Below are 143,837 nucleotides of genomic sequence, written 5' to 3'. Positions count from 1 at the left end.
TTTGAAAGAGCAAAGGACTGGTTGCAATAACATCGCTTTGGCAGAGTCTCAGCCTCGATGAAACTTTGCCAATTAACAGGGGGCTTTAATCACGGAGGGGAGTTCCCGCACTGTGAGCAGAACTAAAAGAAAGTTATTAGGGCTCTGGGTGAGAAGGTGCTCAGTGCTTGCTGATAAGCAAAGCTTCTCTGGTGAGCTGGGAGAATCCCAGGTTTTTCAAAGGCTGGGCAAATTCTGAACTTGAATGCGTCACTCTTGCGCTCGGGACAGAACCATTTTCTCACGGTAACTGCATCTGCCAGATCCCCATAAAGAATCTGAGACAGCTCGAGATTGAAGCTTCGTAGTATTTTGTAGTTTTCTGATAAAGGAGTCTGTGAATCAACAAAACACTCCTAAGATATTTCTGTGGAAGTACAATTCTTATGGCTTACAGAATTCAGATGGAATGTAGAAAATGTATCCATGCTATCATCATACTACATCAAAGAAACATGAAACACAAGATGTTATAAAAGGGTAAATTTGATTTAAATAACAGCCAAACTATAAAGAGTCTTTCAGTAATTATTTTCAATGAACAGAGATGGTTATCCGTTCAATAGTAATAAAAAAGAGCAACTGAACAGTTTTATAGGGCAGAAAGTTTTCCATGATCATTTGTGCTGTTATGTGTAAATGCAGAACATGTTACAGGACATTTTGTATGACACAGTTGACACAAACGTTATTTCACATATTTAGAAAAGAGATTTTTTTGGTGTCCTTGACATCCTGTACATCACATGTTCTCACAAGGTCATACTGTACAGTATGTAGCTACGTGTGAGTGTCCTGGGTGATGTGAAAGCTCTGTCTGAAAGGTCAGGCTCTGTATTTCAGTTTGAATTTCCTGATTTTCTGTTTGCATTGACAGGAAAATAAACTAATCATTTTTTTAACAAAACAAGGCAGATGAACAAAAGCATTTGGTGTGCATATGTATCTTTGGTTTTGAATTAAAATTAAAATAAAGAATTCACAATTATTAAATACAACAATTCAAAGAACATTAAAGTAGTTCCAACATTATGCAGTACTAACTCCAAAATAAAGTTTTACATCTGCGTGGACATAAACGTTTTTTAAGCAGCACACAACTCTTGAGAAAACTTTATACGATTTAGAAATGTCTGGCTATGTGTGTGTTAGCTTTATTTAATCTGTAAACAGATGAAAAGAAAAAAAGGCTGCTTAATTTTTCTCCAATGCCGGCACTAAGCTCATTCAAGGTCATTTACGAGGAAGGGCTGAGATAAAAGGGCTCTCTTTTCCCATTGTCTTGAGAGAGCAATTCGTTCCCCCAGAGCTGTCCAGCCCCCACTCCTCTCCACAGCGTCTCTGAGAGCTGACACTTCTCTCCTGGAGCTGGTTAAAGGCTTTCCACATTAGGGAGATGGGTTATCCATTCACTGTGTTCATAGGAACTTTCTTTCATCTGTTTGTTTGCCCACATTAAACTGATTACTGTCATACATAGGCATGGTTTAGTCCAGGACTGCAGGATTTTCTATTTTCCAGAACATTAATTTTTTGCTGCATTTGACCTCTTGTGTGGTTTAGCAAACATCTCATGAGTTAAGGCTGAAACCTCTATTATGTGTGTGTGAGCCATTATTGCTAAACTCAGATCAGGGGACTGGAAGAGGTAATATGCTACTCCTATCAACCTCTCTGCTTTTAGGATATTTGTCCTTCTTATTATTAATTCTGAAGCACACAGCAGCCACAATAAAGACAAAGCATAATTGTAGGGAAGAGTATATTGCTATTGAGGAATTAAGTGAAACTATTCAGAGTGGCCACTAGCAGGATGATCTCTCTTGGAACCAGGTGTTATGTTAAGTTCACATTTTATGAAACTGTTAAATGATATTGTTACCGTGGTGGGAGGGGGGGTGACATCTACATTCAGGGGACTATTTCACTTATTATCGTAAGTGTGAAGACTCCCCAGCTAGCACTTGTTTCATTTCTGCAGAGAGTTCAGGAATTGAACTGGGCCCTTTGAACAGAGCCTTGTGGAGCACAGTACCACTGTTACAGTGCTGGAGTAACTGAGACAAAACACTGAGCTGACAACGGAGGCCCCATAACCACATCTGTAACTGCCTGGTCGTACAGGCCTTACCACAGATGTCCATGCTGTTCAGATACAATGAGAGCATCACACACTTCCACTGTTTTGGCATGTAAGATCACAGATATCTTGTTTGTTTTTGTTTTTTACTTTTTAAAATATGATTTATAAATGTTCCCCATGTGGGGTGACCTCTGTCAAGCTGTCTACGTGGGGAGAGAAGGTGTCTCTCTTGGATCTCTTTTCCTTCCGTTGGCTGATAGTTAGAAATTGATGGACTGTGTTTGTTTGTTTGTTTTAAATATTAGTCAGGCGCGAATTAAAAATAGTGAAATAAGGATTCAATGAAATATTGCTAACATTTTCACAGACTTCAGAGTGTTATTGTCCAGTTATTTTGAATTAGTTTAATGAAGCATTGTAAATACTGAAGGTTTCTTAAAATGTGTATAAAGATACAAAAAATAAACTAATAAGACTTATAATAAATAAGGATGGCAGAATTATAGATTATTTTTCTGTAAAAGATACTTAATCAGAGATTAAGATGAAAATAGACCAGAAGGACACGGATATATTTTTGACTTAAGTTATGCAGATTGATAAGGCTGTCTGTATAAATAATAAAGGTCAGATATTTTAAACGGGCAAAATCTCCGAAACCAAGAGGTTGAAAGCAGTGTGGCACACGAGACAGAAAGCCGCGAAGGAAAAGAACAATTAATGAAATATAAATAATGAAACAGGTCATGTCAGCCTTATCAAGTGCAAGGGTCAGGCAAAAAGGTTTTAATCAGGCAAATGAAAACACTCTCAGGCACAAAAGCGCATAGTTTCGGCCCACTGAAAAAAAACCTTGAGAAATATTAAATCAAGCCACTTACACAACTGTATGTTTTTCTCTGGGTTCTCCCTATCTGTTCAATGTTTCCATGCAGCTGTGACAGATTGTAAAAAAATGCTGATACGTATGAAATGTCTATATTTTCACACATTGATAATCACAGCTCTCGTCTTTTAATTTTCCAGCCTCAGCAAAATCAGCACGTAAGTCTCTGGAAATAACAATTTTATAGATAAGGATGTTTTGGTGTCGATAGCAGTTAATTTACACTGTGTGGTTGCAGGCGAAGAGTATTGTGAAGTCAGTGTCATGGCAATTTTAATACTTCTTCCACAATTAAAAAGGGGCATGATTTTAAGCTGTGCTTTTGCCTGCAGCAAATGTTTTTGAGAGGCAGTGATTTTGGCACATATCATCTCAGCTTCTGCTATAGCCTGTGCCCTTTGGTGCGGATGGTATCGGCAGGCAGTCACTTGTTTAAGCAAAACACAGCTTGCACTCCAAGTGCATTGATTTAACAATGTTCAAAAGCAGTCGGGCACAGCATATTAAACTTTTCAAATGTTGTGCAAATTTCTTTTCTTCAAAAGTGCAAATGGTCTTTTGAAGACAATTGTGTAAATATCAGAAAACACACAGAAAAAAATAATTTTAATTTTTTGGTTTGTGCTTCAGACTAACTTTTTCATGTCTGTGTCAAGTTTAGTAAATTAATCCCATTATTGATTTTATTTTCAGTTAATTATTTCAAATAATGGCAATTGATCACATTTGTTTAGGCTTACTGCATTCATGCAAGGTTTACATGGGTTTTTTGTACAACTGAGAAAGATCATTCTGAAATAAGCTTACAGTTCCTTAAGAAAATCAGTGATAGTTTTATATTAATCTGAAATTATCGGGGATTCTTACACCTAATGGCCCAGGGGAGAAGCTTAATCTAACATCTAGTTCTTGGAAGCTTAGGGTCAATATTTATTGAACTAAATTGTTGTTGTGTGCTTAAAATGTTGAGGTCTTGACCTTTTTAACCTCTCTGCCAATGGTCCTTAATAAGTTTTACTTATGGAGCTTTAACAGAATGGTCAAACATATGTCAAGGATAATTTAAGGTCAAATGAACACGACCTGATATAATCTTCTTTGAAAGGGTGCAACCATTTACTGTGTTTAACAATGCATATATTTATAGGATCTGCAGCCAGGCAAAAACTGTTTTAGTACCTTTTATCAGTGGACAAATTGTGTCTAAAAGCTCTAGAAAATCTGTAAAGATACCAAAAACAATTACTTGGGGCCCGTTGAAACACGTCCACCGTGAACAGTTCTGCCCCAGACGTCCTGCAGCAGGATTGCCTGCTTGTTTAGTTCAGGTCTTTTGCCATGAACTTGAATTATAAATCACCCAGCAACAAGTAAACGTTTATTCCATGATGAAAGGAAAAGAAAAGAGACTCAACGTTTCGGCTGTTGAGCCTTCTGAAGACCGAAGACACCTGAAGAAGGCTCCACAGCCCAAACGTTGTGTCTCTTCTCTCTTCAGCAGGGAATAAACCTTCACTTGTTCCTTTGCAGCCTACACATACTGACACAGCTGCCGACTTGAACTTTATAAATCACACTCCTGCTTTCCTCTAGATCCTCAAAGTAATTAAGACAATTATTGTTAGGTGAAATATTTAATGCTGAGCTAAAAAAAACACAAACCACTAGACACAGTTAGTTTTAGATTCCCAAAGATTTAAAGTGAGAGTGGTCCATATTTTTTTGGGGCTCACTCATTACACCTTTTGGACGGCATGTTTTAATATCATAAGAATGGTCACAAAAAAGAGGAGCAGGCCATTTGGCCCATCTGACCTGTATGGTAGCTTATTGATCCTCATCCAGCCATTTCTAAACAAAAAACAGGGTATCGGCTTGAACAACATGGCTGGCTACTTTGTCCCACAGCCCTCTGTGGAAAGAGTTGTCTCCTGTTCTCAGTTATACAGTAAATGCACTTCCACATAGCTTTCACTCGCAGCCCTGGTGTGTGTTTCACTGCTCATTCTGGAGTGATTTTGTCGGTGCCTTGAAGGATCAGCTCCAGTAAGGTCCCCCCGAACCCCAGTTGTTCCTGAGCAGCAGTCTGGGGCTCCGGGCTCCGGACAGGAGGGCTGTGGGAAGCTGGTGCAGTTGTGCTCAGATTGCTCCAGTAAATGCCTGCTGTACAAATTGGTCTCCAGGTTAGCATCGTGAATGAGAATTTGTCCTCTGCTTAAATAAAGCTTTAAAAACATTTATATGTACTGTATATATGTGTGTGTGTGTGTGGCTGAGGTCAGATTGACCTCACTTGCAAAACATGCGCAGTATAAAAAACCATAAGCATGCATTACATGTTTATTCTAATGGATGTTTAAAATTTTAATTTTACGAGGAAGTAAAAATGTCCTACACCTTAAAACTTACTGCACTTCAAAAGACGTTAGCCTGCCAGAATTCTGCAAACTGGGTGCACTTGAAAAGCTCACATTACAGTAGTAGATGACCAACGGTTCCTTTTTTCTCTTTTCTGGTCTTCTTAATCAAATACATCTGCACTCTCAGCTAGTCTGAGCTGTTCAGGCTCCAGTTTGTTTGCTATTCAGACGGATTTGTTTTCAAACAACTTTAAACATGGAAATCTTACTTTGACTGCTTTTTTGATACACTGAATATGTATACACATAATGTGCCATACAATGAAAATCAAAGCATTACTGCCAGACAAAAAATGTCAAATCGCGATTTGTTTCTGAGTTAGGTATGTGAAGAGAAAAACAAAACCTTGCACAAATTTGCCAGACTTGACAGAAACATTCATTTTTTTTTACTCCTTAAGCTTCCTTTTTATCTTAAAATGAGTTTGTAAAAGGGCTCCTGTCATTTACATGCTCAGGTTCAGTGATCACAAATCCCAGCAGTAATCACGGAGACCTGTTCTGAATCTTTTGTCAGCTTTAACCAACAGCTCTATTTGAAGTATTAGACTGGAAAAATAGCATGTTCGTTAATGGCCCGAACAACTGAAAGGAAGAAATCTTTGAAATGCTTCCACCTTGCCACAGGCTGCTGATGGAAGGCCTGAGAGGCTATTGAGCACCCACAAAACGATGATTTTTTCATCAGAAATGTCCTGCAGAAGCTGAAGACATTCACTTAGTAAACATTGGTCTGTGGATGAAACGTTACCTGTTGTTTGTTTTTCATGTGTGCCTTTGGTGCCTTGTTGGTGTTGCAGACTGGATTGTGGGGGAGATTCAGCAGAGTGGCTGAACAGGGCTTATAACCTGTTCCCCCCTGAGCACTTGCTCAGTTCTGCTCTGGTGCTCAGAAAGTGAAGGTCATGGATCATTCTTAAGGCTGCATATACTGTAGCAAGGTTAGTCTATTATAGGAAAAGTTTTTTAATGGGTTATTTACCCTGTGCTCGTTGTTCCTGGCATGTGGGGTTGTATTTCCCAATAAATCCATTACTTTGTAATGCATTTTGGTTCATGGAGGAAGACTATCATTAATCTTACCTCCATGTATGCAAAAAATGTCTCACACCACTTGTTAACAGTTTGTAGCCTCCATTAATTCCTTCCAGCATTCTTGTGTAATCTGGCTCCTTTCTACCGCACGAACTCTGTAGGTACATTAACTGGACATGGAGATTTGCTTTTAAAAAACCTGTCCAATCTTAGATATACACATTAGGTACTGTATAATTCTTCCCATCTGTATATTTTGTCATTGAAGAGCTGTGTGATGTGGATTTTGCATAGTACAAAGGACAGCTTCAATCCGGTGCTGATTAATAATTAATTCCTGAAGGAGTTTGTTTAATATTTTATACTCGCATACTAGCATCCACTCCTGGTAAGGTGGTGACATCCGCCTCTGTCATTCCTAATATCATGTGCTGGAAGACTTGTACTGTATTAATTTCCCTTACACATTCTCTTCAGTTCAGCTCAGCAAGCATGCTTTGTGTTCTCTCATTGATAATGGCTGCATGTCTGCTGATAAAGAGAGCCTATATGGATGGTAACTTGCATAGCAACAGAAGTTTAACGAGCCAGGGAAATGCATATATTATGTAAATATATCGCCACCCGTTATCCCTGTGATCCCTGCAGTCTGAAGCAGAAAAGATCAAAATGAATTTTAAACCAGCTTCAAGCTGCCTAATTCCTTTCTAAACATAAAATTTGCAGTTTTAACAGGAAGGTTTAAGTGGAAAAATTGCATTTGTTTTGATTTCCTTTTCTGTTTTAGTATAAATCATCAGCATTTAAAACCTTCAAAAGCACAGAATTCTGTGACATTTTGTTTCTTGGAAATTTTGAAAGTTCCCTCACGAGTCTTCATAGAAAATTTAAGTTAACTTTTCTGAGTCTTTTGTCAAAGCGCATTATATTTTTTCTTGATTTCTGATTAATTTTCTTATTAAAGATTAATTTAAATCAAAATCACATGTGTATTTTCAAAGAGGTATAACATTAATCTCTTCTTTATTTTGTGGTGAAGAATGATTCTGAAGGGTCTAGACTGAAAAGTTTCAGGACCAAAGAAAAGACAGATGACTTTACAACTTAGGATGGAAACTCATTTCGTGACTGCCTACATTTTTTAAAGAGCTGCCTTGACATTCTTTGGATAGTAAGTTACAAGTAAATTTGAAGAAGTTCAAGGTCTGAGTGAGGGTGTTTTCTCATTCACAGATTTTCTTGTGAAGTTAGGCATTTAGTTCAGTAAACGAACTTCTATCACGAAAAACAAAACAGTTGGGATTTGATTGTGTGACACCAAACAGTGGACACAAACAGGCAGCAAGAGTCACTACTTTACAGACAGACTTGTAGTAATCAGGAGCAATGTACTATACCTTTGCCAATTTGTTGTTGAAACCAATACTGTACCTTGGCTTCCTTTCAGACGCAGGTGGTTGAGGTCCTCGTATCAGGTGTATTACTAGCAACCAAATAAACATGTTGGGACGAATGGTCCACATTTTTTATGTCTCTTATGCACTTACATTCTCAACTGAGACCAGCATTCTAGTGTCTTTCTTTCTGTGAATGTCACGCCCAATAAGACTTTTAACCGCTCTATATGTGGATTGGAAATAAGTACTGTAAAACAGCATTTTAACTTCAAGGGGGACTTGTTCCTGAGACACCTCTGAGGAAAGCCTGGTTGCTGGTGGTGTTGATAGACCAGTAGGTTGTGCTCTTCACTCTGGCCCTGAATTTCCAAATCAGATCAGGTACCATTCTCTAAACGAGCCATTAAACTGAGGTCCTGGCTACTTACTCATTCAAGTTTGTATGGCACCGATCATATGTGTCAGGGTGTTATCCCCAGCATTCTGCCTAGATTGGACTCTAATCTTGGGATTACGCAGTCTTGAAAAAAAGTGCAAGTTCAATTCTAGGTTAATTTAATATTAATAATAATAATAATAATAATTGCTTACACTTATATAGCGCTTTTCTGGACACTCCACTCAAAGCGCTTTACAGGTAATGGGGACTCCCCTCCACCACCACCAATGTGCAGCATCCACCTGGATGATGCGACGGCAGCCATAGTGCGCCAGAACGCTCCCCACACATCAGCTTTCAGTGGGGAGGAGAGCAGAGTAATTAAGCCAATTTATAGAGTTGGATTGTTAGGAGGCCATGATTGATAAAGGCTGATGGGAAATTTGGCCAGGACACCCCTACTCTTTTCGAGAAACACCCTTGGATTTTTAATGACCACAGAGAGTCAGGACCTCAGTTTTACATCTCATCCGAAGGACGGCGCCTGTTTACAGTATAGTGTCCCCGTCACTACACTGGGGCATTAGGACCCACATGAGCCGCAGGGTTAGCGCCCCCTGCTGGCCCCACCAACACCTCTTCCACTAATTGCATTTAGTGACCAGTCAAGTTAGATGGGCCAGATGGCCCCCTCTCATTTGCATGCTTTCTGACGTTCCTGTGAATTGATGGGGTGTTTTCTGAGTGCATGAAACTAATCACAGTTTAATGTCAACAGCAGTGAACTCTGATGTAATGCAATAGGTGCTGGCTGCACAATAAACACAAACTGCAAAACCTTTCTCCCATCAACGGACTTGGAGGGATTGCAGAAAAAATATGTTTATTTCTTGTTCTGTTTATTCAACTCCCCTCCTACACCACAGAGGCCATTTCTATGGGAAGTGAATTTTTAAGGAAATTAGTCCTGTACTTTAGTTAGTGTTAGTGAAGCAAGATGAAATAATTGCAAGCATGAAACCTGCTTTCAGATCTGGACAAAAAAAAAAGTGCTTCAATGGATTGTGATTTTAAATTAAATGAATGTCAAGAAAAAAAGTTGACGCCTGTTATTAGATCCTCTTGTGGTGTAAGATCTTCTTCTCTTCTCATATCTGAAACAAGGCTCTTGTTGTTTTGATATGCTCTCTACTTTTATTATTACGTGCACTGCAGGGGTTAAACTATTTTATGTCTATGTGTGTTTGAAGCTTTGAGCTTTATTATCATGGTGTAGACTGCCACTGCAAACCACTGCAAACCATTGCAAATCAACAGAATTCCAATGGTGAAATGCGAAAAGTGTTTGATGGTGCAGCTTTTGAAGGCAGGGACAGTTAAATTAAACAAGTCCCCACTTCACCGCTGGAGTCTAGGCTGTGGCATGGGTAAGCTGTGAATGGGGATTCCCCTTGAAATGGTGCAGTGCCCTGGCATGATTCGAGCTTGGATCTGAATGCCTGGGTTTGTCAGACAACTACAGGCCCAGTTGCTTCTCCACTACCAGAGGGCTTACACTGCTAGCAGCGAAGGATGCTTCAATCTGCCACCTCTTTCCTGGCCACATTTCCCATTGGCCCTTATGCCCATGGCCTCCTAATAATCCCTCTGTATGAACTGGCTACATTACTCTGCTCTCCTCCCCACTGATAGCTGATGCATGGTGAGCGTTTTGGCGCACTATGGCTGCCGTTGCATCATCCAGGTGGGGCTGCACACTGGTGGTGGTGGAGGGGATCCCCATTACCTGTAAAGCACTTTGAGTGGAGTGTCCAGAAAAGCGCTATATAAGTGTAAGCAATGATGATGATTATTATTATTTCCTGAGCTGTGTTGTCACCTTTGGATCTAGCACTGTGCTGTCTTTTTATCTTGTGTTCTGGTACAGGGTTGAGCTGAGTTCTTTAAAAATAAACAGGTTGCTTTAAATTGTGGATTGAGCAGGGGGATAATTGACCATTCTAAATGTATAGTCTAAAAGATATATATTTCTATCTTTCCGCATCCAAAGAACAAAGCAGTCCTGAAAAAGCAAAGTATCCAACCAAGCATATGATAAAGGTCTTAGAGATGTTCTAAAAACAGTGCATGCAGAGAAACAGAAAAGGGCTTTAATTATAGATCAATGTGTCCAGACTGTCAAATTACAAAGCTGAAAATGTTAGTGGTACTCAGATGTGATTTAGACATCAAAGGAGTATATCTAAAAATTGTATTGCATTTTTCTTTGTAAATTAATTTTGGCAAATATTTTAGTTTCTGATATTTAATCTGGCTTTCATGGTTGATGGGTTGTTTTCTTTAATCTTTTTCTCTCCTCGATCTGCTTTGCTCACATAAATGAACGACGATACAATAGCGGTTTTGTTTGACAAAATCAACACATATTTACAGTCAGTAAATAGTGATGAACAAAGCAGAAGTTCTCAGGTTCCTTTAAAAAAAAGCATTTTCAGACATAGTTTAATAAAAAATGTAAGCACACACTGTATAATCACTAGCCGTAAAAGGACTTATTTAAGATGACAGTTAGTTCCTTGGATTTCAAAAGGGGAATGCTCTCTGATTTAGGCATGCAAATTTTATCTTAATCATTGACAGAGAAGCGCTTTCATCTGCAAGGGTCCCTTTGAGGAGAAACAGATAATTGCATTGCTGTAAAAATTAGATCAGCAAATCCTGTAATACTTTGTTACTGTATTTATTACAGTATTTAAACATATTATGTTTCTTTTTTTCTGAATGAACTCTAAAGAATGTCTAAATACAAATCAAGACGTCACGAGTAGAATGTGTCTGGATTTCCCAGAGACCGCACACTTAGGACAGAACCACACCTAAAGCAGCAGTTTATATCACTGGCATTTTGTCGAACTGTCGAATCTGGGGTGATTTTGTTAATTCTATTTTTCGGTTCCTAAAGCAAAATATTTTCGAAAGATAAGATAAGATCACTTTATTAGGCATATACAATTTCTTGTATTAGGGATTTGTCTTTTCACAGACCCCAGCTTGCTCTCCATGAGACAGACAGACAGGGAGAGACAAGCTTGCGGTCAGAGAGCAGGGTCAGCCATTTATACGGCGCCCCTGGAGCAGCTGGGGTTAGGGGCCTCGCTCAGGGGCCCAACGGATTAGGATTCCTCTGCCGGCCACGGGATTCGAACTGGCAACCTTCCAGCCACAGGCGCAGATCCTTAGCGATGGTGTGGTTATTATCTGTTGCCCACATGAATTTAACACTGATTCCATGATTTTCCATGTTCCATGCAATTAAAAATAATAATTAGCTAGAGACTTACCTTACTATTCAATACTAAATAAAGTGAAATTCTGCTACCTCTCCAACATATTCACTAGAAGAAGACAGTAGTAATGAGCTTGTAATAGTAGTAAAGAGTAGCAATGAGACTGTGTTCTTTTGGGCTTTTAAATGTGAGTTTTAGCTAATCTGTAAATTTGCGTATATGTGTGTTTCCTCTGTAATCCAGTCTTCATTAAGTCCCTGTCTCTGACCTCCAGCTCCCTGACAGCTTTCATTCAAAGCTCACTCCTGCTTCAACAACACCAACATAAGCAATAGTAACAATAAAAATAATTCATTTTTCACTGCGCACCGCCACTGCTGTGATTGACTGCATGATTATTCTTGTGCCATCATGATGCTCTTTGGCAGAAGGGCGAAATCCTGTAAGAGAAAAATGACCTGCCTCTTGATCATTCAAGTCTGCTCCTCTCAATTTTCATTCTGTTGAGTTACAATCTTTGCAAGCTGGTCAAATCTCAGGGAGATTGTGAGGTTCAATACAAGCACATGAATGTTCTCAATAAAGAAATCAAGACAGATGAGAGCTTTTTCGTCACTCTGTAATAACATGTTTTGTTTTACTTAATTTAACTCTGCAGCTGAACAGAATCATGCTCCACAATTATATAGACAGCACACAGAGGTCTAGTGCTGAAAACAATAGTGAATTCCTCTTGGGCAGGAAGGACTTTTCTTGATCTCAACGTCTTGATCAGGACACATGAGCATGAACCTAATAGGGCAGCTGATATCAGGCAAAGCAGATGCAGTTTTTAAGATTTCTGCACAAGTAAGATCTTTCTACTGATGTCCAGGCAGATTTTGTTTTATGGTTTTAATATCTTGATGTCGGAGGCCTCAGGAAGTTTCTGACGAAAAAAAAGTCTGTTAGTCACAGATAATTTAGGGTTATCAATGTAAATTATGGTGCAAAAGGAACTATTCCAATTTAAAAAGTTTAATGCAAGGAAGAATGATCTCTGTGCTGTGTCTGCTTTGGATGTGCAAGGTTTCAAGTGTTTTAGTGCTTAGAATCCCACACAAGTTTAACCCTGTGTCAGGCTGCTTCACCCAGGTGAAGGTGTTGCTATCTGCAATGGGAGGCAGAGAGTTTCTTATTCCTTCAGCTGAAGAGTTGCCAGAAGGAATCCAAAGTCTGTTTCCCACCTCATTTCTGTTCCTATGTGTAATGGTTCTTGGGTTGATGTGTACTTCATGGACTGGTTGGCAAGAAATGAACTGAATAAACTGAACTGAAGACATAAGTAAACTTATGAAACTGGTTCTGTTTTGCATAAGATTGTACACATCGTATGCTGATATTTTTTGCAAAATACCTTCTATAAGCAAGACAGCCCTTCAATGTGTTTCCAGTGTTAGTCTGTCTCAGCCAGGTGGTTGTTGTGGCAGTTTGCGAAAGGAAAGCCAGGTCCTGAAGATTAATGCTTTACTCTATTTGAAATGAACATCACTTGGAGACCTTGCTAAAGTCTACTGTGTTTGTTCTGAACCCTCAGCTAAAAAGATCAAAGGACTTTTTCTGTCCATGTTATGCAGTGAGCCTTGTTTGGAATCACCTGTCCTGGAACAAAACAAGACATGAGGGCTTTGTGTGTGTGCTTTCCTCAGATCTGTGCCTGGCATTTGAAACCAAACGATCAAATATGCTCTTGTCAACACCTCCAGGGCTCATAAATGGGATCTGAACCAGAAAGGATAAAAAATGTTGGGGGGGTGGTGGTTAGGGAGTGTGACAAAAAGCTAGGAAGAACGATATACAGGGCATGATTGAAACTGTACTGAGAAATCAACCTGAGCTTTAAGTCACAGAACCAGAAATTAGTTTACTGTGTATACTTTTCTATAGATCAATAGTATCATCAACTCATATGGCACGACACAATCAGTATACTGTAGCTTTGCTGGAGAACGGTTATATGTTTGCTGACAAGTACAAAGTAGTTCCTTCAGAAGGGTATACAGTACATGTACAGTATTCCTGCTCTTTAGTGCTCCTTAAAGGGGCTCATTTTGGAGAGATCTGCTGTTTGCATGCAGACCTAACACATCCAGACGATCAGAAAAACTTCTCAACAGAAGAACTGTTTTGTGTCTAGAAATTAAGTATACAGATTGTGATTAATTTGTTAATGGCTGACAGAATACACATCAGTGTCATAGACGTTTGTCAAAGTACTCAACCACCTCATTAGTGAAAGAGCTGACTTGACACAGGTGATGAGCTGTTTAAATTGGCCAACTGTCAAGGCTGGTGCGATTCAAAACGAACACCACAGAGAGGGATCCACTTGCCCCACTCCTCAAGAAAACAATGTTTTTGTGCCATTAGTGGGCTGGAGGCTGGACTAAGTTAGTGTGCGGCTTCTCATTGTCCGGTGTTTTCACAGTCTGCAATTTCTAACCTGGCAAGATGTAATATTTCAACTGCCTGCCAACGTCAGGTCATTATCACTATCTGAGAGCAGAAGCTACTACACCTGTCCAAGTGTGATGTTCTGGGTAGGAGAGTATTATTACTACAGAACTCCACACTGCACAGCTCTACAATGATCATGTTTAGCAAACTTCCTGACATAGACCTCTTGTTCTTCTACCCCCTTGGTGACATATTAATCAGAACAATTATGTTACCTCTGTTTTATCTGTTCAACAAGATGTCAGTTACCTACAAAACCAATTTTGTAACCATACCTGTTATTCCCATTATGAAGTTATTGCGATTATGAGTGATCCATTTATTTGGATGCTCGTTATATATGAAGAAATGGACAGTGTCCTCTGTCTGTAGTTGGTATTGAATTTTGGAGGCTCTGGCATGGGGAATCCTGCAGAGGAGTTTGTGAGATAAAAACTCATTACTTCTTCTATGTCGGTGAGGAGGCAGTTCGGGTAACTTAACTATTAAGGCAAATTTGTTTTCTTCAAGGTTTTCTTCTTTACTTTTATGTCTTAATGGTCTGTTTACAAAATTATGGCAGCTATTAAATAATACAAAGCAGACAAGCAGATGTGTTATGAGCCTTAAATAAGGTAATCCTGTATAGCAGCCCTGTATAGTATACTGTGTATAGTATAGTGTATATTCCAGCAGGCCTTTAGCGACCCTGTGCAGTTCTGTAAATTGCTGTCTACATGTGAAGCTGTAAAAATAACAAAGCTATGCAAATTGATGTGACATCTGCAGAGCCTATAGCTCTGTGATGTGAGCTGCACTGACCCCTGGACCACGTGTTTAATTTCAGCGGTGGAGCACAGCCCTGGCGCTGTGGTGTGCTCTGGTAAAGATGGCTCCGGGGCCTGTCAAACTTCACCAGGGAGCAGAAAGAGCATTTCATTTACTGCCAGACAACACTGAGACTGCTCAAGGCCTTTATAGCCATTCATTCTTTGCGAAAGCCATCACTTATTAATAAAAAAACGAATTGAATCCCATCTACTGCAAGAAAAAATGACACAAAACACATACGGAAAGAACTCGAAGCATTTGTGCAGAATTTCTGCGAAGACTCTGTGATTCAAGGTGCGCCTTACAGGGATTGACAGGTCTATAAACACAATTCCCGATGCCTCCTAATCCGAAAGAATTTAGCACCTGTCTCTGATTCCCCCTTCTCTATAAAATGAAAATTGAGACACATCTGCGTTCCCAGACTCCGCTCGGAGGCTGATGGTTGCTGACTAACTGAGCTCCAGCTTTTCCTGCAGTGCTGAGTGCTTCAACAGGTTGAACAGGCACTTAAGAACAGAAACAGAGAGGGGAGAGTATACTTTGTGCACCCCTGTGGGAATAATAAGCAGATAAGATTCTCATATAAACCTGGACTGTATTTTTAATGGCACATATAATCCACACTTGGAGAGGCACCAATGTCCCACCACCTTAGTGGAATATTTCATTGTTGTGCTGGCAGGTGTATTTATTTTGCTTCTGAAGGCTTGTAGTGTAGTTCAGTGCAAATCAGTAAGAACTCAATTCAGTTGCATGCATTAGAAAACACCCACACTTAATTTAATATTTTAAATAGTATTTTAATATTTAAGTCTTAATTTATTTGACTAGTGCTTTTTATCCAACAGACTCACATTGGATAGTACAGGGACTTCATTCGTACACATTTATTTAGCTTCAGATCTAACTGGAGCGATCTGTGTGACCTACTGTAACTGGCTCAAGGTACAGCAACACTGGGATTTCTAATCACCAGCTTCCAGTTACAAATCTAGAGCCTGCTTCACACAGCTGCTCATAAAATATTATTTTGACATGTGTATAATAATTTATTTAAGGACTTTTTTCTTGCAACAGCGAACTCACTAATTAATGAGGCTTCCGCTTATGTCCCCGCCACTGTACAGGCAGCTCCATTGCTTTAAAAGCACGTCCACGCTAAGTACACCATCTCGGATCACTGTGAATTTATTGACATTCAGAAGAACTCCCTTCCCATTGTTGGAGGCCACACAGCAAACAGTGGCAGACCCACAGAGCAGGCAGTCTGAGTAATTTATTTTCTCCATCAACGCTGCATTTCCTTTCCAAGTGCCGTAAATTGCAATCTGTGTGTCTGGACAGCAACTCACATTGAGCTAAAAGTTTAAAAACTGTGGGTTTCAATTATTATTGGCACGTTTGGAAATCAACTCCTCACTTGCGTCTTGATGGGTTACCTAACACACATTTGCACACACATCTATAATAAAAAGGGTTACTTTTGATCATTGTTAACTGTAGTCAAAATCATGTTTATTTTTCTGTAGGGCTTGGCAGACAAAACCCCTGCACAGTAAGTCACAGAGTGACTTTAAGATGGTCCACTGGGACATGACGAGAGGAGGCTGTAACTCCGGTGCTGTACCACGTGGGCTCCCACATATTAGTTAATTGACAATATGTCTTTTAATTCCGCATTTCTATTGCCATTGGCAGCATCACTGCCAGCAAGCCACTTTCACCCTCTTCTGGCAGAGGGAGAAGAACTGAACGTTCGACTGCAGGAGGATCGCAAAAGCCAACCCCTGCCTCTCGTTGTTTAATGTTTAATAAGAGGGATACCCTTTTCTCAGCTTTCTGCGAACAAAGCCAGCAGGAAACGTAGCAAAGTACAGACTCGTTCAAAATCTTTCTCATTGTTTCAGTGGGTAAGTATGCATGGGAAATTGCCAATACTTTGTTGTTTTTTTTTTATATTAAGATAAAACTGCAAAGGAAAACAAGTTGTTTAAACTCCTAAAATGGCGTTTGTCTGAAGGGCGGTCACACTATTTAAGCGTATTATGAACCCTGAATGTACTACTGCAACAGAAGGCTGCTGCTCCTGCAGCCTCTCTGGCTCCCGTGCAAGAAGAGGAACGAAAAACCCCAGCAAACACTTAACCGAACAATAACTTCTAATTAATGGACGCTGAACTAAAAAGTCTTCTCTTATGTGGTTATGCCATTGTATGAAATGTGGTTAACCAAGACTGGACAAATGTGCCTTCCATCCACAGCAAATAATAAAATATTGGCATTACAATAGCTCTAGGCCCCTGTAAAAGCCTATTTATTACATTGTTATCCCCTAATAAAAGGTCCTGTAGACCATCTTATTTAAATCTATCATTGTTTTGTTTCCCAAGGTTGGAAAAAAAGGGCTTTTGAAATAAGTGGGTGTGCCATGGAAACCATTCAGATCCAATTAGCCATTCTTTCTTAAAATGTCCATCATTATAGACGTCCCCAACAAAGAATGCACAGTTTGTTGTAAATAGAGGACTCTTTAGAAATAAAGATGGTCACCAAGATTCAATACAATCTACATTAGATTTTACCCTTTTCAGTGCAGATTCTTATACAAATTGCAAATTGCATGTTAAAATTGCTGCAAAGGATATAGTGCTTCACATTTACATTTAAATTCCCTGAAACACATTCATTAAAATCCCGCAAATTGCACCAACAACCACTTTTGTCCATGAAGTATGTATATTCACCACTAAAAGAGATAAAAAGAATGCATTCTTGTACACATTCATTTTATTTTTAAGGGATGTTCCTTGACTAATTATTTATGATGTCCACATTAGTGCAGTAAAAGTGGATGTGACTATCAGGTTGTAGATTTTATGAAGTGTCTGGACATAATTAAAGAATAACAATTGAGTCCTCGTGTGCCTCTGGTGTACTTCAAGCATGGGCATAGCCAGAACACGAGATCCCAAACTGTTTGCATGTCTGGAGATAAAAATACCATCTTTCTGATGTTCTTCTGACTAATTGGTATGCAGTTAAGCAATTTTACCCTGGATTGTTATTTACAATCCACTAAGTAGTAGCTGTGTGCCAATTAGCTGTCTGTTGGATTATATATTTGTGAAGTTAAAAGATGCTCTGTTTTTCATACTGATTTGCAAAAGGAATAGGGTGATCCAGGCCATGTACAAGTCTAAATAGTTCATTTTTGTCAGTTGTTGAGGTCTCTATTTGTTATTTGCTCTGTTTTGGAGGAAATAGCATTGATCGTTGTCCAGATCCTTAATCAGAACACATTGACAAGTATTATAGTATTGGGAAAGAAACAGGATTGAATACACATTAAGAATTTAAACATGTAAATTCTTCCAATTCGTAAGCCTATCTTATATTCTAAAATACTAAAATATAATATATAGTAAAATACTAAAAAGAAAATATATGTGTAACCGTTAAATTATGTGCTAAGACAATATTGGATTGTCTCTTTATAGAAAAGGTATAAATACGAAGAGGGATGAAGTTATCTGATGGATGGCATGGACAGTGGGCCTTGAGAACTGGATTAATCCAGCTATGGGGTATACAGACACAGTACAGTGCCATCCACATTATTATCTGTTGTTGATGAAATGCTGTATGTCTTGCAACTCCTCGTAAATGGATTGGATTTGACTTATAAATATTGTATCTATCTAATCTGTCTCCTGATTTATTTCTGCTTATTTACAGGATTACACAGCCAAGCATTCAGTTCTTTGATTTAAAGCATTTGCTTTTCAATTTGTGGGTCGTGGGAGGCCATTTAACTTTTGATTTACATTCTACAGCACTGTGGCAGCATTGTAATCATGTGTAAATGGTAAATGTATTCTAAATCCAGATTATGCACAATGACATTTAAAAGGCATTAAATACCTAGATAGAGGTGCGTTTGAATGGTGTGGAGTGCTGAGGTTAAGATTCAAGATAAGCGTTGCTGCAGAATGAAGGCTCCTTTAGAACATTTAGCAATGCCAAAAGGTTTGAAACTGGGTGCTCAGACTCAGCACATGAATAATAATATTACTTTTCATTAAGCATATAAAAAGCACACATCAATAAAGCTGCAAAATGAGCAATTTTTATTTTTATGCTATTTGATATTTTAGTTTAAGCACAACAATTTCAAAAAAATCATTCAGGATGAAATGACATTCTTTGATAAATGATGGGTCTTCTGACACCTGATGGAGCCCTTTTGTGCTGATTTTCAAACTGCCTTTTGTTAGATCCGGTTATGTAGTTTTCCGTTTTGGAAAGAAAATACAGGAAAGAGTATTAACTTTAAAATTTAAACCTAAAAACCCCTTCAAAGGTGTAGTTATTACGATATCCTGTTGTGTCGACTAATAGTGTGAAATGATTGATAGTCAAAGTCAAAGCAGTTATAATAATACCACTGTTGAAAAACTCTTTCCCGGTAGACAAGTACAAGCACAAACTAGATAAACTGCAAGCTGGAGTCTCAAAGTGGCATACTGTAAGCCCATTGTCTGTAAAAGATTAAAACTGTTTTTATTACCTCAGCAGTCAGTGGCAGAAGGACACAGGTAGGCAAAGCTGACAACATGACACAGACTTGTGCGGAAACTGGAAAACGAACTCCCAGCACCTGAGTAGAGCAGCCAGACCAGTGATGCTTAGAAATGCAATACACCAAGAGGACTGACCACTCTGTACAATTGTGTACTGGAGGTCAGGTGACTACATCAAATTGCTATAGAGGAGAGAAAATATATTGAAAAAATGTTGAAGGGTAAATTACCATGTGTGGTAGTGGTTCTCATGCTGTCTCTCAATTACTGCACAAATAAACAGGGGATGAATGTGAACTGTATAAAGACGAGTACTGAGGTCCAGGCATCTGAAACACTCCGGTTAATTAATCATGAATATTAAGATTACTAATGAATCCATTTTGTTACAAGATGGAGCTCTTTGCTCTTTCTCAAGTCTTCCTCTTTTTCTGCCTTTGAATACAACTGAGAGAAAATTCCTAAAGTGCTGTTGGAAAAAAATAAGGTTTGTTCCATTCCTCTTGTCCACATCAATGGCAGCTTTGCTCATTTCTTGTTTTCCTGGTGCTTTTGGAAAAAGGAAAGCAAATTTAACTGTATAATATAAAGCTTTTGAAACTGTTTTTTAATTTTCTCCCACTGTGTGACTACAGTGTGTCCCTGTTAGGTCTCTTAGTCTCAGGCGGCATGTGCTTCTTGTGGTTTGCACACACTGATTAAAATCAGACAAGGATGGTTTTTATGTTTACTGTGAAGTAAAACACTTTGTCGAATTCCCATATTGGAAATGTACTGGAAGTGCTCATTATTTGCTTCATTGTATTAATTATGTCTGTGCTGATTTAATTGAAGAAAACAGCCAGCAGCAGAGATGTAAATTTTTCCCTCTAGGCATTTTAATGAATGATGTCGGGGATTGTGGGATGGCTAACATTTTACCTCTGACCTGTACAAACCCCTGACACACCAGAAGAAAATCCAAAATTTTGATGCCTAGCTAAATGCATTTTTGCTTCCACTACAGTATAGTTTTAAATTATTTCTCCATCAATTTTTGTCAGTATTGATTGATATCTTGATTAATTGCCAGAAGGCTCTGCACCAGGTGCTAACTGTGTGCAGATTGGATGCAGTGTGCTGTGAACTTCATGGTGTATTATTGGCACAGACAGGCCCAGTTGGAGCAATAAGCCTTTGTTTGATTTGGCAGAGCTTATAGCTCCCTGGGGTCTGTGCCATAAAGGGGTTTCTGTTAGTAGCTGGAGTGCTTATTGTAGAAAAATTGTCCCTAAAAAAAATTAGCATGGTAGAATGAAGAATGCATAATGTTGCACAAATGACAGCTGCTTAGCTGAAACAATAGGGACCAAAATGGCTTCTGCTGTGCTTCACTTATCATGGAAATTAACTCAGTCTGCCCTACAGGGGGAAAAAGCATGGCAGTCTTGAAAATTATTTATTTACAGCCAAGGACGAAAACAGCAGTACCAAAAAATGCATGTTAAGACTGACAAGTTACACTGCACAATTCTGTTTGGAAATGGCAGTTTTCATGTCCCTTATTCAAGCCTGAAAGTGTGATCTATGTAAGAACTCTGACTCTTTTGTTCTCAGACATAACTAACAACATACATTTTAATATGATTTTTTAAAAGCAATTTTAGATCTAAAAAAACAAATGTTCTACATATTTTAACGGCCGCTTCAGTTGTTCTTTGATAAATCTGTTTATTCAGATTAACTTGTGAAATGGTCATGGGGGTTTTTCCCCTCCTAGCGAAGCACTTTGTCTTTTTTCTTATTGTCGTCATAATGCCTATTCACATGGCTGTGCATCTTGAAGAACCCATAAATTGAGGCAATAAAAGTGATGGATGGTGTTATTACAAAAAGAGAAAGGATCTCCTGTTAATTTACAATCGTTGAACATGTCCATGAATTGCTTCTTTTGTCAAAGTCTGAAGGTGCGGGTTTTAAAAAATGTGCAGATCAAAGGACTGAACATATAATGCATTGGTTTTTGATTGCTAAAGAATGAATATGCTTTAATGCAGGGAAACAATTACAACAATTAAGAACATGACTTACATCGCTTAGATCTAGACAGGAGAGAGCCACAGTAAAGCAGCTCATAGGTGGGAAGAATGATTGTACTATCTGTAAATATGAACGCTGTCTTTGTACAGCAGCGGTTGGGGAAGAGAACTGAGGTCTTTCATCCTTAAAAAAGTTAGTGGGGAAAAAACACTGAGTAGTAATTTAAATGAAGAATGCATTCATACGTTTAGCTTGTGTGCTTTTCTTTTCAGAAAAAGTTTGCATATATAGTCAAAGACATTTTATTTATTTTGTATATGCTAATTAACACAGCTGAGGTTAAATGCATCTTTCTCTAGCTAATTAAAAAGAGTCCTTCTTTAAGAAGGCTATGAATGAGGTGTGAATGGATTGCCTTTTAGGTACTTCCTTAACCACACACATGAAGGTTTCACAACCTGCTGGCTGAGAATGTGACAGAACGTGGCTTCAACCACAGGTGTTAACGTTGACCAGACCTGATTTAGACGAGGATGAGTCTCTGTGATGTCATCAGTCTGAGGCACTTGACTCGGATCTGCCTGAGGGGAAAAATGCTGTTAAGTGCATCATATCCTGGCATCATTTACTTATGTATTGAAGCAAAAGTCTTATCAGGTAGAAGTCACCCCACTGAACATGGCAAGAGCCCTATGCTTTGGATATTCCTGTTCAAAACTGTGCCATGTTAATGTGCAAGTGTGCTCAGGAGCTCTATATGGGTGCCCACAACTGACAATGCAGAATGACCTGGGTTGGTTGGGGGACTGGGGTGGGGGCACGATTTGTCCGATGGTTGGCTCTGAATCCCAGCTGCTTGAATTTCAGAGCTGCAGTGCCAAAAACAAAATCCAGAGCTTGGCTGTGCTCGCACTATCTTCATCACTTTGTCCCTGCAGAATCAAAAAATAAAGGAAATCAGTATTGTCTCATCGCTTTGCAAATGAATAAAGATTCCAATGAAATTCTCAAGAAGAGCAATAGGATAGTAGGACATCATTTGTAGAAGATTTGTAAATAGAAGACATATAAGGCGTTTTTTCTGAGTCCTTTTTCTAAGTCATTCTAGATAGCTAAGAGCCTCAATGACAGAATTTGAAAACATTGACCCCCAAGCAATGACACTTTGACCCGTTCTGCTCTCTTCATCTCTCGTTTCTGTGGCCAGCGAAGCACGTTAAGCGTTAAAAACGACATATTATCCGAAAGGTAAAATGTGATAAACTTTTCTAAATGAAGTGTCTGTGTTGAAGAAAGAAAGGACTTCTCGCCTGTCTTCCTCTTGGATATTAATGAAAAACCTCAGAGGAAATTGTTTTTATATCCAGCTCTTCCTTTCTTCTTTGCCAAAGCCGGCCTCCTCCTCTCCTTCACCACTCCCAAGGGTCCAGAACCTCGGGTTGCCCTCACGGCCCCGGCACCCTCGCCTCGGTCAGGGATCACGGAGGCTTGCAGTCATGCTCTCCTCACACTGTCCCAATCATTCACTCTCATTGGAGCCCGAGTGCCCATCAGAACGTGACCAACGAGAGGGGGCCCGTCAGCTCCTCTAGCCCGTTGGGTTGCTCGCTCTGGAATGACCCACAGATCTTACCCAGCCCGACTGTTTCTGGACAGAAACCAGGGGATCGGCTTCAGCAACGTGGCTGGGTAGATTGTTCCACGCTCCCACCACCCTTGAAAGGAGGGTCCCTTACTGGCATGAATGCAACCTCTCGGGCGCCCAGGCAGCCCCTGAGCACCCTGGCGAGCTCGAGCCTGCGCCACCTTGGCAGTGCCTGGCCAGTCGGCCGTTCCTTGTTGCAGTGGGCTAATGGCATCACCTGGGCCTCCAGTCCGCAGTGCCTGCCGCAGGCGTCTCAGTCCGGGCTCTGAGCAAGTGCCTTTTGTGGTGCAGTCAGGGGACCTCTGAAGGGTGTCTTCAGCCCTGCAGGGCGTTTAGTGTCGTTGTCAAGCCGTGTCGACTGATATGCGAGTGTGTCGGGGGCAGGCGAGGTCACGTGAAACGCCTTCAAAACACCGGGTGGAAATGCTGTTATCCAAACTGCAAGGTTGAGAATATCAGAAATGATTTATCTGAAATATCATTGTCAGGAATACATAGTAAACAGATTCAGTAGTCAAAACAGCTGAGACTTTACAACCATAACAAATATCTATAAAAGGGGCCTATCTTACAAACTACAGATTAACACTTTTGTATGATGTCAATAGATGAAGTCCAGCTCACTGCAATCGCACTCATGGAAGCTGAGATTGTCTGTATTATGTCTAAGAATGTAGTTTTCTGCATTAAATAAATAATTTCATATTGTTTTTTTAAATGCAGATTTGAACCTAAATATTGTTGCATGGTGTCTAGTATGCAGTGTTTCATGTTCTCATTTTTGAATGAGCAGTTAACTTGGCACTTGGTAAACACACCAGTTTGGAAAAAAGCAGCTGAGGTGTAATGCCAAAAACTGCAGCTATGAGTCTTACCAGATTAATGAAGTCCATGTTGCTGCAAAGGGATCTTATTCCCTGCTGTCTGATAGTTACATGCCCAGTCTGAGTGTAGTTTCATATATACATGGAATTTTTTATTTTAGATTCTATTTTTTTATTACATGTGTTTGATCTTTTTCTTAAGGCTTTACACTGCATCCTTCTGTTGATAAATGTGCTGCTTTTCTATATAGTGCTTACAAAAACTTTTGAGGTGCCTAATTTAGTTATTTCGCTGACTTTTCTATTTACTGAAAGCAGACTCTCTCCATCTTAAGAGCCAACCTTTGAAAATGGGGCTCTGTGATATGCTGTCACCATTGTCCTTAGCTATAACAGTGCTTGCTTGTTATTCTCATCACAGAGAGTGGTATAAACGTATGCCTGCCGTATTAATTTAGTACTGTGGCCCACTGTGTTTAAATTTCTTTGACCAAGTCATTTTTCCAAGTTCATTCTTTTTAAGTTTAATAATTTTTCAAAACATATTTTCAAAAATACTGACATTGATACTAGTTTGTTTTTATGGTACTTTTAAGTTTAATTATCTTTGTACTGGGCAAGATCCAGCTGGTATGCGCTTCCCAACTCCATTTGCTGAATTATAATATGCATGTCAAATGTATTCATATGAATTTGTGTTTAAATGGGAACTCCCCTGGTAGGATAATCATTTTCTTTGATGAAAAACAACAGAACTGAACTGTAATGAGAAAAAAAGACACCATCATTCACAAAGGTGTCTTTTCATCTCTCTTTGATCACATTCTCATCTCTGTCATCTTCAGGATGAGACAACCAGATGAACTATAGGGATTAAAAAAACCTTATCAAAGTGTCTTTAAACTTCAGTGCACATCTGCCACCCTTAAGTCAAAACTGCACAGAATACCTTGAATACTGCAAGTGTCTAGAAGAAGCAGATAAAGTACATTTGCTGCTGCTAAAAGCCTTTTGTTGTTAATGCATTTGAGCCCGTATTAATGTAGGACTTAGTAGTGCAGAAGTAGGGTTTTCTATTTTAGGACATTCTACCTGTGTGTACCCAAAACTTATGCATCCCACAGCCTTTTGTTGTGTTACTAAAATCCATCATACATCTGTTCTTTCTGACAAGGAATATGTTTGAGTAATCGACGACTAAATTCTATCCTGTCAACGAAATTTCAAACCTCTCCACTGAGACTGTTAAGACTCTCATCGTCCCCTCTGCAAGGATGAGTTCAGCACAGCTGGTGGAACCAAGGAAATAATAATGTCTGAAATACATTTCCTCTTTAAGATGTGCAAGGGACATGTATTTTTCAGTTCGTGACTTCCCAGTAAAAAGTGTGAAACATGCTATACTGTGAATATGGTCATGCTTTCTTGACCAACTCAATGTATATAGGAAAATCTAAACGCTTAAAATGTAGCACTTCAAGCTATTTCATGCTATTTTATTTAATTCTGAATAATGGATGACTCTTTAAGTATTTGTAAGCTACTGCATCCATCCATTTCCTAACAGCTGTATCCAGCTCAGGATGGCAGAGGATCCGGAGCCTATTCTGCCAAGCAGCAGGCAAAAGGCAAGAGTCCCTCACAGGACACACAGACACATGACGCATGAGAAAAATAAGTCGTGGACCTACTTTATAATATCAGCTAGCATTGGACAGTATTTCTTTCAGCAGACAAAATAAACATTTGCCCTTGTATCTACATTTTTAACAAAACCCAGATATTTATTCCAGAAACCCCACTGGTGGTGTCTAAAATAAAGTTCGCAGAAGAAGATAGAGAGAATTTTACTCTGAAACGGCATCAGTTTGGTATCATTTTGCAAATCATAGTTGTCCATATTTTCCCACCTTCACAGGAAGTGTTTTTATCTATGAATATTAACTGAGGTAATGTTATGTGTAGCATTGCGTTTGAATATAGTCATGAAAACAGATTAGAAGCAAGTCCTTAAATAGCCATTTTTAAATTGCTGCCATTTATCTGAGAGAATTGCTCAAGCTTTTCTATGCCACACTTTAACACGTGTGGTTACTGGGGCAGTGAGTGATCAGCCATTTGGAAACAAGTGAGGTTAAATTAGGACATGGGTTGTTAGCTGAGCCATTTTTAGCATTCCATTGTTATCAATTAGTTATGCAAATACATATACAATAATTAACAGGGCTTTCGGGCAATCTTTCTTCTCAGCTTTACAGGAACCATATTTTTAATGGTCCTTGGTTGTAATCGTTATCATCAGTTTTTAACCAATTGATAACAAAACAATTTGGCTACGATTCTGAAAGGAATTAAAACGGAACATGAATTATTTACAGCTAGGTGTTTCATCTTTGATTTGTAGCATCTTCAGGACATTCCAAAACGAAAATGCGAGGAGCATGAAAATGTAACCCTTGATTACGCAGAGGGGGCTGCTCTGTGACATTTTCTACATTTTCTTGCGCTGCGAGATTAATCTGATCTTCTTCTTCTCACAGTTGATTTGTAAATTTGTTCTGACATTTTTTATTTTCGTCGCCCCAATATACATGTTGCAGCAGCAGGACTGTCGGTGTGTAGCTCTGGCAAGCCGATGGCTCCGATCACAGATATTGTTACGATTGCACATCCAGCGGTGTGAACTAAAAGGAACTCTTCAATAAATGATATTTTCCCTCTACCAAAATCCACAGCACCTAACAGGGAAACAGTGCAAATAAGTGAGTAATAGGTTTTCTGTACAGGTCTGGTTTCTTATATTGACTGACATTATTTAGCCCCTGCATTCAATTTTGGTCTGTCAGCTGCCACGGGATGACTATTAATGACTGGAAATATTTTCAAAGGCTGCAGACGACTTTGTTTAGCTACAAGCAGTTTCAATGCAATTTTTCTCCAGCCAGATGAAGGGCACAGTCAGTACTGAAATGTGGTCAGGAGACATCGCACCTGTGAAATCGGTTGTCATCACAGATGTTCATAACAAATAAGCCATGAATGGGAGGTTTAGTGGACCATTGTTTTGGAATTTTTTGATTACATAACTTTTAGCTTGTGGTTCCACACAAAGCCTGATTTTGTCCCATTAGTTTCAGCTCTTCATTCGCAAATTATTCAAATTACGCTTTGCTTCTGTGAAGGAGATGACAGTGATTCAGAACACAACCATGAAGTGATTTTTATTTTCCCTCCATATTCAAATGGGATTTTGGGAATTCTGTCTTTTTGGACATTTTCTACATGAGAACTAGAGAGCCTAGACATTGAGTTAATAAATCTGAGGTATAAAATCAAAATGCTAAACTACCGATAACTCATTACTGTGGTTTAAACTCAAAACGTTAGACAAATATGAATGTTGAAACATACCACGCTTTGTAAAAACATGTTGTATAGATTGTGTATTCTGATTTAATGATACACTTGTGCGATTTATTGGCAGAAGGTTTCCTGACTGATGAGGTCATTCATGCCACAGGATTAGTGAACCTTAAAGTCTGACCCATGAATAGCCTGGGTGTCTACTGCTGACCCACAATGAGCAAGTACTGGAAGATCTGGGTATAGCAGCAACATCTACTACTGACCGAGGCTGTTAGTGGATTAAAAAACAGCAACCTCAGTACATGCCCAAGACGTGAGAAGCATGTGTGGCAGTGATTACTAAGCTTTAGGAATGTAGAGATAATCTTTGAGTGTTCAAAAAATTCCATCACTCCTACAAATTGATATGACCACAGTTATGTGTTTGGTATACAATAACAATTTCATGTATGCTTCCAAGAGTCTTTATTGCTGTACACCAGACATCACCACCAGGTTGCGCTTGGATGGTGTGCACGGTGTGACACAGGGTTTGCCCTCAGCTTGAAAACTTCCAGCTGCAGAGACAGCGAGGGCATGCCATAGTGAACCGACACGTGTTGAATAGCACACTGCACAATAGTAAATTTGCTTTTCTTATGTCAGAGCAAACCCCTCAGGGTCCTAACATTTTGGGACAAAAAAGACTTTGAAATATGTGCCCTGGAGAACTACTCTAAAGTAACACAGATCACCCAGCAAAAAAAACAGGCAGCAAAAAGATGTACATAATATAAACAGCTAGGAACGTTTAACCCTTACAAAGCACATTTACTGAGATTTGCTAAATGAAAAACACTTTTAAATGCAAAAGATGTCTGGTGTGTCTAATACTCTTATAATACTTATTAAGCCATTAAGAGAATATTCACTGGACTTTTTACATCGTTAAATGTGCCTGTATAATTTGATACTATACTGTATTTAGGTGGTTTAGTTGTAAAGTCTATGATTGTTGTCCAGGACTTTGAACAGGATGCCAAAGGCTGTATTTTCGGCTAAACAAAACAAATTTATGTGGACGGTGGTTTTTTTTTCAATCCCTCTGATCGGTTATGTTGGTTATTTTTACATTCCCCCTGAAACAGATGCCTCGATCTTAATAAATTAAAACATTTTCTAATGAGATGGATATAGATCAAACGCTGATAGTTCTGCTTTGATTTCAAGGGCTCGCTCCTCCTCGTGTTTATCGTGTACTGTAGTGAGCTGGGTCCTGCACTCAGCCTGTGTCTGAGATATACGAGAAAATGTGCTCTGGCAGTTTGCTTGGGTCCATGGTGAGCTTAGTCTTTCTCCGTCCAAAGGCACACACCAGAAAGAGTATTTCTCTGAGCTAATGTCCACCCCCTTCCTCCCAAAGGTGGCACAACTCTAGCGTTTTTTTTTTATTTGTGAGTGCCTCGCTTGCAAAGCATGTGTACAAGCACAGAAAGATGTTGGGTGGATCAAAGAAACTGCTGTGAATGGAAGTTCTATACCACCCTCTTCTGAAAGATAGAGAATTCCAGATAAAAGCTGCCATTTGTACAACAGAAGCAACCATTGAAACACACCTTAAAATGGCATGTGTCTGTGAGTACGTTCAGTGATCCCTTTTGTACTGAGAGCCGAACCCCAGCTGCTAGTCCCCACAGCCTTTTCTGCAGTTTTCTCAGTTTCGCCGAACTTGTTTTGAGCAATAAAAAAGCTTGTCTGGCAGTGGAAACTTCAGCTCCCCCCTTCACGTTGTTTCTCAGGTTGTCCTCATTGAAAATACCTCTTGAATTTGTTTTTTCAGCAAGATGAGAGGAAGTCATTAGTCAGAAATAGTTTTCTTACCTCTGTGATACTGAGGGATGGAATAAAATTCTCAAGAGTGCTCGAGGCTGTACAGGTCATAGACCTGCACAAAGCATTTAAGGATGGTTTCACATATCCAGTTCGTGTACATTAATACATGAAGTTCGGGTGACTGATATCTATCTGAAACTTCTGAAAAAAGTATTTCACTGTGCTCCACTTGCTTGTATTTCTCCCAGTGTACTTAATTAACTTCTAACAGTTACATTTTTAAAAATATGATTTTAATTTTTAAAAGGGGTGCATAGCCATATGTTTCCCTCTGTCCTCTCTCTAGTGTGGCTCTGTCTGAAATTTATTGTCTGAAATTTGAGTTGTTGTCAGCTAATGTGGAAGTTAACCTAAATATCACTGCATGGTGTGGCTCTATCCTAGATCAGGGACATGCTGTCTGTTTGCACACCTGCCTGTAACTCGAGCTCTTAATGCACTGGGGTGCTCTCTGTGCCAAAATCCCAGGTGCCCACCCAAAGAGAGAGGGTCTTCCCTACTTCCAGGCCAGGCTCCGGAGCTCCCCACTGAACCCCAGCAGGAGCTGTTTGAAGAGGGCTGTGTAGTGGATTGAGATGCCTTCTCGTGATTGATGCCATCCTTTTATTGCAAGCTGGACCTTCTTTTCTCAACAGATAGAGATCGCTCGCTAGTCATTTTCAAGCCAATGTATCACGGACTTTAAATCTCGCCATCTACTAAGATTTCATACAGAAGAAGTAGACTTTGTTCCTCTTTTCCTCCAAAAGGAAAGATACTGTATATCTCCTACTAGACAGCTTTTGGGGCTTTTTGTATTGCCTTTATACTTACAAATAACTATTATAGGATTGATTAATTATACTGTTTCAGTACTTTTAATGGCTAGAAGAATGTATCTTTAAAGATGAATTGCTAATTGTGATCTGTACTATATATGTCCTCAGTTTCCGCATACTGTGGTAATATCCTGAGTGGGTTGTGTGTCACTTCCTCTGAATTTAAGGTCCATGATGCAGTTTCTGTAGTTGTGGGTTAATCAAATTATACCCATGAGGTGAATGACCTTCTTTTAATTACTGTTTTGAGTTGCAATCATGTTTTTCTACCATGTAATGGGCATTTTAATTCAAAAGCACTTAGTCACCCTGGAATTTTTTTTAGTTTCTTGTTTGGCTTCTTAAAGTTCCACCAGGTGATTGTGTTAATAATTACACTATGCAGCTTTGAATCAAAGTTACAGTAGACAACAGCACTTCTTTCTTGTGAAACAATAACTCCTTTCTGAGCAGCGTTAAGTTCACATATTTCTTACTTTAACCTTCCTGTGCGAAAACAAAATTCTTCCTGATACCTTGTCCTAACTGTTCCCTTTCTTTTCGTATTTATTAAAGGGTTACCTGTGTTGTTTGTCTGACTGCTTAGTAAAGAATGTGCAGAATGTTCCTCCAACTTTAACAATACACATATTTAGATGATATCAACAACACAAATCTCACAAAAGCTCATTCTCCTTACTAATTGTTTTGTGGTGCACTATGGCTTTGCAGTGAATCGTGGGTGCAGTTTACATCTTCTTTTCATGCAACAAGGTGTCTATTCAGGAGAAATATAAAGATTGGATTACTAATGCTGTGTCAACATGTCCATCAGAAAAGTCCCACACTCGATATGTTTCTCCATATCAATGTTGCCCTTCATAATGAAGACATCTGATAATTAGGTCAAGACGGAATATCTGCGTTACAGAAAATATTACCACAAAGCTATAAACTTGCTGGTTTCTTTAATTCTTTGATAATTATAAATATTAAAAATATTAAAAATCTGAGTACACTGTTCACTTCAACATAAATATAAATAGTAATATCCTTTAATGTCTCAGGGAGTAAGTTATGCATCTTATAGTCATTTAAAAAGTTCTCTCCATGTGTTTACTTTGTTATATTGGTTATCACAGTAAGCACAAGGTAATAAGATGCTCTTTAGAGTAGTTTTCTAGTTTCAGTGCTGATCTTGTCAGTAAGTGCTGATCTTGTTTTCTGGCACAGAAATCTGCTTATCTGTTCATATCACGAATGGTGAACAGTTTGGGATATTTGATGTCAGATGTAATACTGGAATTGCAAATTATTTTTTTTTTATATATATATACATGTTTTAAGGATCAGAGTTGTAATTCATGTACATTTGCTCAGTGTAGAGTTTTGTATCTATAATCAACCAGACTCCCATACTTATTCTTGTGGAACAAGCTAATCAGACATGTTGTTGAGGCTGATATCCTGAGATCAATTAACCAACAAGTATCAGACAGGCCTGTTGAGCCAAGTGACCTCCTCACATTTGTAGCAAATGTTCTTATGGTCTTATATTCTTGTGTTTTTAACACAGTCAGTGATGACCCTCTCCAACAGAGAAAATTAAATCTGTAATAATAAAAAGAACCATCTTTATATACTCCCCCTCTTGATGCACCATCTCAAAGCGCAATCGCACCTAATTCTAAAACAAAAGACAAAGCTACAGTATAACATCAAATGTTCTGAAACATTTACATTAGATCATATGGTAAAGTTCCCTAAAATGAATCACAGAAGCAGAAGATTCTTCTAGTTTAAACTATGCTGAAGGACATTCTGGTGAGTGAATGAATAATAGCCAAAGACTGTTTAAGTCCTGGGAACAACTATCCTAATAAGGCCTTTGGATGCAGGCTTTCTGAAGAAGCTCTTTTAATTTGCATAAGTAAGCATGAGTTGTTGTTTTTTTTTCAAATTAAAGATCAGAATATTAGCATGTAGCAGTGCTTCAGGCTCCTGGCTTGAGGGGATTAGATGCTCAGAAAGCTTTAAGGTTCTTGATGGTGAATTCTATTAGGATCTCCAGTAAAAAATCTTACAGTTGAGAAACTAAATACTTGGAATTTGTGCAGCGGGTCTCCAAATGCTCTGCTAACTTTACTATACTTAACATTTGTTTGAAATCGTAGAAGGTAAAATAAGCAAAACAATACCTGTCAGACTAGAAAAAATCGTGTCAAGCTATCAATGTGAGTAATGAAAATGTTTGGCTCCATATACAGAGTGGCATTAATGGTGTCTTTTCTCTTAATGCTTTCACTTTCACTTCGTTGATTTTTAGCAGCAGGTGCAAGTTTAAAAAAAACCCTCTTGGGATATTGTCAAAAGTGGACGGCGAGTCATGTCACATGGAGCTCAAAGAGGAAGATGTCATCAGCAGAGAGATAAGAGGTTCCTCCCACTCCAGCAATACCGGCTGTCGATTCAGCCCAAAGCGCTGTCTTAATGTCAAGCTTGCAGAGTCCCCTGGAACGCCCTGAAAATGCGAGATACTGTCAACATGTTTGCGGCACTGCTAGACATCATCTTCAAGAATACAAAACATAGGAACCATACAAGAGCATCTCTTATCCAATATCAAGCCTTTCAATTGCGTCAGATGCAGAAAGTCATTCCATGACGTGAGCTTGTTTGCCATGAGCGCCCGGACACCGGTTCACACAGCAGGGCCCAGGCAGCGGCGGTCTGAGTGAGGCGTCTTGCTCAAGTTGATAACAGCCTGGCCTCCACCCTGGAGTCCCGAACCACTCCTCCACAGCACTGCTTCGTGAGGTGAAATATCAAATGATCAACAGTATTAAAGAATTCAGAAAAAAATCCAAAAGAATGGCAGCTTAAATTGCTTTTATAATGTCCTGTCGCGGAGAGTGACAGTACATTACTACAGTAGGTGACACCTATTTACCACTGCCAAAAAGAGAGGCAAAATCTTTTTATTTATAATATTACACAGCAGAGCCAAATCTGCTGTATTTTATGAAAAAGAAAAGAAGAATCGACTGAGATGCAGTAATTAAATGGACATTATAGTACCAATTATACTGTCTTGTACTTAATTTAGATTTTTAAGTCTTTTTTTAGTAGTTAAGTCAAATAAGTCACTCTGTAGAAGCCTTGAAATTATAATTATCTTGAAAACGTAACAATAGCAGCACTTAAGCTGTTCTTTGCTTTGTTGCAGTCTCTGAATGCCTTTCACTTCTGAGGTGTACAGCTGAGAGTGACTTCTTAACCTCTGCTCTCTCTGTATGGCTAGTTATTTTCTTTAGATGATTTTCTTTAAAGGAAAGAATTTTCGTTTTGGAGGAGACAGCTGTATCTTAATTTAGTCACACCCTGCATTTTGGGTCCCAGTTGTCAAGACAAAAGGCTACACAAAGCTGGAACAATAACAAACTAGCAACGTAAATGAAATCTTAGACTGAAGACACATTTGAAAATCCTGTCCGATTCAGAAGAAAAGCACGTCAATCACAGGCTTAACAAAGCTTCTAAAAGGGATATTCCCCCTGCTTCATGTTCTACATGGGGCTTTCCCTGTTTAATACTGGTGTGTCTTTCAGGTGCTTCTGCTATTGTAACGTTTTTGTAAAAATAAAAATAAAACTTCTGTCACTTTCCATTGCGAAATGAAACGTCCCCAAGTTGCTTTATGTAGTACGAATTCATTCTGAAAAACTAATAGTTGTAGCGACTATGGTGTAAAACTTAACAAAGTCAAATCGAATAGACTTGAATAGGAGGGTTTTCTACTTGCAAGTACTGCTGTTAGGTTCTTGTGTGACCCAGTCTGTTGTTTTAAATGGAGTTATTTTTTTTTACCAAGCGTGTTGAGTGCTGTGATGAGTCCCACTGATCCTGCTCATGGTCATAATCAGACTATAAAGGCATGTTGTTGGAGTAACTTACGTGTGAAACAATGCCAAAGCTGTGTTCTAAAAACAACTGAGTTATGTAAAAGACGTCTAGCTGAAAACTTAACATGCAGCGTATTCATGGAGGGTCAGCAGGGACTCAAGAGGAGGCCGAGGTGGAGTAATGTTACACGGAGCTGGTAATCACAGTTAATCAGTTGTGGTATTCATGAAACATTTTAAACTATTGAGTCTTTTACAGCAGTGTTCCTGCAATAGCTCCCCAAGAGGTCGGCCTTATAAATCACTTTTCCTTTGGACTGTGGTGAAAAATAATGACACAAACGAGTGCTTTGTGACCGAATGTGTACTTTTGTACACTGGAAGTCAGAAGGTCAGGGAGTGCACAAAGGTCCGATTGTGTCGACGCTGCCGGAGAGCAGCCCACGTTTTCAGAATCCCAATTTTACATGTCAAGCCCTCCTTAACATTTTGATCACTTAATTGGGTTCTTGAGGTGGTAGTTATGATATCAAATGTTAGCGAACATAGAGGGCAGTTACAGGAGGAAAACCTGATGGAGAGAAAGGTGAGCGTGACGGAGCTCCACAGAAAGAGGCAGGACCAGCCACCCTTACCATCTGTAGATAGTCCAGAAGTGAGACAAAGTCCCCCCAGCCTATGCAATCTACCTCGAATCTGTGGCGTTTTTCATTCTAGGAAAATAATACCAGGATGGCACACTGGCAAATTGGTTTGCGTTGCAACCTCTCAGTCTGGGTGGAGTCTGCATGTTCTCCCCGTGTTCACATGGGTTTCCTCCCACAATTCAGTGGCATACTGGTAGGTTAGTTGGACTCTGGGAAATCTGGCCCTGGCATGTGTGTGTTTGTGTTTGTATGTCTGCCCTATAATCGGCTGGCATCCTGTCCTGGGTGTACCCACCTTGTGCATGGTGCGTGCTGGGATAGGCTCAGGATGGATGGAAAACGGTACCATCAATGAGATGTGTAGCATATATTTTAATTGACCACCATTGTTAAAAATGAGAGAACAGTAATTCTTATACAGAACCGTCAATTGTGATATAATTAATAGGAATCACAAAGTTTAGTGTTCTGTGTCAGGGTAGGCAGGGAGCCAGTTTACCTGAAACCAGTGTTAAATGTCACAGATATTAATCTAGGGAAAAGTACACTGCTAGACTTCAAAGGATCTGAATCTCCAGATCCCTGTAGTTTGTATTAGTTTCTGATGAAGGTTACATGGAAAGGAATCGTAACAGAACAGCAGAAGCATCGCCACCTTAAGGCCCAGTCAGTGCTGGAGTGGGAGAAACGTACAAAAAAACAGGTTGCTATTGTAAGCGGTGTAGATGGACCTGTAGTCAGTACTCTTTCCTGTGGTCCTCTAAGCAAGGTCCTGACTACTTGTATATAAGGGCTGTGTTCTGGTTTAACTCTGGTATAATCTCCCCCCCCCTGAAGCCCCCCCTTAATTCAATGGGTGAAATCATTCCTCACTTCCTGTTTGACCAGTGAAGTGGGATTAACAGTACATACTGTAGAAGCTGCTGGGACTAATGGCACTTCGGGATCCTTGAGAGGAGACGCAGAGACATAGACACAAGGAGTTATTCGTTGTTAATAAAACATTGCAAAAACAAGGACAATCTGGCATGAGTGTGCCAATGAACGCTTCGCCTGAAAGAATGATGTCCTAAGTATTTGTGGAGTTTTAAAAAACACAGTCCTAAACGTACAGTTTGTTTGATTCACGTAGATCTTCATGTTATGTTAAAACCACATTAACAAAATGTCATGCAGTCCATTCGAAAAGTCAATAGGCACCATACAGAGAAGCAGAGGAAAATGTTATGTTTTTTTTTGTTTCAGTTTGTAGTACCGTTTGTCCAGTGTGGCAGGAACTTGGAAAGACTTCCATAAGAGCGATATCACAGGATGCACGTGTGAGCAAGTCCTCACTGTTATCTCAGCAGAGATAATGCACAAAAATGCTCAGAACAGTGCATTACTCCCTTCGATGATGCTGAAGTACAGTAAAGTTGTAACAGGGATAAGAGCTAAGCAAAACAAAACTATCGTATTCAGGCAAGCATCACATGACAGGAGGGAGAGAAAAAATGAGTAAGAGATTTGATTTTTCAAGACAGCCTTCGTCACCCCTATTCACAGATGCGTGGGTCAAGGTGACGTCAGTCTTGAAAGTACAGAGAAGAAAGGGAAGATAAGAAAAAAGGCTTTGAAAACTCACCTCATTCCAGATTTAATAGAACGAGTTGAAAGGGGAGTCTTGTGAAGCAAATCTGTGCATGAAAGGCAAGTCTTCTGTCAGCACATTCATCAGATTGTATAAGCTGTGACAACACCCTGATAACCACTACACAAGTTCAATAATCTCCCTTTTCATGGCCATTTCTGGGTTTATTTATTTTACAGCTGATTTGATTTTAAAGAGCTGAAACTAATTCTTAACTTTACTACTTTTCCTTATATATAATTAGAACTATACTTCTCTCATTTTAAAATATAGCGCTTCATCAATGACATATACTATTCAAAATGGTTACGAATAATAAATTAGATAGGATAGATAATAATTAAGTAACATACAAATCCTTTCACTGAGTCAAAAATGGCTTAGCTATTTGGAACATCTACAGTATTTGAAAACTAGACTTGCAGTAATTCACCAAAACCATGCCTTCTCCCTGGCTTGACAACAAAATCCTTAATTTTGCTAAAAGCAAACAACACTGGTTTTTGCCTTAAGCTGTGCTGAATCATTAACATTCCTGTTTGAGAGGTGGGTCTCCTGATGGTCTGGCACGTGATGAAACGGAGTACAGCCTGCGTGCTCGGCTTGCTCTGGAGCTGTCTGTGAAAACGATCTCCGTTTGGAGGCAACGGAGAAATTGGGTCTCCGGGACATTGCATGTGCATCCTGTCTTGTTTCAGTATTACAAAACCTAATGTAAAAGGATTACGATCTTGTGCATTACAAAAAAATGCAATTTTACTGATCATATATACAAGGAATTCACCTTGACTTGAAGCACTAATATATACAATTAAAACTATTCCGCTTTATATGTCCCAAAATAACCCTCAGAAGCCCAAAGGCATTCAGCGGTTTCTTCTGTGTAACTGATTCTGTTCCTTAAAGAAGCATCCTACCATTGACAGTATGAAGGGACTGAACCTCTTGTACATTGCAAATTATTTGGGGACCCGTTTTCAAATGCCTCGAAGGAGGAACAACGTCAACCCAGCAGTGTTTTTCAAGGAAACACAAACAAATAAGATAGAAAGCGGAAAGTAAATGATGTGCATTTAAAACTGACAACAGATTGCAACTCATTGTCATTTCAAAATATAGGTAGTTCTTTATTTCCATTCTCTTAATTTGTATGTGTAACACACCTCACATATACCCTTTGCCTTGGTTAGCAACAGAGTGTGAGACAGTACTGTACGTGCTGCTCAGACCCAGGTGCGTGCTGGGATGGATTGTCGCCTGGGTGCCACACAGGCAGCGGGATGATCTCTCTCTCAGCATCATCCAGACACCAACCGTCTCCCATGGTCTCACACTGACCAGAGAATAACATCTAGAACACATCCATATTCTCTTAGTCTTTCTTTTCTATGTTAGAAAATCTAACATAAAATCAGGAAAAACCCTAAAAACAAGCTACTGTGTTACAAAGAATCTTAAAAACTAAATTCAATGCAAAGAATTTGCAAATAAAATGTTGATCATTTAAAGTCATTAAAAAAAATTGTCAACCTTGACATTCAATGAGTAAAATGACAAAACAAAACAGACTGCAATCAACTAAAAACATTGGTAAGGAAAAATGTTTGTAACGTTATTTATAATATATTAAAATAAAAGGCATTTAAAGGGCTCATAGGCAGTTAAAGGACTGAAGATAGCTGTGCAGTTCAGATGTGTCTTTGCGCAGGTGACTGCTGCATTTCCCACACCGATCAGCCCCAACCACTGACATAAACGTGATGAACATTAACAAGCCACAGAACTTTCTGTTGTGGATGCAGGTACGTCTGACGCTTGACTCCCGCAGCTTGGAACGTGCATTCTGTGTTGGCATTTAAAACTCCTCCGTTCTGTGTTTGAATACATGTTCTCTCCGTGTCCTTATCCTGACACGTGTGGTAACGCACGCGGTTGACCGGGCCTGTGCTTGTTTTTGCGAATGTAGATTTGGTGCAGAGTAGACATGGAGTTTATTCTGCTCTCCGGATGGGCATCTACGTGAACTTTAAAACTTTTGTTTAAAATGACTTATAGTAGAGCGATACAAACTTCTTTACGTGAATGCATACATGCAATCATTTTTATCTGGGCGAGGACCCAGAACCCAATCCCTCCCCCACTCCCCAATTGCCCTCATTTTTATGGGAAATTAGGTTTTGAGTTCCGGCAGCACCAGTCATGAGCATTTCTGTGTGTAACTGGGGAACTACCTGAATGCTCTGGATTATTTTAACATCACTACAAGATTGTGTTTATAGACACTGGTCTTTGATTTTGCAAGGGCCACGTAATATGCACTTACAGTATTAATTCACTTTGAACCTAAAAATCGCTTTTAACTTTTAACAAACTGCATTGTTGGCAGTACCGCGTGATCTGATCAGGAAGCAAACTACAGCCTCTTGGTTTGGTAATCTCGTTTTCCAATCACAGCCTCATTACTGAGAGTGTGGCCTAGGGGCAAGTCACTTGACCTCGCAGGACCTTTAAAGACTCCTTCATCTGTAAATAACCGTGTATAAGCAGGATGCTGTTAGAATTTGAATTTTACATTCAGCTAACGTTTTTTGTTTATTTGGTCATTTTTCAGACATCAGCAACTATGAATCCAAGCCCCCATTTTATTTTCAGATTAAGATAAAGCAGGAGTCAATGAACAAAATATAAAATTTAAAATAAAAACAAAAAAATATATATAAATGTTGTTATGTATAGAAGCCAGCCCAAGGCACAATATAGAAGGAAGACTAAAAAAAACAAATAAGTATCAGGGGAAATACTTTACTCATTTTCACATGAATCTCATTAAAAATAATATTTACAGTATGCAAAGGAAACAACATAATCTCCGCAGGTAGTCCCCCAGACCAAGCACAAAAAGAGACTTCAGATCAGATCAGAGACAGGAGAGAAGGAATTGATGCAGTATTAGTTACAGTGCAATAAAACGGATTATTCTGCAGATCATACTGGGTGATGAGAAGAGCCTGTACTGCAGTAGCTAACTGAGAAATAAAAAGGCATTTGCTATAGATACAAAAACATTTACACTGACCATTTTTAAAATGTCTCTCAGCTGCCTTCAATTCCTTTTCATTAGCCACCAACCTGAAGTTCAGCCTCCTGTCTGGAAGGCTCAGGGCAGGCTGAGAGTTGTCCAATCAGAAACACGTAAGGTAGCCACCACGCAAAAATGAAAAACGGTCTCTCTCTTTGAATACATACGTGGTGTTTGACCTTTTCAGATTTTAACGTGTCCTAAAGGAGTTCTCTTAACAGAGATTAGATTTAAGATGAAGATGTTCCAGTTTGTTGTAAACTGTTCCGGCCAGTCTGATTGGAATGGCCATGTTTGCTTTGCCCAGCAGAAAATACTGTTTCACTTTGTGGGTGGGAAGGGGTGTTCAAGTGCAAGATAATGGTTTTGCTGTCAGAATGCTGAACAGCCTCGGTTACTGGAAATAAAAAGATCTGACCTAGTTTCCTCAGTTTGTGGCAGAAGTGAGATCATGTCCACTCTTGTTGTCCAGATTCTGCAATTATTTACACACAGGTTTTCCTGATGATTGGTTGGATTGCTGTAACGGAAGGGTGTGCCAGATAAGAACAAAAAAACAGCTTATTTAAACGTGTATTTTTGCTGCCAGTGCAGATCAAAACCTATCACGCAGCATTTATCAGTGTTATCATTGTATTTTTATGGGAATATACCACATAACCTGTCCACATTGATGATCGCAACATCTTATCTCTGTTCCAGTGAAAAGCAAAAATCATCTTTTCTTTTTGCTGTGTACTAATGAAATTTGTATTTCAGATTATAAGATTAATATGAGGCAAACGTATAGAATTTCAGCTGTTGTTCCTGGGTATTCTATGGCGGGCATGTTCAGCCATGTGTGGCAGGGCGGCGTGGATGTCAGAATCCCTGCCTTGCAGCTCGGCAGCCCCGAGTCCAGGTCCGGACTAGGACTGCCATCTCTGTGCAGTGTTTCTCCCCATGGGTTTCCTCCCGGCGCTCCAGGTTCCTCCCACAGTCTAAAAACATGCTGGTGGGTGAATTGGCCTCTGGGAAAGCTGGCACTGGGTTTGAATGTGTGCGTGTCTGTGTGCATTCACCCTGCAAATATCTGGTGTCCAGTTCAGGGTGTGTCTAGGCTCCAGTTCTCATGCAACCCTGAATTGGAAGTAGCACTTAGAAAATGGGTGGATGGATCTTTAACTGTGTAAGAATACTGTCATTTGTTGTGTTCAATCTCCCCATGTCAGGTGAGCAGTACTGGGACAAGTGACAGTCAGTCACAATGACATGACAGGTGTTTCTAATCGCATGTGTTCCAGGCTACATTTATTGTGAAAAATGTTTGACCTTGGTTTCAACCTTTGGACTTTACTGTATGTTTTGGCTTCTCCTCTTGAGTTAGAAGGCATAAACCAAGATGAAGACTAGAGAGTTGTCTTTGATGGAAAAGAAGGTTACTTTTGAACATGAGAGCAAGATTAACAATATTAACAATATCTCAATTCAGGGTGTGCAGAAGATTTCATAAGGAGAATTACAAGCACTACACTCCAAAACGCAAAGTTCTCATCAGAAAAGCTAGATTAGAATTTGCAAAGAGTTTGCAAAGAGGTACTGAGACACAACACTTTTGGAGCCCAGTTTTATGGACAGACAAGACAAACATAAACCTTTATCAAAGTAACGGAAAGGCAAAAGCGTGGAGGAAGAGAGAGACCTCAATGATTCCCAGCACACCACCTTGTCTATGAAGCACGGTGGAGCTAGTGTCATGCCTTGCGCAGGTATGGCCGCCGCTGGAACTGGCTCACTGGCCTTAATTAATGATGTATATTAATTAAGCGTACATCTTATCGGCCCAGGTTCGAAAAGTCATTTTGCAGCAGTTCACCCTGCAGCAAATCCGTGACTCGGACCATGCTGCACACTGAATTCATCAGAAAGAAGAAGTGAAAACGTTTGAGCTGGCCATGTCAGTCTCCTGATTTGAATGCTATTGTGCTACATAATTAAAAATAAAAAAAAACACAAACCCACAAACAAGCAGCAGCTGAAAGTTGCTGCAGTTAAAGCTTGGGAAAACCTCTCGAAGGAACATAGAGTCTGGTCCATATGTTGATGCGTCACAGACTTCAAGCAGTCATTGTATGTAAAGGGTATGTGACCAAATGCTAACTTTACACTAGTTTAATGTTTTGTCCCAGTACTTATGCATACCATTCTTTTTGTTGTCCAAATATTAATACTGACCTGAAATTGTGGAGGAAATTGAACACAAAACCATTTTTGTTCCAACATGTGTGTGTACAAAGTATCCAGAAATAAAAGGTGATATTCTGTCCTATTTCCCTCATATTGGTTATTTCTATCCTAGTCACATAGGGTGTAGGCACCCTCCAGGGTGCAATCAGTGAGTGTGATACAACATGTTCTTAAAGGCATGCAGGCCCACATAAAAAGCTCCCAGCAGATACTGGCACCAGTGTGGAGCAATGGTGAGGGCAGAGACAGTCGTGGGTTCAAATCCCAGTGGATTTGCTGCTTTGCCTTTGAGCAAGGTACTCCACTCACACTGCTCCAGTAACTTGCCAAACTTTAAAAATGAGTACAAATGTAAGTTACTGGATAGAAGATTCAGCCAAATGAATGAACAGTCATAATAAGAATGCCTTGATTACTGAACTCTATGCACTCCGTACGGAGAGCTTGCAAACCATCTGCTTGAACTTCTCTTTTAATGGAAAAATTATGTTCTCAGGCCTAGTTTCAGCTTGTGATTCAGAGGCATCAATGGTGTAAGCTCAGGCGTAGCTGTCAGTGATGGGGATTCTAGCCTTAGACTAACATGATGGAGATTCCCCAGGTGACAGTGCACAGCTAGTCAAAGACTTAAGTCGGGTTATCCTCAGCTTCTTGCTCAGCTAAGATAAGATCACTTTATTGCCCCTATACAATTTCTTGTATTAGGAATTTGTCTTTTCGCATACCCCAGCTTGCTCTCCATGAGACACACAGACAGGGAGAGAAGCTTGGGATCAGAGCGCAGGGTCAGCCATTTAAGTGGCGTCCCTGGAGCAGCTGGGGTTAAGGGCCTTGCTCAGGGGCCCAACGGAGCAGGATTCCTTTGCCGGCCATGGACCGGCAACCTTCCAGCCACAGGCGCAGATCCTTCGTCGCAGAGCCACCGTCCCCCTGGCTCTGGGACCTGTCATGTGCAGTTTTGTTCACAAGAGAGATGCATCACTCCTGCATGTGGTGCCAACGCCATTGTAGGGCACTGCAGCGCTTGTGGCAAGTCAGATTTAATGACATCAGTTCAATTATGACTCTGATATGTGCACATGCAGGAGAAGTGTCTGAACAGGCCCTGTTTGATCCTGTGTGGTACAGGGGTTGCTGCCATTAAGTCATGTTAATTAACAATTAGCGAGTACAAACTGGCAGTTGTGAGTTGTTGAAAAGCTAATTGGGGATTTCAAATAAAAAAAGTAAAAAAAATACCTCACGTTTGCGCACTTTGTGCAGCACACACCTTCAGATATGCCGCTTTAAAAAACACAATGAATGCCCTCTCTCAGAAAGTAGTAGCAGGAGAAGTGAACATTAATGCAGAGTAAGAATTTTATTTTTTGAAGTTACAAAGAACAAAATATTTTAAAAGCATCTTTTTTAATTTACATGAACTGTACAGCAATGACATTTATTTTGATTCTAAATGATTCTGCAGCTGGAGCTAGAAGTGTAATTGGTTTAATTAAATAAAAAAGAAAGATTTAATTTGGATGACACTTTCTGAGATATTCCATTTGTCTGCTGAACAAAAATAGAAAAAATGTTGATCTGAAAAGAAATGGAATCCATAATATTGTACCCTGATACAGTGTTTAGGCCTCACAAATGATCACAAAGTATTTTACAAAACAACCTTGCCATCTAATAATAGCTAACTTCTTGGCCTCTTTGGTTCCAGTATTAGGTATAATACATTTTTTAACAGAATTCAATTTGCTTCTATAAAAATAACATTTTTCAATGGCAGTTTTAAACTAATCACGCAACTTTTCAGTGCAAACATTGTAAAAGTCACTCACTTTGAAGAAGAAGCGAATGATTACATTTCAAGTATTGAAAAAGTTAAAAACTCATACAAAAGTTCAGTTTGCCTGGTATGGGTCAATTCTTTACATTGCATAGCTCATGCGGCACTTATTGAGTAGGATTGTGAGAAAGGGTATGTGCTCCATCCCGTACCCTTTTAAAGGCATTTAAATCTGCAAGTGCTATCAAGTGTGCATTCAGTTTGAGTTTGCAAGTGCTATGCCACACCATTACCAACTCAGCAATATGGCAACTCTCTCCACTGATTCAGAAGAGATAAAGGTTCTCTGCTTCAGCAGTTTAAGTATATTTGATTTTTTAGGGTGCTAAACTTTCCCACCTCAAGGGGAAATTGCAACAATGCATTTTAAGGTCCAGCTCAAACCCCAGCATCAACTATCCATGCATCCACACAGTGGGGGTTTTGTGTCCATGAGGGAGGAACGCATGCTTTTTAAATAGCTTAAGTACTTTACTGTCCTGGAACAGTAGTCCCTTGGCACTGAGGCCTTTTGCCAAATACATTTTAAGTGTTTGAATGTCAAGCCATGTGCAATTCCATCACAACGGGCCACGTGGAATTCACGCTATAGAAAAAGGAAACAATATCTTATATTGTGTAGACCCTTAAGTGGAGCATGTGTCCCACCCTGTAGCTGCATTCCTTCTTGGAAGTGCTGTATGATTGAAGTTGCATAAATCTAGAAGTTGTCAGTGCTTTAAATGTCCCTCTCCAGCACAAGAAAGAGGCCAGGTCTGCATCTGGAGTTGGTTCCACAGATCCCTTGCATTGGCTTTCTTGCGGTCTTCCCTGTTGTGATCAGAACACAGAAGAATTCTCTGTGGATTGTTAAAAAAGGTAGACTATAAAAATAAAATCTGATGATCGATATTCTTCTTTCATCCCTTCGACGTCACGTCCTCAGGGTGCATTACAGAACGGACTTGTTCTGAGACTGGCGTGTTCAACAAAACCTTCTACCAGGAGGATGCAACAAACATAAATATATGTACGTGTGCATAGGTGTGTATCTATCTAAACACACACACAAATACATATTGATACATATCCTTATATACATATTACAAAAGTATCAAAATGCTCATAAATATTACTTGAATTGTGACCATTAATATCTGTATTATTATTATTATTATTATTATTATTTTTATTTTTATTTCCTGCTGTGCGTTGATTCTGTGGAGTGAAAAGTCCCATCGAATTCAAGCACAGCCACACTCCTCCACGATCATGTTGGGAACATCCCTTTTCACGATGTTGTATTCGTCGTCGAAGTACAGCATGGACATGGTGCTGAGCTTGGTGGGGATGCAGCAGGAGTTCATGGACCCCGGGCTCATGCCCCGCATCCTGTACTGGTTCACCACGGCGGTGTGGAAGGAGGAGGCGGAGCCGGGCACCCCGGCCATGTACGCCGGACAGTTGCCCTCGCAGTAGTTCCCGAAGTAGCCCGAGGGGGCAATGATCCAGTCGTTCCAGCCGATGAGCCGGAAGTCGATGTAGAACTGCTGGCGGCAGCAGAGGTTGGTGGTGCCGTCGCACTCCAGGCCCCGCTTGCGGATGCGGTGCTTGTTGTCCGCCACCCGCGCCTGGACCACCAGGAAGGGCCGGTGCGACTCGTCGTCGGGGTGGACCAGGACGGGCGCCACCGCCGCGTCCTCGCACCCCTCGCAGCGGACGTCCAGGTCCTGCCTCCTGCCCCCCTTCTCGAAGGCCGCCTGCACGGCCCCCGTCAGGGGGAAGGTGTGCCAGCCGCTCCTCTTGAGGTCCACTCTCTTCTCCACCACGTCCCAGTGGCCGCCCGCGCCCGCGCCCGGCTCCGGCGCGTACACCTTGACCGTCACTTTCCGGCGCGTGCCCTTCTCCGCGCCGGCCGGCAGCACCCTGAAGTACAGCCACAGGCTGGCTTGCGTCACGAACAGGTTCTGATTTCCCTCGTTTGAGATCAGGAAGTAGAGGCTGGACTTCGACGATGAGAGCTCGTCTGCGAGAGAGAAACACGAGGGAAAAATCAAACAAGTGTAAGTGTTGTTATGAAGCAACTGGAAAGAACGGAATTTTAAAAGCAACTGACTTGCGTTCAGGCTCCTGCTAGCTTTTGAAATTTCATTGCTCTAGTACCAATGTTGTAACTAGGCAATATCCGATTACAATATTTTTAAACTAACTTTTTAGACATTTACAACCATTAATTATTTGCTATACCTGTCCCATTTGGAATAACACATTGCGTATTTTACACATTTGGGCTTGCAGCTACAAACCATGTTATCGCACAAGGGAGAGAATGAGAATGTGTAGGCTAACTCCTCTGACCCGCCCAAACTGGGGCAACTCTCTCCCCCCCACAATGAAGCAGATTTCTTCAGGAGACAAAGGAGCAATGTTTTAGAATAATGAGAAATAATTTATGATATAACTTTTATGTGCTGCACAGGCCAGTACAGTGGTGCAGAGTTTAGTATTGGTTCAGGACCTGGGACGCTATTGGCGTGGAGTTTGTGTTCCCTTCCCGAATTTGCATGGGTTTCCTCCCCACCATCCAAAGACATACTGGCAGGTTAACTGGCTCCTGGGAAACCTGGCCTGGTGTGAGTGTGTGTGTTGTGTCTCTCTGCCCTGCGATGGACTGGTGTCCTGCCCAGGGTGTGCCCCACCACGTGCCTCTTGCTTGCTGGGATAGGCTCCAGCTCCCCTGCAACCCTGTGCTGAAGACAGCAGCTAGAAAATGGATGGGTATGCTGTAGATAATATAAATATAAATTATTACTATAAATTGTTTAGATATTTGTATATGCATATAAAAAACACAAAGTAACTAATGAAGTATGATGAGAAGATTTTTAAACTGTGGCACTGAAAGTGCATCTGCTGCCAGGGATAGAGGGGTCATTTAAGGTGACACTGCCTGGCTCTGTTAGTGCTGCAGCGGCATTAAAATGCAGCCTGGACCCTGGTGCTGTTTGCACAGATTTGGGTTGTTGTGGTGAGAAGAAGAAACAAAGTGTCTGGGTGATAATGGGCGGGAATACTGAAACCTCCACGGATAAAATGGTCTGAAAGTTTCAGACGGATGCTCAAAATGGCAAATAAAGAAAACAGAGCCCGTCTGTCTGCTGCAGGGGATTGTGAATAGCAGTGAAGAAGGATGCGGTGCTGTGTCAGTGGAAAGTGCCTAAATGAGAAAGTCGCCTTAAGAAAGAGCCCAAGCCTTCTTCCAGCAGAGGTGACCAAGAGGTCGAGCCAGTTGAAAACTGAAAGCGTGTTTCAGGAGATACACCCAGGGGCAATGCAAAGGGAGACAGCGATATGCACAAAGGTCTGTTCTCTCTTCCTGCACACAGTAACTTTTTCAGCACTCTGTCACACAGTCGCAGTGAGCTGGCTAGAACAGCAACTGCATTGGGGTCAGTCCCAGTTGGCCCTGAATCAGGAAGGAGATACAGGGAGAGCTGACAAGAGGCTGGACAAAGGTTCAAAAGGGGTTGTAAATACTCTGAAAACTCAGAGCTCACTGGGCTTCACACACTGCAGAACAAGGGTTCTGTAATAAAGTAAATGCAAGCCAAAGCACCATGTCTTAAATCACCACAGTATCACGGGAAAACATGATAAGACAAAGCTGGGGAAGAGCACGGTAAAAACATGGTATTGAGTTAATATGAAAGTAATTACAGAGTAACTGAGTGTACCTCACAGTATATGCTACAGCACATTTTTGTGACAACATCCCTTCTATTTCTCATTTCACCACTATGAAGTAAAGTTTCCTCTCGCATAAAACTTCAGAGACAGAAATGTGTAACGTTTTGACTTCTGCCTTCATCTGTTTAGTCTAGTACACAAAGATTCTCCATGAACTATGAATTTATTAATATGTTGGAACCTTTGTACAAAAGCTGCCCATGAACCAATTTGTCAGACACAATGCCAACAGCTGGCCTTGGTATGCTGTTGCTCAGATTTCTATGTGCAAAGGAGATATTTATTTTTGAAGAGCGATTTAGACATTTTGCAAATTAAATTGATAAGAAATCATTGGTGTGTCAAGAAACTCAGCTGTGGATTACTTAACCCAAGAAGTGCCTGCTTTCACTAGGATAAACTACAGCTCTCATCTTGGAATAGTTACTGCATTTGTACAACATTTCAAAATCAATCTCCCATGACAGCAGTTTTCATTAAATTAGGCAGGCTCAAAATAAAATGTAAACACTTGTTTACAATTCGTATTTCAAACGTGCATTTTCAGAACCCTACAGACAGAAGATGAAATCCACTTCAACAAATATTTTTTTCTAACAAATTCTGTTCCATCAGCATTTGTGTACTTAACTGTTGTGTTGTGTGCAGGCATTCTCCCTTTAAGCGTCCCCGAACAGCCAAAAAAGGAAAGGTCTGACACTTTCTTTCCATGTATCCTTTACGTTTCTGCATCCAAAACTGGTGCTGTCCCCTGCTGAAATTCTGACCAGCTTATCTGAGCTGCTCCAAAGAGCACAGTTAAGGAGAGGGGACCAGAGAAACTGGTGACGGGGAGGAGTTCTGCTCGTCTCATTGGGTTGTCCTCCAAGCAGCTCAGTCACTCAACTCCAGCTTGTCCGTCTCTCCCTGGCATCAGGAGAGATGGTACGACTCTGTCGCCGTCGCTGGCATGTCTGGGCGGGCGGGACTGTCTGCTAATGCCACAAACTGCCACCCAATTTCACACTGCGGTCTGCCACCCTTTGGCTGGGCACTGCCTGCTCCTAATTGTCAACGTGTGAGAGGATTATGAGCTCAGAATGTTCTCAGTCCGACGTAGCAAGGGACACGGACGTGATCAGAAAAAAAAAAGATTTGATGATGCACCAAGGAAACTTACTTTTAAATAAGGCTGGGCTTCAATCCATGAGGCAGATACCAAAATACACACCACAAACAGAAGGACTAAAATCCTGAAATGCTTTACGTTGTTACTCTGACAGGCTATCACGTGTGTGAGCATTCACAGCACAGTTAAACTAAAGCTTCTGAACTGCTTGGAGGGAACACAGTGCACTCTTCCACTGCTGGGGGCACAGAGCTGGAAATGAGACTACTTTCCTTAGAACTGCTCTGAGTGATGGACAACCACGTACAAAGAGTCCATGTAAGACAAAGAAGCTGAAATTAAACTATGTTATGACTGCAGTAGCTCTATATACTCCTGGCTCCCTCCAGCATGTCTCTTAATGGCCATTGGCCATCCTGTATATCAGACTGTAAGAAATCCTTAAGAAGAACAAAGGACAGGTCAGCATTTAAACCGCTGACTGCTGCTGTTGTGTGCAGGTGAGGCCAGTACATGTGTATAGCATTAGCAACCATGTTTAATGGGGTTCCTGCATGTGCTGACCTGCTCAGCCACAAAACACAGCTGAGGTGATTTCTGTGCCATTTCTCAACATCCTCTGTCAATAACAAGTTTTGTCGTTTGACAGAACTGACCAGCAGGCAAGGGAAAAAAAAGAATATTCAGAGCTGGGCAACTTGTAGCCAGCTAATCAGTACTGGCTATATAATGCTGGAAACACAATGTTTTAACTATGTTTTCCTTTGTTAAACCTTGAATATAAGAACTATTGTAGTCCTGACACTCTTGACAGGTTTTCTTAATCTTTGTGTCATGATGTTTTCTCTTAAGACAAATTTCAGAGCTTTCTGGGTTAGTGCTTGGAGAGCCTTGACAATCCATCCAATCATAACTCGAACAAGGAAGCACACAAAGGAAAACAGGTCGGGCCTCAGCCTTAACATGTTATGCTTTTGTGTTTTCAAGTGGCAGGCATCTTTTCACCAGGGGCAGTCAAGATAACTCCGTACAGAGTTAACAGCTATTGTAGTAATTCTAAAACAGAGGTGCTGTCTTTCCTTTGTGCCTCTGCTCTAACAAATCAATGCTTCTGTGGAGAGTAAAGGGGTGCCCACAGCTTCAGATCACTAAAGCTGGCACTGTGCTTCACCTGCAGCTTGGCAGTATGGAGCTTTTCATGGATAAGAAGAGAAAAAGGGGATTTGTGCAGCCTCCCTGCTGATAGCATTAAAAAACTGCCACAAGTACAGAAAATAATCATTAGCGGAAACAGAAAAGGTCCCCAAATATTCTAAATACATGGACACAGAAGAAAGGAGTCCTTAACCAACCCCTAGAAGGCTTTTCAATAGCTTGCACCTTGTGGAACTTCAATGGAAACTGATGACAAGTTAATATTCTGGATCACTCCCAGCACTCACAAGCCTTTTGTGAGCAGAGCTAATGTCCCCAGTGAGCTCTGTGTAGAACTTGCCACCTAAGGCTGAATCCAAGCATTCATCTTTCGAAATGCAAGGCCAGCCTCTCCTGCGGACACAGCCCGCGCTGATTAGGATATGACCTGTCCCGCTCAGAGTGCTGCCAGCGAGAACGAGGCAGCGAAAGGCACACTGGCTCTGTGCTTGTTCCAGGCCCCTCTCCCAGAAAACCTGAAAGCTCAGGAAGTGAGCTTCCTCACGAGTGGGAAGAGCTGAAATACACAGTTCCTGTATATTTGTCTTCCTGATGCAGAGATGTAACCGTAACATCTACCTTGACATCAGCACTACTACCTTTTCAGTAACACTACTGTCTTAGATGGCACTGCAGGTGTACCTGCTCATGTGCTTGCTAACATTAGTCTGATTGGTCAATAGTAGGACAGATACTGGCATTTCACTGATTCTGCCTTTTTTCTGGATTAATCCACAAAGGAAGACAATTTGTGAAAATAATACAGAATCCAGCGGTTGTAGTGCGACACCTGGTCACTCTTTTCCTTGCTTGGTCCATTTTTTCCAATGCCTGTTGTCATTTCCAATAGACTTTGACAGCTGTTTTACTCCGGAAAGCAAATGTTTAAATTAAGGAGGTAGTATTAAACTTTCATGACTTGCTCATTTTAAATCAGTGGCATAGATTGTGTTTCATTACTTAACATGTCCTTCATATCTTCAGATATTTAAGCACGACTGAAGAAAATAATTTGCATTAGCGAACAATGATACTGAAAGGTTTATTTTCATATCAGTTTCATTTTCACACTTTTTTTATTCTATGTATTAAAAACCTGACTAAACCCAAAGAAGGAACAAGCCTGACTCCCGTTTCTCAAATGGCACCCTGTAATAATCTCATACTGTAACATACTCATGAGGAATTTCTAACCGTTCTTCAAACTTGGCAACGACTTAAACCAGCCCTGAATGAAAGACGAGCCGCTCTATCCATACAGTAGCAGGCTTAACGGGGAAAAGGAGACAGCATGCGATGAGATCCCCTTCAGAAAGTGCTGAAAGAGCATCGCACAGTGTTGAGTGCCGAGGTGGAAAAACTGTCCATTTCAAGTTCGCCTGACGAAGCCTCCTAGCGAACTGTTACTTTCAGTTTGTCGCTCGGCCATGCCCGGCTGGCAGCGACCCCGCTTGGGCTTCTACCCATTTGGCCAGAACTCAGGAAACAGTCCGGGACACGAGGACTAGAGCCAGTACCGCAACACAATACTGTACTAAGGTCCAAAGCGCCAGTGGATACCTTTAAAAATATATTTAGCGATCGGTGAGCATCTTAAATCATCCGCTCCACGACAGCAACACAGACTTTTAAAAAGCTTATATTTTGGAAACAATGAACCAGATTTTAACTCCGCACCGAAAGGGGTTGTAGTTCAAGTTAAGTTAAGACGCGTATCTCTTTCGCTTTCTGCAAGAAATAAACTTGAGACCCGTTTAACGCGTTCCATTCAAACCCTTTGTTAGCCATCGGCGCTAAATAGCGATGGATACTATTTCTGGATGGGAAAGAAATCCTTAGAATATTTAGCATTAACTGCGTAAGCATTCTTGGGAGTGAAATAAACGACCAGTTGTTTTATTTTCTCTCTCTCTCTCGTGCTTTAAAGGGAGCTTTTCTAGCAACACGGTGAACTGAAGTTGCAGCACAGCTCCATTCCACAATTGCGATTCAGAGCATCTTCTCTCCCGTGCGAGGTCATTCGAGGTACTCTGAGTCGAGGTCGCACATTGGACACTCGCATATTCATTAATTTAGGCTACTCTAAATCCTATCACATATAGAAACGCGGTTCCTTTTACAATAACTACAGGTTTTTGCGTAGCATCACTCAATTATTCGTATTTATTCCGACTTAGACTTTATTGCTTTGCTCATGTACGTAGTGGTTTAGACTACATGGTCAGGTTAAGCCCCTGTTCCTCGTTTATCTGTCGTGTTGTGTGTTGCCTTCTCCTCTCAGAGCAGTTATCTACGTGACTTAAGCACTGGGGCACAGACGAAGATGACATTCATTAAAGGGACCTTATTGTACGGAAAGGTTTCACAGTCAAGCGGTGCTTCGGAATTTACATAATAGTTCTTTGTAGTTCTTGTTCAGATTGCTTTATCTGTCTGAAACCTGAGCTCAGGGTAGCCTATAGCAACGCGTTTTTATGACAAATTCTTTGTTTAGGCTGCTTTAAGATTGCAGAACCAATCATTTGGAAATGTTTAGAAAGAAAACACGTGCTTGAAAGTTAGTACCTATATATTTCTATATACGTTGAGGCTCTTCTGTTTTTAACTGTTTATTCTCGGTTGTCTTTCTAATTGCAGGGACAGTCAGGCGACAGGACAGTGAGCAGCCAGTCGCTGAACTCTTTCGATGGACTGCTGGGCCGATTTTAATTTAGTCTACTAGTGGAGAAATTACGCTGCACAGGCGGGACGAAACAGCGGTATCCGCAGTGTATTAGCAGCAGTAATAGCAATATAGTTTTTACACACCTGATTCGGCGAAACTGATGATCTCCGAAGTTTGCTCCTGCACCTCGTTGCTGGAGGTGGCGTGGCCGTCCAAGTTCGGTATTTCCACTCTTCCGTCTTCTCGCACTTTTCCTGCGTGAAGCTTCCGTAAGGCTGTGACCATCGCCGCCTTCGGGATGGGGTGGGTGATGTTGGGTCTCTCCCTCATCTGTAACCTGTTCAGTATATGCCTCTTAACAGCTTCCACGAAATCTATGTCCATCCGCCCCGCGTCCTCCGGCTGCCCGAGACCGCAAGACGCGCACGTATCCTGGGACGCAGTCTGAGTCTCAGTCCCCGGGGTCGGTGTGCATGTGATTGTAAAAACGCAAGCCACGAAACAGGCCACTTTGATGATGTATCTTCTCATTTTTTTTAAACAAAAAAGGTATTCCCGAGGACACTAGAATCTAATACGTGAACACAAAACGCAGCAACACGTTCGTCTTCTCAGGTTAGGTTCTGATACACTACGCTAAAACATATCCGAAATAACTTTTTCAGAATAGCTATGATGAAGTTATTCAGTTGAACATAGTAATCAGATCCACTTAGTCCACAGAGCGCTGACGAACGTGCCCAATGTGCTAATAGTTCCGAACATTCACTTAGTAAACTCCCTAAGGTTGCAACTCTTTGGTCATTTTGAATGCGAAATTCAGGTGGAAACTAATACAACGTGTTTGTCCTCTGTTCTCCGTTTTTGCCTGACTGAATGAACAATTTAACGTACCAGCCCCAAAGTGAAACTTCCACCGATACACATGTACACTATACATATATGTGTGTATATTTTGACCGAAGGTCTTCAAATCAGCACCCTTTATAGCAGAGAATGCCTGACGTGTCATGCCATGGTTTGAGCAACAGGAAAAAATAAATGACTAGAAGCTACACATTTTAAAAGGAAAAACAAAGATTTCTCAAGCAGCGTGACAAAGCACTCACTGCGCAGAAGACGCAAAAAAAAAACCACAACTACAGTTACACATAGGAAATTCCACTGTAGAAGAGGAAAGAAATGACCAATTCATTTAAATCATATCTCCCTTTTCGCTGCTGTCTGCCGAATCCAGTTTTTCCATCTCCATCCACTTCTACCTCTGATCTTTGCCGCCTTTGTTTGAAAAAAAAAAGAAGTGATTTTTAATTTCCGATCTGCAAATGGGTCCTGATGTGTATCTCAGCGCGTTGGCAAGAAGATACAATCTTCAGTTCGTGTTTTCCCCCCCTTGCAATCACGACATTGTGGCACTTTACACTGAAACTTTTTATACAGGAGACTAACCACGTGGGGCGTTCCACCAACTGGACTCTGCTGTTTAAAAGGATTATGTCCCTAGGCTAAGGTAAAGCGACTTCTGAAACAGTGGTCTCACGGTGCAAATATGAAGGAAATAATGGTCAAGTTCATTACATCTGCTCCATTACGGGGGGGAGTCGTGGAAGTATCATAACTAACCAATTTGTGAATAAAATGATTATTGATAAGCTTTTTTGGTTTTGAGAGTTTGCGCACACAAAGTCTAACCTATCAGCGCGGTATGCTATTTGATAATCTGGGGTATTTATTATGTCCGATCACAGAAAAGATTAATCGCAAGAGTTCCGTCACTTTACTTACACAAAATATTTTTAAAACACTTTTCATCTGTAGTTTCAACATCTGCACGTTCCTCGAAACATTTCGTTTCCGTTTCTACTCATTACAATATTTTAAAAGGAAATGATTTATAATAATAGGATGCCTGTATTTTATTCCAAACCGCGGTTAAACAGATCACGATTTTCAGCGGGAGCGATTTGGACTTGGGTTTCATCACTGATTATTATAGGTTCAAAGAATTACCTCGGAAAACTTCAGCAGCGCTTAACCGCTGCAAGTATGAGACTACAGTTTATAGAAAGAGAGACTCCGCGTCGAACGTGTTTTTTTTTATTGTTGTTAGTATTGAAAGAGAATGTTTTAATTAGGCACCAGAAAGGTCTTTTGTAAGTCCGAGACCCATATGGAAAGTCTTTTGACGGGCGAGCTCTGTGCCCTTTCATTTGTAGCGATGCATTTGTTTTTTCCTCCAACCGTCTCCTGTGACAGTAAACATCTCAGGTGTCATAAACACGGGGTTCGCAGCGATCAGCGGGATGTGCAACAATTCTTTGTTGCTTTCAGGTAGCCTATAAAAGTTTTGAGTGGGGGTCGCCAGTGACGTATCTCCACGATGCTGAGCGCCGCGTTCCAACAGCCCACTTCGCTAATTCAACCTGACACAGAAAACGTGACTACCTAACACACAGAGGTCTGTTTTATTTTCTCTTCAATTCGCAGTGATTTCTGCCTCTAACAAAGGCCCGTCTGTGTGGACTCCCCACAACCCCCCTTACAGTACGTTTTCTGTTTATTTTTTATTTTTTTTTTAGGTTTTTCCTTGTTCATATGTTTTCGCATGGGTCACAGCGGTGTTTTCCAGCCATTAGACGGAGATTGAGACTATCATCTGTATGAGCGCACCCCAAATACCACCGCTGGTTTTGAGTATGACATTATAGAAGTGTATATATATATATCAGCAGATAAATGTGGTATAATTGTTTATTAGCGTCTCCTCTGTGGCAGTTTAAAGAAAACATATTGCACTTTCAGAAATTATTAATAGAAGTGTAAATGAGTTAACCCAATTAGTAAGGAAGCATTTATTATTCATTTTACCAGAGCCCCATGTGTGAATTTGAAGCAGCTCTGTAAACGAGATGAAGCAGTTATCGGAACCCTGGCTAAACAGCGCCACCCGTCTTCAAACTGGTGTATTTCCTGCCTGCTATTTTCAACCGGCGAGGACCAAAGGGGTTATTTCATTAAAGTGCTCTTCGACGGCGATCGCAATGCAACGAAAGGAGACAAGATTAACAGCATCCTACATTTGCAAGCACTCACAAACATGTGATTTTTTTTTTTTGGTAACAGCCAGTGAAAGGGAAAGTGAATGTGATCATGTATTAAGGTATTGGATAGCTCTTAACGAGCACTTACCGAAAAAACAAACAAACCCGAAATCGACCATCTGTTTGAACGGCAATGGAGACACACTGGACATGTTAATGCGCCACGTGCACTTTCTAAATTTACCCTAATTACGCTCGTAATTAGCATAATTCTGTCTTTATTAGGGTTAGTGGGTCGAGCGAGGCGGTCAGTGTTACCATCCGGGATTACCCTGCGACACTGGTCCGGAAATATTAAATAAACCTGCCGCAGAAGAGATCATATGTATGTAGTATCTTATGAAACATATTGTGCTCACTTCGCATACACTTTAAAAAAAATAATCTAATTTTTTTTAGATTAAAGGAATAGCTGGATAAAACGCTGTGCATTTGCTGAAATATTAGAATAGTACTGCTGCTAATGAGACACAGCCAAGTCAAGTGGCTAATGAAGTGGAAACCCCTTCACCTGGAGGCAGATGAACCTCATGTGTGTCAAAAATGCAGTAAAACAGGAAAGCAATGTTTTCATGACTGAAGGTGAGTTTACAGTTCCCCCAGCTTTCAGTCACCAGCAGAATGCTGTGGGCTGTATCAGATTTCTTTGAATAACCTTAACTTTCATTCTGATATTTCACTCTTACCATTTAGACTAGGTAGATACTTTTGTCCATCCATTTTCTAGCTGCTTTATCCAATTCAGGGTTGCGGGGAAGCTGGAGCCTATCCCAGCATGCAACGGGCACAAGACAGGGTACACACTGGACAGGACACCAGTCCATCGCAGGACACACGCACGCACGCACCAGGGCCAGTACTCCCCAAAGTCAATTAACCCACCAGTATGTCTTTGCACTGTGGGAGGAAAACAGAGCACCCAGAGGAATCCCACAGGAACATGGGGAGAACATACAGACTCCACACAGATAGCACCCCAGGCCTGGAATGCGGTTTTCACTCTAGGGTGCTTCACTGAATTTAATTCTGTAAGTTTCCAAAGAGGAAAGGAATTCTCTATAATATCACCGACCTTTATCAGCTGTAAACAAACGAGAGCCTTGGGGGGGAAAAAAATGCTTTAACGTTTGCTGCAAGGTTGTGTGCCTCTGTCGTTATCATTCAGGTGGGCTCACAGCTTGATTCTGGGCTTTTTTGCAGCATCGGGGGAGGCTTTTAGTTTGATTCCAAGAATCCGGCGAAACCCAAATCCACATACTGTACACAACCTGTTTACAGATGTACAATAATGATGGTCTGCAGGACATGTTTTTTCTCTTTGATTCTGTCAGACTGGGGAGGCTTGGCTGCCTAATTATTATTTACTGCATGATTTTACTGTCTAGAAGATCACTCATCTATTTTTGTCCTCCTCTTTAAATTACAGAGGTTGCACAGAAGGATTTATTCTCCTCTGTACGAGCTACAGTAGAAGGTCCATTTGTTAAGGCTAGCAACCGAGAGGCAAGGATGATGCCTCAGAGAATCCTAACCATTGAACCAAATACATGATTTGAGGTGGTTCGCAGGTTACCATACAACTGTTTCTATTAGATTTCATTTTCAACACACAATTACAAGAATGTGTTCAGCTTTTAGGTTTCTGGAAAATGAGAAGGTGAAAAAGCACCATTAGGAAATAAAAACCACGAGATCTCAGCAATTATACGAATAGTGGGCCCACCTGGAATTTGTCATGAAACTTTATGCAGGTCCTTGAAATTTCAAGTACTGATGGGAGAAAAAAACACGGGTGTCTACATTGACGCCTTACTGACATCTTCTAGACAATGTGTGGAAGTAATTAAGAAGGCAAATGAAATTCTGCGATAGTTAAAAGTGTAGAATTTAAATCACAGGCTGTTTTTTTTTTTTACATTGAACAACACACTATTAAAGCCTCACGTGGAATATTGTGTCTAACTTTGGTCACCACATTATAGACAATATCTTCTCTGGTATCTGTCCAGAGAAGAGCAGCCCAGGCCTGCAGTGACAGCCTGGAGGAACTGAACCTCTTCAGTCTCGAACAGACACGGGGAGACGCAATACAAGCACTCAAAATCCCCCCCAATCAGTGACGTAGTCAACCCAGAGGGGTCCTTCAACATGAACAATGAAACATGAAGCAACCGGCACAGGCAGAAAGTATGTGGAGGGACATTTACAGCTGTGAACAAAACTGACTCCGGTGGCTGAGATCCTTGATCAATTACCTACAAATGTCCGGGCCCCCGGTTACATGTTTTGGGAGTGTCCGGTGATGGGGTACGTTTGGGTGTGGGGTAACTGTGGTGCTGAGCCCCTGGGTGTTCCTGCGAAATGACAGCCCCCAGGCCAGTGTCGGGCTCCAGGCACGGACTCTATCGCTTGCTGGGCTCTCAGCGCAGCTGGGGAATGGAGTTCCAGCGGGCGTGCAGGAGCACCAGCAGCGGCCAAGTTCAGGTTCCTCTCGGCTCGTAGTCGTTCCCGAGCTCATTTCTCAAATAGCTGGAAATAGCACATAAATATAAATAAATAATGTTTATTTATTAGCCCTATACAATTTCTTGCATTAGGTATTCGTCTTTTCGCATACCCCAGCTTTTCTCCATGGAGACACAGACACACAGACAGGGAGAGAAGCTGGGGGTCAGAGCGCAGGGTCAGCCATTGTACGGCACCCCTGGAGCAGTTGGGGTTAAGGGACTAGGATGGGACTAGGATTCCTCTGCCAGCCGCGGGATTTGAACTGGCAACTTTCCAGTCACAGGCGCAGATCCTGTGCCACAACGCTGCCTGCTCTCCCTCGTGAGGGTCCTCCGCTCCCCTCCTCCTGCGCAGCTGCCCCTTGGTCACTCCTCTCTCTGCAGGGGGTCCCGGCCAGTGTCCGGCCCTCAGCCAAAATCTCACCATGACTAAACTCTCAATAAACACCTCTCAATACACTTCACTTCTCTATTCCCTGTGAAGACTGGGGTGCAGACTGAGATTTAAGAAATACAGCTTTACTGTGTTTCTTTACTACAGCTGGAGCCGACAAATTTACTAAAAACCACCCTTTTCCTCCCATTTATTTTTGAGTGACCTTTTACCTTTGTGTGCTGTTCGGCACTTGGTCGATATTTATGTGCTAAAGGGTTTAATAAAAACTAAAAAAATCATAGTGAAATGATGGGTCAATGAGCCAGTCGTGCGGGGAGACAATTCGCGTTTGCACTTCGAGCAAATTGGCTTTTAAATTCTATCAGTCAGATGCCTATTATGGAATGATGTTACCTCTCCAAACATTAGTGTTTCATGTACTGTGTTATACCGCGGGAAACCAGGGACTGAGACGGAAATGTTTCGCAGACGTATACCGTACGTGTTGTGTTGTTTTACAGTTCTTTCGGTGTTTAAGGCAATCTGGACACGCAAACTTGTTTGCAATTGCTGCATTCCTTAAGACTGTCCACGAGGTGGCACCATACACTCAGGCTTGGTCTTGGAATTGCAGTAAACCCTCAGTTTAACGGGCTGACGGGTAGAATGTGTCTCTTCTTGCCGAATGTCCATTAAAGCACGCATGTTTTTTTCAGCCTTAATGCACGGTATTATATGAGAATATATATATATATCTCCTTCACGCTGCAATTTGCCAGCAGCTGTGTCACCCTTAAACCCACAGTTGGACACCAGCAGGTGTGAGCCTTGGCCAATAGCTGGCTGGGAGACCTTCTGGGAAACCGAGGTTGCTGCTGGAAGAGGTATTAGTGGGGCCAGTAGGGGGCGCTCACCCTGCAGGCTGCGTGGGTCCTAATGCCCCCGTATAGTGACAGGGAGACCTCACTGTGAAAAGGTGCTGTCTTTTGGATGAGACATGAAACAGAGATCCCAACTCTCTGTGGTCAGTAAAAATCCCGAGGCCGTTACCCTAGTCAGGGCCAAACTTTGGTGCTCGTAGGCCCTCGGCACTTTCACTCCGAAACGTGCAGAAAGTGGGGTCACCGCCAGCTGAATGACGCCGATTGACATGATGCACTTTAAACTATTCTAATGCTGAACCCAGTGATTGATGGAGCGAGTCCAGCGACCATCACTTCGATACTTCCAGTGTCTAGAACAGCCGCTACATACAGTAGCGTAGGATTATTGATCTGGAGCACCGAGAGTCGATCGCAGGCATGTTGTTTCAGCTCGTTTTTAGTGAGTCACTAGTGTTTCCCTCCTTTGTAGGCCCAAAAAAGTTCACAGGCCCTACAGGCCTAATGGGAAATCTGGTACTGACCCTGGCATCCTGTCCAAATTTCCCCCTGGCCTTTACCAATCAGGGCCTCCTAATAATCCCCCTCTCTGAACTGGCACTGAGAGCTGGTGTGTGGGGAGCAGACTGGCGCATCATCCAGGTGGGGCTGCACACTGGTGGTGGTGGAGGGGATCCCCATTACCTGAAAAAATCTTTGAGTGGAGTGTCCAGAAAAGCGCTACGTAAGTAAAATGAATTATATTATTATGACTCACTACTGGCAAACCACTGAAGCTAAGCAGGTGTGAACCTAGCCAGTACCTGGATGGGAGACCTCCTGCGCCTTCAGTGATAGTTTCCAGAAAAGCACTTTATAAGTGCAAGGAATTATTATTATATACGAATTACATAAGTAACACAGTCAATGAAAATTGTTCTTGTGTTTTTTTATCACAAGCTCTTTATTTCACGCATTGGAAATATACTGTAGAAAATTGCATGCTGCTCTATATGAACAATAAAGACAAATGTGTAAGTGCTTATAAACTTTTTAAACAACCTTTTTACTCAAATAAGATTAAATGATCAGTATCTAGTCATCCCACATCTGGACAAATTCATAGTAATGTCCCCAATCAATGCTACTCATTTATGCTAAAGAGACAATACTTTTTTTCCTCTTAAAACAGCACTTTTGAAGCTTAGATAAAATTATCTAAGAACCTCAGCATAAAGCAGAAAAGAGACAACTGTTTTTTATTCCCAATGGTATCTTTAATAGAGATAAAAACGGAAAATCCAATAATGCAAATAAACACAACAGTGTAAAATATATATATATAGTACACCCACTGTGAAGTGTCCCTAAATGCCGTCGACATAATGCAAAAATGAAAAGTTAAATTTGTTTGTTTATGCCCGTACAGAAATATTACAATTTTTTACATACACACAATTTACATTACTGAAAAAAAGTGTGAAAGAAATCAGTTCATTTTCATGCTTACAAAAATCCCTCGCTGTAAGTGGAAACACGAGGGTGAGGACGCGAGAGGAAATCGACAGTAGAGGAAATCACACCCATTCCCCTTGTATTCCTCAATTGCGTGATTCTAGAGGAGGATTATTTGAAAAAAAAAAACAATATGGCAGATAGTTACAGCCCTCAGAGGTGAAGCAGCAGCAACTAGGTTAATAGCAACATCTGTCATATAGGCGATCTTCCTACAACATTAATAAAAGAACTAACTCCATTAAAATCAAGAGAGCAGTGTGACAGCTGACCCCGCACCGGTTCTCACAGAATGAGAACGACACAGGGCTTCGTTCTGCACACGGGGACGGCGCTTGGATTGGTTAGTCCGCAGAAGTCCATCCTTCGCCTTTCCTCCTTTTAAAGGCGGGCGGTCAAGCGTTAGCGCAGCAGGGGAGAGGGACACACCAGCCGGTCAGGGGGGTGACCTGACTCGGGGTGCGGCAGCAAGGTCAGCAGGGAAAACGACGCCGCAGAACCGAGCCCTCGCTGCCGGTCCCGCCCGGCCCGCGTTCACACCGTCGCTTGAACGGGACCGCGGCTCGGAGGAGCCGCTGAAGGACACGGGAGAGACGAAGGAGCACCAAAAAAAAAAAGCGCAAAGTGAAGCGGCCACCCCCTCCCGTTGGATTTCAACCGGCCACCTGCGCCCCCCAGTGTGACACAACGGGAGTCTCGCTGCGCACACTGGGAGGCTCCAGCTGGCACCGGTGGGGAAACGCGAAAAATGCAGCAGCAGCAGAGAGACGCTTCAGCCCCAGCTCTCCTGTTCCGCACAATGTAGGCGTCCGGCCCCCTACTGCTCCACCAGCTCTAAGGTCGTGCTGGGCTCCCTGCACCCTAATTCAATCACATGCGCCATGCTGGACTCCAGCTTTCGTGGCAAGGACACGGAGCGTTTTATTGATTCTTCGCCCGTGGTTTAAATGACAGCGCGTCGAGACATGGAAACACACTGGATACAGGGACACACTTCTGGACATTTAGTTAGGTACTGCAGTATTCCCTTTTTCGAACTTCCGGTTTTAAAGGGAGTAGATACATTTTTTTTAGCAGCAGAACTGTCCACATGTCCACACGCCCAAAAGGGAAATCGTGTACGATCCGGAATCAAGACTGCGCAACTCCATTCCCTCTGAAGGCGTCGGGAGTGGGGAGACCTACAGTAGGAGAATAAGTAACCCTCACCACAGTCCACCATCACTGGCCCACGGAAGCGCATGGAGTGGGAAACCTACTGTGCAGCACGCAGAGAAACAGAGGGTAGTTTGCCTGTGACGTTCAATTCCATCTGAACAGCTTGTCAGCATCAAACACTGGTCCTCTTAATCCAACGAAGAGGAAGACTGAAAAACGTTTCCCGTTGAATGATACCATCAAAATGAAAAATGTAGTATCCATGTTTTTGTTCTTCATAAAAACGGTTTTGATTTAAAAAAAAAACATGTTTTGGCACAAAAGGCTAAATTGATGTGTAAAAAGCACTTAAAATACAATAAGTAAAAGTCGCTCACTGAAACCTAAATTGAAGTCAGTTTCCTTAGTGATCAGGTTATCGGGTTTTTTTTTAAAAAAACTGAAAGTGTACTATTACGGCAAGAGAGATGTTATTGGAAACCATTCTCATTTTAGTTCAAGCAGCTGTGTTTGAAGACTTAAAGCAGTGCGGGGCGCCAGCCGCGGCGCAGCAGAACCCGGACCCGAGCTCCCGAGCCCCGCTCCCGGCTGTCCGAACACCTCGCTCCGCCTCTGGGCTCGCCGAGTTACAAACCACCGCCCTGCCTCACCTTCTAAGTTTGTTTTTTAACAAGGCATGGAAGAAGGAGTTGGCGTCGCTGGAGTGATTTAAAGCACCTGGAAATCTCTGCCGGTAAATTGAAAGTTTAATTCGTTACTCCTTTCTTTTGGCACGAATTATACTCGAACCCTCTCTCGAGGAAGGGTGTAGAAGGGCACTGTTGTGTGGTGGGGTGTAGAATCTCACTTTTTACGCTCGGGTCTACACTTACTGTACTACATTTGGGCAAAGCTAGGGTACACAGGGGTACAAGACAACTGAGACGTGAACAAGTAAGCAGCGTGGTGCAAGACGGACCGTCAAACCGGAACCTGTCGCTGCAAGACCTCAACGGTTCTCACACCAGTTTCCAGGTGGGGTAGAAATCGAGATACAGTTTGGGCTGCTCCTTTCGGGAAAGGAAGCGGATCTGAAAACCCGTCCAGCAACGCCCTTTGTGCGAATGCAGGATTGCTACCTGAACAGGTGACCTCACACGCAGTCGCACAATGAAAAACTAACCAGCTGCTTTCACTGCAAATAGGAAAGCAGCCTTTCAGTGCTGTGCGACACCAAGTAACTTCTACTAGCAAACGTTCTGGGTCTGAACGTTTCCATCGTGAAACTAAAAACGAATGCATTTTTACCTATTTTATTGGAGGGGGGTTTGAGACGTCCCATAGATAAAATAATGTGTAAATTCCAAATTATGTGCAAACACCAAAAATCAAATTGAATTTATGGGATTTTGCAACAGGCACATTAATACTCTTTTGCAGTTCTGCACTTAATACAAATGACAGGCTTCTAAAATCGAAATCTGGGCTTTTTGTCCCCCAAAAACGTTCAGTGATTACGGTGCAGCTCTAGTTCAAGAACTAACCCAAAATCAGACAAAAGGAGTCCGGGAGCAGTCCGATGGGCTGCCTGTTATCGTATCGAGGCAGTGATTCTGCCAGACGGGCAGATGCATTGAGTCAGAGCAAAGACGTACAGCAAAGCGTCACCCTGTGATCCGGAGCAAGCGAATAATTAAATGACGTTTAGCAAGAAGAAAGAAAGAGGTTAGTGTTGGGAGGAGGAGCTTGGTAGCTGAATGTGATGTAGAAAAAAATACAATCCCGTGACACCACACTGTTTGATCTCGATTTACTCATTATCCAAGCTAGGAACGGCTTACTTATGGTAAGGAAGAGAATCTGGACATGATTGATTATATATATATAAAAAAAAGATTCAGCCAGTGACAGTCAGTAAGGAATCCAACTCAAAGAAATACTTTTAAAAATACTGATCTGTTTTACTTAAGATTTGAAAGGCGTTCCGATTTCGAACCCTCGCTGTCTAGGGGCGCCCCGTGCCGCAGGTCCGCGCTGCGATCAAAGTAAACAGCACCGCTCTCTGAAGCTCTTTTTGTTCTTGCTGCTCCTCTTGCCGTTTTTGTCCTTGTTCTCCGACATCTTTTTTGCTCTGACTTCCCGCATCAGGTCGAAAAACACCTGGAAACGAAAGAGCACCTCAGGGCCACACCGGCGACAGCCGGAGCTGATCTTGCGACAGAGCCAGCCCTCTCGCGGACGGGAAGCCGATCTTCCTTTACAGTCCCGCCAACGAGCGCCGGCAACATTGTATTTTCACCGAAATGCGCCCAAGTTTAATCCCAATAAAACATTCCAACACCGTTAAAAAAAATGTGTGCATCGATTTTTGGTTGATCAACGGCAATTGCAGTTGCACTATAAAAGCGCAAGAACGTAAACTGGCTCACGGATTCTGAACTGTAACTCTCATCTGAACACTCCTCTCCACCATCAAGCTCGCTTGAACTCTTATCCTGTCCTTAACCCCTAGTCTGTATCCTGACCCCCCTTCCTGCTCTTAACCTTAACCCCAATTTCTGTGTCACTTCTAGCCTTAACACATTCCAGTCTAGACTGAGAGCAAGCTGACAGTTCATCTCAAGAATAGGACTACTAGTTGGGGGAGATATATGCGTTGAACGTTAAATTAAACTATAACTTATAGCTATAACGGCATCCACCTGTCCAGCTCACTCTTCTACAGAATGGGCATCAAAGCCTGCAGACAAGCAGGGCATGTCGTCCTCGAACAGCTCTGCTCCACTCTTCACGCAGTCAGACTAGTGCGCGTCACCCCAGTCTTACCTTATCCACATTGGCCCTGGTCTTCGCCGAGGTCTCTACGTACTGGACACCCCACTCCTCTGCTTTGCTCCTGGCCTCGTCGACCATCACCTGCCTCCGTTCCTCCAAATCCGACTTGTTCCCAACCAAAAGCAGGGGGATTTTGTCTTCTTCCGCCTTTACTCGTAGGATCTGTTCCCTGGAAGTTCAACATATTTCAAAGACAGCGGGTGATCAGACAGTCTGGGATCATGCTTCGTTAACTGTACAGCATAATCCGAGCTTGACTGAATACATGCACTTTGCCTTATTTTGGAATGTCAAACATACGGTTATATTCACTGGAGAATGACCGTCTAATGACGATAACCTGATGGAAGGCCACGAGAAGACATCATATTCAGTCTAAAGAAACCCCAGCTCTCCTTCTGCAGTGCAGACAAGAATCAACTTCAACTGGGCATTGCAGTGTCAATTTCTCAATTCCCAGATTGCAATAAACAAAATACAGCTAGACTGTCAACTTTGAGAGTTGGGACACAGTCACCAAGAGGGTGAATTGTCTATGAGTGTATTCATCTTGTTTTTTAGGCCCTTGGAAAATCATTACCAGTTTCGTAAAAAATGCCCAATAGTCTTAGTGATTATCCCATGCACTTTGCTGTGGCTTGGATTGCCTAAAAGCATTTTTAAAAAAAAATCTTTCCATGATTATCTGGTTATCGGATTATGGTGGACTCGTCGGGGGCACCTGAACTCCGCAGTGGCGGTGAAGGACTCGTGCTCCGTTATGGAGAAGACCAGGAGGAACCCCTCTCCGCTGCGGAAGTAGTTATCCCGGATGGCAGCGTAGTCCTCCTGCCCCGCGGTGTCCAGGATGTCAATCTGGACCTCCTCCCCATCCAGGACCACCTTCTTCCGGTAGCTGTCAGCCTTCGTGGGCTCGTAATCTTCGACAAACTGCCAAAGGGAGTCAGAATCGCCTGAGGACCTGGCCTCACACAAGACTGTCTCCCTCTCAGAATAGAGGCTGAGAAATCAGCCGTTCCACTCCTACCTTAACACTGAAAAATAAAACGTCACACCTTCGCCGTTTCCATCAAGAACAGACTTTTAGGTTGGTTGTTTTTTTTTTTGGTCTCTCGCATCTCTTTACTTGAGCTAAGTCAGATCTAACCTACTCTTTTCTAGCAAGTTGTTTACACAATTTCCAACACTTTTGTGAAAATTCGTGATCCTCTGCGACATTGATATTCTAGATCGTGATTTAAGACTGGTCTAATGCTGTTCTAATACACAACACCCAAAGGGTACAAATGTCTCATTTCTGATGTGTAAAAAGAAAAACGTACCAATAATTCAGCCCCTAACATTATCACCAACTGCTACGACACAGTTAGGGGTGTCACATACTCTAGTGTCATAAAATCACAAATGAGAGGGGGCCTCTCGTCTCATCAGAACCGTTTCGTAGTTAATAGTCAATGGCTGTGAGGACTGTGAATACTTGTATCGGGTCCCTGAAACTCAATCCTGAGACAGGCAGCCCTTTGTAGCAGAGTGCTCTACAGGAGAGCCTTACCTCATCATACATGAACTGCAGCGTGAGGGCAGACTTGCCCACCCCTCCACTCCCCACCATGATGACCTTGTGCAGGGCCAGAGAGCTCTGGTTCTTGCCCTTGTTGGTTGCCATAGCTGGACACTTTCAATACCACGCAGTCGCTCACAGCCCTGGACCGGACACCACCTGGCTGGAAACAAGGGACAAAGGGGAGGCCGGTCACTCTCCGTTACATCCCACATTAACAGCAACCAAAATCGTATAGCAACACCTCCCAGCCTGCGGGCCGGGGACCCCTGGTGGTCAGTGATGGTAAGGCAGGGCATCCACGGAGAAGAAAAATGTGCTGATGCATCAGATCTAAGGCTAACACTGTCATTACATGGACCACTGCGCTGAGTGCATATATCTGTTGAAACGTTCAAATTTCAAGTTCAAATTCATCTAATCCAATTTTACACAATATAAGTTCAAACTATACAAATGGTCAATGATCGCATCCTTATTTATTCGATTCCATACAGACAGGACTGTTAAAAAGAAATCGGAAGCCAAACGTTTAAGAAAGGTTACAAACGGGAGGAGGCTAGGCACGTGGCTCAGCAGCCTGCTCCACACACCCACCACCCTTTAAAGACCACGTTTGTGTTCTCGGTCTTAAACGTACAAACGCAGTTTGTACTTCACTCCCTTCCACCCCAAAATGTATCTGGTTGCTCTTCTCTGGACTGATTCCAGGGCAGCAGTATCTGTCCTATAACGTCTGGGAATGAATAAGGGATCAGCACTCCCAAACAGTCTGGGATCCCCTGTTCCAGTCAAACACAAGCATCACCGTTCATGGGCTGTGTACAACACCCCGCCTCCTAGCCCCTTCACTCAGTACATCTTGGTGTTCACAGTTCAAAACATGGTTGCAAACCCATGTTTGCTGTGCAGAATTTTGAGTAAGGAAAAATAGTAGTTACATACTGTATTCTTGCTTTGTCCAGAGAAAAAACCCCATCTAAGGACAGAGTACTAATACACTTCTTGATTAAGAAACACATGCTGGTATTTCTGGTGGAATTTCTTTTTCTAAAACCACCAAATAAACAACCAAATTCCAAGAGAGAACAATTACATTTATTCTCTATTGTACCTTAAGAGGAAATGACAAAGACTGTACCCAACAATACAGGAGCTACTGGAACATTTTCAAAAAAGGATACTGTATCAAAGTGGCTAACCAGCACATCCGGATTGATTCCCTCATAAGCCTGATGTGATGGCACTCGCTGCTGTCGAGTTAAAGTTTTTGCAAAGGACAACAAAGTTTTTTAGAGTAGATCCAATTTATCCAAACTGGCATACCAGGCCATACAGTGAAACTCCATGTCGTACATGCATTTAAAATGGGATTTGAACGACACATTCAATGAAGAAATTAAAAGCAGTAGTAGATAAGGAGATGACTCCTGAGCTGCGCACTATTTATTTTGTGTGATGAAGCAAACACTTATCTATAGGATGAAAATCCAGAGGAGGCATAACTGAGATCTTGAAATCCGTGCACTAAACAGCGGGAAGGAGAGCTGAGAATTGGAATAAGTGAGCTATTTACCAACAGTGGATAGTCATGGAAATCGCCCACACACTCAGCCATCACGACAAAACAGCACTAAACTGCAGAGATTTGAATTGCAAAAGGACGCCCACATAAGCCACAGGTTCAAATGAATTCATCTACTGTATAAACACGGGTTCAAAGGAAAAGGTATCTGCAAAAATACGATTCTCAGAACTGGCCTGCTGCTAAACTGTTATTTAATTCCCTACTAACTATTAAGGAATGTACAGCAATTGAAGGCCTGTATATTCTAACAGCAGATGAATACACTCGATTCTCTGAAACACAGACAAACATTAAGAATGTTCACAATGCGTTAAAAAGCCTAATGTAGGTTCATATATACGGTAATGAAGCCTTCTTAGGAAAATAAAAATATAAATATGGAACAAGTAAATGTTTATTCCAAGCTGAAAACAGAAGAAAGGAAACGACGTTTGGGCTGTGGAGCCTTCTTCGGCTGTGTAGCTACCTACTTGAAGAACTTCAAAATATAAAAATGATGACAGATGTCTTTAAAATGTAGAACATCTGATGCACTACTACTTTATACAGTCTTAAATGTCAAAACTGTAAATATTTGTGGTCAGTTCCAGATGTGCCCCAAGTCATTCTGGATTACTCAGATGACACAACTACAGCACAGTCACTCCACATCGCAGAGGATCATCTCCAAAACCAGGCCAGGCTGCTTCATGGCAGCCTAAAATGTAAGTGAATGACTTCCTTCATGTTCTGTAACTCCACGTACCAGCTCAGAGGTGGCTGCCCAACAGGCTTGTACAAATGTCACAACTGTGAGTTCCCACGTGGCGAGCCTTTGACACTCATTAATAAAGAAGAGTGCAACAAGAACTGATCCCAAGCCTGATCAATGCCCACTGTAAGGAGACCAGGCAGCACGCACAGCCACAAGCTAGCTTGCACCATGAAGACCCGAACAGCCCTCAGGAGAAAAGGGCTTTGACAGCACTGCACCGGAGAGTGAAATACTCAGGGGCAACAGATGCTGTACAGAAGCAGTGGGACTGGGAATGAGATTTCTCACGCTCCTTTCTTGCTCCAGTTGTGCTCTTCCCTGGTAAGCTCACACTGATGACCTAAAGCACACATCAGCCTAACGCCTCAAAACTTCCTGCCAAGGGACACAAGATGCGCCATATTTAGTACATAAAAATCAATCTGGGACTTTGCTGTTTTTAAAGGTACATTAAAACTAGGCAGTAAAACAATTCCAGCCAGCACACATGACCGTGACATCCCACCTTCCCATCATCACAAGGTGTATGGAACAAGCTTTATTGTGTTTTGTGTCACTGAAGTCCACATCTGCACTCGCATGCGAGAATCGTAAAACAGTCGGGAGCAACCCAGCAAACCAGGGGCTTCCTGTCTGGAGTCCCAAACGTGTTACTTCCTCCTTCTACGAGACGGACATTCATGGAGATGAATCTGTGCTTCGTTTCCGATCTCTGACCCTGTAGGAACGTGCGCAGTTCTGTCGGTATTCAGCTGAACCTGCCCCGTCTGCTGTCCAGGCAATCCCAGCAGTTCAATCCCCGCTAATTCCGGAGTATGCACTCTCTCTCTTGTGAACCCCATTTCAGCAGGGTGCTCTCACTTAGGACCCCCCACTTTCACGATACAGTCAAATTAAATACCTGGACAGGATTAGTGCACTTAGTGACGCTACCACTAAGGTTGTCGGAACTGGACTGCAGGCAAACAGGCCCACTGGAATCTCAGAGCACATCCGCTGTGTGAGCACACACTGATCGGCCTGGTGAATAAAAGTTCCCCCCTTTGTTTTTGGGGTCCTAGTGGACATTGCTCAAGGACCCCAGGATTCTTCCCCTGGGGAGTCACTCATAATATAATGCTACATAATGCTACGCACATCTCTTGCTTTTCCCACCAAGACCATGCCGAGTCACATGCATCGTGTCGACACTAGATGGCGCCGATTGTCACAGCCAGTTTGGTTTCTCCTGCCTCTGCTGTGCCCGAGGTGAACCCTGGCAGAGATACGTACAGGAGACAATGCTGTACATTCTGTAAAAACCCTGTGAGAGTGACAATATTGTAATCATACACTGGGCACAGTTAGGCTTCTGGGTTTAAATAGCAGATCAAGGTACTGTACCCAGATTGTACCAGCAAGCCCAGCAGGACAGACGCCAAGATCGGTCTGCAAACAAACAAGTAACTGTAATGTCGGTAAATCACTGTCACTTTGGATAAAGTAGTCCAAATAAAATTCTAATAATAAAACAATATCAAATATTTCACAGCAGAGCACTGTTTTAAGATGAACCATGAAGAGCAATAAACGTTAAAAAAACTAAGTTTAACAGGGTTTTGTCAATGTCATATAGAGTGATAACTATACAGGGTTAAATCCCAGTAAGGTGGTCTAGTCTTTAAAATAAAGCAACGTGCTTAAAAATACTCTTACAATATACCTTACAATTGATTTTGAGGTAATCAGTATGCTGTGGTGTACACATAGCAGAATCACAATATGAACAACATTACCGATTTTAACATAAGATTATTGTCGTCTTACGGTTTGCAAGATGCAAGAATTCTCCTTGTAAACACGAACCAGATTCAAAACGAGCCTCAGACCTCGAAGGTCTGGACAAAGAGAAAGTCACCTGTTGTCTTTCTACCCTTTTCAAAACCCAAGAGACCTTAATTTTTTTTAATAAGAGACTCTTTCAGAAGAAGAGGAAAACAATTTAACATCCTGACGTCCGATGCAACAATGAAATCATGTGACCCGTAGGAAGACAATGAAAGCGCTGTCATCGGCCGCAGCTGGACGGCTCTTGCCTGAAACGGTCTTCCGTCACGACCCGAGCTCCCACTCATCTCTCAGGAAGTGATCCCTGTCCTGCTGCTTCCTGTCATTGTTTCTGGTAACCCTGGCAACAACGGCCTGGCAGTTCAGGATGCTGGCAACAGAGGTCAGGAACTCAAAGCGGCCTGCTTGCCGTGCTAAGCGATATTGAGCTAAAAAGTGTGATGTTACAAGTATTGCATACTGTGAGAGGCATCGCTGCACAGGAACAGGATGTCTCACATACAGCAGATGAACATGAACAAAAAAGTTCATCCACAGTGAAACACGAACCAGAGGGCACAGAGAGAAACTATGGGGAACTGCACATAAAATGGAGAACAGAAGGCATTTCTTTACACAAAGCGCTGTGCGAGTCTGGAACACAGTACCCAGTCATGTCTTTCATCAAGAAATGGCTGTACGAGGTCCCCAGGTCCTACTTAAAACCAAACAAAAGTGGGTGTGTCAAGAGCCCTCCTCTTACTTGCAAACTTTATGTACTCAAGAGCAAGTTCTGCTTTTTATAAAGTTTTGTTGTTCTTCCGACATCTAGTGATGTGTACAACGTCTGTTCACAAAGTTCTTGTTATAATGCTTTTGTACATAATCAAAAGGTTATGCCAAGGGTACTTCAGGAGAAATCTCAGGCTGTGTGACCCAGGTACTTCATCCACCCCAAGAAACTACAAGACACTACTAAAATATAAATGGTGAGACGGACAGATGGCTTTTTAAAATTCATCAGAATTGCCAGAGAGGAAAAAACTGAACAAGCAAGCATCCACTAACCTTAGTACCCTGCACTGCAAATAGCCAGAACCAAGAATACTTATTCCTAGATAAGACCTGCATAGAAACATTAAAACAGACCATTAATGAGCTAACCAGGCAAGGCAAGATTTTTATTTGCTTACACCCTTTGGATGAAGATAACTAGACCCTTGGATTTAAAATAAAATCGTCAAGATTTTGCATGACGCTCAAGGTGGAGAAATGAATGTCATAGATTTACAGCTACTTACTTACCGATTCAGCTATTATTTATCAGAGTTCATAACTCACCCATTATCTTTCTGCTTACACCAGTGAAGGCTGTGACAGCATCATGTACAGTTGGGAGGACAAGACATCATCTTTCTCCTCCACAACGCTTTCCAGATCCTCCAAGGAATTACCCCACCACCTGTCGCCAGAACATCCCGGTCACTCCAGTCCCAGCTGTGAGAGCTCCTGCTCTGGGCTCTGGTCACTCCAGTCCTAGCTGGGAGAGCTCCTGCTCTGGGCTGTGTCACTCCAGTCCCAGCTGGGAGAGCTCCTGCTCTGGGCTGTGTCACTCCAGCCCCAGCTGTGAGAGCTCCTGCTCTGGGCTGTGTCACTCCAGCCCCAGCTGTGAGAGCTCCTGCTCTGGGCTGTGTCACTCCAGCCCCAGCTGTGAGAGCTCCTGCTCTGGGCTGTGTCACTCCAGTCCCAGCTGTGAGAGCTCCTGCTCTGGGCTCTGGTCACTCCAGTCCCAGCTGGGAGAGCTCCTGCTCTGGGCTCTGGTCACTCCAGTCCCAGCTGGGAGAGCTCCTGCTCTGGGCTCTGGTCACTCCAGTCCCAGCTGGGAGAGCTCCTGCTCTGGGCTCTGGTCACTCCAGTCCCAGCTGGGAGAGCTCCTGCTCTGGGCTGTGTCACTCCAGTCCCAGCTGTGAGAGCTCCTGCTCTGGGCTGTGTCACTCCAGCCCCAGCTGTGAGAGCTCCTGCTCTGGGCTGTGTCACTCCAGTCCCAGATCCGAGAGCTCATGTTCTTGGCTGTGTCACTCCAGTCCCAGATCCGAGAGCTCCTGCTCTGGGCTGTATCACTCCAGTCCCAGCTGTGAGAGCTCCTGTTCTGGGCTGTATCACTCCAGTCCCAGCTGTGAGAGCTCCTGTTCTGGGCTGTGTCACTCCAGTCCCAGCTGTGAGAGCTCCTGTTCTGGGCTGTGTCACTCCAGTCCCAGCTGTGAGAGCTCCTGTTCTGGGCTGTGTCACTCCAGTCCCAGCTGTGAGAGCTCCTGTTCTGGGCTGTATCACTCCAGTCCCAGCTGTGAGAGCTCCTGTTCTGGGCTGTATCACTCCAGTCCCAGCTGTGAGAGCTCCTGCTCTGGGCTGTGTCACTCCAGTCCCAGATCCGAGAGCTCATGTTCTGGGCTGTGTCACTCCAGTCCCAGATCCGAGAGCTCATGTTCTGGGCTGTGTCACTCCAGTCGTCCCAGATCCGAGAGCTCATGTTCTGGGCTGTGTCACTCCAGTCCCAGATCCGAGAGCTCATGTTCTGGGCTGTGTCACTCCAGTCGTCCCAGATCCGAGAGCTCATGTTCTGGGCCCACAGCTTCAGGCCAGCACAGCTCTCCCTGTGTGTGTCAAAGAGACCAGCAGGGGCGTGCCTCTGCAGGCGGGGCTGAACGAGGGTGCAGCACAGCGTCTAAGTCAGCTTTCAAGGTTGTTGTGTCAGGAACAAACAGCGATACTATCTTAACGATTCATTTCATCACAGCCTTTCGATTTCAGAAACCGGAAGCCGTGAGGGAGCACGCTGCGCTCCACACACGCCCTGACAGCTTCCTCCCCAGCCACTGAGATCCCCCAGACGACAGAAAAAAACAAGCAGCTTCGAGCGGGACATGTGTTTCAAGCCATTCATGCACTAAATGAGCGCCGTTTTGAAAGCTGAAAGCCTCAGAGTCTGGTCATTACCACATACGTATATTTACAGCCAAGCAGAAGCGGCAAAGCGGTAGCCTTGGATAATTGGTAATATCCGCTTAGGTGTTTAGTTCGATAATTATCCTATAATGAGTGACCGTTAGAAGTAAACGATTCTTATAATCTGGCACAGCTGTCCCGTTAACATAGTAATTAGTTGGTAGCCTTAAAAGGCTGTTTGCTCACCTGGGGAATCTACAGAGAGTCATCAAGACGGTTCAGACTAGAAATGTCTTAGTGCACCAAAACAGAGACAATAAGGCATTGGGAGAAACTAATGATGGAACTTCCTTCAGGCTCTCTAGTAGCGTTCTTTTAGTATTTCTGCTTGTATCGTTCTCTGCTCACCAGATCAAATAAGGTGGCAAGAACCAAGCTTTTGAATTGGTGACGCTTTATACTTGACACTGCGAGGGGCTGGTGCCCTAAAGAAATGCTGAGGAAGCTTCAGTAGTGCAGTGCCCAGCGGGAGTTCAGGATCGGGAGCAAGTTTTGAGTTTTCGCTTGGTCAGTATCGCACATGGATCACAATGCTGCCTCTCTCAGGCCAGGCTGGCTTTCCTTTTGAGTGGTTTTTCATTTGGATTCTGTTGGGCAACTCGGCAATAGCGATTAAGCTGGGATGACCTTTTGATGGACTCCATCGGGACAAGTACTTGTGTGCACTGAGCGTGTTCAAGTGATGATGATCAACCGCATATAGATAGAGCCTTCGCCCCCAGCGGTTTACGTACAGGGAAGGACTCGTTTCATCCACTGCCTCCCTGGGCAGTCAGTTTGCACCAGCTAACACACCACACTGCAGATCGGGTGGAGAGCTGGAAAATGATGTCACTGTCCGGATTCAAGGGAGGCCAAGCTGCACAAGCCCAGAGTGCGATCGTGTAGTTGAGCCAAGACGCCCCCAAGACCATGGTTAACATCCCCACTACTCCAGCAGTAACAGGGGCTCTTTGCTTGGCTGCGAAGACAAGCCCACGAGGCAGTGACGCTGCTGTCTGGGAGGTTTCTGAATGGACTGCGGCAGTCTCTGAGAAGCTGTGCCAAGAGCGGAGCTATTCTGCGCAGTCCCACAGTGCCAGTGCGCAGACAGCTCCGCCCCTGACTGGTCCGTCAGGGGAGGTTTTTGTGAATCATTACACAAGAGGACAAACACATTAGACGTTACAGTTTAACATCTCAATCGCAGGGTCATCCCAACTCCTAGATAGATCAGCTCTGAATTACTACTTCTAAACCGCACGGTTCAGAACCAAAGAAAATGCTCTGAAAATGACTCACAATTTGCCACCACACCCACCGTGCTCTTTAGATAAGCTGGAGTGCGTAGGGCACAGTATTACCGCATAACACCGCTACCTTATGAGCAAGCTAAAATTTGTTGCTGTACAGCAGAATCGTCCCAAACCACCATGAGACTGTTAAACTACCGATCTCTCCACAGCATGGGCTCAGTCTGATGTGGTTCTGCCATTGTTCTGATAAGGCGCAAAACAATATGATCTTTATATTTAATTTTAAAAATGCAACTCTGCAAAGCACTTTAAATTTCAGCAAACTACAGGATGCAGCATGTAGCTATGCACTGAGACATACAGTAGGATATTGTTTTTTTTTTTAAACAAAGTAAGAAGACAGATTGCAGGGCATTTACCTCCCCAATCACTGACCATCTCGGTCGGTATAAACAGCAGCCCAGGTCACCTTCCCAGATCAGTTCCAAATGAGAAACTCCATCATCTGAGGCAAAACTGAATAAATGTGTCACTGTAGCAGCACGAAATAAGTAGCCAGACCAAAGATTCTGAAAATAGGTGGTGAGATGGACTAAAAACACAGACTGAACCACACTGAAGTACACAGGGACAAAACAAATATGCTGTGAAAAATGTTCAAGATAATCATTCATATTTAGCAGATGCCCCCAAGTGACGTACAATTTACATTCGCTTGACCAGCTTTTACTGAAGTAATCTGGGTTAAGTACCATGTACAAATGCAAAACGGCAGAGATCCACTTGGGAAACGATCCCAGGGATCTGAATCCAGGATCGACACCGCTGGTCCCCTGCAGAGGAAGCGAGGTATGCGCTCAGGCGTCTCTCCTCCTCGCTGCCCTTGGCAGACCCCTCGGCCCTTCAGCTGACAGGCCAGAGCCCCGGAGACGCAAGGTGAGCTACCTCCATACCTTAACCAGCAATATCTGAGCTTCCACAGTGACCACAGTCGAGGACCACATTCTCTTTTACAAAGGCACTAGCGCCCCCAGTGTCAACGAGACCTGGGCAAAACCGTGCCGACTCAAGACGTGCATTTTAATGTTCTTCAGAGTTGAGCTCTGCGCTGTCTTGTGTCTCTCATTAGTTTTTGTGCAGGGTTTCCTATGCGCTCGTCAACATTTTGATTGCACTTCTCCAGTTGAGCTTTGCCGGGCCCCGTTTTTCTTCCTGCATTTGGAAAAGCCCATTTTTAGCGGTCAAGGCTCACTGCTCGCACCCTCGCATCACACGGGGCGAGATCGCAGCAACGAGCGTGTGATCTCTGGAATGTGTGCGACTGGACCACCAGACCTGTGGAAAGCAGAGCTATGGCGCCGGACTTGGGATGAGCCAATGACCATGTAAGTACACGGAGAAGACAGGCCAGGGGTACCCAGCACAGCGACAACCCGCCGATGTCGGAGGCTCGGCCTGTGGCGAGACTAACTCAGCCCGGGTCTGGACCTGCGGCCACCGGCCTACAGGGCCTTCACAATGAACGGGTGCCCGGGTGCACTGAGCCACTCACGAGGGCGACTGTAGCTTGGTTTTACCGCACAGTACCCGCGTTCATCACGGATCTCTTTGTGTAAGGCGATTTGAATCTCAAAAGGGCCGTCCTGGAAAAGCGAAGCATCCAGGCTCGCCTGCGCACAGCGGGCACGTAGGAAAACGGGCTCTGCCTACACCGGTTTCCGCCATTCCTCTCCATCGCATACCAGTTAAATAAAGGAGCTCCAGCTTTTCTTCGGAGTTGATAAAGGTACACTTAAACACTAAGCACTGCGGAAGACCAGGAGCTGGAAACGGAAAGACGACGACAGTGGTGCTGTACTGGCCTCCCTCGGCTCTGACAGTAACCCCGCCTGTGTCCACACGGGGACCCGCAGGGGACCGGCAGCCCCGGGGGCCAGCTCTCGGCGGAGACTGATGGGAAAGGCGGCAGGAGCACAAGGGGAGACAGAGGAGTCTTTTGAGAGAGCTCAGCCGCACAGCGCTGAATGGGGGCTCTGTCTCTCACAACAGCCCGGCTCTGTGAGAAGGCTCCTGTTGAATGGAAATGGAAGATCGTAATAAGACCCCTCCGCTTTCACACGCGAGAGGAAATGAAATGACCTATCAACAGTGGGAAGATAGTCTGGGGTCGCCAATATCGTCGTTTTGCATGTCACTCAGTCACCTACATGCTGTATTACAATACAAAAAAAAAAGGAAATGTGAATGTTCTCCGAGAAACATTTGGAAATATACTGCACCATTATCTTCCAAATAACCTGCTCGGTACATTTTTAAAGTATGTAAGATTCCCATGCAATATTGAGTGAGCGCAGCAGCGTTCTGACAAGTCTCCATTTTGTTTCGTATTAGTGCAAATACAATATGTATGGTACACTTACTCGAAGGGGACCTGCCCCCCCCCAACACATGGCACAACCAAAGCCCCCTGCCCCCCCATCTCACACTTCCTAGCGAGCCCGGCCAATGCGCTGGGAACAGTCTCCCAGTCCTCGAGTGGAGCGCTGTCTGCCCCCACAATGCCTGAGCAAGCCCCAGCCCTGGCCCCTGGACCGAGGCACTGAGTCACCATGGCGATGGGCCTGCCCTTTCACCCCGGCAGGAAATGGTCCCTCGTGCTCGTGACAGAGCTTCCTCGCCGCACACAGCTGCCGAGGAAACGTTGCAGGCTCGGGATAACTCACAGGCGTGCAGACAGAGGAGATAAGAGGCTCCAAGACAAGCACAGTATCTGCCTAGACTTCATCAGTCTTTTCTTTTCTAACATTAAACAGGTCCCAGACCAAACCCTTCTACTTAAACAGAAAAGGCTTTTTCAACACCATCCCCCACCGCAGCTAAATCTTTGGTTTTTTTCCTATACAAAATGTGCAAATGCATCTAACAGGCTACATCACGTATCACAATACACTGTGCACGGCAAGGAATAGGAAAGTCACCTTGTCCTGGTGCTTTTCACAACAAAGGCATGGATTTTGTTCCTTGGAATTAAACATGAGAAAGTCTTTCAAGCACACAGAAAAAGGCTTGTTTTACTCAGACAGCAGTGCAAACTAAAAGAGGATATAAAGAAACAACAGCTGGGCCAGCAGAGCCCATTTTAAACAGGCTTTTTTCTCCTACATCTTCAAATGCTTCTTACATTTAAAGAACTACAGCTCCCGAAGGAGCGAACAGTATCTCGCACTTCCAAGACTTGCACAGTGGCCGTACTGTAGCCTGCTCCAGAGTCCTGAACAAGTGTTCCAGCGCAGGGCCCTCATCAGGGCCCGAGGTTCAAATTTCACCTCAGCCGCCAAATTCCGATTTCATGGAAACTAGGCCACATGTCTCAACAAGCCCGCTGAGAGGCGGTGGAAACCGGGGGCAGAAAAACCGACACCGCAGCGCCTGGCCTGTGGAGACACGCAGGGTGAGGAAGAGGAAGAAGAGTTCCCCAGCTCTGCTTGGGATCCACGCGCTAGAAGTGCCCCATGGCCTGACACCAAGTCCAAAGGGAAGCTGCCCTCCCTTCTCCGGGTCCTTTTCCCAGCACACTTACCAGCTTACCAGAAAAACGGCCGCGGGTATCCAGCTGCGCCACTGAACCGCGTTCCAGAGCGGCTCCCCGTGACGGAGGGCCCAGGACTGTTTATCCCCTGGAGGGCTGTGCGCCTACAGGACGCTTCCCTTACAATAACACTGGGGCTGAGGAATGGCATAAATCTCAGCGGGCCGCAAACAAAGCACGAGAGCTGCCACAGCGTTCACCGTGTGCGTCTCTGGACTCGGCGCCGCCATCACGCATGTGTGCGGTCAGGCGGGTGGATTCCGACTGCGGACAACACGCTTCACGCCTAACGAACGGGTGTAACCCCTCGTACAGAAAAAAAAAGGGCAATTCAAAATTATTTTTTCCGACTGCCCAGCTCAGGTCAGTTACAGTTGATACAGTTACAGTTTCTCTTCTGTCTCCAAATGTGTTATTTTCTTATGGTCCCCGAAATGTTACCAGCACGGAGAAGAAGACTACTCGCCCCCATTCTTCTTCTCAATGCGACGGCCGTGTCATCGCCCAGTTTCAACACCGTACCCCAGGCCAGTTTGCACATGAAGCTTTGCACTATATACCTTACAAGGCCTGGGTATGGATTTGCATCTCCCAGTAGATTCTGCAAGTCGCAATGAGCACCTCCAATCATTAAAATTTGAATAAAACATCCAAACTGATGTCTCTCTCCCTCGCCTCCCTCCATTCAGCAAACTAAATTTCCATTTAGAGTGCTCTGAAACTGCAATTTTGAACACGCAATTAATGTAAATGAGATATCTGATTAATTACACAGTTTTCATGAGAACCATTCATTGTCTGCACTTTGTAATTAAATAGAACCAATTAGCTTAATACCCAAAGGTGGTTTTCCACTTAATGCTCGGAATGTGGCTTACTTAGCGGACTCGATATACTCCCAGGACAGAGCTATCACAGTAAGAACACGACGGACACGCAAAAACAAACTGTAGGGAATTTCAGGGTGACATTCTAGTTTCCTCTCACCTACCGTTTCTGATCAGGGTGGAAGTCACTTTTGTAATTCAACCCTATAAAATGATCCCACGTAAAAGGTTGAAATATGCTCTGATGAGGAAGAACACAGCACAGAACATTAATTGTATTAATGTGGGTGTCAACAGTTTTCAGACTTTTCCAATGAATGCACAGCTGCACCTCACAAGTGAAAGGTAAAAGATAACTATATACACATTAGATTGAGCTTTACATTAAACAATACAAGCACTTTTGACTTAAGAACCATATGTTTTTCACCTGTTCTGAATCATGACCTACAGTGTGTAAATACTGTCCAGATTTGGGCTGAATTTCATCTATGGAGCTCATAAAAAAACCTCACATCTGTTAAGCAGAGAAAGGTGGAACACAACACAGGCTTGTACCTCCAAACGATCGATCAAACATCCCGTTACTCAACAAACATTCTTTCCTGAAGAAAATAATAGAGGGTTACAAACCAAGGGAAATTATTACACTAATTAGGCCTACCTACTTAGTTTAAGTTCCAGGAATAGTAAAGGAGCCAAAAGTACTTCTTGGTGTACTATTTACAAAACACAGGGCTACACGGAGAGGTATTTACTTACGCCGTCTGCTGTTTCTTTTTTGTATTAGATGGCTGAGCTATGTTGCATTTATACTTTAAACATCAAAACAGAACACTCTCTCTAAAACCCCAAACTCGTCAATAGAGCCAATTTCAGAATCCAGTTACAGACACGCATTGCAACGGCTACTACATGAACTGCGCCGGGTTATGAACGAAGACTTCCTGGCTAGCACAGTAGTGCTTTTTTAAAGGCTACACTAGTCCTCAGAGCTGAATCGGTGTCTCAGAATAAAAAAAACGAAATCAGAGAAGGCACACACACAGACTACAGGGCTATACATCACAGTACTGAGCCATCAGCTCTCAGTGCCACACTGCAGTTCCAGAGCAGGTCAATTCACAGAGCTCAGGCAGCAGAACTCAAAGGGCAGTTTAAAAAACAAAAACCCAATTGATTGTGAAGCCCACTATTCGATATTGGCCTGGTTAGACTTTCAGCAAAGTGCAGTGTTCAAGTATAGCATTATGTGCAAACCACATCCCTTGTGATGGTGCAGCAAACTCCTCTGCCCCAAAAAGACCCTGCAGAGGAAGAATTCAGCACTGTCTAGCGTGTGCAAGGGGGCGGCAGCACTTGTGGAGCAAGGCTCTCAGTACCACTGAGCCCCGATGCACGATCCGCTATCAATCCGTATTACGCATGAGCAAACACATCGTGCTCTGTCCCTCCTGCACCACCACCCGTGGACAGCAGGGGGCTGCACCAGGGTCCTGCGCCCAGGGGTGGTGTCCTTGAAGGATCTGTGAAACCACACCGCACGCCTGAAGGGAGGATCCCCAGTCCTTCCACCCGTCTCGCAAAACGGCTGTTACACAACATCACAATCCGTGAGAAGATAAGAATAGAAGTTACCGCAGCAGAGGAAACACCACTCAGGTTACAGTCTGGGGGCTGACTGAATAAATCTTCCAGCATGGGACTCACACATACAGTGTACTGTGCACAAGTGATCAGACGGGGAGTTGTGCTGAATCTTGTGAATAACGGCACCTAATTCATGGAAGAGAAATGTGTCCTGAGCATGACGACATACTGCAGTCTTCCTGGGACACAGTTACTCTCATCTGCTTGTGTGCCTGCGTAAATAACACGCCAAGAAACAAGACCTTAACATGCTTCACACCAACAAAGAACGACTGCTGCATGTCACACACCACTGCTACGATCTGCGGCCCATTCTAAATTCATCCCTGAATCAATTCTCAGACAGCAAACCTCTGCTTTGAGGGAATCTCTATTCCGCCTCACAATTCCCTAGAACAGGCAGAGATGGAGGTGACTGGGGAAAAAGGTTACAATTCGTGAATGTGGTAATTCCACCATGCACTAGAAACACAGTGTCGAGATAAACTCAGTATCCAATTCAGAGAGTCATTTTTTTTTTAAATCAACACACCCTTTAGTTATTGATCACTTACGATATAAAGAACAACTGGGTTAAATCATTTTCTGCAGCACAGTGAATTCACACTTAAAATCATTTAGATGCTGTGGCCAGTCTGACCTGTTAACTGCAGTGGTTTGAGGGCAATTCTATTCAACGTAAGGTTTGACCAACATAGGTTAAAAGTGCATTGTATTGATCTCATTGGCATAAAACTCCACTTCAAAACTGTGCTATGTGCGCTGTACACACCCGCCACCCTTTCCTGTTATCTCCATTTAACATCAATGGCACCTTAACACAGCAAGGTACTCTGTGCACCAGCAGCTGCAAAAGATAATAAAACGTCTTTGCTAAAAAGAGAAATGCCTAGAGATGGTTGCAGTAAATATTGCTCACACTTCAATAATCACTTTGAATGACAAAAAAAGAAGCTTGGTTTATAGCACCTGTGGTTTTCAGCTCATAGAACAAGCATATAACAGGTCTTTCTAACTAAACTGTAAGTTAGAGAGAACTTTGTACACCCATCAGCTGTTAAAGAATGAGGGTACACACACAGCCTCTGATCTTCCTCAATGAAGAAGTCATTTCAGTGGCTGGTTTGTTCTTTTTAATTTTTCAGTGCATTATTTCTTTGCCCAAAACCAAATTGACAACCTACATTTAAAAAAAAATAAAGTCTTACTGCAAATTACAGAGGAGCATTTCCTATATGACACCTATTTCACCCTGGATAAGGGTATCTGCTGAGAAAATAAATGATGATTAAAACTATAACTGAGTTCTGATCCCATTGGAATGACATTTTCACTACTGTACAGAGTCTGTTTGCAATCTCGCACCACATAGGCTACAGTACATACACAAAACACACCTGCTCATCTCAATTTCTGCACCGGTCTCTAAAAGAAGGACTTACAGTGGAGAAAGTATGTCAATATCGGCACAGATTACTACACACAAGGTAACAGATCTCCGGTATTTCCACTGGGATAAGACATCTGGTCTAACGCAGAGGGAGACATCCTCCTGCCCAGCTGTTTAAGGGACAGAAGCATCACCACCTTGTAGCCTGATCTGCTCAGATCTAGAAAACCTAAGCAAGGCTGGGCCTGGTCGGTACTGGGATGGGAGACCTCTTCCCTCTGGACGACAAATACTCCAATACAAGCAATACTCTAATACATTGAGAGGGGGTGGAATCCTTCGGAGGAGACATTACACTCAGGTCCTGACTAAGAGTACTTGGATTCCTGGCTAAACTCTACACTTCTACCCTCAACTCTACTCTGCCCTAGGATCCACATCCTCAAAGCACACTGCAATGCCTCTGGCTCAATGCTTGTCTGCACTACCTGCATGGTCTACCACGGTTGGTTGGTTTTTTTCACCGCTACGTACTTATTGTTCTACACAACATATTTACTGTTCCTGTTGTTATTATTTATGGCGTTTGTCATGTACCGTCTACAGCGTGTGGTGTTGTCTGCTGTGCACGTCCCGAGAGATCAGCGCGAATATGAAGTCCAATGTCCGTGTACATGTGGCAATAAACTCCTCTACTCCACTCTGCCCTTCAGGGTGACACGGGGCACCTCCTATACATAAAGAGCACTTTGGGGTGAATATAAAGAAATGTTAAACAATAACTCTCTCGTCCGCCCAGCTGAGACCCGGACCCCACTGAACGTGTGCATGAATCTCCTGGGACCATCCTCAGCGCACAGGGAAGCGACACGCCTGCCAGCTCGCACCTCTTGGGGTTCAGGCCGGCGCAGACTCCTTCAGTGACCGAGAAGTGTTCTTGTGCTTCCGCAGGGATACCCACGAAGCAAGCATCTCATGGATTCTCTCGGAGTTTATTCTTCAGTTGTTTAAAAACCGTATTCAAAGGCTCGAAGTGTATTCTTTAACCTAAGGTGAGCTTGATTTTTTTTGGGGGAGGGCTGCAGTCCGTGCATTTGCTTTTATAATATACAACAAGCTCATTTCAAAGAAAGGGGCACTCGACGTCAAAAACCGCAACGACATCACAGGGCAAATAGGTGTATTAAAGAAACCGCTGCCTGTGCCTGTCATTACTCTTAACAAATTCCACATTTTTGGAATTAGAGAACATGCTTGAGATTCGACCCCTACATATCAGGAACTAAAAAGCAGCGAAACGTGAAAACCGAACAATTCAAGGGGAACTCGGGGATGCAAAACAGACCACGAACAAAAACTTATTCTTCAATTGTTAGTGAACTAGGGGAAGTTGGTCACGTGAAGTATGGACTATATTCCGGGCGTTCGTCAATATTTTAAGGATGAAAACGTCAGCGGTCGTGTCCCCGGGCTATCCGTTTACAGAACCGGCAGATATCGTAGACAGCACCCCCATAAATCCGAAGAGAAACACCTTTGTAAATCGACGAGAAGCCTCCAAGCGAACCATCCCTTTCTGTACCACATCCCTGATGTGCCCCGCCCCTCCCCGGTTCAGTCCGCCGCTCTGATTGGGCCGTTCGAGCCCGACAGGAAAGGGGGGGCCGCGGGATCTCGCACCGCATTGGTCCACTCCCGTGTCCATCATGTGCCAGCCTAGCCCACAAGTCAGCTGTGTAACGTCTGCGCGAATGAATAAAGATAACAGTCGCCTTTCCCTCTCTGTCCGTGGTCAGCGCCCCGGCGGATGAGCAGTCCCTACCGCGGAGGAATTCACAAAGTGCAGGAGCGCCTTACCGAGTTTCTTTAACCTTGAAATCTCTGGTTTCTGGGTGCTATCTTGAGGGAAGCATCAAGGTACCGAAGCATAAGGCAGCCGACTGCGCCTGCTTCCAGCCCGGAGTCACTGCCGCGGCGGGAGAAACCCCACCCCAGCCGGATGTGACGCAGGAGCTCTCGGAGGGAGGCGGGGGAGAGGGGGGCCTGTGGTGTTTGTGAAACAGAAACTCGGATTGTTTTTGTTACTCGAAACAAAAGATGAATAAAGTGAGAAAGAAGAAGTTGTGACAAAGGGACGGTTTTTTTTTTGTTATTTGTTGGTTATTTTATTTTGACGTCTGAAATTCCCGTATGATTTTTTAAACTACTGCCCAATGCGGTGCCCCCTGCTGAGCTTACCTGCAAAACGCAAGAGATCGTTTTGCTGGGGTTTCCTCGTTTTAGCTACAGTAGCTGTACAGCACACTAACAAACCACAGTTTTATAAAGTTCAATTCAACCCTAATGATCACTTATTTATAAATTAATGTCTTTAGGAAAATGAAGTATACAGATTTGGGATATCGTTTAAATGTTACTACATGTTGATAAAAGGGTCGTTCAGGACTGGCCAATACAGTCCTGTATGATCAATCATTCACAGTGATGTCAAAAAAATGACCACATTTAGTACAAAATCACCTTGTTAGTGTGAGAGCAGACTGTTCGCAGGTGAGGGGATGATTTAGCGTGTTCAATGTCAAAGCCTAGTGACATTCAAGAAAAAAAAACACAAAAAGGAGCCAATGTCCTGCGCCTCTCAAGAGAACGATATTTCTGCGTTATTGTTGGAGCAACACCTCTGACGGACTAGCCTTCAGTGGAGACAAGTGGTCTTCAGTGATGAATACAGGTTTCGTGTTGACAGACTGCAGCATGATTTGTTCATTTTTGTGCACAACGGACACATCTAGTCACCTCATTAACTCCACTTCTAGAGACTGACGGCAGCCTGACTCCTTGGCTACAGCCGCCAATCAAGTCCTGAGTCCTGAGACCAACGTGCGGAGTCAAGGGTTCGGAGGTCAGCAAAGCCAGCCCCTAACCCCTAACTCTAACTGTTATGAGTGTCCATGCTCTGTAAAAGGAATGGGAAAGAAAATCCACAAGATAACATCTACAGCCGAGAGAAAAGACTGTCGATTTTTTATTGTTTCCAGCAGTGGACACGTGCCACTACTCTGTGACATTCACTGCACACTCCCTGTTCATCAATCTTATTGACGATGTTAACGACGGCATAATAATCCTGTTAAATATTCAATAAACAGTCAGTGCACCTGCTACAAAAGGTGTAATTTCCCAGTTAATAACTTTGTGAATTTGCTGCTATACCGAGTGACACATTATTGATGCTCCAGTTTCCTCCCACAGGGTAAAGACATTCTGGTAGGTTAATATGCTTCTGTCTCAGGGCTGCAGGCCGTGGTCTGTTCATGTTCTCCCCATGCTGAGGGGATCTTCTCTAGTATCCGTTGTTTTAGGGTTCTGTTGTCTGATATCCTTTAAAATAAAATTTCGATTTTTGATTGGGTGATGGGTGTTTCATGTACTGCAGAAAACTTAAAAGCAATTAAATCACACTTAATCCATGAGCATCACAAGTGTTGACGGCTTTATTCTGCTTAAATTAATTACACTGAACAGGTAGCTTCCTGTGACAACTCTTACACAATCCTAATACAGAATTTGAGATTTCAAGATGACGCTGACCAGGGCAACATCGTCTTTGCTCTTTTGTTCCTTTTATGTTGTATAATTGGATCATATTTTTATTGTAAGTCTTTAATTGTATGAGCTCACCAAACCAAATTCCATGTTCCTGGTTGTTATGGCAATTAAGTATTGAACTTCAGCGGGAGCTTACTGTTTTACAAATACTTTTACAGCACTTATTTTTATACTGTAATCTGAAAAGAAAAAGTTTAACCATTTACAAGGTCATCCTTGCAGTTCATTCAGTCTGAAGGAATCATAAAACATCACATGATTTTGAGCAAATTAGAAAATGTGCCTGAAGTCTGTTTCCCCGAACAGAGAGCAACTGGTTTCCATCCCAAAAGCGAGTCAGAAAGAAGTGGCTGAGCACAGAGAAAACAGGAGGAAAGAGACAAAACAATCCTCATGCGCCGAGAAACACAAAAAACAGATTCAATCCGATTTATAATTTTAGTGCTTTTCACACAGAAACTAAACTTATAAACGTAGTTGCGTATTAGGATAAAATAACTTCTTGTTAGCTGTGCTAACCCTTATTGATCAAGTCATCTCCCGACAGTCTGAGTTCCAATCTTCATGCCCCTGTTTCGAGTAAGCTGTAACCATCAGGCCAGATCAAGCTCGAGTTTATTGTCATTATACTCATATACAGGTATATGGCATAATGAAATGCTATTTAGCTAGCTCTCAGACGATAAGCAGTACAAAAACAACAATTGGTAACCCAATTAAGAAGTGACCTGGAATTAAGAGACGGACAAAATGTTGTAGCATTGAGAACCTGGACTACTGTAAACTGTGAAAAGGCGATCACACTCGCTTTCATGAAACATTTCTTTAACAGGAGAAATAAACAGTAGCATGATACAGCCAGAAAGAGACGCAAAGGAAATCCAGGATACACCAGGATTCAGGATACACCGACTTTTAAACACTTTCCCGCTTCCCCCTCTAGCCTGTATCCTTCCTTGGGGTTTCTTCCTGTGCAAATAATAGCTTTATATACTTCAGGGATAGCGAGCCTCAGGACTTCCACTCTATACCATTATCAAGACATCAGTATCCAGCTTGTTTACTGGAAGGCTCAACGAGCTGGAATGGCATGGAATGGGTGTATCAGGGTAGACTACCATATTCCCCCGCCTGTCTAAAAGCCCACATACAGTACCTCCGGGCTTTTGCTCCAGCCCTGTTCTCAGTTACACAAGTGAACCCTTAACTGCCTTAGTAATAGGATTAATTTGGACTCCTTGACTGTTTGTTTTAGCTCTTAAACGCGTTAGAGGCTGCATTTAAACTCTTGCATTTCATGAATAGAACCCCAAACTCTTGGGGAGAAAATATCTTGCAAAGATTCCAATCAAGCATCTTATTAGTTCAATTAAGACTTCAATTGGGCAATGAAGATGGACTGGACAACACCTGCTGTTTGGGGGCCGGGCCAGGGTGGGGGATACCTGGCCTGGGTTTTCCGGGCGGTAAAGTTGTAGCACTCTTTCCCAGTTTTGACGCGTGTTGCTGGAGCGTAGTCTATGGCCTCTTTTCCCATTTCAGGGTAGCCTGGGGTTTCGGCTGGGACTGCACGCACCCCACTGGAGTTGGCCATTTTCACTCAGAGATCTGAAAGGTCCCCAAGACAGCAGCCTGGCTGTTGTGATTCAGATACAAAAGCTTTGAATGTTCAGAAAAATGACATCTCAGCTGGCAATAGAATCTGTGTTTGATGTAAAATATCAATCGGTGTACGTTTTCTTCGACAAGGGACTTGTCACCTCAAGGGCTTTATGATTAAATGTCAGGTGGTCGACGTCCTTGAACACTCTTGTAACCGAGCTCTTCCAGCAACAAGCTCTCCTGAAGGACATATCAATGAACAAAAGACAAATACGGTCAATCTTGCATGTGTTCATTCTTCAGAGTTCTTATCTGGTCTTATCAGGTTAATTCTGTTTGCGTTTCCTTTTTTTTTCTCAAGCCCTTCCTATAAAATGGCTCATGGAGGATTCTAACATCAATATGAGAGTCCTGGTACGAATATGGTACGTGTTACATATTTTAAGATTACAGTTTAACATCATCATCAACAACAACAATAATTTAGCATCATAACCAACTTAGATCTATAGAAATGTGTTTCAGTATATCTTTCTATCCATAGAAAATAATCCCCTTTATTGCAGCTTTGGAACTATACAGTCCTTATGGCATGGGCATAGTGACCTTAACCCACACCTGAAGAAGGCTTCACAGCCGAAACGTTGTGTTTTCTTTCTTCTCTTTTCAGCATGGAATAAACCTATTACTTGTTCCTTTGCAGACTACACATGCTGACGCAGTTGCCCACCTGAACTACTGACCTTAACTACTCGCTTAATCATGCATTTTTGTATGTTAGCTTAGCATTGATGTTAAAGTGTAACGAGATACGATTTTAACGAATTAAGAAGACGAGGGCTTATAAAAAAAAGAACCTGTGTCGTGTCCTACTGCGATAAATCGTCCTGACGTAGTAACTGTGGGGTCTTTTTCGCTGCGAACGACCAGAGATCAGCGATTCTTCTTTGAAGCGAATCTGACCCTGGAGAGTGAAAGAGCACAATTCTGTGAATACCGTTAGACCATTTCAAATTATATTCAGCATGAGTTTTCAGTACCCGTTTAGACTGTGGGACTGGTCAGCGGCCTTCCTAAACCCCGACCTGACCACCTCCACTCCTGTCCTGCCCGGCACCCGTACCCCAGCCGGGCGCTCTTCGGCCGCAGCGCCGGGCGAGTGCGCTACACTATTGGTCGTAGGAAGCCAGAGGCAGCTACACACACGGGACGGTAAGACAGTGCAACGCAGGGTCAATTTTCTCAATTATTATAGATGCACTACATGCCTTTATCTTGTTGCGGTGAATAAGATGCTAAAGGAAAAGCAGAAAGCCACTCTCCCGCGTCAAACAACAACAGATTCCCATGTTCACTGAAATGATTTTAGTTGCAGTTTGCATGACTGTTTGCAATACGTACTCGCATAACAGATACGTCACGCACACATATGGCTATTTGGAGGCCTGCAGACTAAGTACGGGCTATTTCTGCTGACCTGGCAGTAGGTTTCGCTGTGTTTTTTGCGGAGCTGGAGAGCGCTTGAACTAGCCGGCCAGCAGGGGGCGCCCCGGGCGAGTGAAGACGCCCTGTTTTCTCGCAGCTCAGGAACCGGGGAAAAGAAACGTCGTTGCAGACTCGGAAAGGGAAACCACGGGCATGAGACGCGTGTTTTCTGAGGAGCTGCAGTCCCCATGTAAGTAAAAAAAACAATCCCAAACTAATCTTAATACCTCTAATATAATCTCTAATGTGAGCATTTTATAGATCCGTGAATCTCAGAGTTTGACCCGCTGTTATGTCTACTTCTGACTGCGCACATGACAACCTCGACAGTATCGGCGCTTCAGAAAGAGTTACTGGGTTGAGCCTATAATTGTCATGAACCGCTTTCCAGCTGTTTCTGGGACAGTTTCATGCCGTTTCTTCGAGGTCTAAAACAACCCGGGACGGGAAGAGATCGCAAATTACACTCGCTGCGCTCGCCCATCTCTAGGGAAAGTTTTTTTTTTGTGCGTGTGCGCGTTTTAAAACATGGCTTAGAAAAATCTCCACAACGTCTCAGAAGTTTTTTTTTTCCAATCCTGTCCATTGCTTGCGTTTTTTAAGACTGCATGCCATTTTAAAAAGCCTTAAACGCGAGACTATAGAAATAACGAAGTTCTTTCCTCTCCTAATGTGACATAAATGTATATATCCTGTTTACATGTTCTTAAACGTCGTTATTCGTCTCCGGAGCTGCATCGTTTCTCTCTTATTGTTAAGAAAGACAGACTCAGGGAGTACTGTACTGTACTCGTTTAAAGATGACGAGATAAAATTCAGTCTCAGGATAAAGACAGATTCTCAGTTGCGGTTCAAGCAGTGTCTTTAAAACCTAGACACTAGATGTAAATTGACCCTATATTTTAAAGATGTCTTCACTCTTTTTTGAAAACATTCAGCCCTGTGAGCTTCACGCTCCTATGCCCAAGTGCTACAAACGATGGGCTACAGTGGGGTCGCTCTACTCGTGTCGGGTATTCTGGACGATGGAGCTTTACTCGTTACTGTAACTTGTTTACCGGCTTGGATGTATCAGCTAGGAAGCTGTGAGATAAACTCTCATCTGAGGACGCCTCCAGGAGAACGATAGATCTGAGAAAGGCGAGAGAGGAATACTGCACAAAACAGCTCAGTTGTTAACAACAACACACAAAAAAAACCAAACACTACTGTTTGCGAAATGAAATAGGTTGTTGTGAGTTTCACGTTGCTAGAAGGCATACGGTATCAAGGGATTTGATGGTGTACCTATTAATAGCTGTCAGTGTTTACGGGGAAAAAAAAGACTGGAATCAAGAAGAACTGACTTTTTACAATTGCATCTGGCCGCTGCACGGATCCAGCACTAGGTCGTGCTTTAATATGTCGGCCTTTGGATCGTCCTCCGATTCCTCGGCGTCAAGAGCGCAGTCTTCCAGCAGGCGCCGGTGACGCGGCGGAGCCCATTGTCACGCCCTCTGCAGCCAGAGGGCACTCCTTCTCTGTCCTGTCCCTAGCTTCCAGTCTGCTGTCCTTCCTGTCCCTCTCTTTCCCTTGGGCTATATATTTCCGGGTCTTGCACTCTGTCCTCGCTCAGCATTGAGGTTCGGATGTCCTGAGGCCCGCCTAGCACCAGGGCGCCCCACGTCCGCTCCCTGAGGGCATAGGTTTCTATACGGCATTCCTGAACTCTTTGCACTAATGAGCCCGGGCCTTTTTCCCGTCTCGCCGCTACGCATATGGGTCTTTTTCCGCTCTCCTGCTCCCCACGGTTAGTCCCTTTGGACGTCCGTGACACCCATCTCCTGCCCGCCGAGCTCCTGCGGTGTGGAGGAGCCTCCTGGTCACACAGAGAGAGAAGGACAGGGGGCGCCACAGCTCCAGGCGCTGGATGCCTTCGGGAAAGAGCACAGCGCCCTGGCTTACGTGAGGCAGCAGGAGGAGGAGGAAGCCCAGGCATGCTGGCGGTGTGGTGGTCTGGCCCCTCAAAGGAAGTTTTGGCGCACAGTGCAGTTCAAGACCCATCGGCTGCAGTAACACAGTCTCGCTCCTTTCTGTCCACCCATTTCTCCTGTGTATCGTACTCTCAGAGAACTGTGGGTTTTACCCTTTTTTGATTTGCCTGGGCTGGGGGCTCACCTCGGAGCCTGCGGACCCCCCCGCCGCAGGGATGGGACCGGTCTGGAGGGACGGCAGACAGCTCTGGCCCTGCCCTGACGTGCCCTCGGTCCGGAGTCGTCGTTGTTACTGACATTCTCATCCTCTTAACTGTAATACTTATTCCCTCTGTGAACCAAAAGCTGCTTTTCCTGGTGGGGATCCCAGGAGAACGGGGAGCGGTTTCGGGGCTCTGGCCTGGCTGGGGCGCTGTTCCGTCCCAGGACGGGCACAGATGCACAGGGATGATTCAGAGACAGCTGTGAAAACGTGTCTTCTTCTGTTCTGAAACCTTCTTCGCCAGGTCTTGGAATAGTTGCTGTTTTATATTATCGAATCAGTTCCAGATTTTCTGTTAAAAGTCATCGTACAGCCACAGGTAACTGAGCTGAACAGTACTTCGGGAAAGCGTGTTCTTGGTTGTCTCCCTCTCATGCTCTTGTGTACTTTACCTCCACGGTTTCTATTAAAGATGGTACAATAACTGTTCCTGAACGAGTCCCATGTGACTGCTTGTTTTTGCGCACTCTTGCTTTGCTTGTTGAAGACTGTTAAGACCTAGAGCCCTCCTTTTATTTGATTTTTCTGGCAGCAACTCCAGGGCAGAAATATTGCAGCAATATGGTAGTCTCTGGTAAACCATTGCTCCGTTTGGATTAAAACATAGGGGAGAAGGGTCTTTTTTCATTTGTGTTTTTTTTCTGAGTGATTTTTTTTTGTCTTTCTGTTGCTGCCAGCAGGTTTGTCCCGGCTCTCCGGAAGATGTGGGCTCTGCAGGGACGGGTCGGATGAACGGCGACGGAGCTGCTGAAGTATGAGTCTGTGGACCCGTGTTCCTCAGAGCGGGCCGGCTCCCTGTGACCGATACAAACACGCCTGCTGTGCTCAGGGAGACGACATCTATCTGCTCGGCGGCCGGAGGCAGGGCAGACTGAATGACTTCTGGAGGTACAGCGCTGGTAAGTCGTGACAGTAATTGCTTTTCTGCCAGGGTGGTGTACTGTCCTGCAGTGCACTGTAATCAGAAACACTGGGCCAGTGGGGAAGAAAGCTGGTCTCCATGAGAAATATCCCCGAGCTGCTCTTTTATTTCTGTATAGACAGCTATGTCCCGAATTGCTGCACAGGGGAAGAGACCGCACGCGGGCGGGCCCTCAAAGCAGTTTGGCTGCTTTCAGGAAGGCTGTTGCAGTCGCACTCAAAACCCGAGGGAAGGTGGTTTTCATCAGCTCCTGGGCCTGCTTTCCAGCTCTGAGAACGGCGTGTGCGCGCGCGTGTGTGTGTGTGTGTGTGTGTGTGTGGTGCATGGGTCTGTGCTTTACAGTGCGGACCCTGCTGACCTAGCCTGTGCTCCTCTCTGTCAGCGAGCAGCGAGTGGACTGAGCTGGACTGCAGCTCTGAAGAGGCCCCGAAGGAGCTGGAGGAGCACACGATGGTGACACATCAGGTTCGGAGTCTCGCCGCCAGCCAGAGCCACATGCGGCTCCGTCAGGCCAGTGTCGATAACCATAGACTGCCTTCTTACTGAGTCAGAAGAATTGCTGAGATCTTCAGTTTCATTTTTTACTGGATAAATATCAGCCACACAGTGCATGTGACCTATTGTATCTCTGAAGAAGAACTGCCTTGACTGACTCAATAAAATTATTCAAACACCAGAGGTCACAGGGCCACTCTTTTATTTAAAGGGGAACTGCGAAGCTATTTTTAGATATTGGGGTTAGAAGGAATGAGCATTGAGAAGTACATTTTAAACCACAGAAAAAGTAGAAATGTACACAGTAACATGTAAAACCTCCAATTCAGATCACAAAATAGACTAAATTTCCTGGTCTGCACAGCGCCATCTTCTGCCATTAAGAACGCAGCAGCAAAACTTCATGTGACATGAGGCAGCCCTGTTACATTGTAAACCAGCAGGCTTGTGAATATATCTCTTTTAATACGATAGAAATATTGCTCTCGATTGCGAGACTTTGAATTTAGAATTGTTTCCAACACGTTAACAGACTGTTCACACTAACATCGTTCATCCTGTGTGTTTCTCAGGGATTTCTGTATGTCTTCGGGGGAATGATAGATTCTGCCTACACAGAGGGGAAGACCTCTCTCTGGCTGTATGATATAGGTAGATCAAAATAGGTTTTTTATCCTTAATTGAGAAGAAAGTCTTATTTGCAACAATGATCTGGTGAGTACCCATTTATATAACAGGGAATTGATTTACTGGATCACCCTGAGTGACATACTGAGCCTTGTTCAAGGGTGTAATATTAGAGTCCCAACTTGGACTCTGAACCCCCAACCCTCTGTACAGAAGGCCCAACCACTACCTCACACTGCTACACAAGAGTTCAGAATTGCTGTCCAAATTAAGTAACCACATGTATAATTGGGTAGAGAGACAGTAATTCAACATTGAGGGATAAACAAAATGTGCTAAAGTAACATTAGTAACTAGGCTGAGATGATTTCCATTGAAGCATTTTTAGTTGCTTAGGAATTTATAGTGCACTTCATTACACACTTTTCACAAATAGACATCTCATTTATCAAAAATAACATAACAGTGACCAAAGAAATGATGTGAATATATCTGTGGATAGAAATCCTAATGTGGATTAAGATCTTGGAGACAAGTCACCAGGTTGATGAAAGTTACTTCTAACTTCCAGCGCACTAGGAAGTGTCTTGAGTGATCTGTATTCTAGTGTGGAGCTGGATGTGTGTGGAAGAGACCAGCCAGTCCCCCTGAAAGCGCAGTGTAGCTCATAAAGTAATTGCTATGGACGTGTCTTTCCTACAGACAAGAAGCAGTGGGCACGCTGGCAGGGAGCACACAGCAAGGTACTGTACTGTACGGATTATTGGAGGGTTCTTCACAAAGGTTGCTGGGTATGACTGTGCACGGAGTGCGCTGGGGCTGTCCCATATTTTAACCTAATCTATCAATTGGCTTTTTTATTGAAGATGTCGAACTCCAGCAGGGGTTTTGGCTAACTTTGAACTAAGTTTAAATTCAGGGACAAGTCTACAAGTTTTAAAAATGCAGAGGAAAAGGAGATGTCTCTACTATTTCTGGTTTGCTCTGAAAAAAAGTTAGATGCAGTTAAGTGCTTTACTTATATACTTATATAGATGCGGTGGCAATAAATGTTATAGAAGAACAACCTTTTAATTGCTTTTGTACATGTAAACACAGAAGTTGCATTCTGTGTGTGAAGCTCAGTGTCGTGTTTGCAGATCTGTGAATTTCCTTTGTGGTTTTTGTTAAAGTACAGTAAGTAACCGTGGGAACTAAATGCTGTCATGCCCACAGCTCGCAGAGTGCATCTCTGAAGGTGCTCATTTAACCGGGTAATCGATACCGTGTTTTAAATATGCATGAGCTCTTGTCTCTGATGCGTGTCTCCTTTCCCATGATGAATTGGTGTTTCAGAGTGGGGTTCCAGTAAACCGATGGGGTCACAGTGCTGTGGTCTATGAGTCTGCGATGCACGTCTATGGGGGATACATCGATATGAAAGGTTCTACCCAGGAGTTCTGGATGTTTGATTTTGGTCAGTTTGTGTCTATTTACAATTATGCAAAGCTTCAAATGTCTTGGTATATATTTTTCTCTGCTTATATTTCGTATTCTTTCCATTGGAGAAGACATTTGGAATAGGCCTGCAGGATTTTTTGTTAATGACCCTAGATCCATTGTTCAGAATTTTAATTTTCAGTATTGTGGTTTTATTGACCCAGTATAAATGAGCCAGTTACAAACGAGGTGAATTATTTCTGCAAGCTGCTAAGTTTAGCCCCTACTGTGTGTACCAAGCATGAAAGGCTCTTTCCTGAGCCTTACTGTATCTCCTACTGCAGGTGAGCTACCACTCCTGTGATAAAACTCAGGTCTGTTCTCAGTTTCCCTCTGTGGATAGTAATGTCCCGTACGATTGTATAATAGTGCGGTATCGTTACAGAGTTATTCTACCTTTTCCTTTCTGATTTTTCTTTGGACCCTTCATGAGCGTTATGCTCCAGGAGGTGAACTGACTCGCCTTGACTAGGAGCAGAGAGTGGGCTACCGTGGGCGAGACTGACCTTCGTGCATGTGGTCTGTGCTGTGTGTTAGACTGCGGCCAGTGGTCCTCACTCCTCCCCCCGCTCGGCGACGCTGGCCCCGGGCCCAGGCACGGCCACTCAGCGGTGGTGCACCGGGACGGGATGTATCTCTACGGAGGTCTGATGGGCCTCAGGGAGCAGAGCGACTTCTGGAAGTGGAACTTCTGCAGCCAGTCCTGGTCCAGCGTCAAGGCTTTGTGAGTCTGGACCTTTGTTGCGAGAAATGCTCAGGCATGGTCATGTTCCTAGTGCTCACAGAAATATAGCAAGGCATGGATGTCAGATTGCATCCTGACCTCTTAGGCCAGGGCACCCACAAGACCGTTGAAGGCAGCTGTAGAGGGGTAGGAGGTGCAAAGCTACTGGGAAGGTGCTCTGGCGCTGAGATACCTGTGGCAGTACGGCCCTCAGCACAGCTTCACAGGATGAGAAAGCGAAACTTGGCAATTCCTATGGAATCCCAAATCTTCCACAGGTCCCAGACTTAGGATCTGAATCTCCGAACCTGCCTGTACCCAGGCCTGCAAGCACCTACCCCATGGCAGCTTTCACTGCCTGCTGCTGACTTCAACAGCCATCACTCTCCTTGTTCCTCACCACACCTCGGCCCATCTCGGAAACCGCTGAAACTGCCCGAGATCCTGGGTTTCAGCCTGTTAACCAGTGCAGCCGCCTGCAGCACACAGCTGTGCCGTAGCAGGATCATTCGATATCTACTTCTGCACCAGGCGATCAGGTGGTGATGGGGTGACCCACCGTTACATTAGAAATGCTAGGATAAGAGAAGGCGTATCTGATGCCAGGGGCGGGTTACTTTTGACATTTTCTATCATTTTGTGTTTTTTTAACATCAATCCCCCTGAAAAGCATCTTCGTGAAATAACGTTATTCTTTTTCCTCCTCCAGTTCAGGACCCTCTAAGCTAGTGGGGCACTCAGCTGTGCGGTACGAAGACAGCATGCTGCTGTTTGGAGGAGGGGAGACGCACAGCTTCCCAAAAAACAGCCTGTGGAGATTCAGCTTCACGTCCCAGACGTGGGAGAAGCTCTCCACAGCGGCGGACGCCTCCCCTCCCGCGCGGATCTACCACTGTAGCACTGGACTGGGGCCGGGCTTCCGGGCCAAGGGGAGCACGGCGCCCTCGCCTGGGCCGAGCCCCGGCAGCACGGAGAAGCAGGACGGCCTCAGGCTCAGGCCTTTTAAGAACAGGTGTTTTCCCTCCGCGGCTATGCAGGGCGCGATTGAACTGGACACGTTCTGCATAAAAAACGGCATGGATGGGTCAGGTCGCGAAACCTCGAGCAGTGGGGCGCCAGAGAGAGACGACCGGCTCTGCCCGCCTTCGTTAAGGACCAGCGGCCTTACTGTGGTGAACAGGGAGGCTTTCGGAAAAGACTCTCTCTCCGTGCCAGAGGACCGTGTGGTGGACCTGCTGCTGGTCATAGGAGGGAAGCCTTTAAGCCGACGTGCCAGCATTTCTGTTTGGCAGCTGACGCTGGCTGACCTCTGACCCCTGACCTCTAGTGAAGACTGGAAGCACTTGGCTCTGGGGAAAAAGGCACTGAATCACATTTATAATTGATAATACTGTCCCATGCAACAGATTTTAAAGTTTTAACTTTATTTTAACAGGTTTTTTGGTAACGCCCCTCCAACATGTTAACTATTTTCTATACAACTATACACTTCGGTAATACAGTACCAAATATTACTGTCTGCTCCTTTAAATAATAACATACATTTTAATCAGGGCCTGTGAAAAACATACTGTAGAGGTTAGGCTCTTAAGAGAAGGTATTCCTTTAGAATCTGAAGTTATTTTCTTAAATTCAAGTGTGGATTTTACTATTATTTTATATATTAAGAGTACAGTCTGCTCTGCTATAAACCAGCTGGAGCCTGATGAGAAGTATTATAGTTAAGCAACAGCTAATTAAATAGACCAAAAATAACTCTAGAACAGCCTGCTGAATTAAAAACCAGAAGACGCCATGCCACGGTTATATCCAAATGTGTTGCATTATTATACTGGCCATGATGTACAACAGGCTGGTTTAGGGCTGGTCCTGCGGGTTTTCATTCCAGCTTGGCTGTGAAAGACCAGGCCTGGCCTGTAGGCAGGTTGTCAGCATTTTCACAGCTTCTTCCAGCTCTCTGGGGGCTGCGGCTGGCGAGACCCCTCACAACCCTGCAGGCACCCTGGCCCTCCAGGACCAGAGCCGGACCCCCTGCTCCAACATACCCACACTTCAGGAACATTCAGCCATGAAGTTGTTTTCACACGCTGCCGGTCTCCCTTTCATGATGCCCACAGTGAGAAGAAAAAGCAGCTCCAGGAATAAAAGCCTGTTTACACCCTGTGAGTTAAGAGCAGAGTAACTGACTTGTGTTCAAAGCAGAACAAGGACTGTAGCATCAGGGGCTTGTTTGCAGAGGATGAGGTCTTCCGAGTCGGAAGAGTGTGTGAGGAAGATGGGGCAACCTGCACTTTGGGTCAATACATTGTCATTAATGTTCAGCATTTGTTTTACAATGACATGTAAAGGGCACCTATCCATTTCTCTGCACATATCTGCAAAACCTCTTCATTGCCTTCTGGGTAGTGTTCTTGTCGAACAATTACAAATGAGTCCATTTGGGCTATCTGCCTCCTTTGGTAGTCATTATGAGTTATAATTATTTTAAAATAGTTTTCACAGCAGAATGGAAATTAAGGGAAGACCGTTTTTGTGGAACATCTTGTTCATCATCTGGAAAAGAAATGCCCCAAATTGTACACGTGTATCGGGAGGACTGCAGGACTGAGACACTAAAGGGGCCGTGGGATGTGCCGTCAGCAGCACCTGTAAATTGCTTGACAGAACACTCGACTGCTGAAACATTGTAAAAAAACAGCTCTGGATGTTTCAGAATTGTAATCAACCAATAGTAACTTTAAAAGGGCATCACATGAAAAAAGATCAGTAATCAGTGATCAGTAATTCTTTATATTTAAAAATGTTTAGGTTTACTGTAATATTTTTTAAATTCTTAATATTACATAAACACTCCCATGCCTCCGAAACTCTGAATGCTGCATTGCTAAAATGAAGATTTTCGTAAGTTTTCTTCACTTGAGCTTTTTCTGGAGCTGTTCAAAAACTGGTAAGGGTGCTTGGTCACATGTTGGAAAACAAATAAAAAGGGCCTTTTTTTCCCCTCAATGAAATGTTTTTCTTGAAGTGAGGGAGTTTCATATTGCAATTGCAAGCTTTTCCAGCCTACATTTACACCTCTTGCCGTTACGGAGGGTCGCTGGCTGACCGTGAAAAGCTACAAGTTTCTGACGCGGCGATGAACAGGAACTCCAATCCTCACACGCCTGTCCAGTGGGCAGCATCCAGGGGTACTGGGTTACTAGGAATGCTGAACTGAATTTTTTTTGTTACCTGCCCCCTGTTTAAAGTCACTGTAAATAATTGAGATTACTTTAAACAGACGTTATGTGATTACGTGCAGTAAGATTATTCGTATACTGTGCATGTATACTGTAAATTGCTCAGCTGAGGAGTCGCTTGCACAGTACAGTTAATTTTACGAGTGCCCTGTGCGGGAGACAGCATAGAGGCTTTTTTTTCCAGTACCAAAATAAAAAAACAGCGCTCTTACCGAAAAAAAACTAGCACTGTGAACATCCTCTGAGCACAATTTACACAGCGGGTCAGGATAGTCAGCTTTGATTTCTTTTGGAGCTCAATAATTTACCAAGGATAAATGATGGACTTTAATCCATCCTTTTCCCTCTTTGCTCCTTGCTGCACTGTGATAACCGCCTGCTGTTCCAAAGCTACGCTCCCTCCAGAAGAACCTGCAGCACCAGTCCATCAAAAGATGGGCTCCCTTCCTTATCCAGCTGCTGCAACAGAATGATTATGGGCAGGCACCGTCAAATAAGGCATTGCCCATTTGGGTAATTTACAGAAGTAACCAAAATAAGCAGCGCACAAACAAAAAAACTGCAAGACAGTTCTAAAAGTATGCATTTTACTTAGAGAAATCCTACATCATATAAAATTGCAGCAGGCATACTAAAATCTCCCAGCTCTTTATCAATGTACATACAAAATACATGTCAGTGCAGTTTCCTAATCCAGTTTTTTACATCAAGATTACACCGACATATACAAAGTGAAACATGGTGCACTTTACAAAAATAAATTACAGTTAGGAATGCTACAGTGAATTGCACTTACATGGCAATATAAAGACCTACCAGAGTGGTGATAGAGCTACAGTATTGTTCACTACGACATGCAACTCGGGATACAAAATGAGTAAGAAACAGAAAAACTGTATCCTATACGGACAGTCCTTCCTGGGGCCAGATACGGATTTCCTTCTGTCCGAGAATAAAAGTGATGCCGAAATGATGCTTTTGGGGATCAAAACTGAACTGTGATCTAGTAGTACAAAATTGTGGTATGGTTTTCTGTTAGGAAAGTCCACTAAACGTTAGTACGGCACATATGCCAACTTGCCATACTCTGGCAGACCAGTCACAGTGTGAGAGCACGACTGGCAGCTCTGAACAACGCAGAAAGGACAGCCGGACGTCGACCAGTCCCGGCAGGAACAGGTAGCTCGTCAGATGCACAGCTGGCCAGCAGAGCAGAGGGAGAAGTCAGATGGAATCTCCCAGACCCGAGATATTCTGTCCCTGCCTATTAGCAGGGACTGTCCAAATGGAGAGAGGTAAAAAGACGACCCCTGACGAGCATTCCCACTGCCTGATGGACAAGGGCTGCCCCGTGCCGAAGCGCTGAAAACCGTTCTTCCGATGTCCAGCCCGGGTGGAAACGAGCAACCGGAAGGCCACTGCACCTTGCTGCTGGCTGGGAATGATTTTCTGCAAGGCCAGTCCCAGCGGCAGTGAGTCCAGACACCGAGGACGGACAGTTGCCGCCCAGTGGCCAGTGCGTGCGTGCATGAGGACAATCCCACTGCACACGGCCACAGGGCAGCGGAGCGAGGGCCTGGAACAGCACAGGCTGTTCCTGCTGCCAGGGCTCAGTATATATAACCAATGAAGACTAAGTGATTACGTTTTTTTTTAGAATCATACATAGTTGATGCTAAAGGTGCTACATGCTACAAAATCTTAGTAGCTAACATGTATAAGAAAGAAAAACAGTTACATAGTTCTAGAAACTAAATAAGGCAAAGTATAAAAACTAAGAAGTACAGTGTAGACCTAGTCCATTCTTCCAGTTTCCATGGCTCATTGTTGCACGCTAAGATTTCTCACATACAGTACCAGCAGTGGTTCCAGTCTGGGGGGTTTCTGAAGCCCGAGGCCTGAGATCAGCATCGGGACTCTTCACAAAGAACAAAAATAAAAGAAAGATGCACCTTGAACATTTCCAGGAAACATTTGTTTGCATTTCCCTAAAATCAAATTAAAACGGCAGAAAAATCCCAGTCATCAGATGGCATGGCCTCCCAGGCCTGCCGAGTTCAGGCACGAGGCCGGCAGGGCAGGAGGGCCTTGGACAGGAGCCCGCCAGCCTCCTCTGCCTCCGTGTTCGCCCCAGGGAATCTCTGCCACGCCCGTCTGAGCCAGGACAGAGTGAGCGGAGAGTCCGGAGGAATCGGAATGTTCAGCGAAGAGGGAATACAGAGTTATTTTCTTGGTTTGGAAACCTGTCCAGGTGCGCACCTTATAATCAGTGTTAAAAACGTTTCCTTCGCAATGTTCCTACAGTAAAAGAAAAGTATTACAATCCCTGTGGCCAGTGTCCTGCTCACTGCTCATGTTCCAGCTGGAGAGAGAGAGATCCCCTCTCCCTCCCCTGCTGGAACGCTCAAGGTGGAGAAACACGGAGTCCCGTGACGGAGTCGAGCTGTGACGCAGATACCAGTAGTACGGATCAAGAGCTTAAAAGAGGAATGCTCGCCTCTCTCAGAGCTCAGTGGTCAGCAGGCGCTTGGACTTCGCTGCTTCCTCCTTGGCTGGGCTGCCCGCTGTACTGGAGGACACAACAAGGGAACAGAGGTCAGTACAGAGGGACACTTCTGCCAGGAAACACAGGGCTCAATAGTGCATTTACCTGCATGTGGCAGCGAGTAGGTCCTGCATGGCTTGACACCACAGTACTTGTAGTCTGATTTATCTTCCTACTCCCCACCTCGCAGCCTTCCTTCCTCCTCCTGTCCCCCAAGATCATCTACAACTCTGGGGGTGCCACAGCCTTCTCCTGCGCCCCAGAGTTCTGGAATTCGTCCCTAAGAATATCAGGGAGTCCCCTTCCCTGAGCTCTTTCAAAGCCAGGCTCAAAACTTTCATTTAACTGAGTCTGCGCAAATACATCTTCTGCTGCATTATACAGACTTAACCTCCTATTTTTTCCTTCTTACTGTAGGCGCTTTGAGAAGCCACTTTTTAAAGGCACTATATAAAATAGCGTGTTATGATGGTAAATGCAGAACTAAGGAGGAATGAACAATGCCCTTGTGTAATCTGCATTAAATGACCCAGAGAGGAGAAAAACAAAACTCTTTTCCGCAGTAAGTTAGTTCCGCAGTAAAATCAACTCACCTGTACAAGGTAAGCATGACAAATAAAAGACAGATGCACAAGAGGAGAAAGGATGGTGCTGTGTATTTGCCAGATACTTTTCAGGATGTTATACTTTATATTCAAGGCAAACAGAAGGGCTTAGGATCTAGACGCCCTCTTCAGTATTCATTATGGAATAGTAGCTGTGGACCGTCTGTGACGCTGGACATGTGTTTTATTGCGATCAGAGCTGCTCCCTTGTTTTACTTTTTTGCACTGCAATGCTCTTTGCAAATAGAACCTTAGTTATATCAGCTACAGGACTGGCACTTGTTGTCCAATGTCACAGATGTAATAGTGGACTCTTTCTTTCTACACAGCACAAAAGAAAATAATGCTCTTGCATGGTGGGGAAAACGGGCACAAGAAAGAAGCAGCCACTTGAGCGCTGGCGCTGTGGCTCAGGATCTGCGCCTGTGACTGGAAGGTTGCCGGTTCAAATCCCACGGCCAGCAGAGGAATCCTATTCCATTGGGCCCCTGAGCAAGGCCCTTCACCCCAGCTGCTCCAGGGGCGCCGTATAAATGGCTGACCCTGTGCTCTGACCCCAAGCTTCCCTCCCTGTCTGTGTGTCTCATGGAGAGCAAGCTGGGATCTGTGAAAAGACAAATCCCTCATACAAGAAATTGTTTACGGCTGATAAAGTGATAAAACAATACCTGGCAGCCAACACAGCAGGAGTGTGGGGGAGAGGAGGCTGTGCAGCCTGAGGGGCAACCTCAGGGTTCAGCTGTGGGCTTTTTGTAGATAAGCTGCCATCGCTGTCGAAAAGGCCATTCGTGAACACGCCACCACCCTGAGCCGATGACAGAGAGCGGCAGATCGGTAACTGGGAAGGGGACAGACACAGGAATCCAAGGAGAGAAGGGAGGTTAAACAAAGCAGAGCGCGACGCAATGCAAAAACAACAGGAGCAAAAATGTCATTTTTACTGAAGTGCAGGCATGCAGATCAAATCAGAGCATTCATTTGGAGAAGGAACAGGACAGCTAATAGTCATGCAACTGTGGTCCATGCGTTTGAGAGCGACACAGAGACAGACCGCTCCACACTCTACTCACAGGAGCTGCTGGGACAATCCATCTAGGAGCAATTATCAGCTTAGACTGAACCTTTAAAAATGGAGGGACGACAAAACCAATCGAATTACGGAAATCTTGAAAGACAGCTTGTATTAATTAATAGAAGATGAAATAATTAATGGAACTCCGATATATTTGAAAACAGATATTGTAACGGAACTCTTACAAAGCTGTTTTGAAGAATTTGCTGCAAACGAGCCCTGAGATTCAGTGGCACTCAAGATGTTACAGAGCTATGCGCTATGTCTATGTAAAGCAGTGTGCCTGAGCACAAGGAACCCATTTGGATTGGTCTTTTTGGACAAGCTACAGCCTGTGGCTGGGGAGCACACAGAGATCAAACCCAGACTGGGGTTTCATCAGCTCTGTTGTTAAACCAACTGGAGAATAGTTCAGTGTGAGTTGTTTATAACATTCTTCAACACTGAGACAATGCACATCCATTAAAACTCACCAATGGGACGGCATCTGTAAAATCGATTAGATTATCCGTTAGAGATGAAATTAGGGTGTCCAGTTCTTCAGTTTTAGCCTGTGTACCAAACAGAATTTAATAAACCGGTGTAAGATAAAAACAAAATGTAAATAAGAACAAAAAAATGTCATGTCTAATCAACAAGATTTTACTAGGCATGAAAATAATCTTTACTTTTAACTTACAATAAAAATGCATCACTGATAAACAGTGCCTTGCAAAAGTACCAGACTCTTCCTAGGGTGTACTTTGTGGAAAACACAAAATTAATATCTGAATCAAAACCTGAATGCTCAAACTGAAAACGTATAAATTTAAGTAAATGTAAATGACCTATAAACTCAATATTTGGTGGAAGAACCTTTGGTAATGGTTACAGCCCCAGATATTTTGGGTCAGTCTGTCCCAGCTTGGTGCACTTTTTCCCTCTCCTCTTCATGCTTCGCTCATGTTATCTCAGATCTCTTGGGGACCCCTTACGGATAGCACATTCCAGGCATTCCCCCAGATTCCCAGGATTCAAGCCAGGACTCTGACTGGACCCCTCAAGGACGTGTCTGCTACTGAACTCTGTAGCTCTGCTGGTCTCACAGTGGCCTCCCTAACCAGCCTCCTCTCCCTGGCTGCTCAGGGTGGAGGGACAGCCTGATCTAGGCAGTGTCCAGGTGCGTACCACTTCTTAACCCTTTACTTTACCCGACTCAGAGATAGTAAGAGTCTCTGAAGTGTTTTTATACCCTTCTCCTGATCTGCGACTTTACACAACTTTATCCTTGTGCCATTCTGAAAGCTCCCTTGTCTTTATAGTTGAATCTTCGTTTGAGACACACAACCTGACTGAGGGACCTTACAAGATATTAATGCATATATTCTGAAACCATGTTAACCGCTATGATTGCACACAGAGAGAAGCTCCACTCAACTAACCATGTGGCTTATTAAGGTAATTATTTATCTATTTACTTATTTTTGTTGTCTTGCCTTGAATGTGTGAAGTAGATTGAGTATATAACAAGTAATTGCTACTTCAAAGTGTCATATCTACTTGACACTAAAGCAACAAGATGTGCAAATTGCTCAATCGTGAGAATAATTTTGCAAGTCACGTTATGGCAAATCTTTTTATGGCTTGGCTTCAGTATACTGTGGAGTTTAGAGAGGCTTTATGTTTCCTGATGACGTGAAATATTTTTTAATGAATACTGAGGCTTGCAAGTGAAGGTACAAGTATTAGGATACCTTTAGGGTCACAGCCTCGCTGCCAGGTTCAGGCGTTAACAAGGGAGCTGAGGAAGAGGCATGATCTTCAGTAACAGCGCTGCCCTTTACCTCATTGCTGAAGAAGGAAAAAAAACAGTTCCTGTTGTTAGTCAACGTGATGGGCAAGTCTCTGCCAGGTGATACCAGCAGCCTGAAAAAACTTCAACATTGAACAGAAAAGTCTGGCTTTCAAGACTAATAAGTGCCCAAGCTGGGTAGGAGGAGCCTTGGCAAATCTTTATTCCAGCTGGAAGCTACATGCAAGTGCATTTTAAACTGAGAACAGAAGGCGCTTCTGTATCAAGAGGGTGGGAGACAAGCTCTCATGCCATGCTGTGAAAACTGATAGCCTGACTTCCTTCCAGAAACAGCTAGCTGAGATCCTGGGATCACTGAGATACTAAGTACCAAGCGGGCCCGATAGACCGCATGGCCCCTCCAGTTTGTAACCGTTCTTCTGTTCTCACTTCCTACACTTCTCTTGCTCCTACACTTCCGTTCCCTCTCGCCATCAGGGATGGCAAAGATCTGCAGCAGCAGCACAGAATAAAAGGAATGGAGTTCTGCCGTGTTTTGTTCACTGTAGGAAACATGGGAAACTTGATCTGAGTCTCTTAATGTGGGAGTCCTAACACTATACACATCCAAACCGAGGCCCAAGTGCAGCAAGAAAGTCTAAATAAGCAAGCAAATCAGATACAGGCAGCAATTAGGCCTGGTGATAAAGATCAGCTGGAGCAAAAACTGTCTGACAAAGGGCTCCTCCAGGCACAGGACTGGTGTAGACTGAGGCCCTCAGCTTGGACCGGGAGCTCTTTCACACCAGACTGGTGTCGTTATCAGCACACCACAAGACACCAAATGGCCAGTCAACAAGAGTGTTCCCATTCCTTCCAGGTGTTGTTAAACTGAAGCCCATTTCCTGCCCTGCTATCTACTTTCACAACTAAACTACATCCGTTTAGGACAGCATAGGGCTTTAAAATGGATTGCAAAACGGGCTACGGGTAACGACTGCAATGGAACAACTGGTGACTAAAGGAAAATGAAGCAGGTTGGCTTTAAAAAGGCAGTGTCACATGAGAGTGAAAAAGGGGCTGTCCTGCACCTTAGAGACCATTTCCTGAGGTGCAGGTACCGCGTTTATCACAATCATCTTCATTAGTGAGCATTTTGCATATCTGTGGACTACGGCCATGATCAAAACATTTACTATTAAAATGATTTAATCAAAGAAGGTTTAGAGATTTAAGATTTTAGGCCTTGAGGAATCTTTAAGGATATTATTTCATTATAAAATCAGATAAGAATTTGGAGAAAAGAAAAGGTTTCTAGGTGCGTTTTTCCCCCACAAACAGTGTGCGTCAATTTACCCATTTCATCACACGTTTTGATCTGGAAGGGTAACAGCATTAGCCAAACATGTATTGGTGCTATAAAAAGTCCTGCACTGGCTCACCCTGACTTTGAAGTGTGTGTTGAGGGGAGGGGTTGTCAACGTGCCGTTTCAAATGCCTAACGAAGTCAAACCCCGCAGGCATGCGACAGATCCTGCTGTTTAATCTGCCTGACAGCTGTTCCTAGGACTCGCGGGGGAGAGCTCATAGAGATGGCAGTGGTGGTAAACGAGCTGTGAACTAGGGCTCCCGTGGGGGAGCAAGCCAGCGATTCTTATCCCCTAGAAGGACTAAGAAAGCATCTTGTTAACATGACAAAAACACAGGTGACAAAAGATGTCACATTTCTGAAAACACTTGCACTTAATGCAGATCAAGATTCGCCTCACTCTGCCTTTAGATCAGAGGAAAGACAGCGAAGCCTCAGGGCTGCCTGGCTCTTTTTGCTACCGACTCTGCTGCTTCCTGTTTGAAGCGAGACCCTTTTAACATCCCAGTTTTCAAACAACGACAGCCTTGGTATAATTCCTAGTGCAAAGGACTCATACAAGCCACAGGCCCAATTCTCTGATCGCACATAGACGTGTGCTTCCTTTCTTGTGAACAGATTTGCTCTTTTTGACGTTTTTCCCAGATTGGAACTAGAGAACGTCCCCCTCCTCCGTGTTTCCAGGAGAAGAGCCCGAAAAACGAGGCCGGACAGCTACACGAGAGGCACTGCGCCACAAGGCCGCAACGGGGCCAAACGCTGCCCCTCCCACCAGCACTAAGGAAGAAAACATGGTGAAGAACACAAAACAGTTTCTTTTCACAGTCGCTGTAAGTCTCAAGACTGTGAAAAGAAACCCCTGGAGCTCTTCGAGAGGCACACAACCAGGCAAGATTTTATATTTGCTGTGTCTCTACTTTAAGATTTTAATTCTTAAATATGAACTCATTTCAGAGGGAGTTTCAGAACCCCCACATTCAGGTGTGTAACCCGAAGCGGCCTCCCGTCTGTGTCCGTTTCTCACGAACGGATCAATTATTGCACATCCTGTAATCAGAAGTGCAGGTAAGAAACCCTACACAGTGGAACTTACCGGAAACACCAGTGTTTTTGAAATTCGGGGCTGAGAACGGAGACACGCTAACAAAAAGTCTGAACAAGCAAACAGATCAGTAAAAGTGATCAATTAGTACTGAAAAGTCCAGACGGTCAGGATTATGCTGGGAGCAGCTATTATAGGGAGCAGGCGCCCCCTGCTGGCAGCCATAAAAAGCGCACAGTGCACAAACTGAACAATGCTCGTACAACAGTCAAGACATTTTTGGCCCATTTCATCTCCCCCCCCCCCCTAATTAATGCATACCCCATTTCCATCCCTGAGGGGCTGTCTGCATACATTCTGTATTTTAATTCCACCGGTAAATTAGATATTATATTGAGATGATATAAATCTCCATCACTTTTTCCCCCCTTCTTTCAAACTTCAAACCCACGAAAGCCTGGATGCGGACGAGCAGGAAGCTCTCTCACTCATTTACCCACGCACACGAGGAAGGATCCACGGCGCGTTTTTTCATCTTTTCAGTGCGGAGTGAACCTTTTTATTTTATTGCCTGGCTCACCGACTCGGCTCCACACTGGATTACTGAACTGTCTGCGACTCTCGGCACTGACGATTACAAACGAAACAAAACAGCAGCCACACCACGTGTAGAGACAGCCCTCGCTAAAGAGCTCATTTACTTTGATCGTCCTCTCGCGATGTGGCATTACTCTACGTTGGGAGCACAGTTACATAAACCAGCCCTGGAGCCGAACACGCGTGGAGCTATTTCAGATGCAGAATCTTGCGTGGAGCTGCGTCAGAGGGCGCTGGTGGCGAAGGGACCAGACAAAAGGTCAATTCCACGAGGAAAAGTGGAAAGATAAACCTCCCCCAGCGGTGTACTCTGGTCTCGTACTGTGAGAGAGCCAACTTTCTCTCACAAGAATTAAAGTACCTCTAGCATCCTTCCACCGCCAGGTGGCCGTATAGAGCCACCCTGAAGAAAAACAGAAGCGCTGCATGAAGAAATACATTTGAACGGTTAACACCACCCCTGGGGTGTACATTTCACTGCACCGCTATTGTACAGAGACTTAGTGCCTGTCCTAACAATATCTCGAAGGAAATTTTAATCCCGCTCGCAGGGAATTAAAATTCTACAGAACATGACACACGCAGCGGAAAGACGAGAGGCACTCGGTAATCTCCCACTGTCCCACTTTCCGCCCGTGTCAGACGCACGGTCTCACGGATTAACGGCTCCAATGTCTCCTTGATGCGTATCCGTTTTCGGTCCACTTCGGCTCCAAGATAAAACGTCGAACACCGAGCTCCCTTCTTGCTCGGCTAACCCGGAGCAGACGCCGGCACCGCCCCCCGCCACACTACCCGCACGCCCGGGTCTTACCTGGGGGCCGCGGAGGCCAGCGGGCTCGGCTTGAGCGGGTCCCTGGAGTCCAGCCGCTCGGCGCGCCCACACGCCGGCAGCGAGGATGCGCTGCCCAGCCGCCCCAAGCTCCCCTTGTTCCTGGGGCACAAACACAGAGGACAAGGGCTGGAGGCGACCGCAGTCCGGCCGAAACCCGCTGGACGGCACGCCGACCACAGCTGCGACATGTTCTCGCTCGACCTCGACAAGCCGCCTTTTCACAGAACACCGTACAGGGGAACCGCGCTGTGCAAGACGGCCTTCACTACATGTATAACAGAACTAAAACTGGATCAAAAACTCCTTTGTGTCTTCATGAAAAATGGGCCTTTTTTTTTTGGACAACGTGGTGACAAACTCAGGGATTGTTTTAAACACTCTCAGGTCCCCAGATATGTCAACCGGAGCCAGACAAAGCTAGTCCCGTTACGGTCCCTCGCACTCATTTGGGGTTTCAAGCGGTTCTGCGCCTTTATGATGAGTGGAGTGCAGCCCCAGCCCAGAATATGCGGCTAGTGTGCCCGAGAGCGTAGCAGCCGATGTCGGAGATGAATTATTCAGGAAGGACAACTGAATATTCATGACCACTGTGCGTTTTAAACCCGGCTGAAATTTGAGCCCGTGCTGCCTGTGCGACCTGATTCTAACAAGCGCACACAATAGTCATCCAGAACGGAAGAAAGCCTTTTCAGGTCTTTTCCTCCGACTCTTCCTTGAATTCCGGCAGCCCAGTCCGCGGTTCACTCCTGTACCTGGCCGCAGCTTCCTGAAGGTTGCAGTTCTTGTCCCCCGCAGCTGCAACGTCCTCTCTTGTGACCTGTCGGGGGAAACGGGAGACGTAGGAAGGAAAATCGCACCTAGCTTTCCTAGCAATGACAACCTCAGGAATATTCTGCTCAAATGTAAAACCGCCGCTTTGTTATCGTTATCGACAGCCCCGCGGGGGTTTGGAATTGCCAGCTGAGCAACAAACCCCGTCACCGCACACGGGGGAAGGGATGAGGAAGTGGAGGCGGACTCCTTCAGCCCGCCCACCTCCACGCCCCTTGGCTTTCCACACATCGCAGTCCCGCGCAGATCGGAGGATAGGCGCCTCCATTATCGACGGTCCCGCATGCCTGTAAGCCACAGGGGGCGCTGTTGCCAAGAGCTGGGGAGCAGCAGTCTTATCCCACCCGACCCTGGGCACTGCTTGGGGGATCCTGGTCACAGCTGGCTGGTGATCTGACCCCAGGCTCGAACCCGCAGCCACGGAGCTCAGCCTGCACTTAGCCGAGCAGCTTTACCGGTTGAGCCACTTGGGAGGTCATATTACGACAGACTGCTGACGAAGCTTCTTGGCTCTGGATCAACGGCACAGTGGTAAAGATGTGCTGGGTCTTACCTTCAGAGCCGCCTCTGCCTGTGCTTTCAGAATGTTGCTCTTCAGATCCGGCGCGGGGCGCACTGGAGCTAGGACAGGGCTGTTGGTCACGTTGTTCAGCGACTTCTCAGTCAGCTTCACCACCTCCTCCTGCAAGAAGACAGTCCTGTCATCAGTACAGGAAATCGTCCAAGAGATTCTGAGGATACGTTTTAAACTATGGCAGACGTTTCAGCTCTCTCGTTGGGTAGCTAAATCATGATCGATTTAGAACGCAAACAGTCGGGTTTTCTATTTGTTGAATGAAACGTCTTGTAAAAAACAGGAAGGAGTCCAAGCTGTGCTGTGGACCGAGGGACATCCGGCTGAAAGGGTGTTGAGACGGGCTCAAAGCCTGCTGCTCTCGCCAGCAGAGTGCTCTGTTGCTTTAAATTGACTACCGCTCATCTCCCAGTTGTTTGTATTCTTTTGTGAGGCAATACTAGCCTGCTGTCTGCTGCTCCTAATCTCCTTAAACAGCTCCATAATCTGCCTTGCAGAAGGAGCAAACACATGGCCAGAGTGCTGGAAGGGAGCTGGCCAGGGGAAGCTTGCTCAGAAACAAGCTCTCCCACTTGACAAGTGCTGGTATGCACCAAGTGTTTTGCATAAATGGCTTGTAGAGCCACAACACACGAACGAACCTCATGCCAGCTTTCCCTAAAACTGCACCGGCGAAACTCTCATCCTAGCCCAAGCCCCAGGGAAAGTGGCACATAATACCGAAACGAAGGAGCTCGGTACATTTTCCTTTTTGGGATCCGTCACTTGGGATCTGAATGCAAATTTTAACTTCGTCATGCCCTTGCAATTAAGAAGAAACTGGGAAGGAGCGCGAGAGGGGCTGTCCCTCTGCTGCCAGTCAGAGCCTCTGTGCAGAGAGGCCACCCTGTGTGTCCTCGGCCCTGACCCTGCACTGGGGCAGAGCACAGCAGAGGTCTTCCGATATCGGGGCCTCTCTGTGAATAAAACGGATGTTGAAGAGACTTATCAGCACACAATAAGCACGCGATTCACAGATCGAGCTGTTCGAAGAAACGGACTCGCGAAGTCACTGACCTGACTGTTCACGTTCACATTGATGTTGGACCGGTGGGGAGCGACAGCTGTTACAGCCTCTATTTCCAGCTGCTTCAGCTTTGCTGCTGCCTCTTCAGGGCCCGTGGCAGGAGCGTGAGAAAACAGGGGACAGGAGACAGGAGACACGGTGAGAGAGCGACGCTGCACGATTTCATCGCAGTGCAACACGACCTCAAACCACCCGCTTTGCATCTTTGTAGAAGGGCAATGGAAAAAAAAAACACTCCAGAGCTTCAGAGGCAGAGCTAACACAAATTATACAAAAGCTATAATCTGCAACTAAAAATGCACTGAGGGACGCTTTCCAGATGGTCACCAGTAATGCAAAGTGATCTTTTGAAATAAAAACAAATTTGCAACAAAACAGTCTTTCATTAATAACAGCAAAAAGCACAGATTGCCATGTGTCAGTTTTGTGACACGAAAGTCTTTAATCTCTTTTCTCTCATGAAACTAGAGTAGCTGTGTCCGGGTTAGTCCTTACCACACAGAGAGATTTTCTCCTCTTCGTTTTCACTGGATCCAGAGGGAGCGGCACTGAGGCCTACTTCGTCAGGCATGCCTGGAGTTGTCATGGTTACTGGTGCCCCGATGACCTCGTCAACACATGTCTCCAACAGATCCTTGCAGTCTAGCAAATCAGCAACAAGTGGCAGACTGCAGGGGGAGAAGGGAGAGAAACTAAACATCACAACTAAACCCCGAACAAGAATTCCATCATAACTGCACACGTGATTACTGAAACATTCATGTGAAGTAGATGTCACAAAGATTTCCATTACTCACCAAAGGCCCAGTAAAACACTGGTACAAGCCCCCTTATAAAAGACATTTCTATAGCTAATTCTGACAAACCCATTACTACTGGTTGCTCGTATAGATACCTTGATCAAATTCATACTCTCAAAATCACAAAAGAATGAAGAGTCAAATAAAGGACACACAAAAGAAAGGTGTTTTTCAGCTTAACCCCAAGTCAGGGAAGAAATGTTCCCTTGCACAGCTCTTCCTGTCCACAGGAAATCAACCTGGTTTCTGGTACCTAACGCAATTTCCATACAGCACTATTAAAGGCCAGGTTGTACAAAAGCCCTCGTCAAGCCTTGCGCAAACTGCACCTCAACGCCCACGGCACCAAGGCTCACCTTGTAGCCACTCGCCGAAGACAACAGGAAGCTCAGTTAATTGTTGGAAAACCCCAGCAGTAGCTCTACCAGCAATGAAGAGCTAAAACACAGCCCCAAAACGGCCTTGCTTTTATCACCAACCCTTACACCTCTCTGAGGTAATTTCCTAGTATAAATGCATCAGGATACATTTCCTTCGTGCACTGCTGCTTCCCTCGGTACTCCTGACGCCCTGCTTAGGTCTGAATTCATAGTCACGACAAATTGTCAGGCTACGGCCACGTCTTCTCAGCTATTTAGTTTGGCATCGAATTCAGTGTCTTCAGTGTTCCGTGGCTGAGAAAAAGGCTGAGAGGTGCCCTCAAAAACACGTTTCATAAAGGAAATGCTGTCAGTGGCGGGGGAAAAAAATAATCAAAGCAATAAGACAATAAGCAATAAGACAAATCAGAAAAATAAAAAACTGGAAAACAGAAAGGCAAGCACTGTCGGCAACCATCTGAGCTCGTCACAGTTATATCCACATCCTGGACTTGTTCCAGGGCTGAATTACAGTACAAGGGCACAGAATAGCACCGTCACGCTCACAAGACGACAGAATGAGCTAATGTTGACACACAGTAAATTGACAACGGATCCACTGTACTTACCTATAAGTGTAGCTGGGTCCCACTCTGGATTAACATGGGTGGGTTAATAATGTCATAACCACCGGGGGACAGATGAGCAAACCCAAACAAGCCCCAGTCTACGCCCGTCGCAGTGAAAAGGCACTTCCACAGAACCCGCCTTCAGAACGTTCTTGTTCTGTCTAACTGCATGCTCTGACATTACTGGACTTCAGTGGGGCAGAAAGCAGGTCAATCAACACAGCTGTCATTGAGTTAAAAAACATCTTATTCCATCCTTGGCGGGGCTACGTGTTAATTTTGAAGAAACGATTTACCAGGCTCTTGAAGGAAAGATGATGCCCCTCTATTCAGACACTGGATAAAAGCCCCAAAGCTCTGCCTGCGAGATTTTTAGCACCGAGAGAAGAGGCGAGGCTCGCCATATACCTGGCGTTCAGATGCTCGCCACAGAGAAACTGAATTGACCAAGGAGATGGCTGCCTGTCGCCTGGGCTCACCATCACGCAAGCATGGGAGAGGCTGCTCACGAATGCTTCTTTCTGAGGCAAGCACCCTGCCGGTGTCGTCTGCTCACCCACACTGCCAGCCCCGGAGCGCCCGGGGCGAGGGCAGCACTGACTGGAGCAGAGGTACGTCTCCTGCGGACATCGCACAGGCCGAGAGGAGTGCAGGACGCGCTGGTGTGGGCTGGGGTGCGAGGGGCTGCTGTATTCCCGTCCTAGGGCAGCCCGGCCCGCAGAAACCCACACCACCCTCCCTCCTGGGAGACAGGGTTAGAGAGCAGCGGCGCTCCGAGCTCCAGCAGAGAGGGCGTCTCGGCCGCGCCGTGCTGCAAATACACGCGCCGACCCCCGCACTCCCGCCAGCTGGGGGATTCCCAGGACCACGGGGAGCTTCACCTCGATGGGAACTGTGGAAAAGGGCCACACCCTGAACCGACCAACGCCAAGCCAGATTAAACCTCACGGCCAGGCGCAGTGGCCGCGCGGCCCAACTCGGGGGTGCTGGGAGGATCGCAGTGGAAAATAAATCGATCTTAAAACAGTGATGATGAACTCCAGTTTTTTTGTTTTTTAAAGCACCGATGCCAAAGGACCGATATTGGCCAAACTGAGGGCCAGTTCGGGTGTCAAAAAGCTATTCTTCACCTGCAGGTGCAGAGGACGAAGCTAGGAGGAAGACCAGGTGCAGAAGACCCCTGCTGACAGTATGATAAAGCAGGCAGACGTATCCACTACTAGATGAGTATTTTCACACTAATGGCATGAAAACTGCTCAACTTTAACACCCGTTACAGTACTGACCACAGCAAACCAGGTTCCTATAATGTAGCCTGCAAATAACATACCTTAGTGATTGCATCAGTGAGGAAATTCCATTCTAACAACATAATTAAAAAATGCTCTTTGATTTTGATTCAAATGACACGGAGTATTCTCAGGTTGGTAATACCAGAACAAAGGCACTGTTATTTTATTGCATAATATTTTTCATTATAATATTTACTACAGAGTTTAACAGCACAATTAATGTTTACAGAAAACTTTTTGTTCCAGATAAGTGAAGTATTAAAGAGATTAGCACACCATTAACCATCTGTGTCAGTGCACAGATAAGATGGGACACCATTTCTGATTTAATACTGGACAGCCACTGACTTGACTGAACCGTTATCTTTGTTTTAAATTCTCTCCAAGTCATGCTTCACACAAGGTTGAACCCAGTCCATGCTGATTAGAGGCTTCAATAATGTGTTTCAATATTAATAAAACTTGAATCCTGCTACTGATATTGAGTGTATTCCACATGCAAAATAAACTAATTGACAAATCTTGAAGACGAGTACTATGCGTGGGTCTGTGTGATAATTGTTCATTACTGCAGGTTGTAGTGCTGAGAGATCTAAGGCCAGGTGTGGAGAATGTACTAAACAGTTGTTTATTAAACTTATTACTTATTGGTAAAATATTGAAATTGGTACAAGCAAGCCTTTTCTAAAAGAAAAAAAACAAACTAGTTGGGAGGGTTACCAAGGTAACTGGCTAAAATCACGATTTTTTTTTTTACATTAAAGACATTGATTTTGAAGGCCGTTATCATCTGTCATAGAGGAAAATAAATGTGCATATTACTGTAGATAAAATGCGATTCAGCTGACATCATCGCCGTTGGTTTGCAGACATGATACTAATACCATCATCTTGCAAAAGTTCTCTCCCCCAGCATCCGAAATGCTTGGGCTGAGGAGGGGCAGTGCTACAACGAAGAGACGTCGTCTGGCGTGGAGAGAATTTCCCAGCAGCCTGGTCCTGCAGGTCATTCAGCGCCCCCCTCCTCCTCCTCCTCCTCCTCCTCCTCCCATCAGCCTCCGCCGCAGCTGGTCGTGTCCCAGCGATGGCAAAGGCGCCGGCGGGAGTGTGGCGCTTGGCCGCGGGGGGCGGGGGGCCTGGCGGAGGGGAGGGCAGGCAGGGCAGGGCGTGTGTGAGTGGCGCAGGGAGGTGCGAGGCAGGGCCAGGGAACAAGCAGCAGAACACCATGAGGAAGCAGGGGCACGCGTTTCAACCAAGCTGGCAACAGACAGGAAACAAGGGAGGAATCTCTCACGGATGCTTCTCTCGCAGAAATTCCCCACCCGCGTGCTTCTCCGTGTGACGGAAGGCTAGCACAATGCATTTTGGGGCTTGTACTTTTAGAAATAAAGAGTTCCTCTGTTTGATTTACACAGAGGTCTCTTTAGGCTGTAAAACCTGCCTCTCAACACCAGCCCTTTCATTAGTCGCTCCTTCAGAAATCTGGGGGCCGAGGTTACTGACACTGCCTCACACTTTCAAGGGCTGCTTTGAAACTTCTCATCTACTTCGACCTCAGATTGTCCTTCCAACGTGGACCAGAAGAAAAGAGAGGATAAATGTCTTCAGCTCCCTTTTAAAATATCTGAATGCCTCTCTGGAGTTATTTATTTTTTTAATTCCAACTCCGACATGAAACATTTTGGACATCACATTAACTTTGAAGTATTGTGCTAAGGTTAAGCACTTTGTGGAACAAAGGTAAAATGTATCATTTTCTGTTTAATACACTGTGAAGGTTTCTTGACCTGTAGTAAGGGGCTTTATTAACTTGCCAATACTTTCTGCGCAGAAGCCACTTTAAGAGCACAGCTGTGGACAAGAAGGATCAGAGAGAGCGGACAGGACTGACGGTGCAGCGGAGAAGGAGCTTTTCAAACCCGTAAAGCAACGGTCTTAAAATGAAACTCGGTCTTTAAAGCACAAAGCAAATGCATAAATCATCGCCACTGATTTCTGAAGCCATGGATTTTGGCATGCAAGAAGAAGCAGAGGGCTGCCGAGGAGAAGGACCCGACGAGCGCAGGGGTGGGGCCTGGGCCGGGCCGGGCCGGCCTGTCCTGCAGGAGCCACAACCGGCCAGGCGGAGCAGCACGATCGCGAGCCAGCGGGCAGAGGGGGAGCTCGGGGTCTCACGGGAAACCACGCCGGGGAAGCGGCCAATAAAACTACTTCCTTAAAAACCAAATGACGTTCTTCGCCTGAACTGTAGAACTGTGGGCGAGATCACCTCCAGCTGCCAACACGGGCACTGAAAACCTCCCCCCTCCTCCCGATCCGAGGAGCACAGTCGCCCTGTAGCACTGCCCCTCGCAGAAGACTGCCGTTACAAGCTTAAATGCTAAAGAATATGTTCAAGCTTATTTTACGCACCTTCCTTCATAGTCAATCGGCGAGCTATTGAGAAGTTCAGCTAAAAAGTAGCCCTTCCCCCAGTGAAAACCCCTGTGTTGATAAAGCTTAACCATTACATAATCATGAAACAATATTCAATTGAATTTTCTATCAATCTTTTGCATTCAGTCAGCTTAAATTAAGATCAATTTTAATTAAAATTTAATTACAAGTCATGACAAATAACTTTTCCTGTTTAGCGTAATTAAATATCTATGATGATATATTTAAGTTTTCTTTAAGACCTGCCTCCTGCTCTTTGAACTTCATCAGAATGTTTTTGTCATATTTCATTCATTGAGTTCCTTGAGGTTTCATCTATTGAATTATATTTGTGTATTTGGTCTTAAACCGTTTATTTACAAAATGACAGTCTAAGTACATGTATCTACTGAAAATGGATCAGTAACTAGGAAGGAAGGTTAAAATGCACAGTTTTTGCATTTGAGCATTTCCTAAGCTTTGTACTGTCCGTGTGTATCCTGGACGGAGTCTCTGAGGCACAGGACACGACAAGCTGGTTGATTCTGTCAAGAGGTTAACCAGGGCAAGGCACCCACCGCTCACCCAGCACCCCAAGAGCACAGCTCTCTCCTCTCCCCGCGAGAGGGAGCCCAGCCTGCCACCACACTGCCACCCCCGATTAAAGCAGAGACAAGACAGAGGAGACCCCCGATCACCGGCTCGATTCACAGAGGGAAGAAATCAAGAGCAGCCCCCAATTCCCCTGCAGCAATCATCAAAGTTCCACTGATTTGCCAAAGCGGTTTTGCCATCGATACATACCTTGCCTTTAGAAAGGCCATTAAGTGCCAGTAAGTCACATGAAGCTACAACAAACAATACGCAAATTAAAAATCAAAACAAGTCAACCGAACACCATTTGTTTTTGGCGGCTCCCAACGACACACAAGACTGGGGAAATGTGCCGTTCAGCTCGAAAGGAGCTCTGCCTGACAGGCCCAGTCTCGCACGGCTTCCGAGATCCGATGAGGGCAAAGGTCAAAGGTCAAAGGCTGGCGCTGCTACTTCTCTCCCCACAATGATCGGCAAGCAGCACACTGAACCGTGACTCAGCAGCTCCACGTTGGACTTCACAAGCTCAGGGCTCGAATACGTTTCTGGCATTAAACCCACGAGGCGCTTACCTTCTCTTGTCCGAGTGGCCGGCTGCAGGACTCCTGGGGAGGGTTTGGACTTCCAGCGGGACAGGAGCGGCCGGCGCGGCGGTGACCACGGGCAGGGCCAGGCGGGGGGTCAGGGACTGGAGGGGGCAGGAAGGCCAGGGCAGGTTCAGACCACCGGGACGCTCAGTGGGGCACAGCCAACAGTAAGACAGCCACTTACATATTGGGGACACTGCCCCTGTACTCAAAACCAGGTAAGGTTGCTGTGCATATCTCCACACAACTATCAGTCTGGCATGCAAGTGTTAAGAGATCTAGGCCAGTGCCTCCTGGAATACACAGATTCACTACTACTTGAACTGTTGACTGGCTTTATTCGCTGCTGTCAGATGTCAAGGCAGAAACGGGGGAGTAAAAGCCCATTATTACCTTTGCATCACTGGTTTGATTGACGCCATTGTTGTGTGCACTGCGGGGGGAAGGAAACACACAGCCTGTTAGTGCACACAGCTCATGCAGCTAGGGGCAAATGAAACAGTACAACAGATATGATAGCCTGAGCAACACAGACAAGAGTGGTGAGCGGTATCTGAGCCTCCTTCCCACAGAGCGGCCAAGACAGCTCCTGCAGTCAACCAGCACAACGGAGACACTTCGGGCAGACCAGGCCCCACGGTTACCTTTGACCCTCAATAGGGTCGCTCAGGTGCCGGTTTTAAACCTGATCTTGAACTGCCAAGTAACGGCAATGGGACTAAATTTCGCAAAGTTTTTACTTTGTAAAATGATAAGGCATCACTTTGTTTCCCTCTACAGAATTACAAATGTATCAAGGGTGAAAAGGCCATCATCATAAACATCATCATGTTTCCTAGCACTCTCTTCATTCACAGTCCTAACCCTGCCAGCCCTCTCTCGACCAGACCTGAAGAGGCTCAGTTAGCTGCCACAATCTCTGTACACTGCCCAGCCCTTACAGCCAGTGCTCAGCTCATCCCTGGCAAGCTGATCACCAAGACCAGGCTGTTGAAACTATTGTCCACAGTGGACACTCAGCAACCTAAAACACAGAGTGGATAAAATGTTATATAACGTTCGGGTGAAGCAAGGATGGAGCTCGAGAGAATCGGAGACATGGCTGTAGAAGCAGGGAGGGTGTTTTCTGAACAACACAGAAGGAAATTCTACTGGCTTGGCACTGTGGACGAAAGCGTGCGTGCTGGTTGGTTCCCAGGCGATGGGGTCAGGAATGAGTCAAACTGCTCCTAAGGCTGTGTATTTAGCTTGTGGTAATCACCAAGAACAATAACTGTAAAAAGACAATGAGAACTGCAATGAAATGCATCTTTTCTACTTAACCAAATCACATATTTGTATTAGTTCCTTGCATTCCTAGAGGGCTTTGGATCACAGTGCTCTCACACATGGGCTGGGACCACGGAGGGGTAGCACCCACATGGGTGTCACACAGCAGGGGCACGGGGAATTAAGGGGCACTTACAGACTTACAGACTATGTGGATGGAGGAGTGTTTAGCCAGGACCCCAGGGTTAACACCCCTACTCTTACAAACGGTGCACTGCCATCTCAAGCCCTCAGGATTTCGGTTTAATTTCTGCCAGAAGGCCACCCCCACGGTAAAACAAGAGCCTTAATTTCAAAATGAGTCAATCCTTCCAAAAGGATGCACTTAACTGCAAACATCCCCTGCTCGACGTCCCAGTGACCGACTGCGAGACCAGGAGAACTACAAGGGCAGAGGAGTACACTCCTCTACAGGCAGAGCTAGCTGGGCTGAGGACGCTCCCAGTCCAGCATGAGACAAATCGGCTGTCCAAACCGCAAACCCAAACAACGGGGCCTGCTGGAGGCAGAGCTGCTGTTTGGGGTTTCTAGCTCTTCAACTAAAACTCTCACGGTGTAATGCGATACTTCTGACTAGTCAGATATGTGCTGTTTGAAAAGAGAAGGTGATCATGCATATTTCTGGTGAATAAATCTTTTTTTCCCCTTTCAAACAGGCATCGATGAAAAGAAGCTGGATTTTGACATGTTGTAATGAAAGGACTTACTTTGTCTCTTGGTTTTTGTTGGCAGCTGTGGGAACAGTAGAAAGCAGTTAGTTCCAAGCACCACATTTAAAATAAAAGTGAAAAAAATATACATCAAATTAGATAACTGTGATTTGAACAGGACAGAAACGCAATCACAGATCCCTGTAATGTGTAAACATTCCTTACAAACATCCATGAGTTTCATCAAAATGGCCTCTTATAATTGGTCAGCTCAGCTGTAGGCATTGTGGGATGAGGTGGCCAGGGCTCTCCCAGCTTTCAAGAGACCCACATGGCTTCTTAGGCGCTTGCAGGTTCTGGTATTGAGGGACGCGCCTCTCCTCCAATCAGCACCGAACCTCTGGTAAAGGGCGGTGCTTCCCGTGGCGCGTGAAAAGATGATTGGTTCCAAGGTGGGTGGGTCAGAGGTCGCTTCCCCATCCTCCCATGTGTGCGGCGCACGAGAGTCGAGGCGATTATCTCAATCGATCGGCTCGTCATCCCAAAGAGCGTGGGTTTAAAGAATAAAGGAAAATGACTGATTCTAAGTGTTGCAGGAAGAAAGAGAAAGAGAGGACCGGCTCACTTTTCATTTGCATGGTCCTCCTGGAGTACCGCCTGCTCGGTCTCCGCTCAAAGGAAGCCGACCTCCTGGCCTTGTTGGCTTTGGTGGTCTGGTACTCCGTTTTCCCACTGAAACGGAAGCAGGAAGCACAAGGCAGTTTGGTTTGCTTTGCTTTCCAAACCATAACATGATCAGAGTTCATCACGGTTTCTCTCTCTCTCTCTCATGGTATTTCCAAACTGAAGATAAAACGCCAACCAGCTAACAAGAATGTTAAAAGCATTCAGCAAGTAAAGTGCTCGACTGAATTACGCTTTGCAGTATCAATCAGACGACAGCAGCAATGTTGTGTGCAAGTGCTGTCAGCAAGCCGAGGCATAACCTCCATTAATCAATAAACACTTCAGAGCGATCGGTGCTTATTCACGAGCTTGAATTCAACATGCTGCCTTTACAGAACGTGGTTATTAGTTAAGGTAAAATAAAAGATTAGAAATGCCTGGCGAGTTTCCAAACTCTTTTTTACAAAACCTAATAATACATCCACTCACCGAATTCTATACCCTAAAAAAAACAAATACCATTTTAATTAAGCGTCACCATCACAAGGACACGGCAAACAATCTCCTACGCTTTCCTGTGAAAACAGTACTATACAAGTCCCCTTGCCAGCTTGCGAGTGGATTTTAATTCCATGGGAATATTCTGGAACTCATCGGAATGACTTGAAAGATGCTGTCCTACTTATCTGGAAGCATGCCTCAGCAAAAAAAGGAAAAGGTGTCCCTATTCTGAAATGTCTCCCAAGACACCCTACCTTCACATTTGCTGCACAAATATTTGTGGACATGGTGACCCCCGAGGTCCTTAGACTTAATAACACGAGTATAAATATAACCATAACAATGAAGAACATGCAGCCGACAAGCAGAGCAAAGGTCCGTGTTCTAGCACTGGGGATCCCACAGAGGAGAGAGGAGGAGAGTGGGGATCTTACAGAGGAAAGTGGGGATCTTACAGAGGAGAGTGGGGTTCCCACAGAGGAGGGAGGAGGAGGAGCAGAGTGGGGATCTTACAGAGGAGAGTGGGGTTCCCACAGAGGAGGGAGGAGGAGGAGCAGAGTGGGGATCTTACAGAGGAGAGTGGGGTTCCCACAGAGGAGGGAGGAGGAGGAGAGTGGGGATCTTACAGAGGAGAGTGGGGTTCCCACAGAGGAGGGAGGAGGAGGAGAGTGGGGATCTTACAGAGGAGAGTGGGGTTCCCACAGAGGAGGGAGGAGGAGGAGAGTGGGGATCTTACAGAGGAGAGTGGGGTTCCCACAGAGGAGAGAGGAGGAGAGCGGGGATCTTACAGAGGAGAGTGGGGTTCCCACAGAGGAGAGAGGAGGAGGAGAGTGGGGATCTTACAGAGGAGAGTGGGGTTCCCACAGAGGAGAGAGGAGGAGAGCGGGGATCCCACAGAGGAGAGTGGGGTTCCCACAGAGGAGGGAGGAGGAGGAGTGAGACAGAGTCCGAGGGAAGGGAGCGCACCTGTATCTGAAGCGGGAGCCCATGCGGATGAACCCGGAGCGCGCGGAGCCCTTCTGGACCGGGCCCCGCAGCCGGAAGAAGGCGTGGTGCTCCACCGCACACTTCCACAGGTGCTTGCAGGCCTTGGGATGGTCCATGCGGAAGACAAACGTGTGCTCCTGCTCCTTGCCCTGCAATCCGAGAACGCAAGAGACATTTCCAGCGTTCCAGCATGGTTCTCCCCAGAGACAAACGCCTTCTGCTTCTGCAAACGCCAGATACGCTCCAGATGAATTTACAACACAACTGGGTACACTGCACGATGAGCACTTTAAATCCCTTACAAGTTTAAGACAGAGAACCAACCAAGCTTGGAAAAACTCCATTAGTATCTATTTCACTTGCTGCACTTTAAGCGGAGGCTACAATTCTTGCTGTTCCTTCAGAGCTCCTATAAGAGACGGACGCACCTGACCTCACACCTTCACCATACCTTTAGGTCATACTTAACACTGTCGCCACAAAACGAAACTGTTGTAATTTTTAAAGCAAGCGCAGTCTTGTGCTGCTGTTGACAGCTAAACTGGCAAAACATGACTCAGTGTTCTCCTGCAGAAACCAGTTCACCCTGGGAATGGCTGGCAGCGAAACTACTGCTGCACGCGTCCAAACTCGCTGAGGTACAAAATAGGTAAATCAATTTAAAATTGGTTTGTCACACACACAAAAAAATGATTTTAAATAAATAAAACTCCCCAATTCACATTTTGAACTGCTTCAGAAAACAGTTCTAGCCAGGGCATCCGCAAGAACAAAAATGCCCATTAAACTGTACATTTCCACACACAAAAAGTAACAGTGACAGCATAAATATGATTTACAACTTTCAAGAATGTGAGCAAAGGATTAACAGGACGCCGAATAAAAACTTTTTAATCAAAAAATGCCTTTTATTGAGAAAAATCTAAACATGACGCAGATGCAGAGATGGTAGTTGGGCTGACAATTAGCTCCCCTCTCCACCGCTGTGCAGAGTCTTTAGAGTAATTTATACCTCTCTTTAGCAGTTAGCAGCTCTCGTTTTATAAACTGTTAAGTGCTGTGCTCGGGATACCAGGAATGCCTCAGGGATAGTGGGAGGTGTTTTATTAACTCAGGCTGGACAGCAGCCAGCCGGCTCTGCCATCACTCACACAGAGCACACGGTGCCTGCTGGGGAAGGCAGTGAAGAGGGTTGAAGTTTATAAGGTGCCCCTTTAATTTACTGGGTGCAGATCTGCACTTGGCTTGGTCATTTTCCAGTTTAAAAACCACGTGAAAAGATCTCCTTGTCTCGTGGAGGACTGCAGGGCGAATGATTTGCTAATCTGACCACTTACTGGCAGCGCGGATCACAGTTCGCGTCCCCATTGCCACTTATGTAATGTTTTGAACGGACATTCCTCGGCCATGAATTTCCACATCAGCGAGCGAGAATGTTAGACTGTCGTGAGCGAGGGGATCCGAGAGTCAGAGGGGTCTGGGTAAGGATCCCGGGAGGGGAGCACGACTCCGGAGGACGGGACATCAACGGCGCTGACCGCTGCCGAAGACCGGCGATGGCACAGCGGGTGAAATGCCCGCCCGCGGAGCGTGGCAAAGCGCGACCGATTGTTGCGCGAGCCCAGGAAGCCCTGGCTGAGCCGCTCACCGACCGCGGGGCAAGGCGGAACAGCAACGATGATCGTTAAGAGCGACCGGCTGACGAGCTGTGGTACCAGGGCCACGCCTGGCACTGGCGACCCTGCGGCGAGGAGGGAAGGGCAGAGTGCTTTACCTGTTCGTCGTCCTCCACGACGACGAGAGTGAGCTTGCTCTTCCTGAAGTCCAGCCTGGTTATCTTAGGCCTGCACAAAGCAAGCGGCAAGGGAACATGCTGAGAAACAGGACCGCTGCACTTTGCGACATTACTCTTAAAGAGCTATGATAACACAGCAATCTCCTCGCTGCGTGCTGGGCTTGCCAAGACTTGCTGATGAAACAATACAGGAACCAGTAAACAACAGCAAAGTAGCTAATTTTCTGAATGTACCAGTAGGAACTACTGGGGCTGTCAAGAAGCACTGGCAAGTCCAGCTGCAAATCTGTTTTTTTTAAAAGCAAACAAAGCATCTGCGATTGCTTTTAATTATTGGGAGCACTTTCACAGCATCAAAACATTAAAATAAAAGGACAGCTACACATGTCAATACATGTTTGTTTCCAGACATCACTAGCCGAGCACAGCTGTTCTCACCAGAAGAAGAGGCCGATCTTGGTGTCTCCCTCAAACACCAACACTCCTGTAGGTGTCAGCCCCAGGCTGTACTCATTCCCATCCCTGGCCTGCAGGGAGAAAGCAGAAGTCACTATAGTCTCAAGAGGTCCATGCCTGTAACTCACACGCCAATGTCTGACACATGGAAAAATAGCTCATCTATTACAATATGGTAGCAATGGGGTGAATACTTTACCACTACACATACAGTACCTTTGCATAGAGGTATCCGGTATAATGAAACAATCTATAACTAGAATATGCTTAAAATAAAACCCCATTCATCACATACACTCCATGGTTTCAAAGTCACAACATAAAAATGCACATTCTAAATACCTTCTTAATAGATTTCTATTTATTGTTAATCATAGCTGACCACTCACTTCAATCTCACCAGTGGAAGGGAAGTGCTGTTTTTTCTGTCTTTAACAAAGAGATTTGAGAAGGGAAAGGTATTCTTTGCTCACCTTCACCATATGCATGTCCACACCATACATCTCCAGCCACTTGGCTTTGTTCAGGTAGTTTATCTCCGCTTGTGCAGGCATCTGGCCTCTGAAAACAACACAGGCGAGCAGGATGATGCTACAAGCCTTCTGCATCCCTTTTAACATCCAGCCTCACGAATACGCAAAAAATGCATACTGGTCATTCACCCGCAAATGACTGCGGAAACAGAACATCACACATGTATTCTAACATGTAAGAAAGCTGCTCCAGAACTGTTTGGATAAATTGCTCCTCTTTACAAACTTTTACAGTCTCTCTTGCAGAAAATGAGTCTGCACATTCCAGTCTGGTCATTAGCAATCGCAGCTCGCCCGAGACACTTCCAGAAATGTTCTGTTTCTTCCGGGAAACCTACTCTCACAAAGTTCAATCTGAGAGGGTAAGATGTACCCTCCGTCATCGATTTGCACACTGCTCCTAGTGCCATGTCTGTGACATTTTCATTTATGTTACCATTTCTAATAAAAAGTTAATAATGGCAGCTTCCTAACTTGTCATACCATAGCAGCACACCTGACAGTTCAGCCTCCTAACCTACTGAGGATGTTGTTCATAACTCACAGAGGAATAAGAGCCTGTCTCTCACATCACATCTACAATTATAATAATTATAATATAGCGCTTTTCTTATATAGCTCTTTTCTGGACACTCCACTTAAAGCGCTTTATAGGTAATGGGGATCCCCTCCACCACCACCAGTGTGCAGCCCCACCTGGATGATGCACCAGTACGCTCCCCATACACCAGCTCTCAGTGTGGAGGCAAGCAGAGAGATTAAGCCAGTTCAGAGATAGGGATTATTAGGAGGCCATAATGGATAAAGGCCAGGGGGAAATTTGGCCTGGACACCGGGGTAACACCCCTACTCTTTTCAAGAAACACCCTGGGATTTTTAATGACCACAGAGAGTCAGGACCTCGCCCTTACGTCTCATCCGAACAGCCCTTTTTTTACAGTGTAGTGTCCCCATCCCTCTACCGGGGCACCAGGACCCACACAGGCCGAATTTCAGGGCCAAGACAAATGGGAGGTGCACAGGACAGGAGGGGCGTGTTGACGTGCTTCAGGCGGAGCGACTTCACCTGCACTCCTTCCACTTGTCGTAGATGGCCAGCTCCATGTCCTCCGTCTGCTCGGGCAGGAACCGGAACTCGGACACCAGCTCCTGCGGGTGCTCCGCAGGGTCGCAGTCGCCCAGCTCGGCTGAAAGGTGCAGCATCGGACAGGGCGTCAGTCAGTGAGTCCAGCTCAGAGGCAGGTTCAGATACACCAGCAGCGCAGGCTCTAACCCACACAGTGCAAACGCTGGCCCCTTAATAAGACCCGGCAAGGCGTGTGCGTCCACACTAGACAATCGCACACTATTTCACATTTCAGAAAGGACAGGTGTTTTGCTTTAACAGCCCCGAATCCTTTTAAAAGTCTCAGCTCTAAGCCCATTTTTGCAAAATAAATTATCTTTTTGTGAACAGGGCTGTTTGGCAAAATGCCGTCATGTTTTTTTTGCTGTAGTGATTTTTCCTCTTCAATTATAAATTCACTATACCTATTCTCTGTCCCATACCCTCAATCCCTCATGACTCAGGAGAGCTTCTCATCGCACAAGAGCCATTAGAAAACAAATTAAAGACCAAATACTGCATGCGATGAATTTCCTCCATGCCTCACAACACAGCACTAATGACTTCGTACCTGGTGGAATAAAACTAAATGAAGCCAACAAGAGGGAGGGAACACTCTCGATTCAAGTGCTCCCTTCTATCAGGTCTAAAAATACAATGTCTGTCACAAGCAGGGCTGCACACAGCCTACCTTCAAAGTACACAGCCATGTGATTAAACGAGCAATCAAAGTCCAGAACTGTGACTTAACTGGTCTCGGTAACGCGGCGGCAGCAGTCAGGACTGCCGAGCTGGAGCCCCTCTGTGGGCCTGCGTGTCAGACACAGGGCGCTGCTGGGAAGACCCTGCCCAGAGCTGCGCGCGCCCGGCTTCCCCACACTCGTGAAGGGAAACAGGGCAGGGCTACACACTGAGAGAATAAAGGCTCAAAAAACTGCCTGAAATGAGCGAGCTGTATTTCAGCTTCTTTACACAGAGCACTGAAATTCCATTCAGAGCTCCCCTCCCCACAACGCTACAACTCTATGAAGTTCACTTCCTCTGCGCACGTCTAAGTCAACCAGCTCTCAGAAAGCTGAAAGCTGCCTTCCACAGGATCTTGGGGTCAAACTATTAAGGGGGGAAGGTGGGAAGTTGGCGGGGGGGGGGATGAAAAACAAATGCTCTCAAGAGCACAAAGCTGCTCCCTCTCCTACAGCGCGAGACAGCTGCCCTGGTCTTCCTCAGGCGGCTCTTATCAACAGCCTTGGTATGAGAAGAAGGTGGGTTGCGACAGCAAGTCAAACACAGGTCAAGGCAAAATTTCCCAATTTATTAACTTCAGATAAAAGTGTCTCTCGTTTCTGCAGTGACCACAGGCAAACATTTACATGTTTATCTTGACAATGTCAGAAGTGCCCTTTTTTATCTTCTGTAAAGACTGCCCAACCAGATTTGGTTTCAGCTGTGCCACCAGAAGAATAAAAGCGATGTGATACGGTGAACTGGAGGGAGAGACAGTGGAGACATGTCCGGGGTTGCGGTGGCTAAGAAGATCAGGCTCGCCCCTGTTCAGCAGATCAAATCCTGCCTGGGGATTATCTGGACATGGCCAAGCTGCTAACATACCATTCTAATGAAGGCCAACTGTACTGGACCGATTTCTCCTGGGCACTAGAATTTGAGCATCATGGCTCAAACGCCGTTGTTTTTTTTAACAAAAGTAAAAGGTTTTGTTGTTCGATCAAAGATGACAGCATGTAGAAAACTGTACTGCACGCAGTTTGGAACAGACTATGAGAATTGAAAGATTGTGCCAGAGCTCTCTGGGTTACAGAGAGAAAACATCTATTTTAAGCACTAACAGGATTAAATATTCCCGCCTTGAAACTTCATAAATCAGAAGTGGTTTGCTGTACCAGAAAGGGAAACTGCCTGAAGGCAAGAAGCCAAATCCAGAAGGCTCCTAGAAGAACTCCCCGGGAGACCAGGAGGGATTAGAGGGCCGCCGGAGGCCCTGCAGTAACGAGCTCACACGTTACAGAGGAGTTCCAGGAGGAGGAGGCACAGGAGGTGTCTGCCGATCAGGAGCTGCTCTCACAAGTCCTGCGAGCGCCTGCGGCAGAAATCTTCCCTCCGCTGTCTGGCGGTACTGTCCCCGCACACTCCCAGGTATCCCAATCCACAACTGACCGGCCGTTCATCCCCAGGGTAACCGCGGACCGGTCAGCGGGCTTTCCTGCAGCCGAGGGGCTCCGAGCGGCTTGTGCAGGATCCGCCCCCTGTTCTCCGGCAGGGCCGGGCGGCGCGGCGCAGCAGGGGAGTTCCCAAGCACCCCCCCCGCCACGGCCTTTCCAGCGCCGAGAGGGATTACCGAGCCCGGCGCCGAGCGGGAGGCTTACCTTGCAAGGCGAAGGCGGCCAGCTGCACGACGGTGTCGAAGGGGCATTCCAACCTGCAGTCACACGGGACACAAGGCCCTGGTTAGCACCCAGATCCAGAACCACACCTGCTACTTGCTGCGCACCCAGAGCAGAACACAGGGCCCGAGCACAGACCCCGCGCCTCGCAGCACACCAGGCAGCCTCGTGGCCTTCTTCTATCATGTGCGTTTCTGTTCAGCAGAAACAAATCCTTGTTTCCAAAACCTAGGCCTGTGCCATGAACTGTCCCAGTTTTACCTGAGAAAAACCCAGGGCTGCCCCCCCGGGAGAGACAGCTGCAAAATTCTCACTGAACTCTTGGCATTTTTTTTCTGTTAATCAAGCTGTTAATCATTCAAGCCCAAAAAAATACAATTCCGGATCGCTATCAGCATGTGAGCCATATACCAAACCAACAAAAGTAAATATGAAGAAAAACAACAAAGACGCATGTCACGAGAAAATGTAAGTATCTCAATAACAGGAAGCACAAATCCTTTCAAAAAAGTGAAAACGGACTGGCTCATAAATCGAAGGAGCAGTGGTGAAGAGAATAAAGTGCTGAGAGAATGCTGAAGAAACCACTGCTTTTAAAGAAGATAAGAAACACTGCGCCTGCCTGGCTTAATACTTGAAAAGGCATGTATACTTAAGTAAGTATACATTATACTTACTTTCCACTGTAGATGTCTTGCTTCAGCTGCAAAACAAACAGGTACCTGCAAAGACAATGCACGAGTTGAAAAACTCACAGGTTTTTTCAAAACGGAGGCTGTGTTGTGGTACAACGTGGCACCTGTCCAACGCACTGACACTGCATTATCTGCTGGTTCGGGGCTACAGGCAGTCATGCAAATGGGAAGTGGGGAACTTTTAACTATGAACTGCCTGCAATACCTTATATGCCGCAGTCTTAACACGAAGAAACTTAACCGAACAGACACGATCATATTTTTAGTCAAGATGGCGCCATTTGTTGAACGTCAAAACTTCAGGAAAGAATGATTCTCTTAGCGCTCTGACTGACAAGCTTGTAAACAAAGGCTTTTGACATTCAATCCCTCTTAAAATACTCCTATTGTGTGAACTGTAGTTTGCCCAAAAGCTACACTCTGTTGCAGGCACTATTGGAATTACAGTGAAGACTGATGCACATACTCTTAAACAATCACACTCGAGCACAGAATGCCTTCTCAGGTTTCAGGCTTAGAGCATATTTGGAAGAAATGGAATTTCACTTCCCAGATAAAGGAGTGGAGAGCTAAAGCAAGATAAGAAGCAGGGGAGTAGACTGTCAGGGGGAAGGAAAGCTGGCTGCACACTGAAGACAAGATCTGCTGCTCTTCTCCAAAAAAGTCTCAAAACAGCAACACCGTCTCCAAGAACTGAAGCTCATAACAGCCTTACAAGAACTCACAAGATTCACCACCTTTCAGCAGTTAAGCAACGAAAGGAAAAGCAGAATCTAGTGAGAAGTAAAACTACACGAGGTGAAGACCACTTGGGTGCCCAGCTCCAAATCACTCATGACATCACGAGCGAGAGATTTACTGGAGTGCTCCTGGACTCTACACCTCCACAGAGCCCTGCCGAGATTTCAGATCATTTCTGAGAGCTAGGAGCTGAAGAGAAAGCGGACAGGGTGGTAAGGCAGGTGGACAGTTCTCCCAGTTGAAGATGGCCAATCAAAGACGCCTTCGAGCTCTCATGCGTGCCAAAGGCTAAATCTACCTCCCCATCGGCACATTACTCTCACACCTTACCGAAGCCAGATTTAAAAACAATTTTATTACAAAAATAGTAATAAAATCAGACACCGACAGCTGCACAGACTCACCTGGTCAGCTCCTCGTGCAGGTTGTTGGGCTCTGAAGAGTAGAACTTCACGCGCAGGTGGAGGCAGTAGGGAGGGCCGACTGCGAGACAGAGCACAGCTCAGTCATGCGGCACCACGAGAGAGGTACACACAGGGGCAGAGCTGATAAGGCCTGAACCACAGGAGCTACACTTAGCGTTCGCTCTTTTCCAAGTATCACTGAATGAGTTGGTCATCACGTAAAGGAACACTCTTGAGCGAGGCATGACATACTGTACTCCGTTTACACACACACCCCTTAGGCTGCTAACAAATGAGCCGAACTAGAACTGGGCCACGAGACCGCCACCCGAACCGGGCCATGAGACGGCCAAAACGTTGACATTGCTTCAGTTTTTGTCACAACAGTTGAACACTGTTTTCGGTTAAAAAAAAGGGAGAGAGACTGACTCTAGTGATACTGCAGAATGGAAAGAGCTATCCAGGGACATTGCTCAAGTTCCACAATACTTTAATCCACTGTCTGTCTGTCTCTGAACTGATGTACTGTCTTGATGTTCTGTTACAGGAGTCTCGGACCCGGTTCTTGGGCCTAGAGTCCTGTGGTTTATGTTATAACCCCAGTAGTCAGTCAACAATTAAACAACCTAACTGGACCTCAATAAGGTTTTGTTAAGGTATTTTGCAGTAGATTACTCAAAGCAATCGTTTCATTAAAGGCACAGTTATCTATAAACCACCTCAGAGCCTGGTTAGACGTAAGACTCCTTCACAGTTAATTACTTCACACAAATCACCAGGACCTTCAGATCTGAGGCCCTCAATCTTAATTCTTTCCCCTATAGAAAGCAATTGTTAAAACAGTCAAGTGCAAGATCAGGTGCTTCTATACTTTTTTTTTAATGGTCAAGTATCTTGCAAGTGAACATCACACCTTCCAAATAACTTTATTATGTGAAGAAAAAAAAACATACTTTTTACTTGCTTTTTGATGCTCTTTGTGTTGTCCAGCCAGTGCTGTAATTAATAACAAATAGGTTATTAACAGAACATACATCCTTAAAAGCTCACACCCTTCACTGGGTCTTCTTTGAAAGCCCTGGGCCAGTTTCTGCTTGTCGAAGATGAAAAAAAAATCACGAGAGGGGAAAATTGTGTTTTTCTGAAAACATCACTGATTCTAGCACTAACTTAAAAGTGTTCTGTAAAATGTATTACCCTGACTCTGCTGTTAAATGTCTTATATACTGTGTTGCATCTTGTACCTGTCTGCAAAACAAATTCCCCACCTGTGATAATAACGGCATTCAGTATGAAGAGAGAAAAACCTAATGAGAATTTTCCAGAATATCCTCAAAGCAAAAATAAAATCTCAGTCCCTTGTATAAAAATGTTTTGTTTTTCGTGCCAGGGCTGGGCTGGCTGATCTTTGGCTTCGTACCGCCGGGACTGAGGGAGGGAGGGAGGGCAGGCGGCTGGCGATTCGCTGAAGTAGCAGCCCGTTTCTGCCACGGCCTGTTTTCTTTCAGCTCCTCCGCATTCCAAACCACAACAGCTGAAAATCCCTCCCCGACACGGCCGACCATTTTTAAGGTACATACTGTAGCTGCCGCCAAGAAAATGCTACTTCTCATCCCACAATCCGAAGAAGGTTCAAAAGTCTAGACTTACCAGACAGGAAAAAGGGCAAGCAAAATCAAAAGACCTTTTTCAAAAAACAAAATCAGAAGCAGAGGACTCCGTCATGACTACTCACACACTGTACCATTCATAACTTTTAAAGAATCACATAGCACCATTTAAAATGGCAACTTTTTAACCATATTTAAGGCCTGTACGCTGTACGTAATAGTAAAAAGATTACAGGCTTAACTCATGGTCACATACAGGAGACAAATAAATCAGGTGCTTAATTCTTTATATCAGACATATAATGGGGTTTGTTATTCTAAATTGTTTTTGATTATGGATCGAACCCCCGTTAATTCTAATAATTTTAAACCCCAATTTGAAAATATTGTTCGAACTATTCATCCAGAACACCCGTTCTTCTGAATACAGATGATGTGTTCCAATCATCACACATTGCATCAGCCTGTCGAATCCTTTCACCTGCAAACGGTACGATATAATTAACACTCGAAGTCGGAAAAGGAAACACGCCGAGCTCATGAATCTCACCGGGACTTGCGCTGAATCCATAAACCGGAGACCAAAGTAATCCTTCTCGACTAAATCCAAGTGATACATGATCTGATCAAACAGCTCTTGTCCTTTCGCTTTTTTCTGTGAAAAAAGTTAGAGAGAAAAGAGTTATTTCATTGTGTAGAAGAAGTTCAAGTAGGGAGCTGCGTCAGCATGCGCAGGCTGCAAAGGGACAAGTAAAGGTTGAATCCGTGCTGAAACGAGAAGAAACACCTTCAGAAGGCTCCAAACTATGCGTTTCTTTCAATAAAATGAAACCTTTACTTGTTTCATTTTATTGGGTACATGTTTATTGGGTACAAAGTCATATGGGGATCACCAGTCTTTAAATTTTATATCCAGTGGATAGAACTGCCAATATCTTACCAGTCCTTACTGATGGCAATTATAGATTGGAGAGATGCTTAATTACCAAGAAATTTCTGCATCTTCTTATAAAACGTTTATTCTTTCATTTAAAAAAAAACCAGGCGTTATCCCAATAAATTGGGGGATGGCAGAAACTGGGCACGGAAGCGATGCCACCTGAAACGTGCCCTCAGAACGGGGACACAGAGGGCCGGCTGCGCAGTACAGGATGGGGGACTGACCGCCAGGAACGACTTCAGGAAAGGAAACGGGCCGCTTCACCTTTACTCTTCAACCGACACACTGGACGATCGTTCATTGGCGCCAACTCAAGCGGAGAACAGAACCCCCTGAAAACAGGGGTGAAGGGGGAGGTTGGACTTGCCAAACAGTGACCCGAAACCTCTCTCACTGAGAAAGAGAAGCTGCCTACAGCACTCCTCAGAACCGTCCCGGTCCACAACGCCACTGGCGTCTGCTATACAGTAGGCTGTGCGTTTGAACACGACTGGGGCTGGGGATTCTGTTCCCTGCTTCCCCGAGAAGGCCCGGTTGCTGACTGCCCTCAGCTACCTTTACGCCCGTACCAGTCCGCGCGAGTCTGAGTCACTCTGCTCAAGGCCCTGGGTGATCAGCATGAGAAATAGCTCCGGGGTAACCATGGCAACTGGAAACAGGCCCGGGCTGCTCTACCCTTGCACACACTCCAGAGACTTTTACTCCGATCGTCCGTCCACCGCCGTCCCGTGGACAACGCACAAGCTATTGGCACTCTTGAGCGAGCCAACCGGCTACAGCAAGAGAGAGCAGCTCATCTGATTGAAAGATATTTCATACAAGACGAAGGAGGCTCTGTTAAAGAGGCTAGGCTCCAAACACATTCACAGCCTTTTTAAATACAACCTTCTCCTTAATTCAAGCTAAAAACACAAAAATGTACATTTTGTTTTAAAATTATCTAAGTCTCCCTTTCACGAGTATTCAAATCCCCTGATGCGGCCCATTTAAGTTAATTCAGGTGCACAAAATACTTTAGCGTGGCATGCAATCAGTTGAGCAGCCTCAGTCGGCGTGCAATTATAGTGGTTCTCATTATTTTAGGTCCAATACATCTCTGTAAGGTCCTTCAGTCAGGGAGTGAATTTCAATTTCAACCTCTCCAGCAGCTTCAGGCTCTGCTCCCGTGTTACTTGTGCTCAGTGTCGTCAGCTCAGACCACAGAAGGCCTACTGGAGACATGATGACCAATCAAGAACGCAAACTTCAGAGCACCCGTGTCTGCTCAGTCACGGAGTCTGAAGCAGGCTGTGCTTTTCTATACTACTGTAAAGTCCATTTGCAACCAAGGCTTAGGTTCTTGACAGAAGGCACCAGTTTGTAGCTTAAATATTCCAGCAAATTTCACAAATTATCTGTCCTTCAATCTAACAAGGTCACCGAGCAGTCGAACAAGAACACAAAACAGATCCAAAAAGCGTTTAACAAATTCATGTGACCTTCAAAACATTTTAGACAAGAACAAACTAGATATTTTGCTTATTATTGTGGGGCATTGAGAAGTACAGTATTCGTGATCTAGTCTGCTAGTTCACTGTCCCTTCCTCACAGTGCATGTTAATCTCACAGGAGTTTCAGGTGAAGCCTACAATCCTTCCACAACAAAGCTTACTTCTTTAGAAACCAGAGTCTGAGTAAAGTGCTTAAGACTTTACAAATTCAAAATACCTTGCTTGTGTGAGCAAGAAGTGCAGAAATACATCTTCAAGCATTCCCGATATCCACCTCTTTCTTTTAGAAATATGCATGTGGGCTGTTTTCTTTTCAAAGAACAGCTGGATACAGTAAGGAGGTATGACATTTGTAGCACCGTGTTACTGACCTTTGAAATGCTCATGCCCTCTCTTATTGAGACATTAATAACCTTGTAAACGGCTGTGAAACTGCCCTGACAGTTGGTCACACTACGCTCCTGTGTATCTGCATCAGATGCGAACTGACCTCAGAGGAAGAGCATCTGCTCACAGACCAGACATTTTGCCGACGGCACACCTGAGCACTAATTACAGCAATTGAGACGAATGTGGTTGTGTAACGTAGACGGAAAAACAAAAACATTTATTTAGCCAATTTAAGTTATGGTTTGGGTTCAGAAACCCTTTGGCCCTACGGTCATTTTCCTCCTACAGAAAATAAACAGCAGCCCCTGCACAGCAAGAAACTTGCACAGTGTTTGGACAGCTAGTGTAGGCAGAGGCCTCTTGAGTTGGCACAGCATATAAAGTGCCCGATCAAGCTGGAAGAATGGACACAAAAGGGCTATTGTGCACTCCAGCAGGCTGCAGCCACAGACCTGCATTGTCTGCGGCGAAGTGAGACAGCCGGCCAGAGATCTGCCTTCACGTACTGCAGTTAAATTCCTTTCTGCCGCTCCATGCCTGCGGATCACGGGAGCAGAGAACAAAAACAAAACCAGCCGCCACGTCCCAAATTTTAACGTCCACCCAGCTCCTCACTGCTTTGCGCGGAGGACTATCAGAACGCCGTGCAACGTAACTTTGACAGACCGTAAAACTAAAGACATCAGATTCCATTCAAATCAACAGGTCGCAGGGGAATCAGAGACGGTCTTCGAAGACCAAGGAGAGATGTACGTGCTTTTCGTGATCTTTTTAGAATGAAACATACCGCTCAACATTTCAGTGGCTCTGAAGAACATCTACATGTTGTACTAAAAACCTGCACCTGTGCCGTGTTGCCACTCCTCCAGCGGAGTCCCCTCTGATGTTAATGGGGCAGCGCAGCAGGAATCGGTCACTTTCACCCGAGTCCGTTTACAGGATTGTGGTGACGAGGCCTGAAGTCTTCTGCCTGCTTTCGCTTTAACAAAGGTCGGCAAGGTTCTGCTGGGGCCGTTACAGCTTATAGAATCTCCAGCAACTGCTTTCCCTCCGGTAAGAGCAAGGCTGGGAGAATGACAACAGGTCTTGTTTTGCTAAAAAGGCAGAAGCAGCAGCACTGCAGATGGCAGCTTTGTGACTACTCTTTGGAGAAAGACCGTTCACGTCGGTCTTTAATGTCACAGGGGTCTCCTTAATATGCTGGGGTTAGCCATCACAGAAGTGCAACATGTAGCATAATCAAGTGTAAAGGGAAATGTTGAATATTAAATTGGAGGGATAGGGACCATAAGAACATGTATTTTCACTTCACTACACTCCTGCAACTTACTGCACAGAAATGTCTCTCATAAGAAATAATGGATGGGAGGGATTGGGACTGGAAGATAAGGAGATGCCTTTTACTCACAGAAACGCCAAAGTTTTGTGAAGCATACGGTACTGTACGTGATGTTAGAGGCACCTGCTGAACATCTGCTGAATTTAAGGTCCTTTTAGCAGCATTTTAACTTCCAACACCAATTGAAAACCATTTTCATTACATAGCAAATGGCCTTATTGTGACAATTTGTAAGCATTACTGCTAGCCTCCAAATCATTTTTAATTATTTTTTTATAACTTAGCATTACTTTATTCCACAAACTTATTTTTGTTTCCCACGACAGAATTTTAAACATTATATTTCCCTTAACCAGACTCTAAAAGGAGAGAGTCATGTTTCTGAATAAGACTGGGCATCGTGTTGCTAGTCTCATAATTGTCTATGAGCACCAGAACCGTGAACCACTACAGGCGGGAAACTTCACCGCTGTTTGTCGTTCAGTGTCTGTCTGTCCAACTCCACAAGCTCATCATTTGTTAAGGGCACAGATTCCAACACACTTCCAAACATTATGATTCTCCTCCAAGTTTTGCAAAACCGGTCTCCTTTGCTCATTTCACTATGTCGCTTTGCAAGAGCAGGACATTTTTACAGATTCCCCCCCAAAAAACAAACAGCTATGTAAGAGTGGGGGAATGTATAAAGGGGACCTCCTGTCCGATGGGCTTCTTCTCACCACCTGCACCTGCACCATCACTAGCACTGCGGAAGCCATGTTCTTCTGCGATGGAGAACACGCTCCCTGAATGGAGTCCAAAACGATGCAACCTTGCGCAGGCGTGATGCAAGACTGAAGCACTTGATCTTTCTGCTGCTTTTTTAACACCAATAGAACAGTGGAAGGAACCAATTTTCCAGCTGGGCCTGCAACTTGCGTATGACAAGTGCTGTGGTGAGCGAGCCCATCTGTGCTCCATTCAGGTCTGCCGAAGAGCCACTGGAGCTCAGTCGGTGTCCTAATGTGGGAAACTCGATCCTCTGTTCCAGTCACTCCTAACCCACAAGCTCTGCTCATCACTCCTCAGCGCTCCCGGGCCACAAAGCTGCCGAACCCCTCCCACGACTCACTAGCACTGCAAACACAACCACACACAACAGAGACAGCAGAAGCTACTGGACGCCCACAAAGGCCGGCGCACAAGATGGACCTGAGCACGTTCTCCCAACACATCGCTTGGAAACCGCTGTCGCAGGATCAAATAAAAAGGTCACATCATATCAGAGGCACAAAGCACACTAATGGAAACTTTCCAGCCCTAGAGAACAATAAATCCAGACCGAAACCTGCAAGGGTCGCGTTTGCTTTGATAAAATTGTTCTTAACACACCTTAAAATATCATACTTCTTACTGGCAGAAGCACAGCGGGGAACAGTTGCCTCTCTTTACTTCAGAGCGTAAAGATGTTTTCAGGGTCCAGGAGTCTCTCCCTGCAAGTTATCTGAAGGCAGCTCGTGCGCGTTTTCAGGGGGCTGAGCCTGCCGATGAGCGCGAACTGCCCCGGCTCTGGGGCTCGGCGGGAAGGGTGGCGTGGGATTGAGCCGAAGCGCGACGCCGGGGTCTCTTACCGGCAGGTCCACGCTCACGTCGGTGCCGTCCAGCAGGGACACCCGGCAGGTGATGACGGACTTGGCGTCGCCGGCGGCCGGGATGTGCGTGCTGGCTCTCTGGGCCTCCCTCAGGCGCTCCTTCTCCGCATGCGTGCGCATGGACCGCCGCCCCAGCGTCCGGCGCAGGAAGCGCAGCATCGTGGCGGCTGGCGGGGTCCTGCCGGGAGGAAAGACGACAGACCGCAGTCACTCTCGGGGACCCCCGAGCGGGCCGAGCCGAGCCGAGCCACGCCTCCCAAACACAGAACCAAAAAAAGGCAACAACCTGTCACTTTTATCCAACAATGCACCATCCACCCACCCTTCGAACATCTGTGACAAACATTTTTCCCAACTTAATTCTCATTTCTGGAAAAGACATGAAAAATGTCTTCCTGGGTAGGGTTCCAGATGGGGGAGTCTGCACGTTCCCCCCCCCATATTCGCATGGGTTCGCTCCAGTTCCCTCCTGCCTGCAGGAGGGGAACGCTGGGTCCTGGAAATCAGCCTTGAGTGCCGCCGTTCCTGCAACGGACCAGCCTCCTGCCCAGGGTCGGCCCCACCTGCTTCCAGGACGGCTTCTATGCCATAGTGGCCATAGCCAGGAAGACCCCACTCTTTCAGGTAAGACCGATGGACTGGCAAGTCACTCTAACGAAGCCAGCTTTCACTCCCAGAATGCTTAGCAATGCTTTTGCAGGTATGTGGAGCATTTCTTCCCAGAGAAGGAGAACCCCACCGCAACCACGACTGAAGGGCGCCCCCACTCAGGCGACAGGCAGCGGCTAACCTGCACCAGCCGCCCCACCACTCAGCAGAGCGGGTGGACAAGGGAGCAGCTGCTGCCCCACTTCACTCGAGCCCGGAGTGGAACTCAGACACGGGAAAACACTCATGCTCTCATGAGAGGTGCCATAGGATGTCTAACGACTTCCATTTTTTAAATCTCGTCCAAAAACCCATTGCAAGACACTCCCCCCTGTGACCATACGGGGCCATTTCTTGGGCAATCCTGCTCCAGAGAGAAGAGCACCACCTACTGGTCCACCAACTCCACTTACAGCAGCAGCCTGTAAGTTACAGTGAGACGTCTCCCAGTGCTGACCAGGCCCCACCTTGCTTGGCTGCAGACATCTGATCAGGCTGTGGGAAGCGGAACAACTGCGGTCACCTTTTCCTTGCTATAACATCTTTACAAAAAGCGAAGGATGATTTTTTTTTGCTAGTGTTGTTTTAGCAAGAGGGAGGAGCAGAGGGGCAGCTCTGCTGCCTCACAGCCCTGGGCTCTGTTCCTGGGGTGCTGTCTGTGTGGAATTTGCATGTTCTCCCTGTGTTCCCAGGGTTTCCTCCCACAGCCCATAGACAAACTGGCCGTATCTGGCGTCCTGGGAAAATCGTGCCTGGTGTGAGTGTGCGTCTGTGTTCCCTGCGACGGACTGGTGTCCCTTCCAGGTTGTACCCTGCTTTGCACCAGTTGCTTACTGGGACAGGCTCCTACTCCCCCAACGACCCTGAACCGGATAAAGTGGTTTGAAAATGGAAGGATGTTTTAACAAGACCGCACTACATTACCGCCAAAACACCAGCAAAACGGCAGAAAGATCAGGGAGCAGGCCAATGCGATCAGCCAGGTTCACTCTATGGCCTCAGCAGCAGCTCAACAAATGAGCTCAAATAACAGACCACAAACTGGGTTAACTGGCAAACTGTCTTGCTTTCTGTTCTGTGTGGCCGCTTACAGTGAAGTGGGCATTATTAAACAATTCCTCTTTGCACACTGAAAAAAGGAACTTTTCCACACACAAAAAAAAAGCCTGCAACAAAAAGAGAGCTACCTGGGTTCACAAGAATCGGCCAGTTTGTCGTATCAAGCACATAGTTAGAAGGAGGATACGTTTCAAGGTGAAAAGAGAAGACGAAGTCAGGAGCTGATAAAATTGCTTTCAGTCTTCTGTGTGCAAACTCATCAGAGAGCAGCATCATTAATCCAGGCCTGTGTAGATGGGGTCCAGGCACAACCCACTGGTGCTCATTTCCAACAGCTGGCCAGACCCCAGCACAGCTGTAGCGCCCAGACTCTCTTGGTTGCGGGCTGTGATCCGTGTGTGGGGAAATCCGACTGGGCCTGACCGAGCAAACCAGCCCCCCCACTCTCTAACCTCTGAGACGGCAAACTTGTGAGACCATCTCCCCGGATCCACGTCCTGCCTCAGGAGAGTCTCAAGAGAAATTCACTCGGGAAACCTGATAACACGGAAAACTGGGGAAGGTGTCTGGTGCTGCAGGCTTTTATTTTCCCATCTTTCGAGTCTAAACTATAAATACATCGGTAATTATGCTACCGTAAAAAATCAAAAGCGACGAATGGACTAAGGGTTGGTTTTAATACTGGTGTTGCGTTCCAAACTGCATTAATTAGAAACATAAACACTACACGACACACAGGGCCTGGCCACGAAATCACAGGTACTGTACTTCACATGAGGAGTGGTGATCAAAGACGCGAGAAAAGTATTTAAATCAACCGCATCTCCCTCAATCCCCCAAAACACGTCAAAATACTTACAAGTGTTAAACGAAGGACACGGCAATAAAACGGCCGGCTTCCCAGTACAGTCAGAATTACTGACTGGAATTTCAAGCGTTTCGACAATAAAAACTCATTCCGAACAAAAAACCAACCCTACTTCATTTCCAGAGTAATAATGAAAACCTCGAAGTTGCTCTCATGAGGGGCCTCGTTATCACAGCGAAGCGGGCACTCAATACATGTAGCTTTGAAAGTAACGCGGATGTTTAACATGAAAGATGCACAATCTCGATACTCTTCTCGAAAAGAGTAACCTTCCTCGCAGGCGTCCTGAAGCGAAGTTTTTCTGCGGGCTGTCGGCGCAACTGAAGCGGCAAACAGAGACAGGCGGGTTGATATCGACACAGAAAGACTCACAGCTTTCTTGTTACAATCAAATAAATATTTGTGTTTTAATACCTCCGGCTCACAGACCGGTGACAGTCTTTGAAATCAAATGCGGGGGCAACTGCACTTCGGTTACACGACTTAAAATCTACCCCGAACTTACATGACGACAGAGAGAGGTGTAACTCGCGTGTACATGCATAACGACCAAAAGAGGTCCGCCTGGGTTTACAAATATCACGCCAGAAAAATCCCCGAGTTTAAAAATATCACGACAGGGAGAGGTCTACCTGGGGTTACGTATATCACGATGGAGAGAGAGGTGTAACCCGGGTCTACACATCCCAGAGTTTACACATATCGCGACAGAAAGAGGTCTGAGGTTACAAATATCACGACAGAGAGAGGTATGACTTCGCATATATCACGACAGAGAGGTCTACCTGAGCTTACATATATCATATCACGACAGAGAAAGGTCTGAGTTCGCATAGATCACGACAGAGAGGTCTACCTGAGCTTACATATATATCACGACAGAGAAAGGTCTGAGTTCGCATAGATCACGACAGAGAGGTCTACCTGAGCTTACATATATCATATCACGACAGAGAAAGGTCTGAGTTCGCATAGATCACGCCAGAGAGGTCTACCTGAGCTTACATATATCATATCACGACAGAGAAAGGTCTGAGTTCGCATAGATCACGCCAGAGAGGTCTACCTGGGTTTGCTCGGTCTCCTGCGCGTCTCCCGGATCCGATGCCCGAGGTCGGGAAGTGTGTCAGACTCCCGGCAGCCCGCTTCCCACTTGTTGATCCCAGATCCTCAGACAAAAGCGGGATACAATCCCACCAGCGAACAGCAGACTCCCCGGCGACCCAGGTGCAACTGCGAAACCATGTATTTCCAGCATTAAACAACGAAAAACAACTCAGGGAGCACTTTTTTCCCACCATATAACATCGAGAATTACGCGAGTTTCTTTTTTTTTCCGGGGGGAGGGAGGGAGGAGGAGGAGGGGAAGAAAATCATAGCGGCTCAAAAACGGGAGCAGACTGAATTTCTCCCAGAGGAAATGGCGTCAACATAATTCCTCAAGAAACTGGATTTGCATTTAAAGGGACAACGTCGGCCGCCCTTAAAGTCGCAGTGTTGCCAAAGAAAAAATCCCTGTGGGATGATGTTATTACCGTCACCAGCGCCCTGTGCCAGGTGGATTATTTCAACGAAAGGATTGTGCCTTTAAAACACTCATTGTAACATTTGGAGAGTAGCGGTCTTGATCAGACTCCAGTTTGATTGGTCGGTCTGGAATTAATAAGGGCAGTTTTCAAATTTAAAAACAGAATAAACATATAGCGAAGCAATGGACGATAGAAAACCGAACATACGATACATACAGTCAGTAGGACAGGATTTATACATACCATGTGGGAAACTGAGAATTTAGATCTGTCTAAAAGTACCTTGAATATAATTCCCTCGCTTTCTTTTTTTAATATGAATTACACTGCAAAGGTACGTTAGATTTATTCTCCGTAATTTCCCCTGCATGTCAAACGCTACCCTATTAAATAAGAAGCACCCCAAAGATGTGAAGGTCACTGCCAGCAGGGAGGTGTAAATGCTTCTGAACCCGAAGCTACAGCCCAGCAAGCTACCCAGCCAGCGACTGAATCCGATACCCTGGCGTAAAACGTCTGCATGAGATTCTCGGCTCAGTTAAAAACTAAAGCAACCCAACGGCTTTGTAGACTTTCGTTGTTTGTAGACTTTTTCTTACGTCTTATCCCGTAGCGTATAGTGCCTGATCCTGAAGCCAATTAAACCAAGATGTCTTTGGACAGTGGGAGGAAACTCACACGAACATGGGGAGAACATAAAAACACACAGACAGCACCCCACATCCAGAATTAACCCCAGGGCCCCAGGGCTGTCAGGCAGTGGGTGCCAACCACTACGCCACTGGGCCAGTGGGTGGACTCTAACAGAATCTGATCAATGCAATCAGGCAACCTGAGGTGACCCAGAGACGTGGCTGACAGCCTTGCTGTCTCAGAGGCTGACTGGTGTGCAGTCCAAGACCAGACTAAGAGAGCAGCAATGACAATAAAGTTTTGCAGGGATCACACAACAGCCGCTGGGAGTTCTATTCAGTTCAAATGAGAAGGCTGCGCAAAAGTGCGGCCTCCGTCTCAGACTGCTGGCTATGTGTGTCAGTTCACAGCCAGAGCATTAAAGTAGAGGAACAGTGTGACATAACTAGGGCATGCAGGTCTGTAACGCAAGCTGGAAAATATGCAGTCACACAAAGTAACTGGCCACAGCTTTATTGGTGCCCTGCTCTCTTTACTTTAAAGCAGGGCCAGATTTGAGTGCTCGTAGGCCCTCGGCACTTTCACCCCGAAACGTGCAGAAAGTGGGGTCACCGCCAGCTGACTGAAGCCGATTGACATGATGCACTTTAAACTATTCTAATGCTGAACCCCGTGATTGATGGAGCGAGTCCCGCGACCATCACTTCGATACTTCCAGTGTCTAGAACAGCCGCTACATACAGTAGCGTAGGATTATTGATCTGGAGCACCGAGAGTCGATCGCAGGCAAGTCGTTTCAGCTCGTTTTTAGTGAGTCACTAAAGTGTTTCCCTCTGCCTTAGGCTCTAGGCTCTGTGCCTGCAGTGCCCAATGGGAAATCCAACACTGCTTTAAAGGTGTGGAGAGGCAACTGCATACTGACGAGCAGTGCCTGCGCCTCTGGGGAACACGGGGAGGATGGCCAGGCCTTCAGCATAACAGAGCTTCTCAGCTCCTGGGTGTTTAGCAAGGCTGAAGGACCAATTCAGCCTGTTATGTACTTAATGAGTGATCCCTGGTTGGCACATTCTGTTAACAAAATAGTTAAGAGTACCCATACACACCCTAACCTTATATGAATTTTAATTGTATTTTTTTGCTAAGGGAAGTTTCACAAGGGCACAAGTGGAAGTTAATTTCACACAAGAAAAGGAAAAAAACACCTTGTGACCACCCCTGACAGGCTGTGTTTTTAGTTTGGAATTACCCTCAGTTTGTCCCCCCACAGGCTTCACCTCAATCCTAAAAGTCTCCATGAGTGCAAGCAGTAACAACTAAAAACCCACGTTGAACAGGTGTTCTCAATTGTGTTTTTTCAGAGAATGTGACTCGTTTAAAAAGCAGTTACCACTTCTGAATGCTATACAATCGTTTTCAACTGTAGGAGATGTCCACCTTATGGTATGTTGGAGTATTACAAGGGAAATGTTAATTCTAGTACTTTGATAAGGTCTATGTATAAGGCTAGACAGGTGTTACGAGTGTTGCATAAGCTAAAAAAATGGTTTAAAATTTTCATGGTTAAAAATATTTGGAAGATGAAATCTTTACACCGGATATTGAACATGATTTGAATACTTTCGGTGAAAATTGGGAAAGAATCATTTCAGAAATGCATCTGCAGGCAGACAAATTGAAGAATGAATTTATACCTGCAGTCTTCACCTCAGTTACAATCAGCAAAAATACCAGACCCGTCACCCTAATTAACACAGGCCTTCGTGTTTTAGTCAGCGTCATTTGAAAGGCCAAACGTCAGCTGTATCATTCATTTTTTCATGCACATTTCGAATTGCCTGTTATTTTTTATGCATCCACCTTATTTTGATAAAGCCAATGGTCTGTTTTCCTGCCACCACACATCGAGGGCGGAGTATCACTCCTGTCTTGGACTCCCTGCCCTGGTTTCCCGTCAGGGTTGCCGTCGACAATCCATCATGTTCACAGCTCTGCGCATAAACCCATGTATCTGGCCGATATGGGATTATCCCTCTCTCTCCATGCAATTATAGCTCGGCTGATTCAGGTTTCCTGGGGGGGTCCCTCTGCTCCTCTGCACTCTGTGGGTGATGGGCAACATTTCGTTCCTCCGGGTCCTGGAACAGGTCCTTTCTCAGAAAGGCATTATATCCCAGTGCTTATATTCTTTATCTGCATTTTTCATGGTTGAGTCATTTTCCTCTGCGTATTGTGCATGTTATGCACTGCATTGTTAAACGTTTTGGGATGACTGGTTTTTAAAGGCTCTACATATAAAATTACTTAGATTTACTTAAAACGGCACTCACCCGACTATCTTCACCAATAGAAAAAT

At 44.6% G+C, this 143,837-nt stretch overlaps 4 protein-coding genes and 1 long non-coding RNA gene across 12 annotated transcripts; 1 reads left to right on the top strand and 4 right to left on the bottom strand.

Moving 5' to 3' along the window:
- Positions 1-42,763: 42,763 nt before the first annotated feature.
- On the bottom strand, positions 42,764-53,393 carry inhbb (inhibin subunit beta B). Its single transcript, XM_006636243.3, has 2 exons — positions 52,096-53,393; positions 42,764-45,264 (listed from the first exon to the last, which is right to left on the bottom strand). Exons 1-2 carry the CDS (start codon positions 52,481-52,483, stop codon positions 44,483-44,485), a joined length of 1,170 nt encoding a protein of 389 aa, XP_006636306.1. The 5' UTR covers positions 52,484-53,393; the 3' UTR covers positions 42,764-44,482.
- A 6,658-nt stretch (positions 53,394-60,051) lies between these two features.
- On the bottom strand, positions 60,052-83,689 carry ralba (v-ral simian leukemia viral oncogene homolog Ba (ras related)). 2 transcript variants are annotated; one of them, XM_006636242.3, is made up of 5 exons: positions 83,544-83,689; positions 65,836-66,007; positions 65,005-65,213; positions 64,275-64,452; positions 60,052-63,608 (listed from the first exon to the last, which is right to left on the bottom strand). In XM_006636242.3, exons 2-5 carry the CDS (start codon positions 65,947-65,949, stop codon positions 63,489-63,491), a joined length of 621 nt encoding a protein of 206 aa, XP_006636305.1. In that variant the 5' UTR covers positions 65,950-66,007; positions 83,544-83,689; the 3' UTR covers positions 60,052-63,488. The 2 variants fall into 2 exon arrangements, with proteins under 2 accessions (XP_006636305.1, XP_015214046.1); XM_015358560.2 differs by lacking the exon at positions 83,544-83,689 and adding an exon at positions 83,221-83,264.
- Positions 83,690-86,613: 2,924 nt separating this feature from the next.
- Positions 86,614-88,093, bottom strand: LOC107078748 (uncharacterized). The gene is made up of 3 exons (XR_001479714.2): positions 87,938-88,093; positions 87,755-87,861; positions 86,614-87,137 (listed from the first exon to the last, which is right to left on the bottom strand). It is a non-coding gene; the product is annotated as an uncharacterized lncRNA (long non-coding RNA).
- A 340-nt stretch (positions 88,094-88,433) lies between these two features.
- klhdc3l (kelch domain containing 3-like) lies at positions 88,434-97,875 on the top strand. Of its 2 annotated transcripts, none has more exons than XM_015358451.2 (8): positions 88,434-88,572; positions 91,298-91,516; positions 91,922-92,004; positions 92,607-92,685; positions 93,364-93,404; positions 93,997-94,117; positions 94,678-94,864; positions 95,574-97,875. In XM_015358451.2, exons 2-8 carry the CDS (start codon positions 91,372-91,374, stop codon positions 96,175-96,177), a joined length of 1,260 nt encoding a protein of 419 aa, XP_015213937.2. In that variant the 5' UTR covers positions 88,434-88,572; positions 91,298-91,371; the 3' UTR covers positions 96,178-97,875. The 2 variants fall into 2 exon arrangements, with proteins under 2 accessions (XP_015213937.2, XP_015213938.2); XM_015358452.2 differs by having other exon boundaries at positions 91,295-91,516.
- A 794-nt stretch (positions 97,876-98,669) lies between these two features.
- Positions 98,670-140,742, bottom strand: epb41l5 (erythrocyte membrane protein band 4.1 like 5). 6 transcript variants are annotated; one of them, XM_069196683.1, is made up of 27 exons: positions 140,389-140,742; positions 136,727-136,925; positions 131,508-131,612; positions 130,301-130,343; positions 129,348-129,426; positions 128,185-128,229; positions 127,490-127,542; positions 125,070-125,190; positions 123,944-124,031; positions 123,453-123,541; positions 122,994-123,063; positions 121,199-121,368; positions 119,691-119,797; positions 119,123-119,147; positions 117,480-117,519; positions 117,072-117,187; positions 110,906-111,078; positions 110,401-110,492; positions 109,324-109,452; positions 108,692-108,756; positions 107,919-108,038; positions 104,059-104,155; positions 102,799-102,876; positions 102,324-102,374; positions 101,922-102,091; positions 100,601-100,672; positions 98,670-100,021 (listed from the first exon to the last, which is right to left on the bottom strand). In XM_069196683.1, exons 2-26 carry the CDS (start codon positions 136,904-136,906, stop codon positions 100,606-100,608), a joined length of 2,373 nt encoding a protein of 790 aa, XP_069052784.1. In that variant the 5' UTR covers positions 136,907-136,925; positions 140,389-140,742; the 3' UTR covers positions 98,670-100,021; positions 100,601-100,605. The 6 variants fall into 6 exon arrangements, with proteins under 6 accessions (XP_069052784.1, XP_069052786.1, XP_069052783.1 ...); XM_069196685.1 differs by having other exon boundaries at positions 100,601-100,667; XM_069196682.1 differs by having other exon boundaries at positions 98,670-100,672.
- Between the last annotated feature and the right edge of the window lie 3,095 nt (positions 140,743-143,837).

The sequence above is a fragment of the Lepisosteus oculatus genome, chromosome 12 (genome assembly GCF_040954835.1).
Source record: "Lepisosteus oculatus isolate fLepOcu1 chromosome 12, fLepOcu1.hap2, whole genome shotgun sequence".
NCBI classification, from domain to species: domain Eukaryota; kingdom Metazoa; phylum Chordata; class Actinopteri; order Semionotiformes; family Lepisosteidae; genus Lepisosteus; species Lepisosteus oculatus.
This window is presented reverse-complemented; position numbering and strand designations above follow the sequence as displayed.

Coding starts and splice junctions, on each gene's coding strand:
- inhbb (XM_006636243.3), bottom strand. CDS start 52,483: ATGAGAAGATACATCATCAAAGTGGCCTGTTTCGTGGCTTGCGTTTTT. Junction 45,265..52,095: donor CATCAGTTTCGCCGAATCAG/GTGTGTAAAAAC, acceptor TCTCTCTCGCAG/ACGAGCTCTCATCGTCGAAG.
- ralba (XM_006636242.3), bottom strand. CDS start 65,949: ATGGCAACCAACAAGGGCAAGAACCAGAGCTCTCTGGCCCTGCACAAG. Junction 65,214..65,835: donor TGCAGTTCATGTATGATGAG/GTAAGGCTCTCC, acceptor TCCCTTTGGCAG/TTTGTCGAAGATTACGAGCC. Junction 64,453..65,004: donor ACCGCCACTGCGGAGTTCAG/GTGCCCCCGACG, acceptor TTGAACTTCCAG/GGAACAGATCCTACGAGTAA.
- klhdc3l (XM_015358451.2), top strand. CDS start 91,372: ATGAGTCTGTGGACCCGTGTTCCTCAGAGCGGGCCGGCTCCCTGTGAC. Junction 91,517..91,921: donor CTTCTGGAGGTACAGCGCTG/GTAAGTCGTGAC, acceptor CCTCTCTGTCAG/CGAGCAGCGAGTGGACTGAG. Junction 94,118..94,677: donor GTTCTGGATGTTTGATTTTG/GTCAGTTTGTGT, acceptor GCTGTGTGTTAG/ACTGCGGCCAGTGGTCCTCA.
- epb41l5 (XM_069196682.1), bottom strand. CDS start 136,906: ATGCTGCGCTTCCTGCGCCGGACGCTGGGGCGGCGGTCCATGCGCACG. Junction 131,613..136,726: donor ACGTGAGCGTGGACCTGCCG/GTAAGAGACCCC, acceptor CTTTTTTCACAG/AAAAAAGCGAAAGGACAAGA. Junction 111,079..117,071: donor GGCCACTCGGACAAGAGAAG/GTAAGCGCCTCG, acceptor CTCCCCCTGCAG/TCTGCCACTTGTTGCTGATT.